Source organism: Hydractinia symbiolongicarpus, chromosome 4 (assembly GCF_029227915.1).
Source record: "Hydractinia symbiolongicarpus strain clone_291-10 chromosome 4, HSymV2.1, whole genome shotgun sequence".
NCBI classification, from domain to species: domain Eukaryota; kingdom Metazoa; phylum Cnidaria; class Hydrozoa; order Anthoathecata; family Hydractiniidae; genus Hydractinia; species Hydractinia symbiolongicarpus.
The window spans coordinates 25,892,296-26,008,395 of NC_079878.1; the positions used below are offsets into that span (position 1 = coordinate 25,892,296).

The following is a 116,100-nucleotide window of genomic DNA, read 5'->3' on the forward strand; positions in this document are numbered from 1 at the left end:
CATATTTAACAATTTTTTATCATTGTTTCAAACTACTCAAGTGGAGCACAAATCGTGACAACAAAGGCGGTAAATTTTAGTACGGTTTGTGAATGTTTCCATGCATAAGAATTTTTTAAATTTTTTTACAAAAATTTTAAAAACCCTAACCTTTGGAGCAATTTAACAAACAAAGTTATTTCTCATCTCTTTCATTCAGGGTAAATAACATGGTCTTGCCACTTGGGAACACACCAAATGGTTCCAGCCCCAACAACCCCTTACGAACATGTCTTGCCGTCACAATATTAAAAATAAACAACAGGAACTCGAAATGATATTGAAGAAGGTTAACATGCTGCCTATGAAAAAGGTGTTTCACAACTTATTTTTTCAAAAAAAGAGATTTTTCGACTTGTCATGGTAAAAATACCGCGTTTATTTATTGACCAAACAATGGTAATTTGTCTCATTGATTTGCTAGTTAAAAAACTCTCAACAGAATACGACTGTTGTTAAATACGGCAATAAAACTCTCAACAGAATACGACTGTTGTTAAATACGGCAATAATCGATGTTAAAAAAGGGTAAATTAAAAAAATGTTTAAAAATCGAGCAAAAGCTTTTCAATATAAATCAAAATCAGTGCTAAAAGTGATATGGCTGATCTTTCTGCACAACAAACAAGAAATTCTACTGACCCGCGAGCTCTTCTGGGAAGTTTGATCAATTTCTTTTAATGGCTTAGAAATGAAATGAGTACGTGTTGATAATGAGGATACAGAATATAATCGGTGGGTTAAAACTACAGAAAGATAGGTGTGTTTAGTAAAATGGTTTCAGTTCCACTTCTTGACAAGAATTCCGAGAATTGTCAAAATTCCGTAAAATAGCCATCGAACGATATGCAATGTGTCTTCTGTCTCGATTAACCAAACTATCTTTATTACGGTTATTACATAAACCGGTATAGAAACAAGGCAAATCGAAAGGAAGAAAAACGCAAAACACAAACTAGTTAAGGAAAGGAGTAAAGTTAAATTTCCCAATAATTTTATCAATAGAATAAGATCTTACTTGTTTGCGGATTTTACATTTTGACACTAATTTTTTTAGGTGAGAGAAAAACATTGGGAAAATAAGGCTTTTCCCAACGAGGTTTAGCTAGTTTTAGCTAGCTATAGCTACACGTTTTTTTAATAAGAAACATGTTTATAAGAAACCTACATGTAGAATCTTCAAAAATTAAGAAACTTTTACTACTACATTCTATGTCTATTTCTGAAATAAGAAACCTTTTTTCTAATTAATTCTTACAATTAATTAAAGATGTTACAATCGTATTGTGTTGTTGAGAAACAAAAAATGCTAGCTAGCTAGCTAGCTAGCTATATTTTTTATTTTTAAACGAAGTAGTCCGAAAATTAAAGGAACTTTTAGAACTAGCTATTTATTTGATATAAAAACTAACTAGGAAAATTAAGAAACTTCTTAAGAAATCTTTGGAACTAAATCCATGGAATTTTAGCCTACAAATAAAAAACTTTTAGAACTAGCTAGGCCTTTCGCCAGATTTCTTATAAAAGAAATGTGTAGTGGCCACTTGCAAATCAATTTTGAACGGAAAGCGTCATGGTGACGTTTAATCTCGACCCACCCACCCCTAAAGAAGGTCAAGCTAAAATTTTGATTTAAGCTTTTTACATAAATTTTATAAACCATTTGTGTGGGATTTCCCTTGGCGGTGACTCAATATGGGTGAGTGAATATGGCCTAGCCAAATATGCACATCTATCCATCCATCCATCTATCTTTGATTGGACAGAAAAAAAAAGTATTTAAAAAAATTGTTTCAGTTAATTTTTAAAAATATTCAAAGGAATGATACATTAAAAAGTAACAGAAATGCAAAACTTTCACTTCATTTGATTAATTTTGCTATTACAAATCCACCTAAATTTTGACAGATACTACAATTGCCGAATCCTGTGTTCAGCGTTTGTATGGGATTTGGTCTCTTTCTTGTTTCTTATAAGCAGGTGACACAAATCGAGAAAAGTCAGGGAATTGAGGTTGCTTGTAGAACAATAGTTACCACAATTTTATTCTCGTTGAGAAAGAAATGGCGTAGTAGTGTTGCAGGAAAGGGGTTGGTAGTAACTCAATTTTTTGGAAGTGCAGTAGTATCAATGGAAGGTTAAAAGCTGACATCCAGTTTGTATGCAAGCGTTGCAAAGGTGAGATTATAGAGAATGAAGTATTTCCAGCTTCAATGATGTACAACAGTGGCTCGTTAGAGATAGTTGAGAACTTCTGTTACTTAGGTGATATGTTGGGCAGTGAAGGGTGTGTTGGAAGAAGTGTTACTTGCAGGATGGGTTCTGCTAGGAAAAAGTTCAGAGAGTTACTTCCTTTGTTGACTAGCAGAGTCTTGTCAATTGAGTTAAAAGGTAGGTTGTATGAAGCCTGTGTAAGAAGTGTTATGTTGTACGGTAGTGAGACATAGGCAGTGAAGCAGGAAGATCTTGACCGTTTAGAAAGGAATGATATGAGAATGATTAGGTGGATGTGTAACGCCAGTCTGAGAGTTTCTGATATTTAAGAAAAATGTTTTTAAAAAGCTCTTTTGTCAGCATATGTTCAATTTATATTTGAATTTCATATTTATCATCAGCAAAAAGAGTATGAAAAGATATCTAATATAAAGAAAGTACAAATAAACTTCCACTAGGTGTGCAACATAAAAGAATTAAAATTAGTTCTTTTTTGCCTATTTAAGGCCTTTACATTTAGGTTTATACACACTTCTAAGGATTCTTACCTAACATGAAAAAACAAGTTTCTTTCATATAAAAGAGCTAGGTGTTTTTTAAATCTGTTTATCTTTTGGTAAAATCTTTATTAGTTTATGTGATATAGGCCATGAAACTTAATTATGTGGAATTATGACATCATAAGTTGATGCTAAAATGCAACTGCTGGTATGAATGATAATCAGGATAACTAAATATTCATATTTATACAAATATGTTCAAAATATTAAACTGGATAATAAAAACATAATTTACATCACCCCATACCTTGATAAACCTTTAAAACAACACTCCATTTATATACAGTCATGCATTAATTAGAATAATTATCACAATTTTTTTTAAATCAAAAATCTTAAAGGGAACTCAAGGTATAAAATGATGTTGGACTTATGTTGCAGAGCTAAAAAAGTTGGTTACCAAGTCTTTTTAAATTTTTTAAAAATCTCTTTTCGTTCAAGATACTTACATTTAAAGAATTTCAGATTTAATTATGCTGCATATATTATGATGCCATATTTAAATAATAGCAAATTTTGACATTTTCTGTCATCAGTAATTTTATACCTGAAAAGAAGGTGCATTTAAATTTTATCAATGCATAGATATTATAAATTTTTTTGTCAAAATGACACTCGTTTACTTCTCCCAGGCCTCTCATTTTTTTTGTAATGACACAATAGCTTGGAATCTGCAATTTGGTTTGCAATACAATTTTCTGAGTAACCTTGTACAAGCCTACATGTTTACTCACAAAATATGTAAGCTTTTATAAAGCCTAAGAAGTCTGGTTTTAAAAAATGGTAATACTTTTAATCGGGCACTGAGGTATAAAGCAATTTAATCACCAGAAACTGAAAATAAGCCATTTCCACGTTTTGCAGGTCCATGCAACGTAATATTTAGTGCTTCAGCACTTGGTGGCATATTTTTAAATTGCCAAAGCAAGAACTTGCCTTACACTGTGATATTGTTCCATAATCTGTGTCTGCAATAGAGAAACCAGTTTTAGCGATAATGTAAATTGGGACAACATCTGTTATTAAGAGGTATCAGACAGAAACTGTTAGTTACATAGAGGTTTTTGTTATGAGATTTGAAACATCAGCTTCTCTGTTCCTGAGAAAAGGATCCTTTGTAGAGAGTTGTATCTGGAGGTTTCACTGTTGGTGGGAAAACAGAAATCTTTGTTACTTAAGTTTTAAAGTTGGTATCAATTACTATATGGTATTGATTCTTCGGGACTTATTTTCGGTGATGATGGTTTTTATACTTTTTTATCTGACTTTGTTATCTTTGTTATCTATAAATGTATTTAAAATAGGTGAAGTTTTTTGTAACTTTTAGATTTCTGTCATTGGGATTGTCCATAACAGTAAGGTTGATAAAACATTTAATTTCACTATATATACTTTAAAGGGAAAGTTTGATTTTAGTCTAGTTTTTATTTTCTCTATAAATGCAGTAACCAGTGATGAAATCTTCTTTACAATTTCCTACTCACTGTGTAGTAACAATTTCTACTTTTCTTTCTGTTAGTATATATAAAAAATAAAATGTCAGCATCAATAGAGATGGAAAAACTAAAGGCTAAAATAATTGAGCTTGAAAACTTGCTAGAACGACAAAATAATGAAAGCATGAAAACAAGAACTAAAATAAAAGAAATGAGTTCAGAAGTGGTTGATAGCAACCCTTATAGGTATGCATGTTTGTTTGTTTTGTAACAAAAATGTATTTTTAATTATGTGCATCATATTTTCCCAAAGACCAAGCATTCATATATATTTATATTTCTTAGTCGTCTTATGGCTCTGAAGAGGATGGGCATTGTTGACAATTATGAGGTATTGTTGACAATTATGTTTAGAAAAATGTAAATGATGTGACAATTAAAACTTTATTTTATTTGCATTCGTTTATTAATTTTTGCTATTAACAGAAAATCAGAGATTACAGCATAGCTATTGTTGGTATTGGGGGCGTTGGAAGTGTCACAGCAGAAATGTTGACCCGGTGTGGGATTGGAAAGGTTGGTAATTCAACATCATTCTTGGTTTAACATCCATTTTGATTTTGATTTTAACGTTGTTGGTGAAAAGCAGTATACTCAGTGATACTTAAAATATGATTTAACTTGTATGCTTGTATGTTTTAGTTGATATTATTTGATTATGACAAGGTAGAGCTGGCTAACATGAATAGGTACGTACGTGATACAATAGGGTATCAGGCTTTTTTTGTCTGCTGGAAGGACAACTCTAAATTGAAAATACTAATTGACTTCCTAAATCAAGTATCTATTTCTTTAATGAATTTTTCCCTGTTATTTCTAATTTTTCATGTTACTTTAAAGCCTACCTGACAAATTCAGCCAGAGATTCTTTTTTGCCTTATGTAATTTTTATTTTTTATTTGTCAAGCAAGCAACAATGAAATTATTCGAATTTAATGATTTATCGATCTTTGATTGAATTTACAGTGAATTAGTGTTAGGAGATTTGTTTCAGACATCTGGGACCATAGAATTTAAAAACTTTTGCTCTGCGAGACAGGAAATTCTCAGTTTTAGTTAACTACCTGTGACAGTTTCTTCATTAACCCTTTCTCATGTGATGTTTTTTGGTACATGTTAAATATCTGGTTGTATTAATTTCTATTCATAGATTATTTTTTCGACCTGATCAATCTGGAATGAGTAAAGTTGATGCTGCTGTGAATACGTTAAAGTAAGATATTTCGTGGTTCAGTTTTTGCTATTCTTCTTAATAATATGTGATTTATTTAACGTACAATGATGGGACTATAGTAGAGAGTTGATTTACGGATTTAAGCAAATTTTAAATTTAATAGACAATTAGAACTATTTTCATTTTTCCACAATTGGCAGGTATTAAATTTCCAATTTGTCCTTAAAGAAGGTATTTGTCCCAGAAATATCTGAAAATACAAAAAAAAGTATCAGAAATTTGAGTGAAATGTCAAAAATATCAGAAGAATTAACATTGTGTAGACACCCTTTTTGTATATTATAGTACTAACTTTTTTGTGCTAAACATTTCTATAGATTGTTTGTGATCTTCTTTTTCTAACAGAAGCAAACCTTTAATTTATAGAGATATAAATCCCGATGTTGAATTTGAAGCTTACAATTATGACATAACAAAAGTTGATAATTTCACACATTTTATGGAAAGAATAAGGTATGATGACATTTTCTTGGCATTTAAATTGCCATCAACTTCTATTTTACACTAAATGTTAATTAAAACTTTCCACTTGTGGTAGTCGTAATAAAAAATACATTTTTGCATGATGTTCTTACGCATATGTGTTTCATTCTTAATATTTTAACTAGAAACTTTTGGTAGTATACTTCTAAATGATTTGTATTGCAATACATATTTTGTGAACAATTTGTTGGATAGCAAAAGAAATGTTAAACTTGTGCAACTTTATTTTTTAGCAAAGGAAGTCTAACCAACTGTGCTGTTGAATTAGTTCTTAGTTGTGTTGATAACTTCGAAGCAAGAATGGCAATAAATACTGTAAGATACTTTTATGATTTTCGAGTATGTAATATATTTTTTGTATAAAATAATCCATGAAATTCGTAAAAATCTTTTTACCTGTTTAAAATGCGAGTTTTTCTTTATTTCAGGCTTGTAATGAGCTTGGTCAGCCGTGGTTTGAATCTGGTGTCAGCGAAAATGCAGTATCTGGTCATATTCAAGTTATTCTACCTGGCGAGACAGCATGCTTTGCAGTAAGTCGTTAAATTCTTTTTTGTGTAAAAAAAATATTTTAATGATATGTCAAAAGATGACAGCTGCAAGTACCGAAAAGGGGATTACTGTAGATGTTTTTGGCAGGTAAATTGAATTTCCCACGGACATACAACTAGTCTTATGTAATACCAACACGGAGCCTAGACAGGCTTGGTATTGATGTGCAATACAAGAAGTGTGAGTAAAAGTAAATGCATTTCACTTTTGTAGTGTGCACCTCCACTTGTTGTAGCGTCTAACATCGACGAAAAGACATTAAAAAGAGAGGGTGTGTGTGCAGCATCTTTACCGACTACAATGGGAATTGTGTCAGGATTCTTAGTACAAAATACGTTGAAGTAAGTATTATCGAATCATTCCCTTGAGTAAAAGGTGAAGCATCAATACCTACCACTGTTGGAATATCAAACATTTTTTAAGCATTTGAAAAATGTAAAAAATAGATTTTACATTTTGCCATTTCCTTTAATTACAGAATTTTCAACAGAAAAAAATTTAAAAACAATTGCTAGCCTTAAATTTGTGAACGTGTAAAGGCTTTTACTTTCATGTGTGTATTTTACAGACCAGAGTAATAAAAAAAATTAAAATTGAAAGGTCTTAAGTCAACCTATTTAAAAACTACTTACTAAATTGAGAATGATAAAAAGGGTTTTACATGTCCAATGTACTTGATCCATTATCAAAGTATGGCTGGCTAAATGACGAAAAAAGGGCTAAATTTTATATTTTTATGTATCATTACTGTTATAAATTTGTTAAAAAAATAAAGGCAGTTAAATCCGTGTTAAAGCATGGTCGCTTGTCCTCCATATGTGCTACTTCGGCAAAATTTCAACGTTGTTATTTTTTTCCCTGTTAATAGTTGAGTTTTAACATTCGACATAAATAAATGCATGGAAAAATAAGGTTTTATATAATCATTTAATTTTTCTGTTTTTAGATATTTATTAAAATTTGGAACTGTGACGTATTACTTGGGATACAATGCCATGCAAGATTTCTTTCCAACAATGACAATGAAACCAAATCCACAATGCGATGATCGTTTTTGCGTGAAACAACAAAAAATATACCAGGTTAGTTTTTTATAACGATTACATAATATTTTTACTGTACGTAGATTTTATTGTGGCAGAATTGTACCCAACTAACCTTAAAATCTCACACAAAGACAAAGCTTGAATTCTTGCTGTGTGTATCCCAAGTTTTAATTTTAATACCTTTAAGTAATCATTTTTCGCGAGAACTAATTTTCGCGAAGTTGACAAGTCCTGGTATTTCGCGAGAATTAAATTTCTCGACTGTTGGGAAGACAGTATTGATGATATTCTGTTTTTCAATTTATAGTTTTTCAGCAGCGTTTATGGAGGAGACATAAAATAGAGACTGCTGAAGTTAAAATTTACATTAAAGTTAAGTCAGCCCGTTGAAAATTCCACCGTGGATCGCCTGTCGTAGTTTTTCAAGCAACGAAATTTATGCGATTATAATGACGTTTTTGATTACAATCCCCCTGGTTTTTAAATTTGCTCACTGACAGACAAAGTATTCTAATACAGACTAATCAGTCACCCGTAAAAATATCTGCAGGGTCGCCTGTCTTTTATAAATCGCATTTCGTGTTCCCACAAAACAACGTTTTTCTTGCGATCAAAAAGACAGAATACGGCTGAGAGATGTGGTTCCAGGTAAATCAGAAAAATTAACAGTCGCGAAATTCGCGAAAATTAATTCCCGCGAAAATTAATTTCCTTATGGTAATTAAGCTAATGGATAAGGTAATATGTATTCTTAACAAATAACAAGACTTTGCTCAATTTTTTGACTTTTCGCATAACTGAAAACAAGGAAAGGATTCAAATAATTAAGTGAATTTACCCAACAATCTCATCAGCCTGCTAGTTTGTTATGCGAAGTTTGAGTTAGAATTGCCATTGAAATTTGTAGCATTTTGTTCCAAGGATAAGCTGGCTTCTGCGCCTAAAGAAATTGAAGAGACGAAAGAAGAAGAAGTTGTTCACGAAAATAACGAGTGGGGTATGTTCGTATGTAGAAGTTGTTTTATTCACATTGAAAATTTTTGTCATGTCAAATGTGCAAATTATTACCAGAATAAAAATAAGGTTTCAGTTGATGTGTAACAATATTTAATATCATGTTCGTCAAGCTTTTTATGTTCATTGCGTCAATTTTAGCCGGGGACAAAAACGATTTAAATTTTAACCTAAAATTATATTGAGGTAATAAAAAATTGACAATTTGATAATTTGATTACATATAGCGGACTTTTTTGTTCACTGCGCCATTTTTGTTGAAAATTGAACTTTACAAGGTGTTTTCGTCAAAATTGACATACGCCATTTTAACAATGTCGTTTGAATAAGATTTCAATCTAAAACAAAAGGAGAGGAAATCCCTTCGTTTATTCCATTGATGTTATAGCATAAAATAAAAAATAGATTTTATACAGCAATAAAAAATGCGATAATCCCGAATGTAATCCAGTTTCATGAAATCTAATCTACTGAAAATGTTTAGGCAATCTAGTCGAACCTATGCAAAAATAGAATTAACGTGGGGGCGCAAGAATTACTGCTATGTCAGATCTCGCAGTAGCTACGCCATAGACCTGCCCAATTGTATTAATAAATGGATTACAGCGATAAAAAGTTCTTCGAATGTCGGCTTTTTCTGTGGTGGGTATTGTCCATACGCAAAATACTCGCAAAATACACGCAAAATACTCGCAAAACCTATCCTAAAAGCTACGGAAAAAATTAAACGCCAGAAAACTCACTGGCAATGAGGATCGCCAAAACCTTCATGTAACTGTGCTGATTTGAGTGCTGTTGATTATGTCAGTAATGCTTAATATTCTTTCCAGGCATTTCATTGGTGGAAGAGTCTGCAGATTTAAGAGAAGATACGAAACTGCAAGATTTAACTCAAGGTTTACAATATGCATACACCAAGCCTGCTGTAAGTCAGATCACTTCGCAATATGCATACACCAAGCTTACTGCAAGTCATGTCACTTTACAATATGTTTACACCAAGCTACCTGCAAGTCAAATCACTTTACAATGTGCTTACATGAACTCTGTTGTGAAATCACCTAACATTACCCTGATACAAGGACTGTTGTAAGTCAAACAACATCTATCATCTTTCATTAGTTATCTATTTTTATTTTTCAACAATTTTTAGGAAACGGCTGATGCGCCCTCCGCCACAGATGCAAAAACAGCTTCAGAGGAGCATAACACAGGCGAACAGAGTTTAGAAGAATTAATGAACGCGTTGAAGAGCGTATGAAAATAAATGTATTTAATAGCTTATTTTAATTTGTAGGGTGATAAAAATGTATCTATGATAAAATAAAAGCGTCCATCTTGATTTCACTTTAAAGTACACCCTTTCTGATGAAAAGTCAACATTTAAAACAAACCCCTAAAAATTCTAATTCATACGCAATCATGAAACAATCTGGTTGGGATAAATTTATTGTCAAAACATAACTAAACCATAAAATCCAAGCTAAAGGCAATTGTAATAGCTAAAATAAGCTTAAGGCTTTGTTTTTAATGAGTTTATCGTGTTTGTAGTTGCTATGGACGAAGCGATGCAGTTTCATCGCCTTTTTGTGTAGGAAAGATCTTTAGTTGGATGCAAAAGACTCGCGACCGGAAATAAGTTTTCTTAAAATTGATTTGGGAATTATCACCTTGTTACCTGGAGCGTTTATATTCCCCTGTTCTTATCGCTATTATTTTTTAGTGGTGTTGGAAAACTTGAGATAAGGAATTTACATACAACTCCAGCAACTATAAAAATTATTATATTCTTCTGATATAGTTTTTATATCCCTCAGGGTGCCTTTCTTTAACAAAACTGCAAGCTGTTTATGTCTTGAATTTTTAATAAGTACAAACAAAACATTCACGTCAGTATAACTCAAGAAAAAGATCCAAGAGAGATAACAGTAAAATAAACCTTAAAATAAGTAGTAGAACTCCGTCAGTAAGTTTGATAAAAACAAATCCTATTTTTGTTTCAGCATGTTTAAAAATGTAGAACAGTTAGGCCAGGAACGGAATACTTTTGCATAAAGTCACCTAGCACAGTATGTCTGCGTGAGTCTTGTAAAATAATTGAAAAAGAGAACAAGTCACCATGACAGATTTGGTAGATTTATTATTTCGTTATTTTATGTTCTTGTTTATATTAAACACAAACGTGTCAGCTGAAAAATTGCGCACAAAGCTATTTGAGGTGTCGTTTTTTAATGAAAATATAAAAGATTTGGCAGTCGTTAAGACGGTGGAGGATGTAACAGAGATTCAATGTTTACATCGTTGCAACCTTCACGCAGATTGTGATTCTGTAGGATTTGAGTTGTATGATCAAGAAAGAGTTGGAAAATGCTTGCTATTCGGTAAAAAAGATCAGGATCAGTCAAATCAAAGTTTTGTCTTGCCAGAGATGGAAGGCCTGAAAATTATACATAAATCGAATGTAAAACGTAAGTTACAAAAAAAATTTGTATTTCTTGTAAAGAATTAAGGGGATTTAAGTTTCTTGATGCTTACCTCCCACTCTCATATTCAAAAATTGTTCATAACATTTAGCATTGAACAAAAAAGTATTCGCTTCGTAAATACATATTGCAAAACCCAGAAATTTAACCTTAAAGATTCTGTCTTCCCCAGTTCGGTCAAGCAGTGACGCGCCATATGGAATAGTTTTTTGTTCAAACTTAATTTGGATCAAATTCGGTTTTGACGTCATTACGCTGCTCAGGGGTGCGCTAGCTATATAAGAGGGCCGAGCGATAGGGGTTTTACAGTAGCTTTACCCCGTTTGTACTTCTAGCGACTTAATTTCGGATGGAGCAAATAATCCAACGTCAAAATTTTAATTTTTTCGACTTTGTTGATATATTTAAAAATTTCTCCTATTAAAATTTCAATCATCTTGCCTTTGAACCACGTAGTGATGTCAAAACAAATGCAAATCAGACAAAAAGGAACAGTTTTCCTTATACTAATGTCGTGTGAACATTTTGAGATTGAGTCTGTCTGTACCCAAGAAGGATGTCGTACCACGCATGCACAAAATAACAAATTCGATACATTTTTATCCACTTTATTTTAACAGACGAATTCCAATGGAAATTTAAGGAAGGACTAACAATTAGACGTATAACAATAACCAGATTTAAACAGCATTGAAAGTATGTTAATTTTCTAAATTTAATTCAGCAGTTTTTTTAAGTGACCATTCTAACACAAAACATTAGAATTTGTTTCAGAGAATCTAAGAGCCTGATTTATGAGCCGAGCTTACTCGGTGTTGGCTCGAGCACAGCATAATAAAATTAAACAGCTCGGTATAATGAGAGATCACTTGACATAACAAACTATTGGCGACCAAAATACTTAATGATAATTTTGATTTAATTTCGCTTGTTTGTTTACATCTTGCATCCGCCATTTTAAAAAAATTACGCGCATTGTTTTTTCCAACCCGGCAGCAGTGTACGTCTTGATCCGGGTTAACTTTTCCCATATAATATGTAATTTTTTCAAACGGTTTCAAACCGCCAACCAGGTCAACATTGAGCCAACTCGCCTCATATAATCAGGCTCTAAAAGTCTTAAATTCTGGACATTTTCTAGCGCAGCCTCAACCATGTTTGTACCTTCTTAGACACTATTGATCCCTCCACTCTCAAAACCAATTCTTCAGGATTTACACTGCTTTTCTTTCTTGATTACGATTTGCTAGCTGAACGTACTCATGCAAGCAAACAAAAGTGAAATAACAGCTGATGTTTTGCTTTCTCGCACACAAAATATTTCAGTATCCCGCTGTTCTAAAAAACAATACATATATCGAGTATTCTTTACTCGTCTTCATCGATATTTTAGTAAGAGAATAATTATAAAAGACAAAATTATCCACTTTGATTGTTATTGTGCTTATTTTAATTACTCTTGGTTAGAAACTTGAGATTGTCCAAATTTTTTCCACTAATTAGTGTAAAAATTTTTCTGCAATTTAGATTACAATAGTTGCAAGGCAGCCTATATTAATTGGGAAAGAAAAAGTCGTGTATATTATCTTAAAGATCTCGGATGGCATTACTGTAATATGGATGATTTGGAGAAATGTGGATCAGGAGGATGGACATTAGCTCTTAATGCAGATGGTCAAAAGGTGGGAACCTACTATTCTGGATACAACTTTTTATGGCAAATTTGAATTTGGAAATAAATAACTTGTCGTATTTTTTTGTCGTGTATTATGTATTTCTCTTACCTGTTTTATGTCATATTGCAACAACATCAACAACAACAACAACAACAACAACAACAACAACAACAACAACATTAACAACAACAACAACAACAACAATCAGCAGTATACAATACCGGATTTTTTAACTCATTTCAGACTTAATAAATACTCCCACATAGTTGTTTCAATTTTTACACAGTTCTGCCTTGTCTTTATATTTCATCAAATGTTTAGGGTACATTTGAGTATTATTCAGACTACTGGATAAACTCGAAAACTTACAACGTCAACGAGGCAATAAATGATCCGCTTCGCAAAGAAGCAAAATACAAAGCATTTCTGAATCTTCCTTTCACCTATATCTGCTTGGGAATGCGTGTTGGATCTAATACCAAGTACATCAAACTTGAAAAACCGTACTCGTCGTTGTCACAACTTTTCACTGAAATCGGACAAGATGAAAAAGATACACACGTCGAAGAGAAATATTGGCGGGAATTCATTCCGGGCGGCACTCTCCAAACAGGATGTGTAAAGCAGGGCTTTAACATTGAAGCTAAAATTGTCAGTCTTCGGCTTGGTGCGATTGCAGGGAAGAATCATACTGATTGTGGGAAGAAAGCGACAGACACATGGATAGGAATTGGTGGAGAAGTAGGATGGTGTCTGGACTCGTTACCATTCTCAGCTGGCAACTCCTGCTGTTTGAAAACGACCTGTAAAGCAGGACCGAATGCACATATTGCAGGTGTTGCTTCTTTGTATCTACAGTAAAGCGATACTGCAAATGTGAGTTTAGGATAAACTGAACAGAAGAAAACCTTATACAAAAATATATTTTTTGACTTATGCTAACTTTGAACTTTCGTTCCGTCGCACTGAACTGAAGTGAAATTTTTTTGCAAGTTTGTGAAACATAAGTCTGACATTATAAAGGAACTTTTCAGTAAATTTTGTCGTGCTTAATGCAACGCACATTGGATATGACTTGATGCCGTCGTTGTTTAGCCGTGTAATTTAGCCGTGTAATTTAGCTGCGTAATTTAGCCGTGTAATTTAGCCGTGTAACTTAGCCGTATAATTTGAGTATTCTTATAACAAGATCACCAATTTTACTTCACGCATGCGTGGCTTGTTTGTGTTTGATTTTTTTAGCGCGATTTTTTTAGTTTTTTACTGACACTTGTGAACACAGTAAGAAAGGCTTCTCTTTAAATGTTGACATAAAAAGCATTATCATCATCTTCTTTCGTTCATGGCAGCCATGATTGTTTTCCTTTACTATTAACCTTGGTTGTTCATTCCTACATAATTAGATACACATTATGTAAAAGTGCACGTGTGGCCACAAATAATTATAAGTGCACGTGTGGCCACATATGAATGCTGTTCGACTGTATAAAGATTTTTGCTAAAATAGTGCCACATTTATCAATTTCTAATCTACATTTAAAAGATCTTTTTTTTCCAAATATGCTAATTTTTATATCGAAAATGCATCTAAATCTTCAGAAGCAATTAACCTTTTCTAAAAAACATAGTGTCTATAGTTATAAACTTCGTTTATAATTTCAGTACTGCGCATGTTTGGTCAAGTTATCAAGTGAGCTTTTAAGGATGAAACCTCCCCTCAAAAAAGTTCAGAATTTCAAAAGATTTTTTAGCATTACAAACAAAATTTATCCGAAAATACGATGGAACCGAGTATTTTTGCTCAAAATGGATTAAAACTCTGCATTGTGACTATTTCAACGACGAACCGCAAATTTAAATACATAGCAACGCTCGTAGCAACCATTTAACAGTTTTTAGTTGGTTTTAATTGGTTACCATAAGATTCTAAGCACGGAATTATCAAATTAAACCAAGCCACGAGTACTCACAAAACAGACACTACGACGTATCCTGAAAAGTAAGCAAGTCAATTTAGCGGGCTTGAGACTTCAAGAAACTTACGAACAGAGATGCTGCAGAAGTCAAATTGACAGTTTCGAAGTTGTACATTTGCGCGTAACAACTCGTTCGATCCAAAGTAAAATTAATGATCACATAAAAAAATTGCCTCTTTGTTCCTATATCGTATCGTACGTATCCTATAGTCAGTTAAAGTCAGTTAAAGGGAACTAAATTTTGTCTCACCGACTAACATTTTCACATTGAACAAAAATTGACTTAATGACTTTTGCTGACTAAATTTGCTACCGGATTATGGCTCCTTTTCCTTTTTAAACTTCATTAAGAACAAAAATTTCTCAAATTTAAGAGAATACAATTTTTGTATATTTTTAGCTTACATTTTGAATTCATTATAAAAACGAGGATTTTCAAATCTCCTTCGCATGCATGATTGTTTATTGCTTCTCGTCTCAAAAGAGAGTGAGTCATTAAGAGTGGCTTCTGCGGTCTTGGTAAGACCACTTTTTAGAAATATGCCTAAGCCTTGTTTCTTTTGTAGCATGTTCCCTGGGTAGTTCCATTGACATAAGTTTGTTTTCGTTTTCGAAAAAATTAGGCATAGTAAAAAAGCATGTTGAAAATAGTGGTGATATATAAATCTCGTTTTTTGACAATATTTTTTGGAGCAAAATTAGACTAAAAATTGAGCAGACTTCGTAAAGCATGTTTTAAATAAAATTTGCATCAAAATGTTAATTTTTGCCATCTTTGTGGCCAAAATTGGTCCAGAAATAAAAAGATTTCCGTTCGATAAAGCTTGGCACAGTGAACATGATAATAGCACCAACATATTGTTTTTGCCACCAGGTCCAGAATTGGTCCAAATATTAAAAGTACTTCATTCTGACAATATTAGTAGTAAACAAAAAAGTAGAAACAAAACAAAATGCTAATAATGACATCAAAATCTTGATTTTATGTCACTTAAGAAAATACCATTTTGTGTCATATTTGGTGATAGTTGTACACTCAAAACTAATATCAGGCCAGAAATTAAAGTTAAATTGTTTTAACATTTGAACTTCTGCTGCAGATACAACAATATACATTAACTCTCTCGCAATTTTATCTTTATAAGAGTCAGAAGAAAAACATTTAAATATTTACTTTCGCACTTTTGTTGTTGTATTTGTCTATATTCCGGTTGAGTTCGATCTGATGACAATTTGAACTAAATCTGTGTATCTAATATGCGAATGTTGGCTTCTCACAGTAAAAATTGCTTTCTGTTTTCGCTATTTTCTGCTTAATTAGTAAGATTTGTAAAATTTGAAAATTAGAATATGATACTTTTTCATCGGTAAATCTATATCAGTTGGTGCAAAGATGCATTATATATATATTCCCACCAATAAGTTTGATGAAAAGAATTTCTATTCAAGTTATCACCTTTACTTTTCATATGCTGTCGCTGCATTAATAATACATAATTATCATTTCCATGTGGTTCCCAAGTCTCTTGTATCGTTTGTCCAGAAAGGTAGGACGTGGGTCTTAGTACCAAACATGTGGACATGAAGCTAACTGGTACAGTATATATAGGTTACCTTGTTTCAGAAAATTGGTAAAAGGGATCAAGTCGCCATGGTAGATTTGTTCCATTTATTCTTCTGTTGTTTTGTCTTTTTTTGTAATTTAAACACAAACACATCAGCTGAAGAATTGCGTACAAAATCATTCGAAGTATCGTCTTCTAAAGAAAATCCAAAAGATTTGGTCGTCGTTAACACGGTGGAGGATGTTACAGAGATTCAATGTTTACATCGTTGCAACCTTCACGCAGATTGTGATTCTGTAGGATTTGAGTTGTATGATCAAGAAAGAATTGGGGAATGCTTGCTATTAAGCAAACAAGGCCAGGAAAAGTTGGGTCCAAATTTTATCTTTTCAGAGCATGAAGTTAATGACTTGAAACTTATACACCAGACGAACTATAAAAGTAAGTTTAAAAATTTTTCTTTTGAGCCTTTCAATGAGTACGTGGATTATTGCGTGTTATACATTTTTATTTTGCCTGCGTTAGCGCGAGAAAAATGCCCAACAAAATGGCAAATAGGCGCGAAAAATCCAGGTACTTGATCCTTTTGAAAATAGTACTTGATACTTTGGAAGGTAGTACTTAATACGTTGGAGGATAGTACTTAATACGTTGGAAGATAGTACTTAATACGTTGGAAGATAGTACTTGATACATTGGAAGATAGCACTTGGAAGAATATCGGTGCGTAACACATTAAGTTGTAAAATATTAGCCAAGTGGGAAGTGTGCTTCTTATTTTTGTACAGTTCTTTTCCTAGTTATTTCAGGCGGAGGAATTACTCACTTACCCAGTTTTTAGTAATTAAGAAAGAAGTTTTTCCATTTTCAATTTCTATTAATCCTGGTAAGCTTTAGTGGAGTCAGCGATAAAAATAACTATAGTAAATTCAAAATGGCAGTCTACTATTCTGTTCTGTGGCTGTACAAAATAGTGGAGCACGGAATGTGTGCTAGGGGACAGGAAACAACAAAACATTTTTTATGATGTCAGTTGAATATTGAGATTCTAAAAGAATACAAATTCTTTTAATTATTTCGTTTTGTTGCCAATTATTTCTTCTCTGTTTCAAGTTCCTAATCCCGATATTGCGACGTCATGCCACAATTTTTCTTTAAAGTGCTCAATAAAGTTTCTTCTGCAATTTAGATTACAATAGTTGCAAGGCAGCCTATATTAATGGGGAAAGAAAAAGTCGTGTATATTATCTTAAAGATCTCGGATGGCATTTCTGTAATATGGATGATCTGAAGAAATGTGGATCCGGAGGATGGACATTAGCTCTCAATGCGGATGGTCAAAAGGTTGTGTTTTAGCTAAATCGAAGTTTGATCCCAAAATCCAAGGAAAAGCTTAAAAGAACTTTCCATGCCTGTACATTATAGAGCAAAAGAATGATTATCTAAAATCTAATGTGATGTACATTTTAATAAGAACAAAAAAATAGCAGGATGTACATTTCATATTCCCAGGTTTTTTGCAACAATGATTCAAAATGGTGGTCACTTTCATATTTAGCATTTTGTTTTTAATGGCGACGCTCAATCTTGTCAAAAAAACAAAGCAATCTTGTTTTTAAAACGAATTTTTAACCCTAATTAAGGTTGTCCTTAAAATAGTTTTGAGACAGCACAGATAATTTCAAGCATAGAGTGCTTGGGTTGATAATGTTTATTTTGTTCTATGGTTCAAAGTTTAATTTTTTCAGCTTAAACACTTTTTTTTGTAAAAAATTAGCATTATTATTGTTATTATTGTTTCGTTATTATTCTAAACAATAAAGGTTGTTATTGTTTTTAACCTGAAATCCAGTCTAAAATTCTGATAAAGTATAGGTAACTCTTTTGTCGTATTATGTCAAGGTATAATAATGATCAATATTGTTTAACGAAACCACTTTTTCAATTTAGGCTACATTTGAGTATTATTCAGACTACTGGACAAACTCGAAAACTTACAACGTCAACGAGGCAATAAATGATCCGCTCCGCAAAGAAGCAAAGTACAAAGCATTTCTGAATCTTCCTTTCACCTATATCTGCTTGGGAATGCGTATCGGATCTAATACCAAGTACATCAAACTTGAAAAACCGTACTCGTCATTGTTTCAGCTATTCGCTAATATCGGAAAAGACGAAAAAAGAACAAATATTGAAGAGAAATATTGGCGAGAACTCGTTCCAGATGGTAGCCTCCAAAGTAAGTGTTTTGAGCAAGGTTTCAACATTGAAGCTACAGCAGTGAGTCTTCGGCTTGGTGCGATTGCAGGTAAAGATGATGGCGACTGCGCTAATGATGGTTGGACAGACTCATGGGTAGGAATAGGAGGAGAAGCAGGATGGTGTACCGATTTATCAGCATTCTCAGCAGGTAGCGGGTGTTGTATGGAGACATTATGTAAAACAGGACCAAATGCACACATTGCAGGCATTGCCTCTTTGTATATACAGTAAAGCAAAGAAAAAAAATGATTTTATGATACGATGTTTATGTAGAAAGCAAAGAACAATAAAATAGTAATCAAATCTTCTAATAACATTTCTCGATAAAGTTCTGTATTTACAATTGTACAAAAACAATTAGGAAATAAGAAATGACTTTTAATACAAACACCGCCTAAAAGGTTATACGTATAGTTACAGACGAACCATATACGACCTCGTTGTTTGTGAATTAACGACCTTAATTCCCAGGGTTTATATTAATATAAAAATTAAAATACAGTTTCTTGTATTTTTAGTTGAGTTTCAAAAAAAAAGTTCTAATATAATTACTAGGGATGGGGGTGGGTGTAAGTGGAGAAGTGGTAGAGGACAGGACAAATAAAAGGGTGAAAGGACACCCTCACCCCTCACTGGATAATTTTTTTTACGTGTTTAATTTCCACTACTAACTTCTTTGGATACTTTTCCTCTGGAAAATTACCACATAATATAAATGCCTCTAACATAGTCCCGAATCTATTTACTGCTTACAAATTCTGCGCATAAATATTCCTAAGACTTTTTTAGAAACAGCAGAACAAAAAATATCTTTCCTAATTACAGCTACATAATACATTGTACCATCCTTGCTTCTTTTAAAAAAATATTATTGGGCATGAGTCTTGATGTAGTTACACACCACTGTTCCATTCATGCGGAGAATATGTTTCACAACAAACCACATAATTTCCGAATTAACTTAACACGGAAGCTACATGTATAAGTTTTTTCTTTCATAAGAATATACTTTGTAAAAATATTTAAGAATTAGACAAAAAGAGGTTAAGAATATCCTAAGAAAATGTTCATCTTGAAATTTTGGTTACATCTTAAGTTGTGTGATTTTTGTTTCTTTATTTGTGTATCCTACCATGGTTTTATTTGAAGTATTTTCTCGCACAAAGTCAAGTTGTCTGTGTGTCAGTTGAATCTCCTAGGTTAAATTAGGCTACTTAAATAACAGCTCCTTAGGGATGATTTTTGCCCAAATGTTAAGAAATTTAATTTGAAACAAAATGCATACGGGATTTTAATTTAATAATCGCTTATACATTCCTCGGTCCTAAGAAAACGTATCACTTCGCATTTATTATAAGAACATTGAACTTTGAACTTTACGTTTTGAGACTAATTGGTGGTCTTGTGGTTAGAGTGTTTACCTCCTTTACGGAAGGTCTTGGGTTCAAAACACGACCGAGTTATGCCTGAGACTATAAGTGTAAATTGATCCTTTTTAGTTAACGTTCAGCGCATGAGAGATTGACATTTTAGGCATCTGTCTCATTGAGCGATGTGTACCTGCATGCCTTTCGTAGCTCAAACAGGAGCTTTCAATGGAATAGTAACCCCTTGGCAGAATCTTCATATACCAGTACCATTAGGTACAGAAGAAGCTATCCTGGGTAAATAATAATAATAACCCTAAATAGTTGCGTGAAAAATTGTAACAAAACTAATCTTACAATACACTACACGCTCTTAAGTAACGCTAATTTTCAGTCGAGCCTCGCTCTTTTCTTTCACCATGTGGAACCTTACATTACAGAACCTCATGTTTAATTTGTTGTTGTTATTGTTGTTGTTATTGTTGTTTAAAGTTTAATTTTGTTTATTTGAGGCTAGCTGGTTTCTTTTTTCATAAATTTCAGCTTCGTTTTGCTTCTAAAGTGTTGCTTATAAAATAATACAAACTTTGTTCTTTATAAGAACGTGTAAAGATCCTGGAATTTTATTACCCTTAAGGAAGAAACTTTTACGGGAAGATATTAACCAGAATTTAATTATAATTTCATATTTTTAACGTTTTTTTTTAAATACAAGCTGCTTATTGAGACTGATTGGACAGTCTAAAATCTGCACATGTTCTCTTTAAATCATCAAGGGATCTGATCAAAATTCAGACGTCTCATACAATAAATAGAATATCATTCTATCAAAATCCGACTATAGATAAGAAGCACTATGGATAAGACTTATCACGGCGCCATCTACATTAATACAGTAAACAGAGTGGGAGAGAGAGGTTTGCTCTTCTAATTTATCAAATACGATATCTGAGTCACAGCATATCGCAAAGGTGGGACGCGAGACTATGACCAGCAAGCACGATGCAGGGCGTGAAAAATTTACCGCGCCGGACATTTATTCATTTCTGTTGGTAAAAATGAATATTATTGTAAACTGGATAATAACATCATATCGTTTACTTTCTTAAAAGAGAGACTCAAGAAATTTGTAAAACACAGGTGAGGCGATAGAAATATAATAGAAAGTCTTCTGATCACAACGATAACTGTGTAAAACAACATATACACTTTGAGACCTGAAAATATAAATAGATCACCAGCTCATATAAAACCAAAGGCAGATAGGTGGTAGAATTATTTTTCAAAAAGAATCCATAAAAATAGTTAGGCAATGTCAGTGTATTCCTTATGTATATATTTAAAACACAGGACACACATTGATAACAGTGTTTCCAACATTGGAGGGCCTATTTCTTGTATAAATATTCGAAATTAATGAAATTATAATAACGAAAGCTGGACTGTTATTAATACATAGATGCGTATTTGCTTCGTCAGCTTATTGAAGTTAGATTCATGCGCACTGCATGTAAACACGCCGCTCCACTTAATTCAGGAGAAATGCCATCATAATGTATCTCTTTTATGCCCACATAGAACAATAAGATCTCGATGGAATGAACAATAAATTTTAATAAATAACCTAAAAGTAGCATCTACTAACGGGGTGGTTACATGAGAGAAAATCATCCCTGCCCGACTGTTATACAAAAAGTTTTCAACACTGCTTAAAATCCACCTTATGATGCCACTACAACTGATTTCTCTATTTTGTATAAGAATTTAATGAAAAAGAAAATGTCGATGCTATTTTAGAAACATGACGTACTCAGCCTAAATTCCGTTAAGAACAAAATGCAATTCTATAGCTTTAATACTAAGAAAGAATCATATTGAATGCAAAAAAATTCGGAGAAAATAAATTTTAGATATTCTAAATGTTCCAAATGGCCTCAAATGAAATTGTTTTTTTTTCTTTAAAAATGCATTATAAAGAATTTAAAGCATTTTGTTTTATCACATAAGGCAAAGCGAGATTGGCGATTGCCGCTCTGGTGTCAGAAAAATACAAAATGTCCTGGAGTAATAAGCATAATGTAAGCACACTCTAAGCATATCCCAGCCCTGATTTTAAATTTAAACTTGCTTATGAAATAAAAACCATGTATAACGCCATCTTGTTTTTCTTCTTTTATAGATTTTAAACCTCCACACAAAAAAACAAATACGAGTGATAACCTCTAAATCTCTATCCTTATGTGTTCGGTTTTCCCTTGTTTCATAAATTTCAAGACTTTGATAAATGATAAACGTCCGAGGTAAACGTCCGAAGATTAGATTAAAAAAACGTCAATAATATTTTGTCCAAAAACACTTTGTCCGGAAAGTTTAGGTTCAAACTGTTTTCACTTATTGTATTTCCGAACAGTTTTCTTTTCCTTTTACTAAATAATCGAACGATTTGATAATAAGATAATTCCAAACACCGTTATTTCTTACAGTCCCATAATCGTCTTCACCATCTGTAGTGACTATGGTAAAACTGACCACTCCTTATTTTCGGAAAAACAGAAATTATGAAAAAGGCTAAACAAAATCAACAACACAACGTTCTCAACTTCGTTCCCAGGGCATTTTGCTTTTTAATGAATTTCATAGCAGAGAAATTATTGGCGACTTCGGGCCATAACCGCTCAGGGGCCACAAGTCCTTGGGGGCGAGGTTAAACGTTCTTGTAAGAAGACGTGTAAGGTGTATGTAAAAAAACACGTAAAATTTGAAAAATTCCAGATGATGCACGAGATCATACGTGCTCACGCGACATTTTAAATGAAGTAAACAGACGCAGAGTTATGTATTAATTATTAGTTCAGAGATAAAACGCATTATCGTCGCCTGCCTCGATGATATTCAAATAAAAAAGACTCTTTAAATTATTTTTTAATATTTATTATTATTTGATTTCTTTTAAAGAACATAAAATTAATATTTAAAGCACCAAAACTTTCCCGTTGTAATGAAAACTAATTTTATTTGATTTCTTTAAAATATGTGTAATAAATAATTTAAACATCACAACTTTATCCTGTTTAAGGAGAATTAATTTCATGATGTACAGAACTTGCTGTTGTCAATGAAGCGGTCACATGCACCTAAAAATAATCAATTTCAACATTGCTTCAAAATGTCTGTGCTTATTATTTTAGTCAGCTGTTTCGCTCTGGCTAATGCAGCCGAAAAAAATGTTCATGAGAAGAGACACACAGGCAACTTTCGCAGGTCCATTTCACAAAAAGGGCGCGAAAATTTAGTGATTCTAAAGACGGTGGAGGATGTTACAGAGATTCAATGTTTACATCGTTGCAATCTTCATACAGATTGTGATTCTGTAGGATTTGAGTTGTATGATCAAGAAAGAATTGGGGAATGCTTGCTATTAGGAAAGCATGCTAAGAAAGAAGATGACAAGGGGTTTGTGATGAAAGAGCAAAATGAAGGAAATATGGAATTTCTTGACAAAATTAGCGTTTATCGTGAGTATTTTAAATGAAGAAACTTTCGCGAGTAAAATTTCACGATATCAAGGGAAAAAACTTTCGCGAATAGCTACTTTAAAATTTATAATTTTAATGAAGAAATAACTTTCGAGAATTATCATTTCATGTTTTTTTGCGAGAAAGGCGTTAACAATTATTTATTCAAAGAAGTTTTGAGAGCTGATTGACAATTACTAAGCAAAACCTTAATCAATAAAGATAAATTCAGAATAAATAAAAATTCGCGAAAAGCCTATTTTAATATATTTTCAGAGAATAAATTGTGAAAGTAATTTTTTATTTAGGCAAATTTCCCATTACTTAAAAATCCTAAATCTTGCTCTTGGCATGCTATTCTCGTCTCTAAAAATTCATTCCGCGAAATCTTCTTCTCATAAAAAGCATTTGCAATTTTCTTCTCTTTTATTTCAGCATACCACAGCTGCAAAGAAGCATATTCTAATGGCGAAACAAAAAGTGCTGTGTATTTTTTGGTAGATATTGGATGGCATTACTGCAACATGGAAAGTTTGGGAAAATGTGGATCTGGAGGATGGACATTAGCAATGAATGTCGATGGCGAACAGGTGAGCAACTCGTTTGAATTATAAGCAACTGAACTGGATTTAAAAAATTATAAAGCAATTTTAATTTTGGAAAAATATAGGCACAGGCAACAAAAAATTTATTTGTTACGAAAATAGACAAAACAAAAGAAATGAAAATCCAAAAAATAAAACTTACAATATCTAGATTTTGAGTGAGTTGTTAATGAAAAAAATATTTATTCGCCCATATTTATTTTCACAAAAAGGAGAGAATTATCATTTTCTTTTAACAGTGTTGTGTTTCCAGTATTTGAAAGTAGCAAAGCAAATTTTTTTCATTCGCGAAAAATTCTAATGTGATGACATTTTAGAAAAAAAGGTGTTTGCATTAAGCACGTGACAAACGAACCATGGGAGGAAAGAATACGTAATAAATAATTTTTGAAGAGCGAAAATAATAAATTACCTCTTAATTGCAATATCTTAACTCACTTTTATCTTTTCCCAGTCTCCTTTGCAATTCTTTTGTAAATTTAGCATAATATTCATTTTCTTTCATAAAGAATAAGCGAAGTAATAGCCGTATGATGTCAGTATTCGCAATCTAACCCACGCTTTTTGTAAAAATATATTCTAATTCAAGATGAAAAATATGTTCATCTTGAAATTTTGCATTCTATATGGAATATAAAAAACAGCATAGATAAACTTGTATCCTATCATTGTTGTAAAGTGTATTTTCTCCTGTTTCGTTTGTAGTATTTTTCTCACAGAATCTAGTTTTCTGTGTCTCAGTTGCTTAAACAGCGGCTTATAGGTGATGTTTACACCAGTTTGCATTCGCAGATCTTTTAGGATAATTTTTGCCCAAAGTTAAGAATATTCATGTTGAAACGAGAAAACACTATATTCTTCCAAACAAAACATGTAAAAATTTTCTCCCCATTTTTGCACATTTCTCGAGGTCTTATTAGCAAATCCAAATTCCTCAATATTTTTTTGACAAATAATTTCTTTCCCTGAGGCATTTTATTTAGCTAGAACGAAAGAAATGTTTTCCAACATTATTTTTAGGCGACATTCGAATACTACTCGCTGTTTTGGACAAACGACGCCGTGTATAATATGAAACAAAGTTTATCCAATCCTCTCGAAACTGAAGCAAAGTTTAAAGCATTTTCAACCATGCCCTTCTCCTCGATTTGCTTGGGTATGACCGTCGAATCACGGACAAACTACATTAAATTTGACGAGGAATTTGACTCCTTGCAGCAGCTTTTCACAACAGTAAACAAAACTAACGTAAAAAGAACAACGGCTAAAGAAAAAGACTGGAGGGAGTTAATCCCAAATTCTTTCCTTCAATCTAAAATCGTAGTTCAAGGTTTTAATATTGAAGGGGAAGTTACGAGCGTTCGTCTTGGTGTACTGGCCAACAATATCGGTAAAGGGTGGACACAGGACACTTGGACAGATACTTGGCTTGGTGTTGGGTGTGAACCAGCAGTGTGTACAGAGTTGCCAATATTTACTGCTGGAAATGGATGCTGCTTAAAAAGTTTTTGTAACAATACACACATCCCTGCGAGAGCACTTTTATACATCCAATGAAACGTTCTACATCAACAAGTGTAAAATAATGACTGCTTAAATACTGTCTGAGCGTGATTAGGCGTTGCTTCGAGATTTAATTTTTTTAAAAAAGTAATCATAGGTTTTTTTTGATGAAGAAAGTTTCGCAAGAATTAATTCGCGATTAATGGTTTATGTCGGCAAAAAAATGTTGGGTGATAAAAATTTAAGTCACCGAGCCAGAATTTTTACCAGTGAGGTAAGCAATAGAAAAAGCAAACGTAAGATCACTTTTGACGAAATATTATTTATCTTTTACACCAAACTCGAGTTTTCAAAAGCGCATATTTTAGCCTCAGGTCAACCTTGTCCCCGGGAATAATTTTCACTTTTTCATATTGGAAGGGCGTTTAAGAAAGAAGCACTGGTTGGAGCTAATGAAAATAACCATTTCTCATGGTTATGTTTGAAAAAGGTCTTACCTATCCAAACATTTACTACACAACACTTGTAGATTATCGAGAAGCAGCGTTTTACTGCCGCGTGTAAGAAAAATGCTGCGTTGATTCTTACGTTTTAAACTTAAAAGACATAAACAACTTACCTTGAACAAGAATAAAATGTGCTAAAATGTGAATGATATAATTAATGGGTTCAATGCTCTTGTTGTCTTGACTACTTGATATGGAAAGTTTATGTTATATCAGTTGCTAATATTGTAATTGTGGTTAGCCCCCTTAATTTAACCATTGAGGACCAAAAAAATGTTTTACTGGAAAGGTTGACATATGAAAAGAAAGAGGAGCATAGGAAATTATTTCAACATTGACAACAATGTTGACCGTGAGGATTTTACTGAAAAAATATTGTGCAGAAAGATGACATTCATCTGTCTGCATGTCATCCAGAAGTTCTTTTGTAGAAGGAACATTATTAAAATCTTTACATCCACTTTATACAATAAGATCCAGCTAGGTAACTAAGGTTGAACCAACTACACTTTCCTAAAAAACATTTGGTTACTTTAGGGGAAGAAACTTTCGCGAACAGAAACTTTCGTGATTTTTAGCCTAAGTTGCGAAAGTTTATGTTTGCAAAAATTTGTTATTTTCTTTCAATTCGCAAAAGTTTTAGGTAACCGGAAAAATTAGGCTTGAGGGTGGGAATTAAAAACTTATGTAACAATCTTTTTTTTCTTTTCACAAAATATTTTACATACTTTCCTTGAAAAATTTACATGAAAGAATGAAAGCCCGTTTTAATCTATTTATAAGTAATTTTTTCATTCTGTCCTTGATTTTAGCTTGAGCTTATTTTACTAAAAACATCTAGCATCATTCTTATGTCATTTTTTTTAGTCTGCTTGTTTTGATGAACAACTTTTCTTTTTTCTGCCTTTTGCCCTCGATTAAAGCCTTTCGGGAGACGGATAGATTCTGAGTCAATATTTGTTACAAAGCAGTCCAGTATTTCCTCATCTTTTAGCTCGGTATATTTTTTCTTGACGAGGTCCAGGTATTTTCCTGCCAGCTTAAGATTTATCAAAGTAACTCAATTTTAAATATAACATTGCAAGCAATCTCCAACCTATTTGAGATGGCTTGCAATGTTTGTACAGAGTAAGCGAGGCTGTGTGACGCGGTGCTACATCAGTGACAATCGAAGGGAGTAATGATCAGAGGATGATTACCGGAACTTTTGCCTTTAGCTGGTATGTTCTTGACTATCCCACTTATGTATGCCGATTCCAAAAGTTTCCTTTCCAAAATCCTACAGGTTGAGCGCCAATCTTAGTCACTATTTAAATACCGAAGATAATTTGAAGTTCCTTGATGAGATTATTATTCCATACGTTGTTAACGAAAGAAGCAAATTGCATTACCAAAAGAGCAAAAAACATTTATGGTAATGGATGTATTCACTTTTCAAATGACTTAAGATATTGTCAAGAAATATCACAACATTTTAATCGTGAACGTTCGGAAGATTATGGCAAAATATTCCAGCCATCGGACCTTATTGTCAACGGATATTGCGGAAAATTTCGAAGCGGAAGCTCAGCGAATGGTATTCAGGAGAGGTCACAAAACAATTAGCTGATAAAGTTGCATCAGAGCAGCAGAGATAACGCTGAGGTTGAAAACCCTAAAGCCATTGCAATTGGATTGGATTATCAAGTTTTTCAATGAGATGACAACAAAAAAAGGAAGCGAAGTTAATGAAAAAGGTTGATTGTCCTCAGGAAAAATAGATGCTATAAAACTTGGTTTAGAAACTCTCCTAAATTGAATCCAATGATGCATGAGTGCTATTGCTTGCTTATCGATGGAGGAGCTTACTTGACCTGAGAGTAAAAAGACTATCCTCACAATTGTGGTACTGAATGCTATAAAGAAATGCTTAGACGAAATGCCAAAAAATTACAGAAATTATTAAGAGCTTCTTATCCGTTAACAATTATATACTTGGTCAGAAATATTTGGGTACTCATATTAGCTATTTAAAAAAATAGTTGAAAAAACCATATTATGAAAATAAAATAATTCTAAGAACCAAACTATATGCTCAATTTCATCCCTTAACAACAGAAACTATAAAAGTGATAATTTAGAAGAAATAGAGTTTCCACAATCCTGTCTAAGAGTTATTTTTGCAACTACTGCCCTGGCAATGGGTGTTGGTGTCCCTGATATAAGAAATATCATATATGTTGGACCACCATCAAGTTTAAAGATTTAAATTCAAGAAATCGGCAGAGCAGGTCGCAATGGTATCCTGTATATAGAAACCGGTTACCGTATTTTTATATTATATGTTTGAAGTTGCACGTTGTAGATTACAAGACAAAGATCTATTCTGTTCTTAATGTGTTAAATATCCGTGTGAATCGAGGTGATCCAACATACTTGGCGACGAATGGTATCCGACGTTAATTGATCGATCAGTTAAAGACTACTGTGGAGGTCTGGCTGTCTCAAAAAGGTTTTGTTAAGACAATTTGGTTTTAAATACGAGAAACAAAAGACTTGTTGCAAAAATTGTCACCCTGCCCAACAAATGGCTATTCGCACTGCTTCTTTGGTTTACATGTCAGACGCTAATTTTAAATCTGTCAAAAAGAACTATTTTTAATTCAGGTTAAAAACAGCTAAATATTCTGATTTGCTACCATTTGTGTTTGTTATCAAAGTATGTTATTTATAACATTGCAAAAAAAATTGCTTAAAAATTGTTTTGATTCGAACAACGTTAAACTCTGTAGATTTTTTGTTTTCGTGTTAAAAGTTTCCCTTGAGTTTTCAAACTTTATTGCAGCAGATTCCGTGGCTTTTTTTATGTAGAAAGAATACTGCTTCGTTGGTTTTCTGTTTTGTGAAACGAAATGTCATAAGGTCATCTCTGAAATCGTTAACGCGAGTGTTTGTCGGATTCCCTTGCTTTTTTCCGTTTATCCTCTTGAAAAGACGCCCAAAAAAAATTCAAAAATTTTAATATTGCCCAAGGGCGTGTATTTGAAGCATGACGGTATTCTATTATTTTGTCACAAATACATGCAATGATTACCTGAGTTATAGGCAGAATTACTATATGGGATAGTATCCGGGTTTGCCGTATTTAGCAAATTGAACGAATCAGATTTGATCAAACTATAAATCGAACAACATACAAGTGAATATAATCATGCTTTCACTGCATTTTTAGTTACAAATAAATCTGCTGGGTAGTAACTACTTTTGGAATTGTTTGTTTACATTTCATGCTGCCATATTTAAACGAACGCAGAATACTATGACGTAAGTCCCAGCCACTCAGATTGCGCGATTTTTGAAAGATACAAGCCGCCTATTCGGGTAATTTTAGATGATAGTAAACGGTGATAAAAAAGATAGAGGGTAGAGCAGAAGAGATAGCCGTCAAAACGTAGTGTCCACATATTAAAAAAAACAAAAAAAAATAAAACAGTAAAAGATTAAAATCAAGTATTTCTTTTAATAACTTCAAACATCACCTCGGTATATATGGGAGGACAATTCATTACTCTTTAAAAAATATGTACATCAGCTTTGCCTCTCTCAATTTAATACGTAACATCCCCATCGAAGTTCTGGATGTAAATTTATGTGCACATTTGTTGACTGTGTTGTTACGTTCAAAAATGTTAACTATCTCGGCAGTACCAGAATCGTGCACGGTAATCTTCACTACACGAAAGAAATGCAGGTGCACAGGTAGAGTGGACCAAGTGACGAATCGCATTGTTGTGACCTAAAAAAATTTTTTTTCGTTAAGATGGTTTAAAGTGGAGGTAAATACAAAGAGAGAGAGGAAAAAACTCTTTCCACGTGCTTGTGTGTTGCATAAGGCTGATGCAGATGTAGTGTTTCCGTCGTTAAATAAGTTACAAAAGTCTAAATGTTATGTGGAACAAATGGGTTTTATTGTTAGGATGGCTAATGTGTTAGTGACACACTATCACATACGCACGTTTTCTCTAGGTTTAACTTGTCTGATTTAAAGATCCGGCAGACATTCCCGTTCAAAATCCTTACAGGACAATAGCAAATTCAAAAACATCAAAGGTTGTTACTAAACATTTTTTGACAATAAACAGTGCGAACGTACATTTTCGTCAATCTCAAAAATTAAGTGAAAGAGTTTTCGTTTGACGCATGTTGTACGCTGTCTGTACAAATGAAACAAGGATTATACCTGAGGATAAACTTGACAATTTTTCAGCTGTTCTGCTGTCCCAACAACCAATAGCCATGTTCTTCTCATCAGGAAACATCACTAAAAACACAGCTAATAGTAACAAAAGAGAACAATTCTTCCGCACACTACATATAAAGCAAAAATGACGGGAGACTAGTCAGACGGTATTAATGGGAAACCAATTTTAACTTCAGCTGTCAAACCTAAAAGCATTACCAGGAGAATATTTACATTATTAGATACGTACCATAATCTTCAGTATAATTAAAAATGGCTGGTGCGTGGTTATTGTTGTGTATCACCGCTCCACCGTAGGTGTTGATTGCTCTACCTAAAATGTAAACACTGACAAATTTAGTAGCAATTTAAAATTTATGTGTCTTATTATTCTAGCAAACGGCAGACTTTATACATGTAGTAAACATAACGCTTATAAACATATTCAGGTTTAGATAAGGAATTTTTAAATACGAAGAATATTGGTCAGCCTTGGTGAATCTAACTGATGTTTTTGTTATGCCATGGGTATTTTAATTAGATGCAGTCTGTCAACTGCTACAACATATTAGCCCAACTTGGCCTTGTGTAATTATAGTTTTTCGGTTGTTTTTTAAGCTAAAAACAGGACCGTTTTATGTTCCCTATATAGCTAATAAAGAAACGTATATCTCCCATATATATGCGTACTGTAAGCATTCTTTAAGCCTAATTGTGTTTTTGCAAAAACAAATCCCAGCTAAAAAATACAACAACACCATACACGTTAACGAACCAGCTTCTTAAGAAATACAATACACTGAAGTGAGGTAACTTCTTTACTTTTAGCATTTCTTTACCTGTAGAAAGTTCCCATAGTTTTGCAGTCGAATCTCTGCCAGAGGTGAGAACAAACTAAAATGAGAATAAAAGCAGCATCTGATAAATGTTTTGCGTAGAAAAGAATACCTAATACGAGGAAGGATTATGAAATATCGTTACGTCTGCGTACCTTGGAATTCTTTGTGAATCGGACGGAATGTATCTAAACGTAATAATATAAGCGTGAAAAATTACAGCAAGATATAATATAATATGCAACACCATACACGTCAACGACTCAGGAAACATCTCACTCTTTCCAAGCCCATCGCCTGTCATAAGACCATTAAAAAAATGGTTAATTATTACCAAAGCTGCCATATAAAGCGAAGATAACAAATAAAATACCTCTGCTCCATCGTGAGCGTTTCGGTATGTTTGTACACAACGATTACTGACACCATCCCATAACTAAATAAATACAGTGATACAAATGCAATTACATTTAAAGATTATTTCTTTGTTGTGTGAGAGGCTTTTGGGTCAAAGTTTTACCAAAATAGCAAACACACTTCAAATAAACGTAATCAATCTGATCTATACTAAATTTAAGACAAAGATGGGTTAAATCAGTCTTTCAAGCATAACAGCTGAGGCTTTAAAAACATCACCCAATCAGGTGAGCATACTCTGTACCTCAGACATACAAGTAACCAATTATTTAGAATCTACGTCATCTAACCTTCCATGAGCCATCTTTACTTGCAGTAACATATAAATTCGCTGCAGGACAATATCTCACCTAAGGGAAAACAAGCAGACAAAAAAGGTTAACAACTGACAAAAAAACAAACAAACAAACAAACAGTAAGAAAACAAGAGGGTGAGCAACATTTCTTACTGAGGTTAATGATGCAGTATGTTGATCTTCTGGATTAGCAGATACATAACATTGTAATGTTGTGAGATCGTACAAACGAACTAAAATGACAAACGCTGGTGAAAATAAACACAGTATGAATATTACAAGGACAAAAAAAGAAAGAAATGTTCACAAATAAAAAGACTACGATGAACATTCAAACTAGTTGCGTTAATATCCTAAATATTTCTAATTATCAATCAAACATTTTTAATTTTATACGGCAGTCATTTTAATATGACGATTCTTAATAACAATTCACCGTTCCCATAAATAGTGAGATGCGCAATGCATTGTGGTACTTGAAGTCAAGAAAAAAAGCCGAAATTAAAAAAAATTGCTTGCGTATAACAATTAAATAACCGTAGCAATATATTGTGGAGAATAATCATGTTTTGTTACAAAAGCTCTTTGTAAAAACTTTATCTCTGTAATAGATTAATCAAGTGTTTAACAAAACAAAGTAGAAAAAGGCTTATTTGAGGGAAGGATAGTGAAACGACAACTTATAATGGATATTAATGAAGATTTAAGTATATTTTTTACGGATAATGATACTGCCCCTGAGCCTAGCTTTTTTCAAAGCTCTAGCACGGTATCAAGGCCAGTTTTGAGAGAAATTTCAAATCAGGAAATTGAAAGAGACGAAGAAGAGGAACTGACCTGTAGTATAAAAGAATGGTCCAAAGACTTATCTCTTTTGCCTGCCATTTCTCATAAAAAACTACAAAAGTATATGGTAGAAGATACTTTAGAAGTGGATAATAAATCTAGAGGTGCAATTAAGCACAAAATTCTGGGAAGCAGCTTAGTGGGAACTTATTAAAACTTAAACAAGGAGTAACAATGGCTACTTTGCTACAAGGAAATGACTATGAGCCTTGCTCTTTTTTCACAACATCTGTGACAAACTGTGAGATGGAAGCAGAGGAAAATGCACCAGTTAGAAAACATATTAATGAACTCATTGAAAACTTTAATTTTGATATTGAAAGTACCCTGCTGACAGAGCTTAATCTTAATTTCGTGAAAAATCATTTGAGTGTAACATGCAAAGAAATTAAGACTATTGAAGAGAAAACGATAAAGCAATCTAATAGCAAAGCGTGGTTTGCAGAACGAAAAAAAAGGTTAACTGCATCTAATTTTGGAAGTGTAATAAACAGGCGTAAAGGGGTCTTTCCAACGTCATTGTTGAAAAAGATTTTGTGTCAAAATAAGTCTTTTTTTTCAGAAGCCTGTAATTATGGAATTTCTACGGAAAGTATTGCAGTAAAAAAAAATGAATTAGCAAAAGAAGTTACTGTGGAAAAATATGTTTTTTTTTATAAATCCTAAATGGCCTTGGTTGGGTTGCAGTCCAGATGGAATTGTTAGCGAAACAAAAGCAATTGAAGTTAAATGCCCTTTTTCAAAAAAAAATTTGACGATCGAAGAAGCATGTGGCGACAAAAGTTTTTTTTTGCAAATGTGTGATGAAGAACCCAAACTTAAACGGAGTCACATATATTATTTTCAGTGCCAAGGTGTCATGGCAGTAACTGGAATTAGTGAATTGGATTTTATAGTTTATACTGAAAAATTTATGCACATTGAAACTTTAAAGTTTGAGAGTGAAAAATGGAACACGAATTGGTTACCATGTCTGACAAAATTTTATTTTGACTTTATGTCCAACGAAAGATTTAAAGATACATAGCATATATATTTTTATATAAATTTTATATTCGTATATATATATTGTTTATTCCTCATTCTGTGCTATAAGTGTTGGAAGAAAATTGACTAAATAACAGCAAATTACCCAGACTTTATATAAATCAGGTGCCATTGACAATGGAAATATTGATTGTAAAATTCTAAAGTTTTTAACTCGATTAATTGCTCTCTCCACATGAACTCTTACAGAAGCAATTCTTTTAGTTTCAAGTTCTTCTCCCAAATCTAGTTGTGTTTTACCTTTTAGAAACGCAGGTATACTAAGAGTTACTCCATCAGGTAAATCCTCTTCAATATCGAATCCTCGATCAGCCATTAACGAGTCACCATGTTCTAATAAATTTAAAATTCCACTGTGTCGAGTAATTTTTTGGTCACTACTTCTTCCAGCATATAAATCAGATACGAATGTAACTGCTCCACTTGGTGCAATCCCTACCAATCCTTTAGCAGTGTTGTGATGTTTATAGCTGGAAAAAGTAGCTGATTGGCTGCGGTATGAAGAAGGCATCTCTGTAAATATTTCTGTACAGTCTATTATAACACGTGTTGTGGGATATAAATCTTTAAAACATTTTGGCATTGTCTCTGCTACTGTTTTTTTTGAAGCCCATATAGGAAGTACTCTCAGTTGAGTGTGCAAAAAGTCTATCCAAGTAATGAATATTCGACTTACATTACTAGTCGACATGTTAAATCGTATTGCCATATCTTCAATAGGAAATCCACAGCGAAGTCTAATAAGAATCATAAAAAATTCTGTTTCAGCTGTTGTAGCTCTGGATCGCCCACGTTTACCATTATAGGTTTTTTTGTTTTTAATGTTAGTATTTGATCCCCAGTATATTAGAGAGTCAGCAGCTGGTTGTAAATATTCAAGTACAAGTTTAAACATTTCGTAGCTTTCAAAACCAGTGTAAAATTTAAAATGTGCAGTGTTGTGTTTAAATCTGTCCACTGTAAATTTATTTTCATCAACTTCTGTTTGTAAAGAATTTATCTCTGCTAATAATGAGTTTTCTTTTTTTGTTATTTCAACTTTCATATTAGCTATGGTGGCTTCCAATTTTTGAATCTCTTGCTGTAATGCCTCTTCTACAGTCAGCTCAGGATCTTTAGGTTTTTCAGGGGAAGGTAGCTTTCTTTTTAAACCAAGACTAGTCATGGTGTTTCTTTTTTTAACCGGTGTAGGTGCTATAGTTTTTGGTACAATCGTTGGAATATTGTTCATGTACGTTTTTTTACCACCTTCAAAATGAGCAGAGCATACTCTATGGCCTGCTGTTGGTTTAAAGTTTTTTCTACTTATTTTTGAAAGCCAAGTCTTTCTTAAACCTTCATCTTTTGGAATGACGTAAAACGACAATTCTCTGTTTCTTTTTGAGTTGTTGTAACATAAAGGTACACAACATGTAAATCCTCCCCCAGCTGCAGCGTTTGTTGTTGAAGTTCCTGGCAAATTCCCAATGTTTGTTTCCCAACGGTGAAATCTGTAGATAAATTGTCTAAGGAAACTTCGATGTTGTTTGGTGAAGTAAAGCTTTAAAAAAAGCTGTTTTTAGGTGTTGAACAAGCTGATAAAATATCTGTATTAAGTGTTTTTTCTCCTGACGCCTCCATGATTGTTTATGTTTTTGACTACATTTACCACAATGCATTGCGAAAACTCTCTTTTACGGGAACGGTGAATTTACATATATTTGTATTTGCAATTTTTTGAGTGTTACGTACACAGAAAGGGAGATAGAAATAATTTACCTGTTGGATGGTCGGTTGCAACAAGTAAAAAATCGCCACTTGGATGGATAGAAATATCACGCACAGATTCCACTTCCTAAACCAATCAAATACCTTAGAAAGACCACCGCCGAAAAACAGGTAATAAAATAAATAAAAAATACTAAAAAATAAAAAAAGCTAGCCACAAGAGAGGGGAAAACCCACAAGAATCTGCCTGTCACCATCTTTAGCTCAAACGGACAGCTACTAAGCATAAACTAGCCATGAATAAATTTACAGAAATCATATTATTGTTATAAAGATGTCTGCTATGTATACACAAACTTGGAACGTTCTTGACAACAAGCTTGTACCTGATAAGCTACACATTTATCTGGGTTTCGCCAATAAACATATCACACAATACTTAAGTGTGAATGCCCGCAAAACAAAACCGTAACAAAAAATAATTGAAAACAATTAATTTGTTCAAGTGACAGTGCATTAAACTAGGACTGATTTGAATGTATAACTCGAGGTCATATGTCTAGCAATAGACTTTAAGACTACACTTCCAAACAGTTATGCACTTATCACAGCAATTTAATTCTATTAAAGTCTAGTCTAAACCACATTACCAAAACGTAGCCTAAACAACATTACAAAAATAAAGTCCAGAAACATTTAAGAGTTTTACAAGCAAAAAAATTAGTTTAGATTGACAAATTGCTATTTCAAATTGTTAAATATTCGACTATAACAGCACAAACACAACTTTTATAGATAGTGGTTAATTGACTAAGTGTCATAACAAAAACATCTATTTGCAATTGTTAAACTACAACGACAAAACAAAATAAAAAAGTTAAATTAAAAAGACGTAATTAACTAGATAAATAAATATAAGAACAAGTACAAGAAAAAAAGGGATATATGAGGTAAGTTAAATGACATAGATATAAAATAAAACCAACTAATTTACTATCCACATACAAGTAGCTCACATGCACACGCACATACACGCACTGCAGTAACTGAACACCTTACAAAACATATAAAACAGAAGATCCTAATGGACAATTAAACAAATAATTAAAAAGTAACACAATAGAACAATACAATGTGACATCATAACATAGAAACTAATGCTCACATGGACACTGACTGGACACACTTATGCTAACACCATTAACAACATAAAAATAAACTTAATATACAAGGTGTGGTCCAACGTACTCAGTAGCCGTTAAACGGCTATTTCGCAATTTATTAGAGCAACTAATTATATTCACTACAAAATAAGAGACTTATAGCCCATTTTATGCAAGTTGTGAAGGAATTAGATTTCATTAATACGTAAGACCACATTGATGATGAAATTTCCTTTTGTGATTTAGCAAGCCAATTTTTACATTTCTGGATTACACCCAGATATAATAATAACTGGTTAATGTGCATAATTCATGAATTTATCACAATCTGCATAACATATGTAACAAACTGTTTAGGAATTTAGTAATAGATTTAGCCAATAATAATGATATTTTCTCTTCTGATCACAACAGGCAAACCCAAACTTAACGCAAGTATTTTTTATGGAAAATTGATTTGTATAACTAAATGAAGGTTAAATTTCGCAAGGCTCCGCCTGAAAAACAGATTGCAAAAGACATAATTGTAAGCAGAAAGAAAACATTATTCATAGAAGACAAAAAAAGAAAGAAAATATGATTTTAGAATTCTCAGCATTTTTACAGAGCATTTATTCAAACCCAAATTCTGACTTTTCTATTTTCTAGATCATTTAGTGTTAAAAGGTACATTTCACTTGTTTGAACCAAAAAAGATTCACAAGTAAAAAATTATATTGGCCTACGTTTTAAATAAAAGTATCAATGGAGGTATATAATATAAAAATAAAAATAAGTATTGAAATAGTAATAAAAAAACCCTAAAAGTATTGAAATAGTAATAAAAAAACCCTAAAATATTCAACCTTTCAGACTCACTTAACTAAGTAGCTATTTTCCAAACAGGATAATCCAAATTTAAAACATTTAGAAAAATAAAAGAAGGTAATGTTTACTCACACCAATACATTTGTAAGCTTTCTTCACTGTCGATTTCGTATAATCGAACAAATTCACTTTTCTATCTTCTCCACCAGACACAAGCACTGATGTAGTTGGATGAAATGCAATTACATTCACTGCCTATGGCATAAGTTACAAAAAGTTCAAATGTGGAATTCTAGTAAGCTCTACTCATTTAAATTTGAGACAAAGTTAGTGACACCATTTTCACAAAACTTTTGAGCAAATTCTATACCTTAAAATAATTTGGCTAGTTCTGCAAACTTTTTAATACCGAGAATTTTTTATCAACTTACAGAAATGCATCCCAAAACAATACACTGCGATTTCAGTGTTCGCACTACTGATGTAAAGAGATAGAATTACAATACATCGTGTAGAAATAAATGAACTCACACATTATTCAATATTAATCTTCATGCGAACTAATGTTGATGCATCCTAATTTTCGTGCAAAAATGTTTTGCAAAAATTACATGTAAAATGAATAATTTATACCCACGGAATGAAATTCTGTAGTGTTTATAAGGTATATTTTCTTAGTTTACTGCTTTTCCTTGGTGATTGAAAGAAATTTAAATTTATCACAAAATTTAATATCACAGAAATACCAAAAAAAAAAAAAAATCAATTTTTTTGCTAAGCCAAAAATATCAACAATGCGAAGTCAAACATACCAAGTCATGGTCGTACATGGTCCTTACAACAGGATGGTTCTTCATACCGCCACCATCATCAGCATCTCGTTCAGCCTGCCTTTCTGCTTGAGATTGGGCTGCCTTTGCTAACATACGACTGATATCAATAATCTAAAAAATACAAATACATTTTTAGTATCAACAGCGATAAAAAATTGAAGGCAGGCTAGAACGTACAGTGTGATCTATATAATTCCACCCTCCTGGTGATGAAAATATAATTGAAAAAGTCTATTGAAGATCAATCTTCTGAACTAATCTGGACTAATGTTCTATCGATCGTCAGGGTTGATTATTGACAATATAAAAAAGGCTATGTCAAATGCCTCACCTTAAGCAAAACCAAAACAAACAAAAAATAAAAAAATTATAATAGCAAGTTAGTAAATTTAAAAAGTGAAAAATAGCTGTGACTAATAACATAACTTTTAAAATACTACCTTAATAGAGGTGTCAACTGACCCTGTCGCACACAATCGTCCTGCAAGAAAAAATTAATTAGGATAATTCTGTTTCATTCTGTAAGGAAAAGTACAGACTTTCTAATTCACGTTGGCACTCGAAAGTCTTGATTCATACAAGCAAATTTTATGTACAGGGGAGAACAGAATATGTATTATCAACGTAAAATAAATTGAATAAGGAAATCTGCTGTTTTTTACTACTCCTTACCAATTATGTCCTCGCAGCAAATTGTTACCATTTGCTTAACATTTTGGCAAACTTTTTTAACATTCATAATCACAGACAGCATACATACCATCTGGAGTGAATGCTGCTGAAGTCACAGGTCCTTTGTGTGCAGTTACATAATGTGTTTCGTACTGAGCAACTGGTGGACTGGTACCATATCCTATATAAAAAAATTAAACAAAAAATAGATGTATTTCAAATTAAAAATAAGAACCACGTGTACTTTAACTCAAGAGATTTCCATGCTGTGCGCAAAATATAAACATTTGTTGAACATATGTTAAATTAACATAATGGAATTAAGTATTGGAGTCAGTTTAAATGTCAACTTTGTGTTTATACACATACATTTTTTGGATGAGTTACATGCATTTCTTATTCCTTTGTTTCTTGTTCTTGTAGAAAATTTTAGCCACACCAAAACTTATTTGCAGTTTTGTTGCAATGTATTGAATATCTTGTCGATTAAGCTTTCCACTTTTCTGAAAGAAATACTCTGTCAAAATTTTCTTTGTCTCAGGAGTTAATACTGTCCTCTGCTGTTTTCGCTTCACAAGTGATTTTACATCCCCACTCATACATGCTTCATAAATTCTTTTGCGTTCTGTTTTAGATTTCTTGAAAAATTTCATGATGTTCTCAATATTCACATTCGCTCTACTCAGTGTTTCACTACTGGAATAATGTTTGTTTTTATTTAAAAGCTCAGATAAGTAACCTTGTGTTTTTCCAATGCTCGCCTTTGCAAATATAGTTTGATTGATTTGTTGGGAGTAAATTTCTTTCATTACAAGTGCATGCAAATCAGTCATTTGCTCATCCTTTAAACTAACTTTTGACAAATTTGAAATACAAACGTTTTGACAGGTGCTGACAGAGTTTAGATCAAGTTTCAGTGAAAATTTTGTAGGATAACTTTGAGTGTTAATAAAACATGAGTTTCTGGCTGTATTAATCTGGTCTTTGTGATCAAAACCTTCTGGATAGGACATCAACAAACTAGAATTGCCAACTTCTGTAATATTTTGCTGCGGCAGTGTTTCTGATGTCGCTAAAACTGTGTCAGTATTGCTCACAATTATACTACTTTCATAAGAAACATGCTTCAGAGGATAAAAAGATTGGTTTAGCTTTGTGGTTGGAGATTTTATAATATCGTTGGAGCTTAGGGAAGAAACATCCCTATTCCACATTGTTGTACTTAAATCATCAATGTTTACAAAATCAATTTTATTATGGTATTGCTCATAAGAGAACTTAGAGTTTATTCCGGTTGTATTTATGTCATAATTTGGAGTAGAAGAAGCATTTTGTAGCCATTGCTTCGTAGCATTAGGACAATTCTTAACCAGTACTGAAGGAATAAGATCCAAACTGCACAAGAAGTCCAGTTTTGTTTCAGGCATGTAATGATGACTGTCATCAGATTGATTTTTTAAACAGGAGTTTTCACTAACGCCAGCAGAAATTTGTGAAAGAAGATCTAGATTTCCAAACAAGTCCTCTGCTTGTATATTAACGTGGACATTATCTGTACAATCAGTTTTCTCCACTCTATGCTCTTGTAGCACATCTACAAACAGAATGAAATAAGAGCTTCAAATTAAAACTTTATCCTTGCAAAACAATGTGATAATTCATAAAAAGTTATCAAAAATTTACGGGATTATTTCATTCTGTCAAATAGATGTTCTACGGTTCAGGAAAATATTTAAACGTACCTTCTTTTTCGTATTCGAGATCTAATCCAGTTTTGATATTAGTTTCCAAACCTGTTGCTTCAGGTTGTATCGTCGGGGTTAGACCTGGTAATTTTCTCTGTTCTGGTTCTTTTCCTAAGAGATATCAAAATGTTAGATTATATTATTATAATTGAAGATTCAAACAGTATTGTCACCTCTGCAAAAACCTGGCACACTTTTGTTAATAAACTCAGAACCATAAATAGGATGATGCTTAAACTCTTAGTAGCAAGTTATTATCATTTTGGCTCAGAAATATGAAAAAAAAATAACTCCAAAAATTTTCATAGACCATGGCCTTTTTGAAAGACACTGTTTTATTGTTTCTTAACGATTTGACATATGAATAACATGATGTACTGAAATTGTTATCTTTTATATTTATATATTTAAAATACTTTACAGAGCTTGTGTACTTGGGTCTTTTATCCCCTTTCTACATTTGAACTTTATAACTAAGAGTTCTATATATGCGAAGGCCCACATAAATCTATTATGAAATAAATAAAAAAACAAGCAATAAGTTCAATAATATGATTTCAAAATAATAATTGGCACCTCAAAAAGCTTTAAATTAGGCAAACTAAGTGTTAAAAAATGTTATTTTTTCAATAATCTTTTAGAAAGCTAAAACTAGTCAAAAACTAAAAAAATATGCTGACATTAGCAAAAAATTTTGTTATTGGGGTAGGACATTTTTATATTATTGCTCTGCTGTTACAGCATTTTTATGTATTTTGCAAATAAAACATGCGAGTAAGTTAAGTAAGCCTTAAAAAAAATCTACTTTTTGAGGAGAATAGAGGAGTTTTGAGTTGTGACAACCCTATTATAAACACTTTTTTATAACTACTTGAAAAGTAAGTAAGTAACGGGAAGATTTTTTACATACAATGCATTTTATAAACGAGTGTAGAATTACACAGTTGAAAACAAACCTGCTTTTTCCTCCTGCAAGCCAAGTTTCAAAACTTCCAACAATCTAGATGAAGGTGCAAGTGCAAGGTCTTCTAAACCCACACATTTTGCTAAACTTGATGCAATCAGGTCAAGTGCATCATAACGTAGTTGACTAAAATAGGAAACAGAAATTAGACTCTCAAAAATATTTTAAAATACTTGCCGTCCATTAGGCACTTAAAAACTGGGGGCTTTGTAATTAAAAACAACATTATAAACGCACCTTTGATCATGGTTACCCCTGTCCAAGTAATTTTTTTTGAGTTAACATGTAGGCAAGGATGCACGAAATGGCAATGTGGGAAATATGTACGATGGGCGAACCACAGTGAAATTTTTTGTAGGCTAATGACTAGTGCTACAAGAATACGTGTAGGTAGTTTTTTACTTAAATAAAGTTGGTTTAATCGATAACATTGAATGCAAAAGTAGGATAGCTTTCTTCTTGTTCGATTCAACGAATTTCATCTAGATGGAAACCCACCTTTAATTTATTTATCCTTGGTAAAGATAATATCAGGAAAAACAGTGATCATCTCTTCCATACTTATAGATCTTTACGTTTTATCAATTTGGTATCTCTGAATATGATCAAATGACCAATATGCAAAGAATGTTTGAATTTTTAAAACAACAAGGTTTTCTTTAGTTTTAAAAAGGCATATTTTTTCTTAAAAAGCCCAAATTTTATGGGGGCTGGCATATAGCATGCCTAATATTTTATACGAAGCATGCTATACCAGAAACAAGTTTTAGATAAATGACAAGTAAAAATTTGTAAATAGAACCAATGTTTCAAATGTATATATATTTAAAATTTTGTTAGTTAGGCATGATAGCAATTCAATTAGAATATAGCAACTTAAGCAAAAATAAAGACTGTCTTGAGGGCCTTTTATTTTTGCTTTAGCTAATAATGCATGCCAAAAAAAATTGGTAACACCCCTTAATGTGTATATAATACCTTAGATCAGTTACAAAAATTCATGGGGTTTTTTAAAAACAGCCCAGAAGTGACTATTTCGGATCATCTTTTAAAAAATCAACGAAATAGAACACAAACCATACATCAAGAAAGTTTTCAAAAATAACTTTTCAGGTTTTACAGTATTTTCTGATATTGTTAAAATGTGACAAACTTTTATGTTCTCCAGCAAGGCCAATGACAATAAAGATTAGCTGTAAAAATTTTCAGCATACCTAATTATCAATTTATACATAGTTTCCTGATCTTCGACAGCTTCAGCCATTTTTTTTACTGTAATACTAAAAATTAATAAAAGAAAGAGACAGCATCATTAATTTTGAAATATTACAATGTTGGTGTGTATTTTTCTTTAATTCTTAAAGCAACAAATATTTCAGAAATTGTGTATTAACATTGTAAAATTGACCATCACAACAGTACCAATAATTATATCTAGCTACAAGTAGCTGTGGAACAAAAAATCAGAAAAAATGATCAGAAAGTTTGTTAAAACTCTTAACTTAAACGGTGTGGCTACAAAAAATTTTCTAAGAAAAAGAGGATTTTTTGAGGATCAAATTTTTATTTCTTAGGCTTATAATCTATTATCAGTGTATCTAAAAATAAGGGAGCAGTTAAAGGGGAGATTTGGTCACATGTTCAACTTTTTAGAGGACAATAGAAGACTTTAGAGGCTTAAAAAACTCTTGATCCTGTAGTAAAATTGGACCATAAAAAAACATACAAGGTTTCCAAATCTAGGTAAGCTTTAAAATACTCAAAATAAAGAACGCAAGGTATATAATCTACAATTTTATTTAACAATTAAAACATAAAAATATGAGACTGGGAAAAGTTACAGCAATAAATAAAATTAAACTTCATACAAAGAGCAGACATTACTCTGAAAAGTTAAGCTTATATACGGAATTCAATTTTACTGTGTTGCATTCACACAATGCAAAAATGAAGGAATCCTGGGGTCAGAGTTTGTCATTTATGTGGACCAACCTAAAAAAGGGTTCAAAAATCAAGCAAGACATATATTTATAAATTCTCTTACAACCCATGTTGAAGAGAGAGAGAGGGAGGGAAAGAGAGAGGGGGGAGGGAAGAGAGAGGGGGAGAGAGAGAGAGGAAGAGAGAGGGGGAGAGAGAGAGAGGGAGGGAAAGAGAGAGGGGGGGAGGGAAGAGAGAGGGGGAAAGAGAGAGAGGAAGAGAGAGAGAGAGAGGGAGAGAGAGTGATACAAATATCATTCAACTACATATAACAAATCTTTTTATTTTTTTACCAATTCAAATTTTAAAAAAAAGCAGAAGAAATTCAATTACAAATTTTGATGGAAAAAATATATATATTTTTAAAAAATTACATGCATAAAGTACCGATTTTCATTAAAAAAAGGAAAACATGCAAATTTCCACAAGAAGTAAGCATCATTTGCGCAAAATAGAAGGATGTTTGTCTCCTACACAAAACTTCTTAAATTAGTGTCATATCTTTTTTTAAAGAGTTTAAATAAAATCTATTCACATAGGACTTTTTCAGCAATGTACTAAATCAAATAAAACCACAGTGGTTGAACATGAAAATATATCTATTTTGCTATACAAATTCAAAACAATTATGATGAAATGTCTTTTGTGGCAGTTATAAATTCTCAAACGATTTCGCCTTATCTTGGAACGCTTTCTTTCTAATTCTAGCTTCCTCCATTTGTTTTTTCCTTTCCTCTTGCTCTTGTCGAATTTCTTCTTCAAATTTACTTGAAGAATTCAATTGTTTGACTTTTGCCTCAAAGAAATCTTTAGCACCTAAAAACAGTCAATTATAAGCCACTTCTTCAAAACATTTAAATTTTGGCCTACCACATACTTTAATTGTGATTGTACACACAAAAAATAGGTATGTAAAAGTTTAGTTTTTTTTTTTGCATTATAGGCGATTACTAATAAGAATTACTTGGCACTGGGAATTAATAGTATTGAAACAGTTTTATTGACAAATCATTATGTTTAATCTAGTGGTGTTCTATCAGGCTGTCAAATCGGACGCGAATCCGTGTATCTGATTTGTGTGTCGACTCTTGTGACCTCTGATACTGCGAATTTAATCACATTTGCGCAATTAATAACATCAGTCACCATATTTCTACTCTTCCAATATTGGTGAATCTATGAACAAGCACTTCGTTCCCTGCCAAGGTCCACCATTCCCTGCCAATGTTTACCATTTTATTTTTCCCTTTATTAAAGTTGAATACTTTACAGAATGGTTATTGATCATTAAGCATCAAGCTCTTGCCCGTAGCAACATGATTAGAGAAGGAAACTATAAAAATTTGATTAGCATATTGAATTTATGAGAATGAAATTGGATTCGCGAGAGGTAAGAATCAAAAGAATCCAACTAGATTTAGTGGATTCATGAGATCGTAGTTGCGAGAATCCAAATGGATTCGCGATAGCTAAGGTCGGATTTGTTAGCCTGTCAATTGTGTTGTATTGGATGGATTGGGTCATTGGGATTCATTGGGTGTTGCGCTATACACAGAGAAAAAAATGTGTTGTGAAGATAACCTGCGAGTTAGTTTTTTGCAATAAAATTTTCTGAGTAGGCTTGTATAGGCCCTATATATTTGCTCACAAAGTTTGATTTCAAGAAGACGTGCAGATCCAAAAGTTATGGGGTCGTGAGCAAAAAATTAAGAGGCCTGGAGCAAACAAACAAGTGTCATTTTAGCAAAAAAATTTATGTTAATTAATTCACCTTTATAATATCTATGCATGGATAAAGTTTGAATGTACATCCCTTATCAGGTCTAAAATTACTGATAAATGTAAAAATTTGCTATTACTTAAGTAAGACATCATAATTTATGCAGCATAATTTATTTTTAAAATGTGAATACCTTGAGACCAAAAAGAGTTTTTAAAAAATTAAAAAAAAAACCAACTTTTTTAAAAGTCCAACATCATTTTTTTTCAAACGTTCACCTAAACTATACCTTTAGATGTGCTTTTACACAAAGCACAATGAACTTCAAAGCAACACCAGAGTTTAAATCAAGGATACTGTAATGGTATAAATATAATTTTTTTACAAAAGTTTGATATTCTCTTATTCTATAAAATGTTGATTGGAAGTAGGATAAAAAAAGGATGTACTTCTTTTGGTCTGCAAATTTCAAACACAGTTTCTATTGAAAAGTGAACAAGGAAACATGTGTGAATCTCACTTTGAACATTCTGTAAGTTCTAACATACACGCTGTGCATATTATTATCTAAACAAGCTAAATTATTCAGCATAATAGTTTTTAAACTTTCTTCGAGATGGGTAGATTTAATGTCGCAAAAAAACCTTTTAAGAGAAAAAAAAAAGAAATCTAAGGAATTGAAATATCAGCTTTGAAGTTTGTTTGTTTTTTTATACCAACTGACATTCAGCACAACAGATTTTTCTTTTAATAGGGTATAAATATTTAATGAGTTGTCCGTAGTTCGCTTAACACATTCTGCACATTTTTGTAAAGGTCAGGTTGTGAAAAACTCTTTTACGATGAATTTTAGATGTTCGTTTTTCACAATGTATCCATGATTTAAAATGTCCGAAACTCCCCTCCACAATGAAGAAACTCAACAAAACTTTGCACACATGCTCATTGATACATGCTGCAAACGACTATCATTTTTACGTATATTTTGATTATTTAAAGAAAAAGACAGGTTAAACACAAAAGAGCGAGCAAAAATTCATTTTTCGCAAATTTTTAAATAAAAAACGAATGACACAATTTTTCAAAAAATGTGACAAAGTATTGTTGCTATGGTAATGATAGTGATTAATAAATATGGCGCAGAAAAAAATAAAACTAATAAATATGGCGCAGAAAACAAAGGGGAGTTTCAGACGTTTTAGTGAAAAACAAAGGTGTGATTTATGGCTATCTGGAAAAAAAATTTTTTCAATTTGCTTTTATATTTAATAAATAATTTTGAGGAAAGAGATATAATTTTTGAGAAATAATGATACACTGAATGTGTCTATACCTTAAATTTATGGAAACTTATCAAAATGTATTGAAACGTTTTTTCTTCCCGAGTCTGGGACCTTTGTGTAGAACACCTAGTTAAATCTTCACACCTGGTTTCTACATACCTGAAACACCTGTCTCATCCACATCAATCTCAGTTAGTTTCGCCAACTGCATCAAGCCAGAACCCAACTCTAATTCACCAAGAGCAGCTTTTCGAAAAATCAGAAGAAACTACATGGAAGCAAAACAAAGAATATATTATGCAGTGAAAAAATAACTGTTACAAACTCAACCACTTTTAAGCATTTTGTCTGTAAATAAGGTACTAAATCAACTTGCAAAAAAATCACCTCTCGAAAGCTAATTTGGTTATCCTGGTCCTCATCAACCTCTTTTATCATAGCTTTTAATCCAAGAAAGGTTTGTGGTGCTTCAAGTTTTTCCATCATAACCTGAAGTTCAGTCTGGTCAATAAATTGGCTGTTGTCCGTGTCATACCTGAATGTAACAATTAGACTAATTATATAACTATTTTTAACTAAATAATCAGGGTTACCATCATATTTTACATATTCGGACATTTTTAACAAACTTAAAACTGCCTGAACATTTTTTCAAAAACCTTAACATTATTTTTGTGACAGAAGTTTCTAGGATCACTGGAATGCAAAGAGACTTAATTTAGCAAAACTTTTTTCAGAACTCCAAATTCACTCTTTTTTGTTGTATTATGGTGAGTCAGCACCACAACCCTTTACTTCAAGTATTTTTCTTTTATTGTGAACAAAAAAAAAAGAAATGAAAAAGTGCAGTTTTAAAACATATATAAATAATTTTAGTGAGTTTGGGATCAATGAAAATCTCAAAATTTAATTTGACAAATAGCCTAAGCTCACCCTTGCATACACCATTTTTGGCAAAGTCGCTATGAGGGCGGCATCATACGTTTTTTCGCCTGTAACTGCCTGAAAAAGCATAGGCCTGTCCAAAACCGCCAGAAATGCAACATGCGCGAGCTTATTGTTCTTATTTAAATTTTGTGGAGAAGAAGGAAGGTACTATTTTTATTACAGCCATTATCTTCCATTTCTACATTTTTTAGAATTCTTAAAACTAAATGCAGGTTCTTTTTTGCATGTTTTTTTTTTTGTAAATGTGAAACATGCCTGAAAGAAGCATTTTAAATGAGTCAGCCATCGCATTGTAATCATCACCGTCATTACAAGGAGGGTGCTGATAAGCCGCATGTCGTAAAAACCGCGGGCGTTTTTGGGGGAGTTTAGCGTTTTAACCCTTCCCGCCCCAGGCATTTTTTAACACATTATGTCCCTGATCCCAGGCGTTTTTAGCAAAAAAACACATTTTTCGTAACTTTTATAATATTAGTCTAAAATAAACCTTAACAACTAATTTAAAGCATATACTATGTTTAAAATGCATGCAAGGTATTTCTCTTTTTTTAAAAATGGCCATAAAGCATTATCTAAGTCCCGGTTCGACTCCGGTAATAGACAATTCAGTAAGAATTGTAAGTATATAAAAGGAAAGTTGGCAATCCGTCTATTAACCATGCTTAGATTGTGCTTATTGGACCACAACCTATGCTTAGTTAGTGCTTTAGACCAGCAAATAATAGGAATGTAAGAGGAACTTCTTATCAAATATATAAAACATAATTTTGAGATATATAAATCATAATGTATATACTAAACGTTATCGGTTTCTCAGTTCTCTATTCGGACATCATTTGAATATATTTACCAATAAAATCTTTATAATTATGATAAAGTTGTCACACTCATAAGATGATTCTCTTCCCGGTCGTTTTCTCTTAGGAGTATTATTTCGCTGATCCATTTCCCTTCTGTCGGGAACACATACAAAAACTCGGGTTTTTTTTCCTTCTTGAGGTATTTTTCTGGGGAAATGTCTACCAGAAAGTCTGTGTATTTCTAAAGAATTAGAATTAAAATTGACAGGAGCACAAGGTGGAGTAAGAGCATTAGTAGATTCTTCCACTAATTTACGTATCACAATTATTCGAAAGTCTGTTTGGGAAATTCGTTTTCTAATTACATTATTATCACTTGCCATTTTCCATTCACGGTATAAGATGAATGCATTCACCATGGCTAAATTAATTAGGCGAAAAAAGACTTTCTTCCACCATTTGAGGCTTCGGCGTGAAAATGCAGAATACTGTAGCAGTTGATCGCAACAAGCTTGTTATCATATGTCATTGCAATTGACTCGCCTTTCTTTTTAAATTTTGCTGTTTTTATTTGAACAGGCAAGCCTTTACGAGGTTGACTGGTACCACATGCTGCTGTTTGGTGTTGCATACGAAGGTTATAAAATAAGGAAGGAGAGGAATAGAAATTATCCATATACAGAATATAACCTTTACCAAGATGATTGTGCAAAAGATGCATGACTAAGTCATAGGTTTTACCATACTGAGAAATGGGCGGAGCATCGTCAACTTGGCCAACATAAATATCAAAGTTGATACAATATCCATTATCTGAATCACACAATTTGTATGTTTTAATACCATATTTATCTGGTTTGTTAGGGTTGTAAACCTTGAATGAAATATTTCCTTTGAATGGGATAGTCCCTTCATCAATGGACAAATGAAGGTTTGGTGTCCACACTTCTGCAAATGTTTGTTGCAACATTGGCACTAAAATTCCAAGTTTTTTCTTTGGATTGTAACCCGGTTCACCTTTTGCTGGATAATCATCATTGTTACAGCAATGAAGGAAAGACATGATGTTATAAAAATCCATTCTTGACATGACAGTTCTTGGAAATGGAGTAGAAATAGTAGTGTCTGTTGACCAATAAGACTTTAGTAACTCTTTTTTTACTATGCCACAGCATGCGCTAAATCCAGTCGCCATCTTTGTTTTAATTTTGAAATGCAAATCTGCATAACTTACGGTACCCAAATTTAAAAATTGTCAGATCGGGCGCAAATGAGAGCTAAATTATTCTAGTGTTAAAAAATTAGTTTCAAAGATACCGGCCGGCCGTGAGGGCCGTTCAAAGTGGTCCTAGTAAAATCCCGGACAGGTCCGGGATCGCGATTATTTTAGCGTAGCAATATCCCGGACTAGTCCGGGAACGGGACGGGAAGGGTTAAAAAAAATTCAAATATTCCCAGAAAAAACCAGCATAGGCCCAAACAATGCCCCCAAAAAAGAAAACGGACACTAATATATGATAAAGAACTATAAAAATTAAAATAAGCTTACTATGTGGTAGCGAAGTTCTTAAAAGAAATGTTTTTGATGGTTTTTGACAAATTTTACTTTATAAATATAATATAAGCATATAGCTATAAACTTTATTAACTCATTTCTTTTCAAGCGACTTTTTCCCAACTATAGTCCGCATGGCATGTTACAACAAATTGCATTTCGGGAATGTTTCGGGGAGTGCGGAAAAGTGCGGGCAGTTTTGGACAACAACTGCCAATTTAATTTGAAAAGTTGCCAGAACTCGCCCTTATATGCGGGCGTTTGCGGCTTATCGATACCCTCTTTCTTTACAAACCAACCCTAAGCTATAGCTAACTATATTTACAGAGAATATATTAGAAAATAATAGTCTTTAATCCTTGAGTGTATAGCTATAGCTACCTACTTTTTGAAAATGGCCTCATATTCTTTAATTTGCTTCCTGGTGAATTCTGGAAATTCAGTGTAAACATTTTTAGGGGTACTTCTAAACTTAGCTTCTTCTTCTCCTTCATTTACTGCATTTCTATGAGCCAGTTTTTTCGCTAACTCATCTGTTTCACTCATTGTGAAGGTAAAGGTAAAATTAAAGTGGTTAGCTGCAACTGCTTGTTCGTCTTGTAAACCTGGGTTCAAAAGTTTGTGAACAACCAACGCGCTTTGTTTCCGTAATTGGAGTTCGGTGGAAATGTAGCTGGCAACTTAAACTAAAAAAAGGCACGTCGCAGTTGCATCTGTTTAAATTTTCATCGTTCATCCAAACAATTAATAAATTGATCACATTGGATTAAAATATTTAAACATTCATCTTACAAATATGTACCTATTGTTGTAAAACGCAAACAATGTTTAAGGGGGGGATTAGGAATGGATTCTTACCTATGTTAATTAAATTTGGAATGGTTGCCAACGTTGTGGTCACTTGATATTGATACGGTAACGAGGAAAGTACGATTCGAAACCACCGACATGAGGAGCCCGGTCTATTATCCACTTAAAGTGTGCATCTATACGAGGTACGGGTTTTGTTTATATAACTTCGCAGGCGGTGGTTTATTCCGTATAGGTAACTGACTAACATTCTCAAATTCCTAAAGCGTCCACTAGTCCTGAAACATTAGAACCTACACTCAAGTCATTTAATAATATTTTTTCAAAAGAGCTTTCTATTTTATTTTTTAATTTCGCAATTTGTCTAAAATTCTCTAAATGTGCGAAAATTACACAATTAGTTTAGTGCCAAAAACTTCTTTGATAAACTCTGCACAGGTATTCCGAACTCTACACAGCAACCGTTACGAAACATTACTCCGTATAGAAGCCATACCCTGTACATCACAAGCTTACCACTGTTTGATTGTTTACAGTATCGTTCGGTGTCGGCAATCTCTGTTTAAAAAAGTAATCAGAATTGAAGGTCATTGATCGCGGGGAAAGTAAAGTAAAAAAGGGAATTTCAAATTATAGTGGCAAAAGATAAACTCTAATCGAAACGAAATGATGTTGTCAAGCTTCAGGATCTTGTTTATTGGTTTAATCACCTCTTTTTCTTCAAAAGGTAACATTTGTTCACTTTATATCTTTACTTTAAGAAAGTTCTACTACTACACCCCTTTAGGTAGTTCTACACGACGAGCTCTCTTTTTATAGGCTCAGCTAAAAATAGTTTTTGTGGCCCTAATAGCTAGCTGTATGTTCACAGACAGTGTGCCATCTCTCCCATTTCCCTCACATGGTCTGGGTTACCAGGGGCTATTGTAACAGTCAATTGCCCATATTGAATTCGCCGCTAAAGAAAATGTGCAAGAACACAGGTTCTTGCACAAAGTGCAAGAGTTTACCACTAAGCTACAATGCCACAGGGCGGTTTCCACTATGTTACTTATGTTACTTATGTTAACTTTTGAAGTTGTAGCTTCACGCCTGTTGTGTGGATGACCGACGTCAGTCACTTCTTCCTCTACTCATCTCTAAAGAGAGGAGGATGAGGATTAGATCGAACTTGTCCAGGGGATCGGAGGTTCATCTGGGAGAGTTTTGTGAAACTTGTCGAGGGCTGTTTTAAACTTTAAAACTGGACATGAAGTGATGCTTCTTAGAGACTTTAGCAGGGCGTTGAAGGTTCTTGGAGCTTGATAACGGGAGCTGTTGTGTAGTTTAGCGAAGCTTGTGGAATTGTTCAGCACCGGTGGTAGTTGCAAGAGACGCCCTTTTCTTTGTGTTGCATGGGTTTGCATGGGTGGGTGAAGGTTTGGGACAATGCCTTCAGCTATTTTCCAACTGTATATGGCTTAATAGCGTTCCCGTCGTACAATTTGAGCTGTTTAAGTGTGTTGTTGTAAGTCATTCTATGTACACAGTTGATCTTTTTCAGGTAACTCCATTGCAGAGCTTCTAGTACCTTGATTTGTCATTTACTAGCAGGAGACCAGAGTTGAGAGGAGTACTCGAGTCTAGGGATGACAAGGGATTTCAATAGTGGTAGGAGAACTTCTGTTGATCGACTTGAAGAATCCAGCTTGAAAATTGTTTTGTATTTTCTACGATTTTATTTATATGCGATTTGAAGGTAGCATCATCTGTCATTAGTACTCCAAGATCTTTGGTTTGTGTTTTTGGTTGGATTTGTGTTGATGCTGTTGCTTTGTATACTTTGACTTTGACTTCAGATCTAGGTCTTTTCCGTACTGCAGGAGTTCAAACTTTGTATTGTTGAACATCATGTTGTTTTGTTTACTCCATTCGTAGACTGAGTTTAGGTCTGCTTGCATTTTTTCAATGTCACTTTCAGAGCTAACCTTCATTGTAAGTCTTGTATCATCTGCAAAGCTTGAGAGTGATGCGTCCTTTACAGAAAGATCAATATCCAGGTCCAAGCACACTTCCTTGTGGTACCCCAGAGATGAATTTTGTGGTGCAAAAGTGGTGACTGCTTTATTGATTCTTTGGCTTTCTCTTCTTGCATGATGGTTGAGTTTCTATATGAGAGTTGTAGTGACTTTTCAATCTGAATGAGTTTTGCCTGGAGCCTATCAGTACGTGATGGCCATGTAACGCATACTAGTTGTTTGTTTATCCTGGTTCGTCTTCTCATGAGTGCCATTCTCTCTCTTGGAATTTTATTTCTGTTGGTTTGTTCTATCTTTCTTGATGAGACATGTGTTTCTGATGCCTTGGTGCAGGTGTTGTAAACTTTCTTTAGCATGTCTGGTACATCAAGATCTTGGAATTCCCTCTCCCAGTTGACTGCATGGAGGTTTTGCGTTATGCAAGTCCAGTTTACACTTTCATTCTGGTAATTTAGAAGATTGAAAGGGAATGAGAAGACTCTAGGAATTGTCTGTTATGGGATATGTGAGGGTACATAAGATGTTGATATATCTAGGAAGCAGTGGTGTGATAATGATCTGAGCTTAGGTATAAATGAGATATCATGAATGATGTTGATGTTGTTGGTGAATACAAGGTCAAGTATGTTTCCGGCTATGTGTGTAGGTTTGCGGATGATTTGGGGAGACTGAGTTCAAGTAGTAGGTTGTTTGTGATGGTGATCATTTATTTTTCACCTCTGCTACTATTTTGGTTTGGGGTGTAATCCGGCCAGTTGGTGTGAGGTAGGTTGAAGTCACCCATTATGAATATGTCTGGAGATAGGGAGATGTTCAGTACTTCATGTAGCTCATTTATTGCTTGTGAGTAGTTTTCTGATGTTGATCTGTTGTTTTGGTGGTCATCTGGTTGGTGGTATGCTCTGAGAAGATAACGATGATCTGTATTGCATTGTCTGAGTAGTTTAGGACTGGTTTGAAGGTGACTGCTAGGTTGTTTCGAACATACATGGCTACACCACCTGAGTACTATCCATGTTGGGATGTCTTTCTATGAGTGCTATCTGTTCTAAAGATTTTGTTTACCATTTATGTGTAGTTCGACATCTGTATGGTTGTGTAACCAGGTTTCTGTAAGACCAATAAAGAGTTGCTTCTTGGTATGAATTATGTCAGAGATATATGAAACTTTAGATTGAACATTTTTTGGTTTCCTTCCTTGTATGTTAATATTTGAGAAGGAGTTCAGTACCTCTTTGGGATCTGGTTGTTTGTTATTTGTTGATGTGGAAGTGATATGAGGTGGGTTAGCGGTTTCGCTGGTTGACAGAAGGGAAGGATGTTGTGTTGATTGAGCATTAGCACTTGACACACACCACAACATGGGTCAGTTTGAGACTCTCAGACTAAAGTTAAGCCTTGATGGAAAACACACTGTTTCAAGTTTAAAAAAAATTTAAGACAGGTCTGGCCCAACTGTTGACAAATGCAGTGTCTATAGGAGAGGACAAAAGAAAACAAAAAATATACGGAGGAAAATAAATCATGAATTCTCTAAGTATAATCTATTACAAATATAGCTAAAGTAATGAGCAACAGAAATACAATGTCATATTTTTTTACCTTAAAAATTGAAAAAACACAGACATAAATTCACAAATATTACTAGCACAGTCGATAGAGCGTACAACTCTTTTCCAAGTGGTTGTGGGTTTGATCCCCACATAATGCTGTTGTCCAGTTGGACAAGAGTTTCAAAAAAAATTTCTGTAGCTCAAATGGGAGCTTAAGGACTCCGCTTGAAACTGTTGATACTGATCACATAAAATATAAATTAACTTGTAATATTTCTTTAAATCATAATCATAATCTTTCTGTTTCTTGAATATATAACAAAATGTTTCAATCCTGGATGCCCCAGTCAAAACGATTTTCGCTCATAAGTTACGTAATAGGTCACGTTGCAATAATTCCATCAAAGATTATATTGAAAATTAAACATCAAAATAGCTTAAACAACAGCTTAGCTATAGCTAACTACCTGTGAATATATATAATATGAAATTACACTGAGCTAAATGTTATATTTTGATATCTGAGTCATAATTATGTAGCGAGTGATTATGCACACAAACATCTCCAATCATTCAACAAAAAAGTCTCTAACTGCTTTTTAAAATGCATTTGCAGATATGGTCTTGCACCAAGAGTTGCCAAGTAGTTTTTTTGCTACCCACAACAATCTTGAAATGCATAACCTGATTTAATCTCAGCTAGCCCTATACAACAATACCCCAGTAAAAGTTGCAGCAGTTTTTTTACTTTATTGGAGTTAGTTTACTTTAAATACAACGTCTTGAAGTATGCAAACATTTTTTAAAGCCATTTCGCAAGTTGGTCCTGGCCCGTCAATTGACAGGGCAGCATGTCAAAAGATGGGCCACCGTGTCCAAAGATGTCTTAAGACGGGCCATGTTCTAAGTTGGGTCAGAATGTGGACACCATCAAAATTCTTTTTTTTTTAAGTGTTTATTAAGAGGATATTTCAGTAGGTCAATCAACTTAGCTATAATTGTTGATTGAATTAATTTTTCAACAAAGAAAAATGGGTTTTTTTTCTTATCTTTTACAGTTTCATTTAATCATGTTTCAGCCACAATGTTATTTTACCTTATGTGGTACTTACTAAATCAAAATTATTATTATTATTATTATGTCTGTACCCCCTGTCATCTTTTTTTTTAATTTTTGGTTTCACCACAATTTGTATAAGTAGTAATTATCGCACAGTACAAAGAAAAATATTGGAAATCTTTTTTACTTTTTTATGTTCACGTTACATTTTTCGCTAAAACTAAAAAGAACTGCAAAAAAATATGACAATATTTTTGAAGAATAAGTGTGAGAACTGGTCAACAGAGCAATAATATATATACTTTACATTAGTACATAATTATTTAATTCCCAGACAAGTTCTTGTTTTTCAAGAAAACAAGAACTAAATTGAACCAATTAGGAAAAAAAATAGCTTTTACACTGTTGGATTAAGAAATAAGTTGAAATTGCATATTTTTGTCAGTAGAAAATAAAAAAACTGCAAATAGATTTTATGTAGATAGGTTAATCAGAGTGCATGAAAACTTATGATAAATCATACCAATATGACAATTCTTTTTTACAATCCCTCCTTGCAATTTTGTATGAAGTTCGTTGTCTCAATGCAGGAATTGTAAGTTTAGCAAGGCAGTTATAATAAAAATTGTTGTTTTTTATTTGAAAATATTAATTTGTTTATAATACACGGGCTCACAGTTTCAAAAAAATACTGGGCGCGCATATCATAACATTACGTAATACACATGCGTGCGCAGAAAAGGCAGTAAAGAATGTAAACAAACAACGTAGAAATACGAGTCCCTAGCTTGTTTTTGCCTTGGAAATCATAAAAATCACCCAACTAAGCTTTGATATGATAAAAAACAAATAATAATGCCTCTACCTAGATGTAATAATACCTTTTTCAGCTATAATTCATCTATGTATAACAAAAATAAGGCGCATGCAGCGCAAGAGAAACCAAAGATCGCTGTATCGTTTTCCATCTTTGTTTTAAAACTGAGAAAGCAGTGTAAATACCAGATCAAGAGAAGCAAAGTAGATATCTATTTATAAACTCGTAAACACGCTGTCTAAAGTAGCGCACGTGGTTTTTTTTGCGATTACTTTCTCTTTCGATTTTTATCAGTGGAAAACAAATATACAGTTAATTTAATTATGTCATCGAACTTAGAAGCATCCCTTTATAAGGAAAATACGTTGCAAGATTTTAAAATGTGGAGTGAAAATGCACTAAAAACTTATTTAAATCTTCGTTCCAAGTCAACTGAGGGAGATTTTGAAACTTTGGTGTGCAGGTTTGTTCTTTAGTCAAGTGTTGAATAGCTTGAGTGGTGAATATCTTGTTTTTTAAATAAAAATATTTTTTTCCAGAGCTTTTTTCAGCCTACGAAGAAAATATTCCCATAGATAGAGATGTTGAAAGACGTGAAAGACTACTTCTAGCTGAGTATCAAAAAAAGTTAGTTGTCGAAGAGGAACACATACCCGATCCGTTAGATATCACAAACGGTTGGTTGGCAAAACAAAAAGGCAGTGGTTTACGAAAATGGCCATCAGTTTATTACACAAATATCGAGAGTTATTTAAAAATTTTACAAAAAACAGATAGCTTGATAAGAAGATTGGAGTCGGAGTACAAGGAAGGAAAATCCTACAGATATTTCCGTTGCAACTTTGTTAAAGAAATTTTCTATAATGACATTTGTGAAGAATCTAAATATTGTGTCTTAAGGTGTCGTGTTACTCCTTCCCAGAGTATCCATAACAAACCGTATCATGTATGGGCAATTATTGAAAAAGATGGAGCAAGACCAGGGGGCAGAATAAAATCAGCTCATTGTACGTGTGTGGCTGGATTATTGGGAGGGTGCAACCATGTGATTGCTATGTTGTTCCGAATAGAGGCTGCTGTATCTACTGGAGCTACAAAACCTGGCTCAACTAGTTTACTTGATAAATGGAATGTTCCCACAGGGACTAAAACCACTGTAATTAATGGACCAATATGTGACATGACCTTTCACAAACATCATTATAGAAAAGGAAATAAATCAACAGAACGTGATGTACACATTACTAATGAGGCATACAAATCCTTTTCTACTGACTCTATTTCCACAGATCCGAGGCATGTCAGAGCCAAGCTTTTTGAAAGGTTAAAAACACTTGCTCCAAATAGTTGCTTTGTTGAGCTATTAACAGGCACTACTAAGCGAAAAAATATAGTTGAACAGGCAGAAGACATGCCTCTTGGAATAAAGCAAATAGCAAAAAAGTTTAAAATCGATCACAATAAAACAAGCGAGGAAAATTTTCAAATATTTACAAAGTCTATTAACATAGAAAATACACAAATAAAAGCTATTGAAATTAACACAAGGACACAGTCGCAGTCTACTGAATGGTATAATCAAAGGGAAGGCAGGCTGACTGCTTCAAACTTTAAAAAAAATCTGCTCTCGAGTGAAAACATTGGAAAACAATGAGAATGAATCTTCAACAAACATAGTCAACTCTCTTTTATGTGCTAAACCCTTTGAAACATTTGCGACACGTCACGGTACAGCGACCGAGCCACATGCAAAAGCTGCTGTTGTTAAAGTTTTAAAGGAACGTGGTCATAAAAATGTTTTATTTTCGGATGTGGGGTCAATAGTATTTAAAGATTACCCATATATATCTGCTTCGCCTGATTTAAAAATTAAATGTAATTGTTGTGGAAAGGGTTTGGTAGAAATCAAGTGCCCCTACACTATCAGAGATGATAAGCCTTCAGTCTTAAACCTTCAACAGCTTGAAAACCAAGATGGAAACATTTCTTTAAAAAAAAACCATAGTCACTATTATCAAATACAAGGTCAACTCGGAATTGCAAGTTTTAGTCATTGTTGGTACTTTGTCTTCACACATCATGGCCATTATATAGAAAAAATTTTGTTTGAACAAGAATTTTTCGACAATATTATACAAAGCTTAAATTTATTTTGGTACAAGCATTTTGCACCAGCACTAATATACGAAAACTGTTGTGACACTGACAGTGGCTCACCAAATAATAAAAAAATACAGAAAATATATCCAACACACACTGAAAACAACAAAGAAAACACACATGACATAAACAATCAAAGCCCAGTGGATATACTCAAAAAGACAAATGATAAAGGAAAAACAAAGAAAATTAAACAAAAACGCCAAGCTAAAAAAGACATATGTTTGTAGCATTTGTACAAAGAGCATTGCAGATATTCCAAATTCATTTGATGAAAACAGTGTAATGTGTTACTTGTGTAATGGTTGGTTTCACTTTAGTTGTGTTAAGATAAGGACTGAAGAAGATATTCCATTGGACTCTGATTCTTTCCTATGTATTAAATGTACACAAGTAATAATATAATTTTTTAATAGAAGTGTAAATATATAAAAAATATTACCTTATAAAAATATATATATAATATATTCATATATAAATCAGATATTAGATTTTCTAAGGTTACATAACGCTCCACACACAATAACAACATCATCGAACAGTTTAATCATACTGATTGGGTACTCTGAACCTAAGATACGAAATGACTTGAGTCTTCTAATAACCTGTTCAACCAGGATTCTTAAATTTGCAATCCGTTTTGTTTTTCGTATTTCCGCAGGAGTCATTTGGGCACTTCCTCTTTTACCAGGAGGTACTGCAATTGAGATAAAACGACTTTCACAGTCCTTTGTTAAATTAAACCCCTTGTCATACATAATTTGAGAATAGCTAGGAACAAGATCAAGATAACCACATTTGTTTGTAACCTCTTTATCTGATATTGCTCCCCCATAAGCCTTTGATAAAAAAATGATCGATAAGTTTGGTGCAATACAAACTAATATTTTTAAAGTATTATGATGTTTATATTGACTCCAAGTACTCCGTTGTAAGTCCAAGTTCTTAGGTGTTTCAATAAAAACTTCAGTAGCATCTAAAATAGAATGAATGTCAGGCATTGATTTGAATCTTTCTGGTAAAGTTGCTGTGATATTGCCTTTTTCCGGAACCTCAACCATATTGGATAAAACAGACGAAAAAGCTTTAAGCCAAGATGCTATAATACCACTGACTAAACCTTCTGAAATACTAAAACGGTCTGCCAAATCTTCATTTAGTAAACCAAGTCTCAGTTTCATTAAAAATAAAAGAAATTCATCTTTGCTGCATAACTTTCGAGCAGGGCCAAATCTCTTGGGTATTTTTTTAAAATTACGAAATATGCCAGTTGAAGTTTTTTTAACACCTCTCCATCTTCTGCGAACCAAAGGTGTTATTATGTCATGTAGGTGCTCAAATAATTTGAGAGTTATAATACCAGTGTAAAAGTCACATTTTTTATCTGATTTTAATAGACTTTTATATAAAGGTAACTTGCATGAACAATTGTTAACAGATTTATGTAACATATTAAGGGTGGCAGATTGTTTATTGAATTGATTTTTAAATAAATTTTTTGTTGTGGTAAGTGACTTGATTTTTTTCTTTAAAAGTTTGTTTTTGGCCTTTAGTTTCAAGATATTTTCAGAGAGTGAATTTAAAAGTAATTCTCTTTCCTTAGTTGAATCCGAAACTATAAAATCTGCATTATCTTGATGTGAAACAAGGTTAGGTGAAATCATCTCTTGTGGGGGTGAAAACATAGATGATACTGTACTTTTAGGTGACAATAACTCTGGTAATGGTGAAGAAATACAAGATTCAATGCTAGTACCAGGACTTTGAATATCAATATTAATGTTACTGTTTGATGCTATGCTACTAATACAAGGACTTTCAATATTGGGATCCACTTTCTCTGTTTTAGATGTTTGTTTTTTTGATGACGATGTTGAGTATGACAACTTTCGTCGACGTGTTGCAGAGGGTACAAACTTCTCAGTCCTTGAAGCTGATTCATAACCAAGACATAGAGTTGGATAAGGATGCTCGTATGATAGTTCCCCTCCAACAAAATGTTTGGAACAAACCCGTTGTTTGGGTCTAGCTGTCATCAATTTTGCTGGATTTTTTGGGCTGGCACGATTAATAAGTTGCCTCCATTTATTATATGCATCATCTCTCTTGGTTTTAGAAGGAAAGGTGAACAAGCTAAAAATAAAAACAAAAAAATAGTATATATATATAGCTCTAGCTATATATATAAATATATATATACTTAGCTAGCTAGCCCTTTAGCAAGACCTAAAAGCTACCCTTTATTGCCTTTGGTATTTGCTAGTTACTGCTAGTTTCTGGCTATAAACACTTAATCTTGTATAAAATATTTTCTCACCTGTAAGGTTCTTTACATGAGCATGCATCAGAACGTCTGGTAACATTGTGAACATCACAGATGTTATCTCTCCAAACTTCAAGGTTGTACTCGCTGTTGGCACAATTCAAAACCGCACACGTCACTGATCGTTTTCTTTTTTTACTTGGTGGATCCATTATAACCAAATTTTCTTGAAAATCTAAGTATAAGTTCTGAAATAAAACGTTCTTTGCCTTTGACTTTTCTGAGCGAAAGATACTTTACTGCCTTTTCTGCGCGCGCATATGTTTTACGTAATGTTGTGATATGCGCGCGCAGTAATTTTTTGAAACTGTGAGCCGGTGTATTAGTCCTAAAGAAAGTGAATTATCTGTTTTTCATGATAAGCTAAAAAATTTGACTGCCTGATGCTTCAATAGAGCCAAAATTGTTAAACGCGCTCAATAAAATATTGTTAAATTTAATTAGAAGAATGAAAAATGATAAAAAATAGAAAAAATGACCAACACACATGCTCAGAAAAGCTGAGTGTGTGTGCTCTCATAAAACGATTAACCAACTTTCCCTAGCCTCACTATAAAAGAAACCAATCTTATTAAAATAATTGACATAGTAGAAACAGTAATGCTGTGTTTTTTCTATTAACACTTTAACATTATAATGTTAGGGACTATTATTGTTTTTTTTTTGTGCATCAATTGTATATGTTCAAAAGCATTTATTTGTTAATGGTGGATGTTTTTTTTTGATTTCTTACTTCCTTTTCAGAATTACACTCTTTTTTATTTTACCTTTTAAACTTTTGCATTTAACATGAAAGTAAAAGACACTTTTGTAAGTATCAGATAGTGCACTTTTATCAAGGACTGTGTGTGTTATTCATGACAAGTATGCTTAAAGGGGTTTATTGTAACTTTACACAATTTTATAGCTTCAGTTGATTGTTTTGTTCTTGTAATAATCATTTTGTGTTTGTTTTGAAAACAAATTTGCAGCTCAGTGTTTCTTCCTGCAATGTGAAACACTTTTTTTAATTAGGTGTTGTTAAAGCAGCAGGGATACATCTTTGAACAAATAAATATTAATTTTAAACAGGGAGAATGATGAATTGAAACGGTTGAGATCAGAACTATAGATTCAGTGTTGTAGTTTGTTTTAAAGTTTTATCTTTGTTTTTTCTTTCCATCATGATAAAGTTAGTGTGGCGTAGTATATGGCTTATCATTTAGGTTTACGTTAATGACCCGAACTGTTGCTCAATGATGTCATAGGCGAGTAAAATAGTATTCTATAATGCCCCTTAAAATATTTGTGGTCAATTACTTTCTTTTCTTGTGTTATTCTTATCAACTTTGATCATCCACAATAGTGTTTATATAAGGAGCCACAAATAATTAAGCTATCATGTTGCTGTGCGATCAATTTTAAAAGGAGCATATTGTGATTCTACAGAAGCAAAATGTTGATTTACTGTTTACTAAAGAGAGTATATAACTTTTATAAAAGTGTTTTGGGTGTGAATGTAAGATGGCGTGATATGACGTCAAAGTTTTTTTTCAGCTTTATGCTTTAAGTTTTTGTTTATCTCTTTATTGTTAATGCATTGCATTATTTTTTGGCGCTAAAAACACAAATTCTAGTAACGTATGAATGACTTGTTAAACATCAGTGACGTAAAGTGAATACAATACAAGGTTTTAGTTTATTGAAATTTATATGTGCTAAGTGATTATGTTTATTTATACCCTTTTGGATGTTTAATTTTTTAATCTTTGTTTGCTGTTTAAAATGTAAAAGGATGTATTATGTTTAATAATCCCATTGATCTTTAATATCTGTCAACATGGCTACTGATAAAGCAGTTAATCTTGTTTCATTAGGTATACAATAACTTCTTATTTAATTCAGATACATTTTTTATGCACCAATACATTATACAGCAGTAAAATATTCACTGCATTCCCATAAATCCTCATCTTAGTATCACGATTTCACTTATAAGAATGAATAAAAAAATTTAATCATTAAAAAGTACAGGAGTTTAATCATGAAGTTTCAAATTTTATCTCAGATCTTTAATAAGCAATTAAAAAATTTAAATGCTGGTATTTGATTGGTTAAAAAATATCGGATTTGCAGCTTTTATTGAATTTCATTTTGTGAAAGGAATTTGCATGATGTTATTAATAATGTCTGTTTGTGTGAAGATTAGTAATTTGGTTTTAAATGTCAATGTTGTGACAAAGATGTATTGAGCAGAAAATTTGTATGTGGATTTGTTATGCAACATTTGTTTACTATTTTGAAATTTTAACTGTTTTTTCTATATTTTGTTATTAAGAATTTTTCAAACTCCCTAAGGCTTATCATATTCGACATATTTTCTTTAGAACTGAAAGGATTTTTATTTCACTTTCCAACTGTTGCAGGCAAAAAACCTATTTTTAGCCTGCACAAAAAATTGCTTTGTATGTTTTGGTTTCAATGCAGCAAAATACAGAAGTGATCAGTTTTCAATTTTGTCTGCATGCTCCACTGAACAAACATTTTTTTTTCAGCAAATACTAGAAAGCTGCTTTCTAAACTCTCCACATGGTGGAAGGAGATTTTTGCTCAAACTATGTAGCTAGTTTATTTCTTATTAAGGATTAATCTTAATTTTTATTCTGCTACAACATTGTTACAGCTCTTGCATATTTCACTTTGTGCATTTAGTAAAGTTTTATGGAGTTGTTCTTTAGTTAGTATTAAGTTCTGTTGATTCTGGTTTTGTTTCTTTTGTAAGTTTCTTTTTAAGGGTTTTGGAAATTTGGTGAGAAAATATTCTGGTATACACATTTTTTGTAAGCATTCTTTTTATAAAAAGCATCAAGGCGTATAAAATTTTAAGAACAATGCTCAATCATCAGATTGAAATTGGTCTTTTCCTCCTTCAACCATGTTTTAAAAATAACGTCACATTTTTCATATTGGGCACTATTTTTTTAATTATATTAGTATCAAATTTAGAAGTTATTTATAGTTCTATCAATTTTGTAAAAGTCACAATGCTCAAAATAAAAAAAATTCCTACAGAAAAGAGTGTGTTAGATCTTCAGTTTTTCAAATTTATAAGATAAAGCTCATTGATCATGTGGAGAATTTTTTGAACTATCTAATTAGTAAATAAAGCGGTAGCAATTAAGTGTATTGTTGGAAGTTTTTAATTACTGTATAGTTTAAAATTAAAGCACAGTAGAGAATGAAATTACCTGACTACTGAGTGTTTAATGTCAAGTTTTCATGTGTACTGTTGTTGTGTTGTTTGGATGGAAGAATCAATCTTCAAATTTGTTATTGTTTTTTTTGTTAACTCGTTATCTTCATTTTGTTCTGTAAATAGAAGTTACTGGAAATTTTAAAAATGGAACAAGAACTTTATTTGCAGTTTTTTGTCTGGTTTAATTTTTGTCTTTTGCCGATTTCTGTTAAAATGGATTGGCAAGAAGGTAAGAACATTTTGTTAACCGAGGGTGTGGTTTAGTCCGTGGTTGAAGCTCTGAAATGTTTACCGAGGGTGTGGTTTAGTCCGTGGTTGAAGCTCTGGAATGTTTACGTTGTAAATAAAATTAATCCAAAAAGTTTGTAAAGGGTAAAGTGCGAACCAACAAAAGTGAGAAACATTCCACAGAAAATAACCTCTCTTTAGCAAACTCCAACATATTTTTTCTACTACTCAGATGTCAGAACCCATTTAGCTTACTGCTGATAAGACAATAACCAATGACGTCACACGGGAATTATCTTACATAAATTTGTAGTATAGATGTTGTTACGGTTAAATTCTTCTTTACGTAGAGACTTTAATGCTGTTGCTTTTGACTGGGTAGGGAGAGTAAAAAGGGGCGTGGGACATCAATAATGCTTTTGCACTATATTTCGACATTATATACGTATTTTTTGAAATGTGTAGGAACAATGCTCCTTGTGTAAAAATTACATTTTGTGATTCACACGAAAATGAAATTCTGGTTGATAAATTTTTAATTGGCTGCATGTTTGTTTTAACATGTTTATCAAGTCGCAGGTGCTTGTTTCAACATTTCTTTCTTCGTCGTACTCCAGCATTCTTTACATTTTTTATTAATATAATATAAAATTCTTTGTTTATATTATCACTGGGACAGGTGGCTTTCCTCCCTTCATCCCTGTTGTTTTTATCCTCGCACCTTTAATCGTTGATTTGACAAGTGTAGCATAAACTTGTGCGATGGAGAACGAGATATGTTTTCAGGAAAATTTTTTAGTTTGGATTTTTTTCATAAGGGAGTGTGGTTTGAATTTGTACTGGCAAAAAAAAAGTTTAACATGTTCGTTTATATTCTTATCGCGTGTGTTTTGAAAACAGGTAAGGTCGTTTGTTAACAATACGAAACATATTTATTTAAATTTCTATTTTTATTTGAATTTTCTACCGCACTCCAAACATTTTATGTTTTATCCTTTTGTTATGTATCCCTTTTATGTATCTATTTGAACTCGAGATTAATAAAGCTCTGCTCTACTCTGTCTCCATCTTGTCTGTTTATCTGGTCTGAATCAGATAACCAGATTGTCACCAGTGTGTCTTTTAGTTTGCCATGACCATTTCTTAGCAGTCTTGGGATCAGTTTTACAATTAAAGGAGTGAAGAAAGGAGCATTACGTTACTAAGGACACTGCAATGTTGGTTGAACACTACTGAACAGCATGGTTTTATAATTTTAGCTTTCTCACTCCAAATGTTAGGACCACAGTGTGAACTTACATCGGAAAATCCGTTTATTACGTATGAACAATTATATTTAAAATTTTAAGTGACCTTTTTTGTGTTCGTTTCTTTGCGTGTGCTTGCAAGTATTTACGTCACTAAGCCTTTCACGTTTATTATGTGTTAAAACAATTTGGAGTTACAGAAATTCAAACAAAACCCCCATCCGTTTACTAAACTCGGAATTTTTACCATTATGAAATGACATCTGTTCATTTTATTTCAGGCTATAGTGTGGAGAGCAACCAGCCAACATTACGCGAATGTCGCTCGTTGGTACATCTAAAACCTAAAATCGACTTAACCACACTATTCCGAAGTTCAGATCGAAAGGAGAAACTTACCATTAAAACCTCATTTAGCACTCTTTATACTGAGAAAGGGTGTGGTCGAGACACACATGATGCTATCACTTTGTATCGAAATTGTGGTATCGACAGGATAATACAACTTTTACCAATATATTCTCTATCACAAGAAGTCTATGTGAAACATATACCAAGCGAACTAACCGAGAGAGGTGAGGAAATAATTTTTTTTTCATCGTTTTCTGTGTTCTTCGTCGAACTAACCTTGTGTCACTTGCACGGGTTGCCTTGGACAAAAGTGCCACAGCAACCAACTGCACCTTTTCTCCAAAAAAATAGATAGATAGATTAACTTGTTTCCAAATTGGCTGTTTTCGACATTGTAATTTCGATAAGTTTTATTGTTATGGCAGACAAAATATGGGTATTATTAATGTAGAACCTTGTGTGCTCGTGAAAAAAAATCCACAGGTTCTCCGGTCATCAGATTTTCGCCAGTCCACAGGTTTTCGCCGGTCCTCAGATTTTCGCCGGTCCTACATTTTCCGGACATCGCTATTTCATGCATCCTCGCAGACTACGGGTATTATTAATGCAGAGAGATAAAGAAACTTAAGATTCTGTTTCTCTAATCTCAATATTTCGTTTCATATACAACTTTTGATCTGTTTAGGTGGAATCGACTATGTGTTTGACGGAGGTACTGCAGTACGATATCCAACAAAGCGACTGCCCACATCTTGGTTTCAAAGTTACACCATCACAGCATGGGTTCTCGTGGAAGTTCACGCTCAGCGTCAGTACATATTCTCATGGTCTGACGGCGATACACCACGAAAAGAATATACTGGCTTCTATGTAGCCAGGTAAAGTACCACTGCCAATTTCTTCAACCTTTTTGCGGAAAGAAACTCCTGCGGTATTTTACAGAATTTGCGTGCAATCAATTCTTCGTCTTTGTGACTTTTGATTTTACAACAGTGTCAAATTCTGTTTGGATTCATAAAAAAACTTGTTTAACTTCGTTATCAACTTTTCTCTAACCACTTTTTCTTTACAGACGAGACGATGGTAAACATATCAACTTTGGCTTTCATCATACACATGTTGATCAACTCACAGGAGAAGAGTGTCAAATCAAACAGAGATGGAGATTTCATTCGCATAACATCGAATGGAATTTCTTATCACTCTCCTTTCAAAAATGCAGTGTTCAGGTATAACGATATAACTTAATTAATATAAGTTTGTGTGATAAATAGAATGACTCCAAACAATGTATCGTTCGTTTTTACCGTTTCTTTAAATTTAAAACACTTGAAAACTTCCGGTGATTACTGATTACCGGTCATCTATATTATAATACCCGTATACGTCTGTCTGTCTGTCACGCAAAATGGTAGCTTAGCTGCGCAAGCAGCGAGACGCACTTGATGCGGTATAAAAAGGACGGGCGAACCCGTGGATTTTTCCCCGGGCTAACGATAGTTACTATAAAACCGCTAGGGATACCAAAATAATTTTATTGAAAGCAAGTTTACCGTGCACACATTGACATGGTTACATTTCCATGTTTTTAGTTAACGGTGGACGGAAATATTTTATCTCCGGTAAGTGGGATGTTAAAGTTTCATCTACCAGAGAAGCATATCCAGCCGAAATTTGTAATCGGAGCCAGATGGGCGGGCAGTTTGTTGAAGTATAGCGATTATTTCCATGGAAAGATCAGTGGATTTATGTTGACACCTAGTGACGTCAACACAGAAGTAAGTTGATATCTTAGACCGGATTGCTGGAATATTATACTGAATTGATATTATAGTCCGGTCCATATGCTGGAGAATTGCGTAGGCATACGATTGTTTTTGAGAAAACCCACGATCGTCTTTGTTAAATCCACTATAACTTCTGTCTGTTTTTTTAGAAATTGGCCTGCCTTTTGGCTTGTCGTGAAAAATTACAAATCGCGTCTCGCTTACCCAGCGGTATTAAAGTTACAAATGGTGTGAACAGTCTAACGATTGAAGGCTATTCGGAAGAAAAACATTTTTCTGAAAGTCTTGGTGATATTGTTTACATGAACAACGCGCAATATCCTGTGCATGCCGAGCGTCACATCGCTGTTGAGGTGACGAATCAGGTTACCAAGAAAACTACAAAAGAAAAAGTGCGTGTTAAAATACAAAGAAAAGAACCTAGTATTGTTATCCAAGGTGATTGCAACGAACATGGGACTTCGCTTACAACACAGGGCATCAAGTTATGTAGGGATATTAATATTTATATGACTGGCTGTGAACAAGTTCTCGACTCACTTGTTGTAAATGTGAAACCGCAGATGAGCAAAAAAGAAAAAGTATTTATTGCACAGGCTTATATAAAAAGACATCGTCTAACATTGGTTACTACGGAAACGGGTTTTGTTGTGTACGGTTCGGCTATGGTTAGCCAGTATGCTGAATTGCTCAGACATATTAAGTATTCTTCCTCAGGATATATTGTTGGAGAGTCAACTCGAATCGCGATGGTAAGTTAATAAAATTTGGTTTCCATCTGGCGTTTAGTAGCGTTAATTTTTTTTCGTGTTCATTTCTGACCTCGGAGTTGATAATATCAAGTATTTATCTACGACGTTTTTATCATATGTCAAATTACCGATGATTTAATTCTTTGGGTGGATAAAATATGTCCAATCAAGGAGGACGTTCAGTTGAGGATTTTTTATGAGGCGAATGAAAAGTAAGAAGGCGAAGCAATATAAAGAATATCACCCTCTTCTGTTGAAATAAACTATTTTGTCCGCCATTTTGAAATAAAGATAGCTTTTGCGTACATCACATAAATAGCTTTTGTACACATATAGTCATATTTTGACACAAAAGTGTGTTCATGCTAACTCGTGTTTAAATATAATAAATATGTATATAGCTCGCGCGACAATTAGAGTTGAAATTTGGCGCGCTAATCACTCGTCGACGTTTCTATGAGGCGTTAAAACTGACTCCGATTAACCCACCTGCTTAATCCACCCTAAATTGTTTATATCGTATCCCTAACTCCTTTGTTTTCTTTAACAGTGGTATGTCTTCCTTTGTAGATTAGTGTCTTGGGAAGAAATGGCCTAATCAAGTCGAACGACTTCAACATTTCATTCAAATCAACAACTAGTGGGATTGTAGTATTGCCTTTAAATGGTCTCGATAACGTGAATGCTATGCATGCAGTTTCCAGCAATCATATAGTGCGAGCAAAGTCGAAGCTCGTGGCAAGCAAGGATAACACATCAACCCAACCTTACGTTGTGTGGTTAATAACAGCTTGTTTGTTTAGTGCAGCGTTGGTTGTGTTTATGGTTGGTTATGGCTACCGAACGTATAAATAGTAAGTTTAGTTCATCCACTTATGTGTTTGTGTCTGTTGGTGTGTAAAAGTCTTCTTTAGTATAATCAGTACACCAACTTCTATGTGAGGAGCAAATGCGGTTAGTGTGCATTATTGCAGCAGCATGTTATAGTGACAAGGAAATAATTTTTAAACTTTTTTGAAGATTTGAAGTTTTCCATGACTCTCCTTGTCAAAGTAAAACTCCATCTCTATCCTGTTCATCTATTTGAATAGTCTCTCTCTGTTTGGAGATAAGTTTTTGAAAATAGCATAAACAAAAAAGAAATTGAGAAACATCGGGGACACAACATCCAAATCAGCAAAATAAGCTGGTTGCTATACTGCTCAATTTTTAGTCGTGGAAATCACTATCATAAGAAGGGTCATGAAGAACACGAGAAATTAGTTTCATCTGAATACTTTTGGGACGAAGGTGAACTTCCAATGCGACTCACTATAAACCCATCGGAGCGTGTTAGTATTACAAACGACCCGTATGTCGACATAATATTAAAGCAACCGACAAATGGTTCAACATCCGACGAGTCGGTTTTTAGTGACGACGATGAGACGGATTTTGATACCGACAGTATACGTCAGCTTGAATGGGACAGTTTAGAAAATTCGCTTGACGCGATACTTGAAGAAGAACGAAAACTGAATGAAGAGAAGAAACCTCGGGAAAGAAAAATGAAAAAAGATGGCTTCAACAAGGAAATTTATCTATAATCATTTTAGAATTTATTATTTTTTTCTTCTGTTTCGTTAACTTTTTATCTAAATTTTAAACTAAAGCCATCGGCGTGTTATGACATTCCCAGATGTCTTAAAACTGACAGTTTTTTATTTTTTTTCACTTCTGTTTAACAACGTCTTTTTATAAATTTTTTATTTTATGCAAAGTTTAATATTTTTATTTATTATTTTCATGTATATTAAACTGTAACTAAGTTGTACATATTATATGATAGTAAAGAATTGACTACAGCCACCAAATCTGTCAATCCCTTCTTTCTCCTTCTTCCCCAACCCTCAATCTCACATACCTCCCCAACCCTCAATCTCACATACCTCGTCCTACCTCCCAACCCTCAATCTCACATAGCTACCTCCCTCTTCCTCCCCAACCCTCAGTCTCACATACCTCCCCCTTCCTCCCAAGCCTCAATCTCACATACTTGGAATTGGTTTAGCAAGCATTGTACATTATGAATAAATTTTCGCTGGTCAGATTTCGCAACCATCACTGAGAAACTAAAAAAAAGCCTGCAAAATTTTATGCGTGATGAAATTTCGAAGAGGTAAAGCGAACGCCCACTTAAAACTTCTATAGCCCATACGATCCGGGCCTAAAAGAATTGTCTGTTATAAAGGTGTCTGTTACATGTTTAAATATTGCATCAGTTTTAGTGGAAGAACTGCCTAAATGTCTTTTAAGATGCATGTTTTATGGATAGTAAAATAGATTCGAAATAATATCCCTGTGATATTGTGAGTTTCATTTTTCAACGGCGTTAAAAAGTGATGTACAATCCCCCGCTTGGTATCAAAGTATATTTTTGCAAATTTTTTTCATAAATGAATAAATTATGTTCAAATTTTTGCCATTTTAATATTTTTAATTTATGTCACGTGATTACTTAGGAACACTCCTAAAGCAGGGCGTTTTTAAGGCCAGATACGACAACACTAACGCCATCTTTGAATTCTATGAGAAATTTTAGACGGGTGGTAGGTATAATTAGTAACGCCAAAAATATCATCCTTTAAAAAGTCGTGGGCGTTTTTTAGAGGGCGTAAAAAGTACCTGAAATTTCGTCTAAGGAGGTAATGTTTTCTAAATTTACCAAAGCGTTATTTGTTTATGTTCATAGTATATTAACGAATTACAGTATGACCTTGTTTGCAACCTCATTCCAAGCACATTGCTTCTTCTGTTTTATATCGGGACGATATCGCAGATACAAGATACCCTAGGGACGAGTTTGCTTTGTTTGTAATATCTCGTTTGGGCAATTTTAATGTTTTTTAAAAAAGATGATGGTATATACAACCATATTGAACAACATTGGAAATTCTTCAAATTTGGTCAAGTTATGGTTACATGATTTCAGCAATTTTGTCTTCACAACATGGTACTTTTCTAGTCCATCCATCTAAGGAGCTTCCAAACATAGTACGCATATACAAGAAAAAAGCAAATGTAGAGGTCTTTTATAGTGGAGACAAGGAAAAAGTAACACAATTTTACAGCGGAGAACTTATGATAGTGTAAGACTTCAAAATGTATTTTAAAAAATAGTAGTTTTGTTAGGGTTAGAGACGTTGAGTCTACCATAACTAAACTTGGTTCATGTAATCTTCACTATCATGTTTTAGTCGAAGCCATACTTCATTATGTCTACCATACACTCTCCACGGCGCATCGTATCCAGCAAACCATACGAAATTGCGTTTATAATCCAGTCCAGCTTTATCAAGATCACTTTTCAGTTCTGCTACTTGTTTTTTCAACTCATTGTTGTAGCTATGTATACGGCCACCGAAAGAACGTACATACACACAATAATCACGTGTTTCGACGAAATGAAAGTTTGGATTTAACGGTTTGGATAATAGAGGAAGGATACGAGGCGGGACCCACACGTGGGAGTGCAAACTGATGTATGTTTGGTTTATATCAATACGAAGGAGAACAGGTACTGTTAAATTGTAGTGTATTTTCTTAACGTTGTATCCGTCGATGTATTGCCGAATAACTTTATATAATGGTGCGAAGTCTACAAAGAAATAACATGATTTTATGCAACTTTTACAAAAAAGTGATAAAATTGATGCAGTAGCAAATTTGTACACCTTTCTTGGCTTACCTATTTCGAAGAAATGCCGCAATTACCCTTTAAACAGAGATGCAATAGGACTTGCCATAATTAGTCAGGTTAAGTTCAATAATTTTTTAACATTTCAAAAATCAACTCCTCGTTTACATTTACCGATGAAAGTTGTTACGTGGAAACTTAATTCGTCACTAACCATTTGGTTCGCCAATAGGTATGTTATTTCTGAAAGCCATCCACCATAAAGCTGCTGGGTAGCATCTTGTTTCAAATGTGTCTGTCTTGTTGACAACAACGTAGGGACGACATTCCACGTCATGACAAAACCATGGCTGTCTCCATTCCTTTAGATTACGAGAGTGGTCATTTGAAATCTCTTTTGCAGTCGATTGAAGGAGACAGAAAAGTAACAGAATATAAATCATATTGGTAGCTGAAAAGATATAAAAAAAGGTTTTAACAAAATTCTGCTCGAAGATACGATCTACAAAATGAAAAATACAAACTTTTCCTAACCTTCAGCAATCTTGATTTAATTTTACTGACGAAAAATGTTTTCTTTCTTTTTTAAAAAATAGTTTTAAAAAAATGAAAGTACTCTTAATAAAAAATGTGAAAACAGCTTGTTTCGTTATTTTAACTCAATCGAATGTCCAGCAACGTGCGCGTTTTTTATAAGAATATTCCTCATAAAAATATCAGGCTTGGATTTCGTTAACACAATAGGTCTGTTGTTTGGAGCAATTGAGAAATGAGAATAATGATCAGCCTGGTTAGAATGTTGATATTCTTATAAAAAGGTCAGATTTACGAAAGATAACGAATATTTTTACGATCGGAAGAAGTAAAATATGTTATGAAAGCGATCTTACACGTGTGTACTAGTAAAAAGATAAATCCTTTCGAAAATAATCCTTTCTTAATAACTTTATACTTTCACACAAAATAAATTTTGGCTGAGCGCGTTCTTAATATGTTTTTAGCTTAATTTCTGACAAATACCACAGCCTCAAGATTATTACAATTAGGTTCTTATAAAGAAAGTGTAAAAAAACGAAACAGCAATGCACAAACCCAACCGTGGTAAAGATTGAATATAAAATCAAACCTGTTATTAACTATCTCTCTGATCCAATTTAAACTCCTCTTGTTTAAAGTTGACAAAAACTTTTGAACTGTTATAAATATGGCTGCGTTGTTACAATATGATCTTTATTGTCAAAATGAGATTGTTTTTTCTGTCAATACAAATTTCACATATTAACAATATAACATTTTACGTTAGTAATATTTCATTCATATGTTTAAAATGATATAATGAACCTTTTAAAGACGAATACAAAATTTTTAAATGCCTGGTCATTATTTTTAGTTTTCTACTGTTCCAAACAATTTAACCATTGTTTTTACCCTATTCCCAGACTGATATTTTTATTAAACAAATCGTGTAGAATGTTTCACGTGCAGTGGGTCTTAAATAAGCACTTTCCCTGTGTAATCACCCTCCACCTCGCTTGTTTTTATCGCGAATAGAAAACCTCTTTGTAATAATCACCACATTTCAGCCAAATTTAGGTTAACACTGGCTTATTTTGTTTACTGTTAATTACTTCGATATCAGGCGAAAGAAATATTTCTCAGTTATTTTTCACTTTTTTAGCTTACAATCCTTCGACTACTACTGTATGGCAAGGATTGTAAACTAAAAAAAAAACCAACATTTTGAAAATTAGACTTGTTCTGAAGATTTGAGCTTTAGATAATTTCCACTGCTGTCAGATATATATTTTGTCATTTTAAAGGACTTGTATGGAATGTTGTGCTATTTTCTAAAAACAAACAAACAAACAAAAAGCCCCACTATTGATTTTAAGAAACTCCCTAATAAGCTCCTCCATAGTGGCCGCAGATTCAAAACTTTGCTATTTTTTGAAAAAAATTAAGTACAATTTAAAAGGCCTTCCAGTCTTGGTGAAAACACTAAAAAACCTATAAAAACCATTTTATATTTTAGAAAATTTAGGAAAATGGAGTTACTAGTAACCAAGCCTTTCTTTGTTTCCATCAGAGATGCTGTTATATCGAATTGTGGTGATTATGTTAGCAAAATTCAACAGTCGCATTGCAAGATAAATGTATCTGCTTAATTTTTTGTAGCATTTGATTATAGGAGGAATTGATATTGTGAAGTGAATCCAAATTTTACGCTATTTAGGAGATTTCAGGAATGTGGCCACGCTGCAAGAGTAAATAAGTGACAAAACGGTAAATATCTGCTTTCATTTAATTATAAGAATATATTAGACATCTCAAACAGTTCATACAATATGTACACAAACGGATAAACGTTTCAAAAATAAACAGCTGTAAAAATCACATTATATTTACAATATGAAAAGAAGAGAAATTAAAAATAAAAATCTCGCGTTTACATTCTCACAATTCCTTAGTTGAGTATCAAATAAAACAAATCCATACTTTCGAAAAAAATGTGAATGAGAATCGTTAGTAAATAGGACATTCAAAGATGGAGTACCTTTAGTGGTTAAAATTTCGCGTGGATTAAGTTTTTGCGAAAAACGCGAAATTAAATCCACGTGAATTTTCCCAGGAAGGGCTTAACCGCGAAATTAAATCCGAGAGAAATTTTATCCATTAAGGTAGCCATCAGGCAGAGAGTAAAAAAAAATTCGTGTAGATATAGAAAAATAAAGTTTAAAGAAGTTTTTGTTTGCATATTTCGTGGTAACTTTAGGATAGAGATTTTTGTGAGAAGAAATTTTTGCGGAACTTATTATTGTGATTAAAAGGCCTTAAGGTAAATATCACGTGATTGAAACGAAAAAGATAAATAAACAATCTTTAAACCAAACTCTGAAATATTAGAAAATTTTGTACCACAACACTTTAAGAAAAACAATCCTTGCTCGTCTATACCACCTCCGTGATCTGCTAATGAGAAATATAACCACTGTCATCGCGTTCTACAGAATGTTGACACACGCTGGAAAGAATATTTTCAATTGATTAACTTTCGCGAAGTCTTGTTTTCGCTAAAAATGCATTTCGCGAATGAACCATTTCAGGTTTTTTTAAAAGAATTTTCATTAATGTATTACTTTCTCGCAATTTGAACTACGAAAAAGAAAATTAACGAAAAAGAAAATTGACGAAAAAGAAAATTAACAAAAAAGAAAATTGACGAAAAAGAAAATTGACGAAAAAGAAAATTGACAAAAAAGAAAATTGACGAAAAAATATTTTTTCTGTTTTTCAAAAAGCTTCCCAAAGTCAATTTTAACGAATTTTGGAGAATTTTCACGCAGTTATATTTTCGCAAATATAAATAAAATTCGCCAAATTCGCGAAAATTTATGTTTGCAAAAAATTAATCAATTCAAGGTAATGAGTGTGTAGAAATTATAAAAATGAAAAAGTGAATGAACTGAACATTCTTTCAAAACAGTCATTAATAATGCTTAATTTGATTGGCCGAGATCAGTCATGTTTGATTTAATTGGCTGAGAGGATCAACGATGGTTAGTTTGATTGGTTGAGAGGATGTATTCAACTAATTAAAGGTTTCTTCATGGTGGAAGATCTCGAAGCTCTTGACGTGCTAGCCTCAGATGAGCTGTTGGTTTTACTCGAAACGCTCGATCGGCTTTTCTTCAACGTCATTGTTATACCGTGCAGAGTATCAATAGCTTTCTCCGCCATTTCCCAAGTCTCGCGATCAAGGCAGTTGTCATGGAGATAAGCGAGCACCTCAATAATACCAATAGAAAGTACTTCTTGTCTAAAGGTATAAAATGTTGAATAAGAAAATTAAAAATGCTGGCAGTGTATAACGCATCGTGGTCACACAAAGCCTTGAAAAAAGCTCTACGGCGCACCTGTTTTCTGTGTTATCCAATATGGCCAGTATTATCTTTGCCACTACACTTTGCAGTACGGGATCCGGACTGTAAGAAAACTGAAGTAACGATTCTTTAAGATCTGGAGAGGAAATCAGCTTCTTGCAAGTCTAAATCAATAGAATTTGTCTTGTATACTTTATTAGTAAAAAAGATCGGTAAAAAATTTGGGTCAGCAAAATAAAAAGTCATTTACATAAATTTCAGTCGCTTTTGACCAAATGTTTTGGGAATAATTCATACATTTTTTTATCAAAGCAAGCACTGTTTGAAATACAAATTGATAATAAACAATCATGCAGAAGAAGGGAATTAAACATACTGCTTCAGTTTCGGCATAATATAACAAAATTTTCCCAGCCAGCAAACATAACTGATCATCTGGTGTTGATATCGGAACATGAATCAAATAGTCTTGCAAATCTTCCTGCAACAACAAAATGTTAAAAATGATTAAAATTGTCAATTTCTTCCTTTTCAGATTCGAATTTTATTCTTAGAGAAATCAATTCAGTTAATTCAGTAAGTACAGCTCACAAAACTCCCAGCCTCATTCTCATGCGCAAATAATTTCTAAGTTTAAAACCCACTTTGTTTACGCAAAGAAAAGCTTACTCTTTTAATAACAAAATCAGGATTTTCAATGGCAAGCAATTCCAACGTTTGTAGGGAAAGTCTTTTCGTTTCGTCATCACGTGACTTGCAAAGATGAACAAGTGCTGAAGCTGAAAGAAAATTAACTCCTTTGGTATGTTTTGGTATCAGTGGTATCGACACAATTGTTTGTTTACAAATGATTACCATCACCCACCTGAATGAGAATCCGAGGCTAGTGTTGGTCTGATTTCTGGACTAAATGACAGTTCCAGATATATGCCAGCAATGATTTGACCCGATTGTGTAGAAGCTAGAAAAAGAAGAAAATCATTTTTTCTTGAAAGTATGGAAAATATTTCGCAACAAGAATGAATAAGAATATCACATTCTTACCTTTTTTAGCAGCAGATGATAGATCGTACAGACTAAAAAAAAGAAAGAAGAGTGAAATAAACTAACAAACAACAACAACAACAACAACAAAAACAAACAACAACAACAACAAAAACAAAAAACAGCAACGACGACAATCACAACAACGACAACGACAACACCAACTCCTACCCATCTTCAGCAACGATTGCATGTTTGTTGCTCTCACTATCCGCCACAATATACGAAATAGCCATGACAGCTTCATTCATTAAACGTTCACTGTTGCTATGCAACAAAGCACACAATGTTCTTGCACCTCCGAGTTCAATGAACTGGTCCTATAAGCGTTAAAAAGCAGGAGATAATAATTCACAAACGAGAAACTGCTTAAAACTTACGTATGTTCCACATGCTTCTAAAATGTATGCGCAAAACTTATACAGTCAATATCCGTTAATTCCATTGTTTTTTAAAAATCTTCTGTTCACTTCTGGTTGATAAAGTTTATTCAAACCCTTATTTGTCAATCCCTTATGTGTTCGAATCATTGGATGTGTACTGTACTGTATTTTGTAACAAAAACATTGTTTCGTATGTTATTTTAAAATGTAAAAATAGATAAATCTTTTTCTTCTGGTTTACTGATGAGATGAATTTCTCATGACATACTTGTATATTTGATACTGTAAGTAGTTCAGCAAGCGCTTCTGTTGCATATTCCTGCGTTGTCTAAAAAGTGGAAAAAAATTAAAAGCATGACTACAGGCTATGGACATTAACGGGATTATGTGCAATAAAACTGGGTGTCTGCTAAATTTTTCTAAGCAATTTAAAGTTTTCAAGGTTATCCACCATAATATTTGCGATATTTCATTGATTTTTCATTATCAGACAGAACAAAGTACCAGCACCCTGCCTAAGTAAGAAAGACAATCCAGTTTTTGTTAAGTGAGACAGCCCTAATTTTCTTGTGACTTGTTGTTGTAAATCATTATATATTAGGGAAACTGTTCTCGTTGTGCGTGTTGTTCATGCCCTTGTCGTATCGTATCGTCTCTCTGTTAATCGTACGTAACCATGTATGTATATATATTGGCTGACCTCAATTTAATGGGCATTCTGTACTGTGCCAGTCTTTGTAGAGAGCAGTTTATAACGTTGAAAACTGTACGAAATTTATATTAAAATAGTATTTCGACCGTCATAAAAATGTGTTCTTCTCGATACAAACGCGCAGCTACAACGACTTAAAATTGTCAATCGTGCTTGATACTCACTTCATCTGGACAAAGAGCCAAATTCATCAGCACTTGCAATCTAAAACATCAAAATAATACAAAGTTGATGTAAAACAAAGTGTAAGGAAATGGAACTTGTCCACCGCATGTAAGGGAGATCACTTTTACGTGCAATAATTCAGGACTTTAATAACAATGCTGTAAAATGCTTTCCATGCAATTCAAAACAGAACAAGGCATGGTTAAGACTTTTTAACTCATTAACATCATGCATTAGATGCACAAGGACAAAGATTAGCGAAAATGAAAATAGTTGTTGAAAATTTAATTCTGTTGTGTTTAGACAAATATTATGATCTCACCCCTCATTCTCCACAATCTTATTTTTTGCGTCGTAGCCAGTAGCAGCAAGACTGGCCAGTTCAAAAGCTGCATTTCTGCGTTCTTTCAACCTGAAATTAGTACACAATACAGTTCACATTTGTTACAACACATCATCCAGTAAATATATATAAACACAAATTCTCCAAAAATGTTAGTTCTACAAGTTGACTATCATATTTAACATAGCAGCAATAAGAACTATTTTTGATGTCATATGTAAGTATTTGGAATAAAACAAAATGACAGTCAACATGACAAACCTTCCAACTTTTGCAAGACGAAGTACTTTAGTTACATCTTTGTTTTGCACCAGAAAGAATTCAATAATGTCTCCAACCTTTTGGAAAGAGAAACAATTTACTGGATGCTAGTTTTATCACAATAACACAGTACTGTCACAATGATGTATCCATAATACAGTTTATTCATTTTCGCAATGATGTATAGAATTCAAAGTGAAAATAAACAAGAATTACCATCCTACCTCAACTTTAAAGTTCCAGTACATAAATCCTATTAACACCATTGTCGCAAGTAAAAACACAGAATGGCCAAAATACAGAATAACTAAAAACAAGGTGGATATAATCTTTAAAAAAATTGTGGAAAATTCTCGTTTGGCTACAAATCTGGTGTTTCATGACAACTGTTTTACCTGACCACACATTCATATGAGAACAGTCTCCTTTGAATTCAGCACAGCCATGATTCTAAAACAAAACACTAATTGTACATCAACAGAAAAACGAATTTTTTTAAAGTTCACATATGTAGTTCCTGCCTTTTCAGACTTATTTGCATATTGAATAAACACACCCACCTCAACACAAAGAAAAAACAAAGTTAATACTACTTCTTGGTGAAACAAAACACAGTTATTTTCTTTGGAAATTTGAGAAAATGGCTCTTTTTAATATTCTCTCCAAAAATTTATTTTATGATAGGCACAATTTTTTTACTATAAAAGTCCACCACCAAAATAAACCCACATGGTTGTGATTCAAAGAGTTGGTTAATCATAATTACACGAATAAGGATTAAACAATTTCAAAGCAAATAAAAAAATGTAGCAAAAACAACATTTTGTTGTTTGTAACAAAGTATATGTTCAGAAATTCCAAAATTTTCGCTTCTAAAATGACTAAGTGATGTCACATCTACATTATACATACTCACAATAGCATCTTGTAGCAAGAAGACACCCATCACAATAGACGCAGCAAGGTTAAGCAACATACCAACACAGAAGGTGATGAGAAAATATTCTTTACTATAAGAAGTTGAAATCACAGTGAGTAAATTTATACCCACTAACCTTCTACTCCCATTTAATGAATTATTTTCATACAGGGCTACATTTACGAACATAATCCTCTTAAGACACTATAAACTAAATGATATATATATATATATATATATATATATATATATATATATATATATATATATATATATATATATATATATATATATATATATATATATATATATATATATATATATATATATATATATATATATATATATATATATATATATATATATATATATATATATATATATATATATATATATATATATATATATATATATTTGTCATATGATTCAACGCTAAAATGTAAGATAAAAGCAAATCAGAACACACCTAATGTTTGTTACTCCAACGTAGCCTCCAATTCGAGTGTAGTTCGGACAATACGAAAATCCATAAATCACAATGATACCTGATAAAATAAAATAGTTCATAATAATAAAAAGGATAGATCTTTTTTAATGTAACCCGTAAAAACTAACATTTTTCTTTAAATGATTTTCAATCACTGCTGTATTTTAGAGTTATTTTGATTCATTTTTACTTATATCACTGTTTATTTTTAAACTATTCATGATTACATTTGGTGTATAGAGGTTATATAAAGCATCTATTTGAGAAATGCAATTAATCTACTAATCAATCAATTCAAGAAATGTTTAAGCAGTATCTCGAGTTGACAACTATTTAAATTGCATTCATATGAGAAATATTTTACGTGCCGACCAACTCTAAGGCTCAAACAACCAAGATCTTAGTAAGCAGGTAATTTATTCCCAGACAAACATCAGTTTTCTTGGTAGGCGAGATAAATTTATACCGATATAAACAACCCCTTTATACATCTTAAGTAAACTTTGACAAGTTCAAATTACATGTACCTACAACAGAAATGGTCAACATAACTATTTGTGGGACGAACATTGAAATGTGGTCTTGTCTTCATATATTTCGTGGATGCTTGTTTCCATGCAGCAAAAACTAAAATTGTCAAGCATTTTTGCATGTATAAGTATAAGTAGGGATATACATACCTGTCCATAGTGCAGCATATGGATACACTGTAAGTAATGACAAAAGCATACCAAGAAAATGAATCCACAGCAACACCTTAAATAAATAGTATTCCCATATTATATAGTTATATACATGATGCTGCATATTCGATTTCGGAATTGGGATACAACCTTTAACATTTTGTGTAGTGAAGCAAGTTTAATTTTGTAACCTTTACTTTAAGTTGTGAGGCAAATGAAAGTACTAGAAAAGGGGAGAAGTTCTTTAGAGCGATTTATTACCTAAATTGAGACAGGTTTTTTCACATTTTTAACCTAACAACAATTAACATAAAAACGCAGGCAAACTTATGAGAATGTAACACTACATTATTGAAATTAATTATTTCTTTTGCAAAAGCATACTAAAAAATAAGAACAAACCCTAAAAATTGCAATCAGCTTTTCTCTTCTGTTAAAAATAGTGACTTCTTTTAACAATGCAAGTTGAACTTCATCAATTAGATTTTCTTTCTGCTTTTGTTTTTTCTTTTTTGCTATCTTGTCAAGCTCATCCAGTGTATGCAGTTGTGAATCGTTAGAATCAAGTAAAATCTAAATTCATTAACACAAAGTGACATCATTCAGACAAACTACTTTTTCAACATTTTTTTGAACAACAGGTCTTGTTTTTATGATTTTATTATTAATAATGTTGCATTTGCCTCTAAATGGAATTCTAAACTACGCAAATAATGGTGCATTTGTTTATTTATACAGAACTTTGTTTATTGAGGAAAACAGAAGGCAAACAGACAATGTAAAATATACAATATAATTGTTTTATTACAGCACACTCCCAATAATTTATACCTCAATGACTTTAACTCTAACACGTTTTTGTATTCCCATTAAACCTTTACTAATACTTATCAATAAAAATCACTCGATAATTTAATACTCCCAAAATAAAGCATTCACCCTGTCAAACCTTCCTATAGGTCCCCTGGATCAAGATTCCCTCAATAACTCAAACTTGGGGGTAAAAATAAAAATAAAATCTAAGTGAAGGTTAATTTTTTTAATAAACTGGCTAGCTGGCTGGCTGGTTGACTGCAATTGACCATGTCGCAAATGGTCAATTGCAACGTCACAAATTTAAACTTCGTATCCAAACTCTCGAAGCACTTGGAATGATGTTTGAGGCGAAAATTGGTATTTGTTTTCGACAAAAACAGGCACAGTTAACAAAAAAAGTATGCTGAACATGATTGTGACATCAAAATTTTAATTTTTCGTCACCTTAATACATTTTAGCCCAAAATTGGTCTAAAAATTGAAACCTCTTCATTTTCGGCCAAATTTGGCACAGGTAACAAATAAATTTTGATATTTTGTCAACTAAATGTCGTTGAAGACCATAAACGTTTTAACAACGCGACTTTCAACCATGAATGATGGACTTTTTATGGTCGCATTTTCGATGTTTCATTTTTAATAGCGAGATAGTTTATGCAGCGCCTGCATCTTGTTTTCTATTAAAACTGATATAATCTTCTTTCTGAAGTATATCTTTCAGATGGAATAGGAAATAAAAATTTTAAACTGAAACTATTTTAACTTATCTGCAAAAGTTTGAGTTATTGAATGGTGCAATAACTATTTTCTAAACTTTTTTCTAGAACCCTGGAAGTTTCAAGTTATCGGAAGAGAGATTGAATTAAAGTAAAATAAATGGTTCGCATCTTTTTCTTTCAGCAAATCAAAACAGTGAATCAAAATATCCTTTATTTGAAAGAACTCTCATGTGATTATGACTTCAATCTACCATATTTGAAAGCAAAATTTTTATGTGCTGAATACTTTGCAGAACAGCTGAACAAAATTTGCTTTTACTTATTTGCTTGAATTAACGTTGCAGAAAAGAGTAAACTTTGTTTCCAATGCTTTTCCACATTTCACCCTTAAGTTAAAAGAAAAGGAGTGAAAATTATTTTAGGACCGTGTCAATGCTGCTTTATCTCTCAAAAGAAAAAAATGGGCCGTCCGAATAATAAGCAAAAAGAAACAAGGTGCATTAAAGTTGTGGCATGCACACAATGTTTTGACTGCTCGCTGTTGTTGTTGTTTTTATTCTTTTGAGAATATATTGTAATTTTGATTCGCATTACAAACTCTTATTTGGATCGTTGATTTCTTTGGTGAATTAAATCTTAAGTTTCATAAGTGTCTGCAGACACGATGATCTCATTGTTATTGGAGTATGTATATACATGTTGAAGTCCTATATTTTGCGAAAAGTTTTTAATGTTTTGATTTTTATAAAAATCTTAACATATATAGTTCTACCAAAAACAAATTAGCTTGGGCTGAAATCCATAAACGGTAGCCTTAAACATCTTTTACATAAACAAAAATAAACCTGAACACAATTTACCTCTCGCCTCGATTTAGCCATTGGTACCATTTTAATAACTGAGCTGTCCAGAATTTTGTAATCCTATGGTTAAAGATATTTTATACATTTCTGCACGACAACTAAAATGTTAACAAATTAATTAAAACAATTGGCAGAATACAATAAAAATTTAGACATCAGAGTCAAAATAAAACCAGTATGCCACCACAAAATCTTTACAAAATTTCATTCCACAACTATATATTTAAAAAATACACAGCATCATGATTTAAATTGGTGCAAGTATTCACAAATATGATTTGAGTTTCTCTTACAACAACCCTATAGGTGCCATTATATGAATTGTACCATTCATTACTAACCTCGAACGTGTATGCATCTCTTAAGTAAATTCCTTTAAATCTGAATCTGAATTGATGATCTGATTTTCCAAGTTCATACAGTGTATGCAACATCTGAGCACGAGCCCGCGCAATGGTGTCCAATTGGTTGACCAACAAAACAAATGTTTTGTTCTACAAAGATATACATTGTGAAAAACGGGTAAAATCATATATTTTTTAAATTTTTTGTTTGGATGTGATATATTCAGTATAATTGCATTGTTTTCTACATGTATAATACACGATATTAGAGTAAATAACTGTATAGTAAATCAGTATAGTATATTTTCACAATCCATGATATTCTAGTGAAAGTACTTTAAAATTATATATTTTACCTGCACTTGGTACATTTTGATGCATATATATGTTCATGGCTAATTCTTACAATGATATCAAAGACAACAACACATATTTCTCACTAAATGTTGATAATTTACTAACAAAATTTACCAGTTACATTTTAATAGAAAATTTGTGTTTAAATTAACATGTGTACGTTTATCATTTCACCATGTAATGTAATATATCTTTTTATCACTACAAAAAATTTGCCTAGGCACAGAAAATATAAAATATCATCATATTGGGATACCCAAACTTAAGAGAATGAGAAAAATAGGGAAGATGGAAGTGGCTTCACACTAGACTTTATATACTTACGGGAAACACTTTACTCTCAACATAGATCAGCATGGTAAGTTGTTGATAATTCTGAAAATATACAGAACAAACATCTTTTATACATCACATTTCTGTGAGATGTAAACATTTTTCATTGAGATAGATATGTACATGCAAACACAGGGACAGAAAATAAAAACAATGGACCATAGCGATTGGAGATATTTAATTGCACAAGGAAGCTTGGTCTGAAATTGACAAAACCTTTTCCTACTAAAAAGAGAAGAAAGAAGGTGATAACAATCAAACACAATACCTTTTGCAACCTTTTTGATTCACATTGAAAAAACTCTTCAGCCACAATAGCAAAAATTTTCAAATGGAGTTTTTTTTGCAATTTTTAAGTTTTCTATAAGTTAAATTTACAAAAATTTTGCTCTCGTTTTCTCTCTTAACTGTTGTTCATGTAAAACAAATTATAAATTGCTGGCATGAAATACACTTAATCTTTGTCATGACCTGGTATGGTCTTTGATTCAAAAACAGAAGCTATCAAAATCCAGCTCAATCAATATCTCAGACCAAAATTGGATCTGGGAATTTTTTGAGTTCATGGAAAAGAAGTGTTTCACACTTTGGAAGAGAAATGTTTCAAATGAAAGAGAAGATCTTGCAGGAACAAAGGGGATATTTTGATAGAGAAAAGATGTCGTTTTTCAAAGAGAAGTGAACCATAGCAGAGTGAGAGAATCGTATCAATGGCAGTGTTCTGTCCAATCTTGGAACGCGTCCAATCTTTTGACAGTGACATATGGGTGGTTAGTCTGAAGAGTCGATTGCCCAATCTATGACCATACATAACCAATGTTAGAACAATTGTGGAAGACATAGAAAATTTTAAACTGTATAGCGTATTATCCGCCAACTCCGTGAATCCGATAACTCCATGAAACTGCTTTCAAAGCCTACAACTTACCACAGCTCTGTCTACAATTTTTAATGAATGAATTCAATTCGGGGTTTGATACTACAATTTAATCATTTTAGGGGTGTCTGAACTTGCGCATGACGAAAATTTAACGGTAAGTTCAGCCAGCTATACCTTTTTGTGATTTTTAAGTCAAGTGCGACGGTGGTCATTTTTGATATATATATTGTTAATCAGTTAATTGATTATAATTAAGGTCATGTTATACCTTTTGTCAGGGCCCAATGAGTCGAAAATGTTTTCTAATGAATATATTTTAATTTTTAAATTATTTTTGTTAGTCATCAGAAAGCAAGAAAACGCGCTTTTTAAATTTCACAGAGTTGAAGGATCCATCACGGCTTTATCGGATGATAGTACATCATGGTCCACTAATAAATGGGTTTTTTCTTCTTGTCATACCCCCAAATGGTTCATCACAGACAGCGCTCTGATAATAAAAGTTTGAAATAACCGATATATTGACGATATGGATATAAGGATATTAAGTGTTTTTTTTCACGGAGTTGGCGGATTATACACGGTATACCTCTTAAAAAGGAATTTTAAATTGAAACTTTTCCTGGCAAATTAAAAAGCCAAAAAATTATACCATGTAAACTATTTAACCATATTAGCTGGCTAATAGCTATCTAGCAAGCTAGCTAAACTTCTTATCCAATGAAGTTACCAGCTCTAAATAACTAAGGGGCCGTCGACAAACAGTTTTCGTCTCTGTTAACAGCAAATTGGCAGTTGGGGGGGGGGGGGGGGGGAGAGTTAATGCATAGTCTGTTAAAAATATAAAAATGGAGACGAATTTCATTTTCTCACCTTTTTTATTTCTTTTAGGGTAAATCAAAAAAATTCAACACATTAGAAAATGTTTCTGCAGTAAAAATCCGCACAAATCTAGAATTGGATGTTAAAAAAATGTATCTCGTTTTCTATAAGTCTCCACAAAGATTGTTCCGTAAAGCGCGGAGGAAGGGGAAAAATCCTATTTAACGGCCAATTTTCCGTTAACGGAGACGAAAACTGCTTGTCGTCGACCCCTAATAATATGGTAGAATACCATTGATCTGATTCTTTAGCTATATATAAAAATCTTATTTTTAAAATTTCGCTACTACAAACTGCAGCTATATAAATGCTAAATATATAACACCTGCTAGCTACTAGCTAGCTATGATTTTTACTGTGCCAAAAAACTGACTTGGTAAATTCAACAGTATCAGCAATTTAGATAGCAGTTTTCCGACTGTACAGCTGTTAGCTATAAGTAAATCCCATATAATGGGCATAAAAGTTTAAGAAAAAGACAGTCTAAGGTGGTTATAGCTCTCGTACTCTGTGCGGGAGACCGGGGTTCGATTCCTCTTGACGGCGATTCAACATGGGCGAGTGAATGTTACCATAGCCCCAGGTTAACCCAAGCCATGTGAGGGAAATTGGGAAGATGGCACACTGTGTGGGCCGTTGGATGTTGCCGGGAGTTGTCTAGTAGAGCGCGGGCCCTAATTGGGTCTGCGTCGCTCAAAATGAGCATTAAATACTCTAGGACTCTCCATCTAAGCCATGGCCCCTCCTGGAAATAATAGACAGGGTATATCCTTCGATATTTGTGAGGCTAGCCATGTAAAATATGCACATCTATCTATCTATCTATCTATCTAAAGAGCTGGCTAAGCTAACTAGGGGGGAGGCTGGCGACAAGCACTTTACCAATATTATTTTCAAGAATATATGCATTTTAAATTAAGTGTGGGCTAGCTATAGCTATGCGCAAGCGAATTTTTGGTTACTTCAAATAACTTGTGGGATAAGGTGGGTAAACTTAGGAAAGTCTGGAACAAAATATGCAGCCACAGAAAACACATTGTTTTGTTGCCAAGCATATTCCAAAACATGGTTTTGGCTAATAACTTTTAGTGCACAGAATGTTTTTTAATTGACTCATTTTTTCCCCGACGAACCCGCTGGAAGATTAATTTCCGCGCTCAGCGAAAAGAAATATCTCCTGTCTCTGCCGCAACCTCGATCTTAGGGCCCATCCTTTTAACATCTTTGAAAATAAGGAGAGGATGCGACATAGTTAGTTGTAAAGCTCTATTTTCAGTTCTCTTATTTCTGTTATATGTCAGGTTACAGATATGTGTTAAAATTTTGCTGTGAATTATTATAAACTTTAAGAATCCTAATAGTAAGGAATCTTACACTAGACTAACAACTTGATATTAAATATCAATTTTAATGTTAACTAACAATTTAGAGTTTCTTGATTGATTGACCTATGTGGCAATACCTCTCTTGATATAAGAATAGGTGCTGAATGAACAAAACTTCTTTTTTATTAAACACGACAAAAAAGATAAAAAGCATATAACATGTGGCGACAATTGATTACAATTACTTTGTAATGCCCATTAGGTGGCTGCAATATGGCGTGACATAATGCTTCATTTCGAGTAAATTCAATCACACGAGGTGATTACTGCTTCGTTTAAATAAAACTTACCACAGCCAAAACAAGATATGACAAGAATTCCTTTTAAATTTCTGGTAGATAGCTACAATTCCCCTAAAATATATATTGAGATTACGTGGCAAATTTCGCAGTTCCTCCTCCCACAAGTACTTATATATAGTCTATTTTTATGCAGGCGATTTGAACCTGATGTTGATAACATCCAATTTCTCACAACGTGGTAACTGTTGCTGACGTCATATGGCCATTTCCAATTTCAAGGTTTTTGGGGATCCGGACGTAAATTATTCCGTAGGGCAGGCGTGCTAAAAAGGGCGTGCAAAATTTAAACACAGCTCATCTAACCTATGCAAAGCTAGCACCACCGTAGTCTGCCAGCTTCGGAGAACTTACGAGTCTGACAAGTCTCGGTGATCAAACCAAGGGCGGATCTAGGTTATTTTCTGGTTAGACGAAATTTAATATATTTTTGGTGATGTAAGCTCTTTTAGAGTTCTGTTGTTGTAAGTGTTACATACTTGCGATTCGCCTTTTTTCTGTCAAGAGCGAAAATCTTCACAAAGGTAAGATAAGGAAAAATGCTTCTTAGATTAGAAATTGTAAACAAAAATACGACCGTTGTGATTTTAACACTAAGGTTGAACCCCTGAATGGAAAATGCGTTCTTTTATAAAAGCAGACTTGAATCAAGGCTAGATCTTCCCTCTGCAAACTGCACGTATGTATTTCTCTATCTTGGTTATTACTCATTATTTAACTATAGTTTTTGTGAGAAGTAAGCGGCGAAGTAATTAACTAGTGACAAAAGTCTTTCCTAAATTTCCCCAATAATATTAAGTTAAACCCGAAATATAAGCCACTTGCACCATTTTCCTTTCTTACGTCCCTGCGTGTTACACCACAACCTCGTTTTCAGTCCTTATTTGCTTTTTAGCGTTTGGGTTGAGCTTGGATATTCTACTGTAATTTTTCAAAGTGAGCTTAGTTAATATGATTTCAAGTTGCACGTATTCCTTATTCGTTAACTTCAAATCGAATTTATTTCGCGGTTGTTTGTAATGACCTATGTGAAAGATAATAAAAAGATTAAAGAACACATTGTCGCCTTTTCTGTATTTGTTTTTCTTTTTATGACGTTTTGTTTAAAAATGTCTGGCCAGCCATAGATAGATAGATAGATAGATGTGCATATTTTACATGGCTAGCCTCACAAATATCGAGGGATATACCCTGTCTATTATTTCCAGGAGGGGCCATGGCTTAGATGGAGAGTCCTAGAGTATTTAATGCTCATTTTGAGCGACGCAGACCCAATTAGGGCCCGCGCTCTACTAGACAACTCCCGGCAACATCCAACGGCCCACACAGTGTGCCATCTTCCCAATTTCCCTCACATGGCTTGGGTTAACCCGGGGCTATGGTAACATTCACTCGCCCATGTTGAATCGCCGTCAAGAGGAATCGAACCCCGGTCTCCCGCACAGAGTACGAGAGCTATAACCACTAATCTACGGCGCCATCTTATTGTCTTGAGATTATGCTTTCAAAATTTACTTGAAACAAAAATTTGACATTTTAATAACAAAGGCAGCTCAATTAAAAGTGTTGTTGGTACAAAGCGATTCAAATCGTCTTTTTGGTAAACAGTGAGTAAACCGCAAGTAAATATATTACAATTAAAATAGCTGCTTTGTCTCCTGTTGCTTTTATGGCTATCATCTGATGAAACATGGCTAAAGTATCTTGCTTTATTGCTGTGTAATCTCTGTGTCAATAATACAAGTTGTCTGTCTGTTCGGACATGAAAATAATACCGGAGTAGCAATTTTTTCACTTGAACTTGCCGCTAAGCTAGAAAATAAGCTGGGTGCACTTACCAGGATTCCGTAATATCCGACATTTTGAACACAAACCCTCTGTGCTGTGCCGTTATGTGGACAAAATTTTCCCTGAGTTCGGCGGAGAACAGCTTACACAATCAAAAACTAGCATGACAAATCGAGCCGTGTTACTGCTAAACTGGTTGTGCCACACGCTTTGGCATGACTTGGTTTGTCTTTATAAAATGAAATTTCGAGTTTCGAGCTGATGAGGAACATGTGCGTAAATATTATTTTTCACCAAAAAATTGATGGTGGGTAGCAACTAACTTTAAAATTTTGGTTGGGTTCAGTTAAACTCAGCTCGACTCAGATAAGATCGGAGCAACTCGAATCGGATCGAGTCGACTCTTGAAACGGTGTGCCAAGTCAAGCAGCTGGAATCTTACGAGTTTAGTTCGGCACGGTAGAGTTTATATTAGAGGCCTCAGATTCTACTTATGGTGTCATTCACTCTCCTAGTTTTAACAGATAGCTGCTATAACAAATTCAATACATTTGAATTTGTCTGCTATGTTAAGGTTGTAGGCCACTTTTATTTTTCTGTGCTACACGTAGCCTTTCTTGTTCTATACAATCCTGGATGGGTGGAGCCTAAAACTGACTTTTAGTCTTATACTGAGAACTGTTAGCTGTTTATGATCTAAAATTTTAACACTTTGGCAGGGTTGTAGACGGTTTCAAATAAATTGAATTTGTTTTGATGATGCTGCAAGCTTGCTTTGTGTCGCAACAAGACGCTCTCTCGCTGAAACTACGAATTAGTATATGACTGCATGGGTGGACAATGAAAGCACTCACAATCCTCCATTCTTAGAAAAGCACTGAGCTAGAAGATTACTAAAATCCTACTAAGAAAGAATTTCCTGATTTCGCTCGTAGTTGTTTGTCAAGTTCTCACGTACTTTATTCCAAGGAATTAACGAGGTACAAAATTAATTACATGTCTCCCATTAAAATGTGACATAAATATCCAGGACATTAATTTAATGTAATTCGGGAAACGTGTAATGCAACATAAATTTGCATTCATATTTTGTTGTCCTTAAAACAGTTCACCTTGTGTGACCAACGCAGGCTGTGTGCAGGTAACATTGCAAATGTTTTAAAGAAAACAAGAGAAACTCATTGTCGAATATTTTTTTATTTAATTTCCTGATTCACGTTATTTTCTTTTTGCAGCTAAGTCTAGTCTAATAAACTAAACTTATTATATTTCCCTTTTTGATATTTTTGATAGAGAAAGGAAAAAAGCAGGGTTACAAAAGCAGGACAGACATCAAAGCGCGAGAACAGAAAAGAGAGATAGGTATTCTGTCTAAGCTAAGTCGGGTGAGCTAAATCGCGTATCTTATCATTAAAAAGTGATTTTTTTTCCGACCAACATTTTTTGTCGACTTTACTTTTGCCGAATTTTTTTCTCTACATTTCTTTTTGCCGACTTTTCTTTTTTGCCGATTTCTTTTACCGATAAGGTAATTTAAATTATTTTTCAAAAGTTGTTATAGGCATTCGCTTTAATTTCTTTGCGTGATTGTAAATTGGGTTAAGGTGATACTTGGTACCTACCTACCACGCTGAAAATAATTACTTAGAGACGATTCAGAACGAAGGTTTCTTTTGACTCTTGAATAGAGAGCAAATCCATCATTTAACAAAGTCATGCCTCAGATGAGAGTGGTTAAGTGGTAGGAACTCCCTTCTCACACTTTCTATGGAACTGAGAGATGTGTGCTGCTAGACATTTGTTGCTGTAGAACGCACAATTTGTGAGAAACATCGATAGAAAGAAAATCTAATGTTGTAGGTTGTACCCACAAGTAATTATATATGCTCATTCTATTTAAGCACCCGCACTCCCAACTTGTAGAAATTTATTGCTCAGTAATAACAGACTCTACACAAATATCAGTAGAGCAGTACTTTTCCTAAGCCTAACAAAAGAGAAATATTTTCGTCCAATGGCTGAGGAGTAATAATAATCCAATTGATGCTCTTAAATTCTGACAACAGAAAGATTGTTTCCGAAAATTATGTATTTAGCGGTGATAACCAATTGACGAAAGCGAAGCTTATCAGAAAAAGGGACATACATAAATTGTAAATATATAATTTCTTTTCCTAATTGAAACACCTTGCTTCAAATGAAATCTAATTTGGAATCGGTAATAGAATTTGATTCTTTTTTTTGTTTTTTGTTTATTATTGTAGTTTTTATTCTTTAAAAAATGATAAAGAAATTGTTAATCATGTACCGTTATTTCTTTAGCATAATTATCGAATTTATAAATCCAAAATAGTTTTATTCTAAAATCTGAATAGGCAACCATCTGCGTATAAAATATGGATATTTATGGGGAGGTTGCTAGTTTCAACAAGACAAACTTTTAGTGATGATACAACGGTTCTACAAGGGAAGCAAGTTAGAAGGTAATTAGAGTCAAATTTGGTTTGGTGGGCGTTCTTTCTTCAAGGTTCAGGCCACAGCTCCTTAAAGATAAATAAAAATATCTGAGCAGAAGAAGTTTATTACAATGTTTTTTCACATTTTTTGTTCAAAAAACAAACTTTCAATGTGCCAAGGACACATTGAGCCTTAAAATTCTGGAACAAATGGCATATGTTTCACAGCTCAATTTTCTTATTTGCAGTTCTTTAAAAAACAAAAAGTTGAGCTTAGCCAAAGACAATTAGGTTTGTTTGCACTGCATTAATTAATTCAATATGTGTTATTGGTCCTAGTAGAATTGAGCCTGCGCAGATTTTTTCAGAATCAAGAGCTTCTACCAGACACTTCACATTGTAGCCATAGGCCTGTGATCCAAGTGACGATGCTTTGTCATTAAAAGTTTAAACGAACATTTTTTTTATTTACATTTCGGATCATTGAGGAACAAAACTGCACGACAAGATCTTTGAGCGCACCTCCTCCTTAGCTTTTTCGTCCAATGGGAAAGTCGCGTCCAAAGTCCTTTATCCCAAAAACACGTAACCATTAATTATACGCCGGTTATTTTTTAGCATGGTCAGTTGGACCATGTTAAAAAATAACTTGCGCCTTAATCTTGATAGTTACTTTGAGGCTGAAAAGAAAATAGAGTTCCAGAACAAACCGCCACAATAATGAAAACAGTGGGCGACACAAAAAATGTCCTGCATCAAATGTTGTAGGAACCCTTTATCTCTCTCAGGGCGCGAATTTTTGGAAACAATTTACGATACTGCTAACAATGTCTCCAAGCATTGAACCCCGTGAAATAAATATAAATACTAATGATATACTTCGCTATTATTTAATATTTATTTATTGGTTACTTTTAATTTACTTTTACATTTTTACTTTTTTGTTACCTCTTTGAGTTTCTTTGTTACTTTCAACGTTTAATATGATACTCATTTCCTGTCAACATCTCAACCGGAAGTCTAAACTATAAAAAGTTTACTGAGCAATCAAGAAAAATTAAAAAAGATAATAAAAAATAAAACTCTTTAAAAATACAAAGTTTAGAATAACACTCAATAAAGACGGGCAAGATAAATACAATGTTATTATTGTAAATAAGTTAGAAACAAGCCTCCCTTGATGAATCAATGTTGTGATATTGAACACACCTCAAGAGAAAAATAAATATGTTTACTTTACCAATAAAGTTTCAGACAAAGCGAAAACGTTGTGAGAAAGAGAGATTTTAATATTGACAGAGTTAACACAAACTAAGAAGTTCAAACGCATGAAAGATTAAAAGCGTTGTGTACATTAAGGACGAGATAAGGTAAAATGAAAATGCTCATGTGAGATATATGTATGGTGTTTTTCTGTATGATGTTGAAGATCTGATTATAGAACAGATTAAAGTTGGATTTGGAGCGCTTTCCAAGGGTGTAGTTTCTAAGGAAGTTATTTAAGGAGGAATTTTTTAATAAGTTTTTCATAAAGCGTGAATTCTCTTTTTTAACCAAAAATTAAATTTTAAAGTTGTATGCACGCTTTTATTAGAAGCAACGTAAAATTTTATTTGTTATTAAAAGGCTAAATTCATGCCACGTGTTTTCTTGCTTATTTACACTGTAGACTTATTTACATTACTTTTACAACAAGAAAAGTCTGGGGAACTAATAATGTTTTATAATTTCTGTTTTTTTTTCTGTTTTCATTTACTCACTACTAGGCTAGACTGTCGCTTCCAGATTCTAAACCTTGTTTTTAATTTTAATATATGTGCAGTATTTTATGTTAAAATTTTTCCCCAAAATAGCTTTCTTGCTTGTTCCGGTCAAAGACATTTTCGTTCAGTAAGTCAGTCTGTGAGGTAATTGGTTGTACGTCTATTTATGTAGTTACCAGCCTCCATGTTGTTAGTTCTGGGCTGCGAGATCTTCCCCAGAACAATTGCTTACGCGCCGAACTAAGCAATTCTCCAACATGGAGTTGAAGGAGATAAAAGTGGTTTTAACCCTATTCGGTCCGGGGGGGGGGGCGGATTCCGCCCTCCCTGACGGTTTTTTTTTAATAACTCCTGATTGCTTTCCTATATGGCTATGATACTTACTGAGTTTCAACATTTATCTATTAGACACCTGCATGCTAAACTTTTAGGTCCTATACCTTTCGGAGGCTTTGATATTGGCCATTACTCGAAACTACCTCTAAAATCTCTATGAAATTCTTATAATGGGAAAAATATAATAACTCCTGTTAGGATTATCCTTAAAACTTGAAACTTGCAACACAACTTTGTTTCATCAAGAAAAATCATTTTGAATAATTTTGACACGTGACTAATCCGATTTCCCGACTTTGTCATATTTTACCCGAAAATCGGAAAAAACGGATTTTCGGGCAATTTTTGGCAATTTTTTATCCGATCAATGTAAAAACCGGAAGATATGTTTAAAGAAATTTATTTAGCTTTAAGAAACTTCAAACAGAATGTAAAAATTCACTCTAGAACAAAAGTAATTATATTTTAAGCAGATAGTGGCATTTTTAACAATTTTCAAGCTTCTGATGACGTCACATAAAAATATGCTGACGCAAGCAAAAATTTATTGCCGCCATTTTGTTCCTTTTATAACGTACTATAAGTGTGCCAAGTTTGATTCAATTTGAACAATCCTATGAAAAGTTATTGAGGGGGGGGCGGAATCCGCCCCCCCCCGGTCATAGTATGTTCGAAAAACCCCGGACCGAATAGGGTTAAATGGTTTGCTGGATTTCGTCTTGTAAAATAACAGAGCTTGTCTTATATAACTTTTTTAAACGGTTACAGGTTTGTGTCTTTTGTAATTTTTGAGAAAAGTTACTTTTGGTACTAAGCACAATATTCTATATTAATCATTTAATTAAATGAATTGTTTAGAAGGAGCTTATGAACAATCTAGACTTTAATTATGGACTGCTTCTAAAACATTCTTCAAAAACAAATGAATCATGTAGTTGTCGCTTTACTAACATTCCAACATTTAAAAGCATAAAAAAATAATGTACTCATCCGTATGGCATTTCTTCATTAAAACAGTCGAGTATGACAGGAATTACTTATGCATGCAAAATTAATTATCTTTTCTGAAAAATGTTTTAACACACTACCGCGATTACGTATTTTTTCTCTCGTATTTCGCAACAAGATTCAATCTCTACATTGCTAATTCATTTTGTTTTAGTACACGTGGCAAACTTTCAACATTAACCAGTTGGTTTCGTACAGAATAAAAACACTTGGGCGCTACATAAAAAGAAGTTCTCCGCTACAACATTAAGTTGTTTCAACTTTTCGTCATAAAATTAAAGCAAATCTCAAACAATCTTTCTCTTTTTCAAACATTCCCTTTCATGTTGAACAAATATTTTTCTCTCATACCGTCTTTTCTCTCTCTCTACATTTTCTTCTAACTTTTATTTTCGAAAAGAAAATTCCAGTCAAGAATTTGAGATTTTACAGGAGCTACAATGTTGTTGGGACATCCTTAAAAAATAAAAAATACGTGTTGCAACAACATCAGCACAAAAGTAACGTTTTTAATTGGTATATGTCTTGTGAACATATATGACCAGGTGGTAGTAATTCTGTCTCTTCTTTTTTTGTAATTTCTGACGCAGTTGCAGTCAAGCAAAATAGAAAGGAAATGGTAACATTTTTTAGTTTTGTTTTAGGAACTTTTTTATGTATTTAAAATCCAATAATTTATTTTGTTGTCCGTTACATTTAATAGTTACTTTTTTGCATCTAAGCGTTTGCAAAAATCATACTAGCAAATACCGTTTCAAGTATTAGAACTCAATATAACATATTCTTCAAATCCATATAAATTCGGCCCAAAGGTTTGTCACCGCAAAGTAATTTTATCTCGCAAGTTGCGCAAACAAGATATTGTTTAAATTCAACAACGCTGCGTATTGTGACAAACGTTTTGTTGCTATAACCGTCGTAGTTATTGTTTGCTATTTGGTCGATTTAAGTTATTTTTCTATTTTTATGGCGCAGTCAACTATTTTCACAATCTCTTTAATCGCACCATTTTTACGTCAATACTATTGTTTTTAATAAAACAGAGGCGGTCCCATAATTAAATTCACGACAGCTTTATGAGAAATTAGAAACTGAACAAACGTTACGTTATCAAGCGACAAACAAAATCACGGCCCACACAACGGCCGTATTGTTTTGTGAAAAACTGTAGAGGGAGCCTTGAACGTAAGATGAGAAACAAAGTTACGTTACGTGATAACATTGTATCTTTTGTGTATTGATCACCTGTTTTCATCTCACCCCATTTGAACACAATCTCGCAGAAAATTTATTGTCATGCCATCACGGTTAGTACCACAATCGTGTGTGTCTTCTCTTTTAGAAATTTAAGGATGACGAATTAGTTCATGAATAGAGGGTCAATATGGCAACTAAGAAGACCCAACAGTAGTTGTCGTTGACTTGGACACATTTTTAAATTAAAGACTTCCTGATTTACTAAAACACTACTTAAATATCAAAGTTTTTTTTTGTTTGAAAAGAAATAGGATTCTCGAAGCTTTCTAACTTATCTGTCCGAAAGGGATCTCTGCCGTTTTCGCTAGACCTTAATTTTACTTTTTAACCAAGGGATTTATTTGACTTGCCAGCGTATAGTTTTCTTTTGTGAGTCCCAACAGACTTGCATTCATTAAAATAATTTGTTATTCGAATCACAGTTTAAATTTCTTAGCGTGATAGTTGCAGCTTTCAAATTTCTTTCTTTTATAACTCATGCTTAGCACGTAACGGATAAACTTGTCATTTTTTATAAAACAAGATTATATTCTTTTTTTTGATCACAAAAAGCTTTTAATCCATACATGTAAATGTATAAACACATCATTACATTGTGTGATTAGTTTTAATAAGTAATTTAATACTGTCATTCAGTTTCGCGCTAAAGTATACTTAAACAGAGGAAACAATTTTCAAACAAGATAAAAGGTTACTTTGATGTGTCGTTAAAAGTATGCGTGTTAATGCTGTGTATATTTTTGTATTGTGTGTCTGTTTTGTGTGTCTGTTTTGAATTGGTAAAAAATATTTATACCTGTAAGTCATTTTGTGTAATTCGCAGACCATAAATCTAATTTTACGGACCAAAATGGATTTTTTTATTTCTAATATAGTATGGTGTTACAAGATTTGATAATGATGGCGAATTATGACAGCATAGAAATAATAAAGCGTGTAATATGCAGACCATGATATTAAAATTGATATCTGGCCTGCAAAATAAACGTAAGACTTTCTAGCTTCAATAGTTATTATGCCATGAAATGTTTTTTTTACAGTAGTGTACAGCTGGTGTAAGGATTATTGAAGTAAAGAACAATCAGTAAATACACGAAATGAAGATAGACAATAATATTGATATCAATTTTACTAAACATTAACAAATCTCAATCCAGATTGACAGAGATTACTTGAAATATTAGCAGGCCTTGCCCTTTGATCATAACCTCCTCACTCCCTAAAGACCAGAAATTTTGATAAAGAAATGAAGTTTTGGCACACGACATCTCCTCAGATTTACACTTTCATCATTACCCTTTAATCAGAACCTCGATCCCTGCAAACTAGAAACCAAAGTTAGAAATTTCTTGAGTTTCATAAAATTTAGCACACCATATCTATTCAGATTCAACTGGGCAAAACGCGTAACGAGAGGTGTAACCAGGGAGTTGTGTTACAATGTGATAAAAAGAGGGAGGTGTAAGCTATTGTGATGTAGCCAGGAGTGTTGCGTAACTAGGTGTGTCGAGTTTTAATGCAGTTGTACTTAAAAAAATGCTTGTGTGGTGTAAACAAAAGACAAGAGTTTTATTTGTGTATCAACGTGTTTAGTATCAACATTCTGTACTCTTGTTCTTCATAAACAACACAAAATTTTGGCTAAGGCTTGATATTACACAATGTTCTCTCTCACTTGTCGCTTATATATTACTTGTGGGATATCTATTGGGAAACCAGATGAACATGGTTTTCCTGTTCAGTTAGGTTAGTCTGTCAATCAAAATTAAACCGTTTTCACGTTTGTCGTTGTCCTAAATTTACACGACTTTCAGAACAAGGTATCTGTTGTTGTTGTTTTATCATCTCTGCTGTTTCTCCTAATTTTTCTTTTAATTAACTCACTTCAAGTTGGCTGTTGGTGACCATTTACTTTGTTGCTTGAAACATCTCACGCTACTTATAAGATGTTTATTTTTTAGATAAAAATATTTGTTTTCGTTTTGTTATGGATCCATCAGTAACCCATTCTGTTCCATATAATCTAAGAAACTTGCATTGTTAAAGATAAAAAAGAGTGATATTTGTTTAAAAAGATGCTATTGTAGATTGTGTTTTATATCATATGCTGGCCTCTAGATAATAACTTAGTGACCTCAATGTTCCATCGAATACTGACAGTTGGAATTTTAACGATTTTTAAAAACCGCAAACTAAAATAAATTAACCAGCCTATTCTTAACACAAACAAATACGTGACGTTTCTTCCTGTCCTCGGTGAAATGAAATGTGTTAAACACCGCAAAACGAGATATTGTTTATTGTGTTAAGGAATTTAAAGTAGGCAAAAATAGCTGCGGTTAAATTAGCGTTTTAAATTAAATATCATACGATGCATATTTGTTTTGTCTAATTGTTCTTACATACAGTCAACAAAATGTCATTCAGTTGCAACAATGTTTTTGTGTGAAGAACTAGCCTGTCGCGTAAAGTTATCGAGTGTGATTGTGTTTGGCGAGAAATAATCGAGTCTTATTGTGTTTCGTAAAAGTGAAATGTACATAGAAATAGAATGATATTTTGTTTGTGTTTACAGAAATTCAATTTTATTTTTATATTAAACAAAGATAAAACATTAAGAGAAAGAAAATATGGCGAAAATTATCACAATGCTTCTCATGTTCAACTGCTGCGTTCTTTGTGCGTGCTTTGGACGGGGAAGTAAACTCCATGACATGTGGAAGAACAAGAAAGTACCACCAGGTTTGGTTAGGTAAACTAATTTATATTTTTACTCATCTGTTTGTTTCTCTTTTCCCAATGACAGTAGTGTATTGTTTGCTAACAGAAGTTAGTTTTCGTCGCTTACAATCATACTGAAACAAGATGGCTACTTTTGAAGCTACGTACTTGTAAAACGTTAAAGTTCTTACAGACGTCTGCACGACCATTCTTCCCGAATTTCGGGATTTTGTGGGCCTCCACGTGGATTATTTCCTTCTGCATAAGCGCTGTAGACTGCCTCAACCAAATTTATTCGCTGTCCTTCTAACCTACATTTGAGCAAAAGTAGCGATAAAAAATAACTCAGATAGGAGATATTTTAAATCGATTTTCTGGCTATTAAAGTAAAAAAAAAAGACAAAGATGCTGGAAATAGATATTATAAAACCGTATGAAGCAAATGCGCGAAATTGCGGAGTGAATACATTTAAAAGACGCGAAAATTAAGATAATTAGTTAACTGAACAGCCTTGTATACTATTCGATTTTTTTTGGGGAAATTAAAAAACAATTTTATTTTAATTTTTACGCACAAATTAGTGTCATTTCTCACCTTTTTTCGTAACTTTTGATAAATAAAGCAGTTACACACATTTTAAGAATTTATATTGTACGAAACATAAAAAAAGTTGTTTCCATTCGAAAAAGATATTGCATCAGGGGACATCTATTGTGTACGCTATAGACACAGAAATGCTTGTTGTTGTTGACCATCATACGCTTACCGTGGGTGCACATTTATTCTGCGAAATTTAAGACAGATTTGAACTCTTCCCATTTTTCCCACGTTTGTACTGTTTTGTTATGTTCACAATCAAATATTTTAGGGTAGGTCGCAATCCTTTCAACGGTATGAAATGTCATATCAGAAATTGTCAACATCTTATTACGGCACGTCCTCCTGTAGCTGCTACGCGCAAAACAAAACCTCCTACCAAATCACCAGAAGAAATAGCAGCTGAAATCAAGGTAATATCAATTACCTTTGTCTTTACCGTTCATACGGCTGGACTTTTGCAGGCTCTTTAAGTTCACAGGGAGAGGTCTACAGAAGACACCCTATATATCTTCTATAAGTTACGGGTTACAGAGAAAAAGTTTGCATGCCTGAAGCCGTTAATAAGATGAATAAATTTAATCAAAAAATGACGACATCAATATTTAAATTTTTTTAATTTTACACATATAGCACTTTTCTCACAAGTGTTCGATTACAAAAATGTGAGTAAAAATATTTTGCCAATAAGATGCAAATAATCATATTATTTGCATCTTATTGGCAAAATATTTTTAATAGGTGCGCCTTTAGCACTTAACCTTCCCTTGTTCAAACGTTTTCCCAAAAAAATCTGGAAAAAGGAAGAGAATGTTGAGTTAACTCCTTCGAATTCTAAGAAAAAAACAAATTTTCAAAAGTGAAAGTATTTTTGTTTTCTTTAGAGAATTAAAGACCAACAAAACCCTAAACAGATCAAAGAATGGAAAAGCAATACCGGAATTCGCTCAATTTCTAAGGAGATGATAGAATTGCGAAGAAAATTAGGAACAAAACAGCTCAGGTAACACCTTGACAATCTTTATACCTCTCTGCTTCGTTTATTGTTTTTATAAAAATTAAGATTAAACTATTCGTTTCATTTTTATCTCCATGTGTGTGTTAAACAAAATCTGTATCGAATTTGTGTGTTATTAAATGCTGCAATCGTGTGCATACAATCGGGACATATGGAAGTTTTTATCAGAACTTACCCTTTAACATTTTACGGGCCCTTATCCTCCTTCCGTTGATATTCGTCGATATACACTTACGAAGTTTCTTGGTTTCCAATACGGAGAAATAAAGAAGGGTTAACATAATTCTGAGCTGCATTTTCTTCCACTATATTACGCACACGATTGCAATGAACTATGTCTAAATCCGTATGATAGTTCAATGTAATACAAGTAAATTGTACCAAATAACTATGAGATTTTTCGTGTGTAATAATCTAAAATTAGGTCCAGGATAGCATTAGACGATTTGTAATATAGGGATTACTTAAAAATGATTTTATTAGGCTCTATCCTTTTTCGGCTTAAATTTTTGTCGCTCCTATTTTTAAAAATTTCGCTACAACTAAAGAAAAAAATTTGGGATTGGAAATCATAGTTCGAAATACCCCTAAAGTAAATTATTGATCGGCCTGTTTTTTCGTCGTCCAATTTTTTATCGTCCTATTTGTTGACAACCCAACAAATTTTTGGCGATAAAGCAGAGTGCAAGAGGCAGCTGATAAGTCTAATCACAGCCAGTGAAACATTTGTTTTTTATTGTAGTTGTGCAGCCAATTCCGATTGTACAAATCAAACTTGTTGTCTTGTAAACCAAGATGGCATTGGCGTTTGCGTGTTGAAGCCGCACAGAATTGGAGATCGGTGCACAGATTTATGCGCATGCGCAAATAATTTTATTTGCAAGAAAATGGAAGCTAACATAAAGAACATATCACAATACAAAAGGTGTGCTAAAGTAGAGAAAAAACTTGCTCCTAAAGGCCTAGATTTAAATGACTTCAACAAATGGAAAAAAAGCGGTGGTAAGGGCGGTGAAGGCGGTAAAGGCGGAAAGATGAAATTTACAGATAGTATCAAAAGAATAATGAAGAAAAGCGTGGAAAGTAATTAACTTTTCTGGACATGTGGCATCGGATAGATGACGATTTGGCTAAAAGGCTGGTTTATCTTAAAGGTGATTAAAGGGAACTTCAATAGGGAACTTTAAAAAGTTTTTTCTTTCATCTGCATACTGCTAATGGGAAGCATTGCAAGATTTTCCCACAGGAAAACAAACAAAGACAAGTGTCAAGGCAGACAAAACTTCATGTACATATATACATATATATCCAATTAAATTATTAGTTTAAACAGAAGATTTATTACGATGGGATTGTAATACAATATTTTTCACCCTTTATCTTCATAACACTGTCGGTTTAGAAAGTGACAGTGGTTTGCTTTTCTGTAAAGCCAATTTAAAAAAAATAAGGACATTAATCAAGCAATGTAATGATTAATTAACCGATCAATCTAAATTTTTGTTTTTATTTTCAACCAGACATAGATTTGACTTTCTTTACTTGGTAAATAAAACGTTAAATGACACAGTTGCTCTTAGAATTAATGTCTGTAACTTTTTTCTTTTGTTTTTTTTTTATCAAGTATGTTAAGTGGAGTTATTTTTGTTTACAACACATCCTTTTATTTTGTGTTTACTTTGGATGGCTCCAACACTCATACAAGTGAGAGTTTATATTGGTGCTGTCATTTTGAATTATCTTCTCACGCCGTCTCGAATTCCCACCTCTAATTCAGTCTCTATAATATTTTCGCCGTTTAAAATGGCGGCCAATTGCTACTTCATGTAATGACGCACGAATTACCATACCTGGGATGTGTATGACGTACGAAATACTATTAACCGGGATATGATGGGCAGATTCTAACGATATATTTCAAAACTCCTTTCCAAGCGGCTTTCATATCATTTGTTTTTGGAACACCAGACGGTGAACTACAATAACATAAATCTCCCTAAGAATTATACAACATCTTCATTTAAGATTCATTAGGTAGACGTTCATTCTCCCTGATTTTCTCAGATACTTTTTCATTTATTATGTTCGTTTTAGAATATACTAAGTTAGGCATTATTTTAATTTTTCATTTACATCTTTTTTATATACTTTATTTATATTCATTTAGTATGATAAGTTTAGCAAAAGATGTAGCTATCTAGTGTACAAGAAATAAAATTTTTGTGTTGGCCTAATTTTTTCTAATTTTCAAAAAGTCATCAGTAGATATAGACGCGCTGTTATTCTCTGGCCTTAGATAGTTCAAGTTGTCATTACATTGAAATCTACATTTTCTAAAACATTGGAAAACATTAAAGACGGCAGTCTTTAATGGAACGGAAGTTGAGCATATTGTGTTCTGACAGTTGTGGCCATAACTGATAGAAAGCAGTCTTTAAAATGCCTAAAAAGTGATTCAATAAGTTCCTTCCCCACACATTCTGAAGAATGGCGCGTAATATACGAAGCACATAAAAGGTGCATTATGCAAGACACTATACAACCTGTTTATAAATAATTAATTTTTAATGATGAGTTTACTACTTTTTTATTTTCATTTTCTAAAAAAGGAAAATTTTCCTTCTATATTCTTTTGGCGATAAATATGCTACGGCCTGTAAAATGTATTAAATATCATTAAATCGAAAGTCTATTTTAGTGAAGGAACAGAGACAGACAACACGAGGAGCTGCATTTGCTAAAAAATGCGATGTTACTAGCTTTAAGAACGTAATTAATACCTTGATTTTAAAATTAATGTTGTTGTTTCGACTGGCTAAAATTTCGAAGGATGTAGCTAGCTACAGTCGTTGCCAAAAGTAGTTGAATGCAAAAACTGACTATTAGTGACAGAAAAGGCAATAAATACAAAATTACGGTCCTTTTTATCCCCTCCTCCCTTTACACAATATTGGAGAGTCATAGCAGCAAACTTCAGTTCCCTAAAAACCTGAGTGTAATATTTCAAGAATGTCTCAACATTTTGGCAAAGATTGTCTTGAGTTAAAAGCAGGATAAGTGCTTTTATCGAATAAATCATGTATATCTTATATATGAAAGAAACTTTTCTGTCATTTTCAATTATATTTGGTTACCTAATGTTATGCTTAATTAGCTCGACTTTTTTGTAAGTCACTAAAGTCGAAAACTAACAGCCGTTTCGTAGCACTTTTATCGTGAAATAGTCTGATTATGTCAAGAAATAGAAGATTGTTGTAAAGTTCTTTCAAAAATTGGAGATAGAGTTTTGTATGATGCATAATAGTATAGCAAATCTCTATATTAATAATACCCTTTTTTTCTATATGCGTGCGTCGGAATAGTATCAGAGTAGCAACAACCGCAGCTTCTTTAATTTTGCTGCTTGGCTACTAACAACCGTAATATTGTAATATAATAGTTTGGACACACCTCCACTTCTACACACATAAATACACGCGCACGCGCACGCATTCCTTTCATGGGTACAGCATGAAGTTCTAGTTCTTAAAAAAACTTTGAAAGACGCTGTGTATAATGGTAGCAATTTTGGTGGTTTCTTTTTGCCTATTTTCATCCTTATACTTTTAATTTATCTCTATTTATTTACGATTTTTCACATGCTAGGACGAACATTTTATCACCTTTTAACCATGTATAAATCTTAGACAAATCAATTTTCAGAATGTGGTTAACGCCAGGTCACCTAGCTATTCTACCTTATTAATACCGTCAACCACAAGAATCATCGAGATGTTTATTAATTTCGCATTAAGCTGAAATACGTGGCCCTCATCCCTATATTTGTCTTACTAAAATTAGGCAAAAATCCAGGTCGGAATATTCTCTTTCGGAGATTTTGACAGTTTAAGCAACAACCTGCGAATCAAATAACAGAGACTTAAAACAATAACAAAGACTACCTATCTACGATGGCATTGTTAATAACTTTTCATGAAGGCATATAAAGAACGCACCCAAATTAAACTAAAGCAGCAAGGTAAGGAAAAGTCAAAACAAAAATGTCTGTTCGCGAACCTGCAAAGAAAAGTTAGCAAAGAAACTGTCAAGAACAAGCCGTTGAACACACGAAATTCAGAAACAGTAATTCAAAAAGGGTTTTTTCGAGTCGAACGGAGAAATTTGTTTTTGGGGGGTTTGCTCTGCATAAGGTAGCTAATTATACCAGCGCTGAAGTTAAAAATTTTTTCTTTAAACTAGTAAGGTTTCTAACTTATGCGAATAATATTTGGACGTTGATTATAGAACAACAACTAAAACTAAAGTAAAATTCAAAGAAATGTATATCTACAATAAAATTTCCTAAAATGACAACGAAAACTATTGGCGTATTGTTCACAACGTGCAACTTATGTACAAGACTGTGTTCAGCTTGGATTTGTCCTTGCTTAGTAAGCATTCTGTTGCTCCATCTTCTTTGTGTAAAGTCCGTATTACACTTTTTGACGTGCTCCAACATGTCGCTAGTCATGCAAACTGTTGCGTCAGATTTTTGAAGCATATTTTCTGTTGAAAACTTTTGAGTCTATTTAGACACAGCTGAGTAATTTTACTAATATTGATAATCAAGAAAAAATGAGTACCATAAAGTTAAGTATGAGAAGGGCAAAGTAATGCTTTTAAAAATAGTCCTTGTGCAGTACAAATTAGAAGGTACAAGTTAACAATTTCATTTTTTTACCCTACATGAAAGTAGGATGAGATGCTGTAGAATTAATCTCATCCCCGAAGCTTTTTTTTCACTCTCTGATATGTGACTAGCACAAAAGAAGTAGATTTGGTACTGGCAGGTCAAAATACCAACTATTTTTGAAATAAGATTGCAAAATAAGTTTTCCTTGTTTGCCCATTTTTTGTCCGGTAATAACGGTTCAACTGAACAAGGTTCAGTTGAACCGTTATTATCTTTTTGGCTACATACAAATGTTAAATATATTTAATTTGAAGTTTTTAGCTACCTATATGGACCAAGAGCAGCTTTTGTTCTTGAATACACCAATCCGACATCTTCCGGGACCATGCTCAAGCTGCAAAAAGTGGTTGTTATTTTTGGTTGCAGCTTTTATTTTTAAGTTATAATTTGCCATGGATTTCGAATTGGTCAATAAAATGAATGTGGATGAGTTAAAGATGTTCCTCAGGATTCTTGGTTTAAAGGTTTCAGGTAGAAAGGTTGAATTGGTAGCTAGAGTGTTTGTTGCTGCTCAGACCAATGTTCCACTTGCTAAAACAGCACAGAAGGTCATCTAATGCAAGAACATCAAAGCAAACTCCTACATGATAAGGTGCAACTGCCTGATCCCAATTATTTAATATCTGGTTGGATTTGTGAAACTGATAGTATTACTTAGTGGCCTTGCTTAACATACTCCTGATATTAACAACTACTTAGCTTTCAATTCCAACTAGTTTAGCAGTGCGGATTTGAACGACTGCAAGAACTCAAAAGCTTACAATTATTTTAATAGGGGGTGGCTTGCAGATGTTAGTCACCACAGCATTGATTCATCATCAGCATATTGTTTTTTAAAAGCTCATTGTAGAAAGGTTCAAATCCTGACAGGAGTGTCACATAAATTATTACATAAAGTTATTATAGTACTTTATTAGCCTTTATAATGTTTTTTGTGGCTATAAAAATAGCCGTTTTATTAGGTGTCCAAAATCATTGATCTTCTTTTTTCTCCTTTTCCTTACTGATAAGAGATGGTTTAAGATTGCAAAGTGCAATATCATCAGCATAGTGTAGCATTGTGATTGGCAATACACTCTTAAAAATTATGTACGTTTTGAGCATCACCAAGAAGAATTATTAACAGTCTCATTCAAGTTTTAAACGTTTTGGAACAAGTAGTGGACAAAATACCAAATCTATCAGCCAAATCTTCATTTAACAATCCCAATCTTAGCCTCATTAAAGTTAAAAGAAACTCATCTTTACTGGAAAGTTTTTTAGATCTTAAAAAAGTCTATTTAACTTTACTAGAAACAATATGTGACTTAGCACCCCTTTTGACAAGTGAGGATCGACCAAGGAAAACAGAGAATTAAACCCAACAATTGTTGTAATACCTGTGTAAAAGTTCATTTTTTTATCACTTGTAATCTTTTTCTAGGTGAAAATAGATGCTTTGGCTGTATTAAATACAAGCTTTCTTTTTAAAACTTTGTTTTCCAGTGATAACAATTTGATTTTGCACAATGGTGACGGAATAATGTTCGTCTCGGATTCACTGGAGCTGTGTCATAGCCAAAATACAAAGAAGGATCATGGTGCTGAGGTGTTGGTTCCCCATCAACAAAATGAAGTGAACAGACTCTATCACTTGTCTTTGGTAATCAAGAAGTATTTTTGGCAGTTGTTCTCTTCATTAATTTAACTCATCTCTGTCTTCGATCTTGGTACAATTTAGGCCTAGGAAAACAATACAATCGAAAAGGCATTAGCAGTCTGCTCTTCTTTTCCCAGCATGTATATCGCATTCTAAATTCAACAACTTGTCAAGTTTCTTTTTATTATTAAAACACTTGACAACATCACATTGTGATGCACCCATGATGATTTGAATACAAAATAAACCAAAGTATATGCACCAAATTACTTTGATCACAGCAAAAATGGCTTCTTCCAGCCTTCCAGGGTACACCAAAACAAATTCCTGTGTACACTAACTTTCACCTAGACCCCTGACCGCGTATTAAATTCAAAATGGGGCGCGAATGTCGGATTGGTGTATTATTCTAGCACATGTGCATCACATTAATAACGTTAAAAACTTAGCTAAAAACTTTTCTTACTTATGATGTTTAGCTAGCTTATTGTTAGAAATAAAAGTAACTTAGCTACCTAACAACCAAACAGAATTCATGGCTTTGTGATTCCTTACTTTGCACTCGCTGTTAGCTAGGATAACCATCTAACCTTTGAATTTTAAATTTCTACATTCCAAATATACTTGGCATGATACCTTTTCTAGATTGGTTTGATGAAATTTAATCAAAGAAAAAATCGATAATAATCATAATTTGCGGGGAATTAAGCAGGTTTCAGAGGCACCAATAAACTATTTCATAAACAATATCAGTTTTTACGAAAATATTAACATAAGTTGTCGTGATTGAAGTAAGTGGGGCAAGGTTAAGGGGATTTTGATAGACATAAATTGTTAAGCAGATGTTGAATAGGGGTCGGCTGTGCAGTTGGTTAAACACACACTTCCCTCACGTCCAAGGTTTAGGTGCTTGGAAACTTTCACAGGCCAGCCAGTTGATGATGTCTGTAACAAAATTCACCGATATGAACCTCCAACCTTTGATTTTACCCTCTTGAACTAGTCTGGTAACATGTTTGCAATTTTGCACAAGCCTTGAAATTATCATTTAAAAAACTCAATAATTCATGAAATTTACAAACTTTACAAGCCAACCTTCTAGCAATGAGCATGACAAAGTCATCTGTAGTTTGTCATTTAAAACGGAAATCAAAACAATTGATATTAAGAACTTCGTTATTGAAAAAACAATGTAAATAAGCATTGCGCCCATTCCAGAACTAGATTATGACACAAACTCATAATTAGCAGTCCTTGTCTTGTGACCCAATTTTAATAAAAGTGAAGGCTTAGAAGTTTGATTAACAAATTCCATACTCAATTCGTTCTGATTCTGACTATTAGAACTGCTTTATTTAGAATCTCTGTTCGATGTTAATAAGTAGGTTGTTCTTCATAAGTACCGTTTTTATTAGTTAAACATTTAGAGATTTCTGAAACTCAGTTCTTGTTTTGACGGTTCAGTTATCTCTGTCTGTTTTACATTGCGAGAAACGTTTGGCATTGTAAAAAACGTCTAAGCATCAAAAGAAGGAAATCACTGAAACAAAACATTCAAAACAAACGAGGGCCAATTCTATGATATTTAACAATACAAGATACGTATATAAAACTACTTGTTTTAAATAAAATATAGCTAACCAAAAACGAAATTCTTCTCAAAGAAAAGCGTCAGCAATAAATTAACTTTAAATACCGAAAAAAAATTATTCTACTGCTTTTGTGTCTTATCGGTAGCCATTTAAAAACGAGTGAAGAAAAACAAATACGTCCGTGATAAAACTCGGTAAGCATCTGGTTCCATCGTGACTGAAAGTAACCAATATAAAAATATTAAAATGTGTTAATAGTCTCCCTTCCGAGCAGGGAACACTTGAGTTTCTTTCACTTATTCGCTCATTTGATTCTATCTACTAGTTTTTCCACATAAGTAGTCTCTCGCCAAAATAAATACGTTTATTCAATCGTTAACAGATTATGTTAAACCTAACCATGCATTGAAATTGCATGCATATTGCAGAAGCATATTTAAAATTAGCAACATAAGAAAGCAAAAATTGCAAAAATAATGAAGTAGAATACGTGCAAAATTTTAACTTTTGATACTTTACAATTCACCAATGGTATGGGACAGGTCAAGATTTAAAGGAGAGAAGAACATTTGTTTTGTGGCAGCCAGAAAATAAATTTTAAGCGAGATACTATAATAACAAATAAACAACTGTATTTCACAACTAAGTATCTATATGTCTTCCTAGCAACATTTTTACATAATTGCCATGGCTGTACGGGGGTGAAAATAAGTAGGTCATTAAACTTTAAAAATTCGATCTTTGACTAGAGACAACCAAGAATATTCTACGTACTATAGTACTAACAGTATTTTATAACCTTCGTTTAAACTTATTTGAACTTAAGAAATATTTGTCATGACCATCAATAATACTTTTTTTATGTTTTGAGTCTCTTTTCCACAACATAAAGCCAGCTTTGAACAATAAAGTTTGTTATGATGACATGGCGCTAAATTTGAATAAATGTACAGACCGGAATCTTTATGTCATCTTTATTTCTTGACTCTTTATTTTTTTGATCTTTACTCGCAAATTTGTTTAACAAGTTCAGTAGTATAAAATAATGAAATGTGTTTGACACATGTTGTTCAACATTTTTGATATTTTATTCTTTAATTTTTTTCTTGTTTTATTTTCTTGTGTATATCGACTCTTGACCATTGCAATATAGAAAATATATATATTCTATGTTTTCTAATTAAGCCACCCGTTCGGTAAATGTGTGAAAAATACTTATATATAGTCCAGCACTCACAAAGATGTAGTTAAATAAAATTAATTTATAATGGGGATTTTTTATGGAGCAGAACCACCAATCCGGTCTGGTCTTTAAACTTAACACTCATCATAAACTGTTTGTCCCGCAGTCGTGCCGCAACGCAGTTGGCATCTCCTTTAACGTGCTCTAACGGCTCATGGAACTCGACACTATCATTTTATGGAAGCTACATCCTTCCAAACGTTGACCGCCAGCTACGTAGGTCGTTAGCACTAAGTATAAATTAGATTTCGATGTCATCGTAAACTGGAATAGGGAAAAGGAGTTAACGTTCATGGTGAGGAATTTTCCCTGCCTTTTTGACCCAAAGTCGTTTCCATTTTCGTAATTTTGTTAATTTCTTTCTTTCCAGGCTACATCGTCTTCTTCGAAGTAGTAATAATAACAAGACTTTCTTTCTATCTTTCTTTTTCATTCTTTCTCGCATGAGGTTCGACTACAAAAGAGCTAACGATGCACCGTAGTGTGAACGTGAAACGAATACATCAGGTACCCGCGGCTCAAAAATTGAAATCGGCTAACACATTATGCGCACTATGGTTAGCTCATCGTTAGTCCATAGTGAGAACCAAGCTTAAAAGTCGTACGATGACGTTACACTTTTTCTAAAAAAAATATTATTGTTGTTGGAATTTTCATTGTATATTTATTATTTTTATTTACTCAGCAGTGCATGGAAAAAATGTTGGTAAAGAAAGTTTCAGTTAGAAATATATATTCGTTGTTATTAGCGTCGTTTTGAATAGGTAAAAATGTCCTAATTTTAAAACAACGATATCAGCGAGAAAATATATATGGAGCACATTTAACATGTAAACGGTGAAAGTGAGCTCTTTCTTTTAGATTATCTGCATTGAATACACACATTGATAATATCGAAAGTTTTTTTAAACAGAAATAAAGTTAAAGTGGATTTCTTTTGAAATGTGATCGCTGTTTCACATTACAACGTATATAGCCAACAATAATTTGCAATGTAGAAATTGTAGAAATATTACTGAAGAATGATTCTCCAGTATATCAGTGTCACGTTTTACTTTACAGGGAAGAGAGATGACACATTCGTATCTATTTAACAACTATCTTTCAAAATAATAAGTGTTTGTTTTTATACTGTTATCTGTCGTAGGTGTCGCTCTCCATTCTACGTCAAAACGATCAGGAGATAATGAAAAGAAATTTTAAATTTTCTAACTTTCTGTTTTGTGCACTTAAATTCAAGATATTAAATTTTAACAAGAACTTATATACTGTAATGTCAAGTGCACACATAAAAAGCAGACACAGAATATGAAACAGACGCAGAAAATGAAGCAGACGCAGAATATGAAGCAGACGCAGGATATAAAGCATACACAGAATATGAAGCAGACGCAGGATAAAACGCAGACACAGAATATGAAACAGACGCAGAATATGAAGCAGATGCAGAATATGAAGCAGACGCAGGAAATGAAACAGACGCAGAATATGAAGCAGACGCAGAATATGAAGCAGACGCAGAATATGAAGCAGATGCAAGCACTGTGTAAACACTCATGAAACAAGTGAAACTGACTAAAAATATAAAGCATGCGTTGAAGTATTTTGATATTCCAATTCATCTGTTGCTTCCTTCTTGTTGTTGCTCCATACTTGTTTCATGATTTTTGTAGTGCGAACCTACGCGATGGACATACTGTACAGCCCTGGAAATTGGCTGTACGTAAAAAACCCGCACACTTCGTAATTTTTTTTTCTCTGTATTTTTTTGGCATTATGTATAAATTTGACAATATTGCGTTATTTTTAGTCATAGCTATATGAAAAATCACAGTGACACTATTTACATATTCAAGATGCAGCGGATCATATCAAATGAAATTCAGTTACCAGACGGTAGAGTTGGAGTACCGATCTATATTCAACCATCAGTGTTTCCACCATTAATTTATCCCTGTCATGTTATTACCCTTCGAATATGTGGTGAGTGGTTTTTATGATAGATATAAAAGCTTTTTTGAAAATTTTTTTTGGCAAATTTAAATATATTTTAACTGGGTATATACACCTGCCAGGTATAGGCGGATATTTGATTTTTTAAACCTCCACAGTTAAAGTTTGGAATATGTGGTTACATACCTAAGGAAAAAAAGTTACATACAATTAGCAGAAATATGCTTTGTAGTTAGATAGCTACACCTGGGATTGTATTGAAATGGCAATTCAATAACAGGTATTCCGTATATAATGCAACCCACAACTCAAATAAGCGGTATAACTGTCACGTTAACTTATTTCACAATTCAGAAATGCTTAATGACTGTTAGCTAGACGGGGGTAACAACTACCTGTGTTTTTTAAACCAAAGTTTGCTATGCTATAACAAGTTCACAAGACTTGTACCAGCTTACATTTAAAAATATAATTAGTATATATATATATAAAAAAAAACGATCCAAGAAATCTATGGCTTGATACTCATAAGTGTAGTAGTTAATAAACCAGGATAATCCAAGTATGGCATGTTTGCCCCTAAAGGTGGGAAAGAAATCAAAATAAATATATTTAAGATTTGCATAAAGGCAAAAAAGAATGATAAAAATACAATTAAACTGATAAAATATGTATCTATATAAATATAATTAATAAAGCAGAACAGATGTACAATCAACCGTACTTATAAAAGTAAAATAATCTCTAAGTTTCAAAGTTAGCCATATCTTCGGAAGGCCGGTTGGGGACGATACTGCGAGTAACGTTATAATGAAGTTTTAGGTTAGGGGTTAGGGAAATACTCAGATTTTTTTAATGCAACTTAAAACTACCATGTTTCAGACATAGACAATCGGACGTATGGATCGACAGAATTTAAAATACCACAAAATATCTATTTAAGTGTAATTTAAGATATTCCATGTTTGTTGAATTTCGTTTTGTATCAAATTATTTAGCTGGGCTACAAATTGGTATTGGTGTATTTATGCATCTTGGATATTTCTGTAACCAATATTTCATCACAACAGGATTTGGAGTAACCTCGATTATCACTGGAATTATTGGATTAACACTAACATTTCGGATGCATTTCAGCGCTTTAAATGGAACCTATATGACAAGTTCAGCAATAAATGTAATTTACGCTTCATTTCATGGCATGAGGTATGCTTCACTCGACAAATTATTTTGCAAGTTCATTGGTGCAACAGCAATGGCTTGTATGGGCATCTCATTAGTTGCCATCGTGTTTTGTATGAAGACCAACATTTGTTGTCCAAGTTGTCATGCGTATGGTAAGTATTATATCTACTTTTTGAGCAGAGCAGCGCAAACAATTAACGGAATAGTTTTTGAGAAGATGCGCAAAATTAGAGTTGGGGGAAACTGAAAATTTCTACTAGGAAATAATTGGAACAGTAAATTTCACAAAATGCGCCCTCTTTTGTCAAGTAAAAACAAAAACAGACAAGTAGTAAATTATAGTAGTTGATTTGTTTACAATTGTCTTTTTAAAGTTTTGTTTGTGCCTTAGAGTTCTATCTAACTGATGCTTTGTCATTTCGTAAAGTTGCCAAAAACGGCCATTTTTGTAAGTATTACGTTCAGGATTGCAGATAAATGCCTATCTTGACTTTCAACGTCGAATCTCTAATTTAATTAGGAGTAACACCACAGTATTTGTCTGTTCACAATAGTACACCATTTTTACAGAACTTTTGCGGAGTAATTTAATTACTCTACTGGCAGGCTATTTTTATAGGCATAATTGCTTCGTACTGTACCGCCAGATGTATTGCCAGTCTGGTGAGTTAAATAAGAAAGAAAAAAAGTGTTTTTGAAACAGTAGCCAAATAGGCACTTTTATTTTGTAAGGGAGGACCAACACATTTGTGTATCATATAACAACTAACTCTCTTCAATTCACAACCTTTTATATATAGAACATAGATGTTTCTCTTCATCCTTGTTGTCGCGTTACAAAAGTGACCCTATGCCAGAAATGCATTTACTGTTTTTTAGGCGACCGCACCACTTACCAATAACACCAGCGCACGAGAATTGTTTAGATCTATTCGTTGAATAAAATATATGTCGTAGTCTTCCTTGGCAATGTTTTGACGTAAATTTGTTTTGATGTTAAGACACAATATGGCTTATTAAAGAAATTAAAGAAACTAAAAAGTTATAAATTAACATTGAGTTCCTCATAGCATTGTCAAATTCAATATTATCGATACACAAAACGTTATGCTCTAGATCCTTTTAAATGGGGCATAGAGACGTTTTACTTAAAATGTATATGTCAGTTCACCAGAAAAACTGCAATGTACAAAGTTTTATGTTTGTATTTTCTCGCTGCTTCTGATACTTTATAGCGAAGAATAACATAACCTTTCAAAATGACACAATTTTTTGCTATAGATCCCGAAAGAAATAGTCGCTATGGCGCAAATGCTGCTAATATCGACGAAATACAGCCAAATCCAAATGTGTGTGCACCGCAAGATATGGCTCAACTGTTCGAATCTAGAAATATTTGTAGCACTAGACTCGAATCTCCACCAGCTTATACGGAGTAAAATATTTTGCTTGTAAACTTTTATAATTAACTTTGGAAAATAAACTTGGAATATATTTGTTCGCGCTGTTATGCGCCATCTTGTAATTTTGAAATTGCGCCACGTTTCGATTACATTTGCATTCTTCTTCACTACGAAAGCTGTCCATGTAAGTTTGTAATTATTTTTTATCAGTTTTTAACTTTGAACAATTCATAAAAGATGTTCGATTTTCGATTCATTGAGAATTAACTATTTCTTTTTTTTGAATTAACACGAGTTACCCAAGCCAAATTCTACATTATACTCTTCACATTTGCATTTTATTTTTACATTTTAATTAACGTTCAACAAGAGAGTGTGGTGCCAGTATAATGAGAAAAAAAAGAACTTTGGAATTCCAAAGCAGCTGAAAAAGCAAATCAAATCAATTTTTTCCACTTTGGTAAAGCCAAGGATAGTAAAGCTCAGCCGAAAAAATTCGCAAAATAAGGTAAAGTAATCCAAGCCGCTTTCACAATTACAAAGCAGCACAGAAAAAAAAGTGGTGTACAACATTTTTTTATAAATTTTGATTGGCGAGCGAGAAGTTTCCAACCTCGCCCCCAGCGCCTGTTGTCTCTTTTCAATAACCAGGACGGCGAGAGTGTCTCAGAAAAGATACAAGATGCCTTGGGATGAGGTTGAGATGTTTCAATATTTGTGTATACTACTAACTTCTTCAAAACTTCACCTGTTTTAGTCATGAACTATGGATCGAATTTACAAACCACTGTCAATTTTTTCTACAAAAAAAGTTATACCTTTTTGTATCCATATTGTAAAGAAAAAAATCTAAAAAGGTTTCCTAATAAGAATAATAAGTACAAAGAATTTAGATCACAAGAAAGAGGCGAAAGATTTATGCTATTATAAATGTTGTTTTTATTTTTGTGTAATTAATTGTGGGAAGTTAACATTAAAAACCAAAAGCTGTGTAATATATTATGTGCTACCTTAACTTAGAAGAACACATAATATTGTTAAATAAAGAACCCGACATCAAAAGCCAGTTGCGTTGCTACCAAAAACTGTGTACTCATTGCAAAACTTGCTAGTATGTATATAATACTGGCCGGGAGACCCGACATCAAAATGCCGTCTTCAGTATGAAAGCATTGAACGCCAGGTTGAGAGCATAAGTGCAGGTAAACTATGTCGCAAATCTAGAGAATGGTGCAATGAATTTTCCAAGAAAGGACTTTCCCGCAGCTTTAGCTGAAATAAGACACAGGTTACTCTGTTATAGCTAAAAAAAGCAGCTGGCATCTTTTTATTTTGCAGAACAAGTTCCTGTAAAAGCTCAAAAATTGATCAGGACACCAAAATGAGCTCTTAGTACAGGTACATGCAGCAAAGTCAACCAACTTCTAACAAACACAAACATTCTTTTAAGACCACAAATCTTTAAAAAAACATTGTCTTTGTCTCAGTACAAGTTAACTGAAGTGAACAAAACACTTCTAAACAATGTGCTTAAGAACAAAAGCCAGTACGTTCAAATTACATTCCCCCCGTATATGGATTAACTCCACTTTTCACTATTAGCATTATTAGTTTTACTTGTTGAAAGCAAAAACTGTATTGGGCCATGATGTTGCTTACATTTAAATTAACCAGCTTTTGACGGAAATGCGCCTAGACAAA

At 33.1% G+C, this 116,100-nt stretch overlaps 11 protein-coding genes across 15 annotated transcripts; 7 read left to right on the top strand and 4 right to left on the bottom strand.

Annotated features, from left to right (window-relative positions):
• Positions 1-4,309: 4,309 nt before the first annotated feature.
• LOC130642066 (ubiquitin-like modifier-activating enzyme 5) lies at positions 4,310-9,980 on the top strand. The gene is made up of 13 exons (XM_057449135.1): positions 4,310-4,495; positions 4,595-4,640; positions 4,736-4,825; positions 4,952-4,998; positions 5,460-5,522; positions 5,910-5,996; positions 6,260-6,341; positions 6,455-6,559; positions 6,792-6,919; positions 7,525-7,660; positions 8,546-8,621; positions 9,469-9,563; positions 9,792-9,980. Exons 1-13 carry the CDS (start codon positions 4,350-4,352, stop codon positions 9,897-9,899), a joined length of 1,209 nt encoding a protein of 402 aa, XP_057305118.1. The 5' UTR covers positions 4,310-4,349; the 3' UTR covers positions 9,900-9,980.
• A 139-nt stretch (positions 9,981-10,119) lies between these two features.
• On the top strand, positions 10,120-13,835 carry LOC130642067 (uncharacterized). The gene is made up of 3 exons (XM_057449137.1): positions 10,120-11,106; positions 12,649-12,803; positions 13,119-13,835. Exons 1-3 carry the CDS (start codon positions 10,758-10,760, stop codon positions 13,656-13,658), a joined length of 1,044 nt encoding a protein of 347 aa, XP_057305120.1. The 5' UTR covers positions 10,120-10,757; the 3' UTR covers positions 13,659-13,835.
• Positions 13,836-16,424: 2,589 nt separating this feature from the next.
• Positions 16,425-19,064, top strand: LOC130642386 (uncharacterized). Its single transcript, XM_057449472.1, has 3 exons — positions 16,425-16,779; positions 17,528-17,682; positions 18,289-19,064. Exons 1-3 carry the CDS (start codon positions 16,425-16,427, stop codon positions 18,829-18,831), a joined length of 1,053 nt encoding a protein of 350 aa, XP_057305455.1. The 3' UTR covers positions 18,832-19,064.
• Positions 19,065-23,083: 4,019 nt separating this feature from the next.
• On the top strand, positions 23,084-27,111 carry LOC130642070 (uncharacterized). The gene is made up of 3 exons (XM_057449141.1): positions 23,084-23,482; positions 23,918-24,072; positions 25,108-27,111. Exons 1-3 carry the CDS (start codon positions 23,134-23,136, stop codon positions 25,642-25,644), a joined length of 1,041 nt encoding a protein of 346 aa, XP_057305124.1. The 5' UTR covers positions 23,084-23,133; the 3' UTR covers positions 25,645-27,111.
• A 2,457-nt stretch (positions 27,112-29,568) lies between these two features.
• LOC130642069 (cleavage stimulation factor subunit 1-like) lies at positions 29,569-43,276 on the bottom strand. Of its 2 annotated transcripts, XM_057449140.1 has the most exons (16): positions 42,863-43,003; positions 41,641-41,774; positions 40,682-40,795; positions 39,028-39,120; positions 38,708-38,748; positions 38,247-38,378; positions 37,567-37,689; positions 35,516-35,591; positions 32,018-32,097; positions 31,859-31,918; positions 31,525-31,587; positions 31,307-31,339; positions 31,155-31,209; positions 30,566-30,649; positions 30,316-30,396; positions 29,569-29,871 (listed from the first exon to the last, which is right to left on the bottom strand). In XM_057449140.1, exons 1-16 carry the CDS (start codon positions 42,910-42,912, stop codon positions 29,765-29,767), a joined length of 1,326 nt encoding a protein of 441 aa, XP_057305123.1. In that variant the 5' UTR covers positions 42,913-43,003; the 3' UTR covers positions 29,569-29,764. The 2 variants fall into 2 exon arrangements, 1 of the variants encoding a protein (XP_057305123.1); XR_008982536.1 differs by lacking the exons at positions 29,569-29,871; positions 30,316-30,396; positions 30,566-30,649; ... (6 more) ...; positions 37,567-37,689; positions 38,247-38,378 and adding an exon at positions 39,309-40,533 and having other exon boundaries at positions 42,863-43,276.
• Positions 43,277-43,429: 153 nt separating this feature from the next.
• On the bottom strand, positions 43,430-50,569 carry LOC130642073 (EF-hand domain-containing protein D2-like). Its single transcript, XM_057449144.1, has 4 exons — positions 50,320-50,569; positions 47,019-47,166; positions 46,791-46,899; positions 43,430-44,444 (listed from the first exon to the last, which is right to left on the bottom strand). Exons 1-4 carry the CDS (start codon positions 50,478-50,480, stop codon positions 44,281-44,283), a joined length of 582 nt encoding a protein of 193 aa, XP_057305127.1. The 5' UTR covers positions 50,481-50,569; the 3' UTR covers positions 43,430-44,280.
• Positions 50,570-63,945: 13,376 nt separating this feature from the next.
• LOC130642068 (calsyntenin-2-like) lies at positions 63,946-70,128 on the top strand. 2 transcript variants are annotated; one of them, XM_057449139.1, is made up of 8 exons: positions 63,946-64,139; positions 65,667-65,960; positions 66,422-66,614; positions 66,809-66,965; positions 67,329-67,514; positions 67,673-68,275; positions 68,846-69,129; positions 69,489-70,128. In XM_057449139.1, the coding sequence occupies exons 1-8, from the start codon at positions 64,055-64,057 to the stop codon at positions 69,859-69,861; spliced, it is 2,175 nt and encodes a 724-aa protein (XP_057305122.1). In that variant the 5' UTR covers positions 63,946-64,054; the 3' UTR covers positions 69,862-70,128. The 2 variants fall into 2 exon arrangements, with proteins under 2 accessions (XP_057305122.1, XP_057305121.1); XM_057449138.1 differs by lacking the exon at positions 63,946-64,139 and adding an exon at positions 64,603-65,038.
• Positions 70,129-71,336: 1,208 nt separating this feature from the next.
• Positions 71,337-73,227, bottom strand: LOC130642071 (heme-binding protein 2-like). Of its 2 annotated transcripts, none has more exons than XM_057449142.1 (3): positions 73,078-73,227; positions 72,166-72,402; positions 71,337-71,912 (listed from the first exon to the last, which is right to left on the bottom strand). In XM_057449142.1, exons 2-3 carry the CDS (start codon positions 72,392-72,394, stop codon positions 71,473-71,475), a joined length of 669 nt encoding a protein of 222 aa, XP_057305125.1. In that variant the 5' UTR covers positions 72,395-72,402; positions 73,078-73,227; the 3' UTR covers positions 71,337-71,472. The 2 variants fall into 2 exon arrangements, with proteins under 2 accessions (XP_057305125.1, XP_057305126.1); XM_057449143.1 differs by lacking the exon at positions 73,078-73,227 and adding an exon at positions 72,486-72,609.
• Positions 73,228-74,235: 1,008 nt separating this feature from the next.
• Positions 74,236-85,780, bottom strand: LOC130642074 (uncharacterized). The gene is made up of 21 exons (XM_057449145.1): positions 84,530-85,780; positions 84,253-84,303; positions 83,569-83,721; positions 83,225-83,287; positions 81,232-81,402; positions 80,827-80,902; positions 80,126-80,204; positions 79,657-79,750; positions 79,136-79,190; positions 78,965-79,047; positions 78,741-78,817; positions 78,459-78,548; positions 78,136-78,175; positions 77,528-77,587; positions 77,048-77,196; positions 76,877-76,908; positions 76,698-76,793; positions 76,502-76,611; positions 76,209-76,313; positions 75,866-75,996; positions 74,236-75,768 (listed from the first exon to the last, which is right to left on the bottom strand). Exons 2-21 carry the CDS (start codon positions 84,283-84,285, stop codon positions 75,537-75,539), a joined length of 1,929 nt encoding a protein of 642 aa, XP_057305128.1. The 5' UTR covers positions 84,286-84,303; positions 84,530-85,780; the 3' UTR covers positions 74,236-75,536.
• Positions 85,781-91,864: 6,084 nt separating this feature from the next.
• Positions 91,865-102,886, top strand: LOC130642075 (uncharacterized). Its single transcript, XM_057449146.1, has 5 exons — positions 91,865-91,978; positions 98,922-99,067; positions 99,906-100,047; positions 100,519-100,637; positions 101,395-102,886. Exons 2-5 carry the CDS (start codon positions 98,946-98,948, stop codon positions 101,741-101,743), a joined length of 732 nt encoding a protein of 243 aa, XP_057305129.1. The 5' UTR covers positions 91,865-91,978; positions 98,922-98,945; the 3' UTR covers positions 101,744-102,886.
• A 7,973-nt stretch (positions 102,887-110,859) lies between these two features.
• LOC130642076 (uncharacterized) lies at positions 110,860-114,506 on the top strand. Of its 2 annotated transcripts, none has more exons than XM_057449148.1 (4): positions 110,860-111,577; positions 111,669-111,841; positions 112,882-113,148; positions 114,278-114,506. In XM_057449148.1, exons 1-4 carry the CDS (start codon positions 111,519-111,521, stop codon positions 114,433-114,435), a joined length of 657 nt encoding a protein of 218 aa, XP_057305131.1. In that variant the 5' UTR covers positions 110,860-111,518; the 3' UTR covers positions 114,436-114,506. The 2 variants fall into 2 exon arrangements, with proteins under 2 accessions (XP_057305131.1, XP_057305130.1); XM_057449147.1 differs by having other exon boundaries at positions 110,970-111,577; positions 112,810-113,148.
• The last annotated feature ends 1,594 nt before the right edge of the window (positions 114,507-116,100 follow it).

Coding starts and splice junctions, on each gene's coding strand:
- LOC130642074 (XM_057449145.1), bottom strand. CDS start 84,285: ATGCTGATCTATGTTGAGAGTAAAGTGTTTCCC. Junction 76,794..76,876: donor ATCATCTGCTGCTAAAAAAG/GTAAGAATGTGA, acceptor TTCTTTTTCTAG/CTTCTACACAATCGGGTCAA. Junction 76,612..76,697: donor AGCCTCGGATTCTCATTCAG/GTGGGTGATGGT, acceptor ATTTTCTTTCAG/CTTCAGCACTTGTTCATCTT.
- LOC130642069 (XM_057449140.1), bottom strand. CDS start 42,912: ATGGCTGAAGCTGTCGAAGATCAGGAAACTATGTATAAATTGATAATT. Junction 37,690..38,246: donor CCATGTACGACCATGACTTG/GTATGTTTGACT, acceptor CTTATGCCATAG/GCAGTGAATGTAATTGCATT. Junction 31,210..31,306: donor GATTCACAAAGAATTCCAAG/GTACGCAGACGT, acceptor TTCTCATTTTAG/TTTGTTCTCACCTCTGGCAG.
- LOC130642073 (XM_057449144.1), bottom strand. CDS start 50,480: ATGAGTGAAACAGATGAGTTAGCGAAAAAACTGGCTCATAGAAATGCA. Junction 46,900..47,018: donor ACCAAATTAGCTTTCGAGAG/GTGATTTTTTTG, acceptor GCTTCCATGTAG/TTTCTTCTGATTTTTCGAAA. Junction 44,445..46,790: donor GGATGAGACAGGTGTTTCAG/GTATGTAGAAAC, acceptor GACTGTTTTTAG/GTGCTAAAGATTTCTTTGAG.
- LOC130642076 (XM_057449147.1), top strand. CDS start 111,519: ATGATTTTTGTAGTGCGAACCTACGCGATGGACATACTGTACAGCCCT. Junction 111,578..111,668: donor TACAGCCCTGGAAATTGGCT/GTACGTAAAAAA, acceptor CGTTATTTTTAG/TCATAGCTATATGAAAAATC. Junction 111,842..112,809: donor TATTACCCTTCGAATATGTG/GTGAGTGGTTTT, acceptor CAAATTATTTAG/CTGGGCTACAAATTGGTATT.
- LOC130642070 (XM_057449141.1), top strand. CDS start 23,134: ATGTCTGTGCTTATTATTTTAGTCAGCTGTTTCGCTCTGGCTAATGCA. Junction 23,483..23,917: donor TGACAAAATTAGCGTTTATC/GTGAGTATTTTA, acceptor CTTTTATTTCAG/CATACCACAGCTGCAAAGAA. Junction 24,073..25,107: donor TGAATGTCGATGGCGAACAG/GTGAGCAACTCG, acceptor CATTATTTTTAG/GCGACATTCGAATACTACTC.
- LOC130642067 (XM_057449137.1), top strand. CDS start 10,758: ATGACAGATTTGGTAGATTTATTATTTCGTTATTTTATGTTCTTGTTT. Junction 11,107..12,648: donor ACATAAATCGAATGTAAAAC/GTAAGTTACAAA, acceptor TCTGCAATTTAG/ATTACAATAGTTGCAAGGCA. Junction 12,804..13,118: donor TTAATGCAGATGGTCAAAAG/GTGGGAACCTAC, acceptor TCAAATGTTTAG/GGTACATTTGAGTATTATTC.
- LOC130642066 (XM_057449135.1), top strand. CDS start 4,350: ATGTCAGCATCAATAGAGATGGAAAAACTAAAGGCTAAAATAATTGAG. Junction 4,496..4,594: donor GTTGATAGCAACCCTTATAG/GTATGCATGTTT, acceptor TATATTTCTTAG/TCGTCTTATGGCTCTGAAGA. Junction 9,564..9,791: donor ATGCATACACCAAGCCTGCT/GTAAGTCAGATC, acceptor AACAATTTTTAG/GAAACGGCTGATGCGCCCTC.
- LOC130642068 (XM_057449138.1), top strand. CDS start 64,915: ATGTTTTCAGGAAAATTTTTTAGTTTGGATTTTTTTCATAAGGGAGTG. Junction 65,039..65,666: donor CGCGTGTGTTTTGAAAACAG/GTAAGGTCGTTT, acceptor ATTTTATTTCAG/GCTATAGTGTGGAGAGCAAC. Junction 67,515..67,672: donor CTAGTGACGTCAACACAGAA/GTAAGTTGATAT, acceptor CTGTTTTTTTAG/AAATTGGCCTGCCTTTTGGC.
- LOC130642075 (XM_057449146.1), top strand. CDS start 98,946: ATGGCGAAAATTATCACAATGCTTCTCATGTTCAACTGCTGCGTTCTT. Junction 100,048..100,518: donor AAATAGCAGCTGAAATCAAG/GTAATATCAATT, acceptor TGTTTTCTTTAG/AGAATTAAAGACCAACAAAA. Junction 100,638..101,394: donor TTAGGAACAAAACAGCTCAG/GTAACACCTTGA, acceptor TTTTTATTGTAG/TTGTGCAGCCAATTCCGATT.
- LOC130642386 (XM_057449472.1), top strand. CDS start 16,425: ATGGTAGATTTGTTCCATTTATTCTTCTGTTGTTTTGTCTTTTTTTGT. Junction 16,780..17,527: donor ACACCAGACGAACTATAAAA/GTAAGTTTAAAA, acceptor TCTGCAATTTAG/ATTACAATAGTTGCAAGGCA. Junction 17,683..18,288: donor TCAATGCGGATGGTCAAAAG/GTTGTGTTTTAG, acceptor TTTTCAATTTAG/GCTACATTTGAGTATTATTC.
- LOC130642071 (XM_057449142.1), bottom strand. CDS start 72,394: ATGATTTATATTCTGTTACTTTTCTGTCTCCTTCAATCGACTGCAAAA. Junction 71,913..72,165: donor ACCTATTGGCGAACCAAATG/GTTAGTGACGAA, acceptor ATTTCTTTGTAG/ACTTCGCACCATTATATAAA.